The sequence below is a fragment of the Phacochoerus africanus genome, chromosome 3 (genome assembly GCF_016906955.1).
Source record: "Phacochoerus africanus isolate WHEZ1 chromosome 3, ROS_Pafr_v1, whole genome shotgun sequence".
Lineage (NCBI taxonomy): Eukaryota > Metazoa > Chordata > Mammalia > Artiodactyla > Suidae > Phacochoerus > Phacochoerus africanus.
In genome coordinates, this window is record NC_062546.1 from 22931774 (window position 1) to 23051849 (window position 120076).

At 40.3% G+C, this 120076-nt stretch overlaps 1 protein-coding gene and 1 pseudogene across 6 annotated transcripts; both read left to right on the plus strand.

Moving 5' to 3' along the window:
* The first annotated feature begins 16558 nt into the window (after nucleotides 1-16558).
* RBL1 (RB transcriptional corepressor like 1) lies at nucleotides 16559-93462 on the plus strand. Of its 6 annotated transcripts, none has more exons than XM_047771134.1 (22): nucleotides 16564-16951; nucleotides 20784-20917; nucleotides 35733-35933; nucleotides 36646-36710; nucleotides 36812-36940; nucleotides 37051-37211; nucleotides 39719-39768; nucleotides 40571-40757; nucleotides 41843-42009; nucleotides 47482-47594; nucleotides 47782-47885; nucleotides 56280-56417; nucleotides 57663-57842; nucleotides 60378-60510; nucleotides 69052-69318; nucleotides 70425-70636; nucleotides 76826-77002; nucleotides 78719-78790; nucleotides 80683-80773; nucleotides 87341-87489; nucleotides 88935-89099; nucleotides 91129-93461. In XM_047771134.1, the coding sequence occupies exons 1-22, from the start codon at nucleotides 16595-16597 to the stop codon at nucleotides 91297-91299; spliced, it is 3423 nt and encodes a 1140-aa protein (XP_047627090.1). In that variant the 5' UTR covers nucleotides 16564-16594; the 3' UTR covers nucleotides 91300-93461. The 6 variants fall into 6 exon arrangements, with proteins under 6 accessions (XP_047627094.1, XP_047627090.1, XP_047627092.1 ...); XM_047771136.1 differs by having other exon boundaries at nucleotides 16565-16951; nucleotides 40571-40718; XM_047771135.1 differs by having other exon boundaries at nucleotides 16567-16951; nucleotides 57678-57842; nucleotides 91129-93460.
* Nucleotides 93463-98706: 5244 nt separating this feature from the next.
* Nucleotides 98707-101079, plus strand: LOC125122611 (glucosamine-6-phosphate isomerase 1-like; annotated as a pseudogene).
* Nucleotides 101080-120076: the final 18997 nt, after the last annotated feature.

The following is a 120076-nucleotide window of genomic DNA, read 5'->3' on the forward strand; positions in this document are numbered from 1 at the left end:
GGAAAGAAGGGGAGACAACCAGAAATCTCCTACACTTGTTCATGGGATGTGAAATGGTGCCACTTTGGGAAACGTTCTGTTAATTTCCTATGAAACTAAACATACAAGATTGCCCAGAATTTGACATACTGTTTCCCCAGCCAGGAGCCTGTACGGCCTCCCACATTGCCTTTCTGACTTTCCCTTCAGGAGCCCTTTAGGGTCATCTGACTACTTTCTTTTATGCACAGATTGGCATTACCAGAGTAGGGAGGGAAATGTTGGAAGAGTCTTTAAGCCCCTCCATTTTTGCAGTGATTCTGTTGCAGAGAGTTGGACGACCACACTGAAGTAAAAAACACTGACTCTCGCACACAGAGACACCTAGATAGATTCCAGAAATAAGAGGATGGATTCAAAGCATGAGCACCTCTCAGTCTTCCACCTCTAATGCTCCTCCACGATCTTTATATACCTCTCAGGCCCTACTGTTGGGTCACTGGTAGAAGAGAGGTTATTACCTGTCATCTTTCTCTAAGAAGAGAGAGATGTCCTCTAAGGAGGCTCAAAGCTTTATTTCAAGGCTTGACATTAGCCACAATTTGAGGACCATAGACTAGATTGAATAAATACGCCATTGAGTGTCTTCTGTGAGCCTGGCCTTGTGCTAGGCCCTAGGAGAGCCATAGAAGAAAAGCCAGACATAATCCCTGCCTTCAGAGGGAATAGATGGACATACACATTGAGAACTGACAGTAGCATGTGTAAGACTGAGGCAACCGCTCTAAAGACATTTTTTTTTTTTGTCTTTTTGCCATTTCTTGGGCCGCTCCCGCGGCACATGGAGGTTCCCAGGCTAGGGGTCAAATCGGAGCTGTAGCCGCCGGCCTACACCACAGGCGCAGCAACGCAAGATCCTTAACCCACTGAGCAAGGCCAGGGATCGAACCCACAACCTCATCGTTCCTAGTCGGATTCGTTAACCACTGAGCTACGATGGGAACTTGTAATTTACTTATTTTAAATTACCTTTTTAAAAATAGGTAATACGGGGAGTTCCAATCATGGCTCAGTGGTTAGCAAACCCAGTGAGTATCCATGAGGACACGGGTTTGATCCCTGGCCTTGCTCAGTGGGTTAAAGCATCTGGTGTTACTGTGAGCTGTGGTGTAGTTTGCAGATGCAGCTCAGATCCCGAGTTGCTGTGGCTGTGGTGTAGGCTGGCAGTTGCAGCTCTGATTCAACCCCTAGCCTGGGAACCTCCATATGCTACAGATGTGGCCCTAAAAAGACTAAAGACGAAAAAAAAAAAAGGGTAATACATGATACAGAATGATTTATTTCATTATTAAGTTTACCTATTAGTGAACATTTTAGCAATTTTCAAACTTTTATGGTATTATAGCAAACATAAATATGCATGCATAAATTTTGTTATACGTACCCAATTATTTTCTTAGGATAAAGTCCATTGAAAGGGAATTTCTGGGCCAAAGGATGGGCTTATTTAAACTTTTGATAAGTTTTCCAGATGGCCCTCTAGAACACTGCCTTTCTGCTGTCATATATGAGCATGTCAGTCTACCCACACCCTCATATGCTGAGCTTTGTTGTCTAGCCAACAGATAAAAAAGGAACATGTTGGGAGTTCCCATCGTGGCGCAGTGGTTAACGAATCCGACTAGGAACCATGAGGTTGCGGGTTCTGTCCCTGCCCTTGCTCAGTGGGTTAAGGATCCGGTGTTGCCGTGAGCTGTGGTGTAGGTTGCAGTCACGGCTCGGATCCTGCGTTGCTGTGGCTCTGGCATAGGCCGGTGGCTACAGCTCCGATTCAACCCCTAGCCTGGGAACCTCCATATGCTGCGGGAGCGGCCCAAAGAAATAGCAAAAAGACAAAAAAAAAAAAAAAGAACATGTTTTAATTATAATTTCATCACCGGTGAGATTGAACATTTGTATATGTTTTGTAATTGGTCATTTATATTTCTTCTTTTGTGATTTCTCAGTTCATTTCCTATACACCAGTGCTTCTCAACTTTAACATACGCACAGACCACAGCCATCTGAGGATCTAATTGAAATGCAGATTCTGATGCAAAAGGTCTGGGGTGGGGCTTTTTTTTTTTTTTTTTTTTTTCCCAGCCATTCCCAAGGCATGTGGAAGTTCCTGGGCCAGGGATCAAACCCACGCCACAGCAGCAACCCCAGCTATTGCAGTGACAATGCCAGTTCCTTAACCCACTGTGCCGCAAAAGAACTCCACAGTTCTCCATTTCTCACCAGCTCCCAGGTGATACTGGTGCAGCTGGTATGTGGCCCACACCTTGAGTAGCAAGGCTTTTCATGGAAGTTCCCGGCCTAGGGGTCAAATTGGAACTGCAGCTGCAGGCCTACACCACAGCCACAGCCACACCCAGATCTGAGCCACATCTGTGACCACTTGCAGCAGTGCCGGATTCTTAACGCACTGAGCAAGGCCAGGGATCGAACCCGCAACCTCATGGTTCCTAGTCGGATTCGTTAATCACTGCACCATGACGGGAACTCCCATCAGTAGAAATTTCTTAGTGTTGCTGTGGCACATAGATTTCTTTTAGAGGAGGTACTATGATGCAGAATATTAAAAAAAAAAAAAAACAAAAAAAAACCACCTTAGAGGCAGAAGAACTGAGTTCCAATTTTCATTCATTTAAGTAGCTACATACCCTGGGCAAATCTTTCTGTTATTCTGTGCCTCAGTGCCTCGGTTTCCTTTTCAGGCTAGGTGTTCTCCAAAGACCCTTCCAGTTCTAAGACTCTCTGATATTATATGCAGTTCAATAAGTAGTTTTTAAAAGCAGTGGGGTATATTTTATCTGGTATAAATTCTATCTAAATAAAGCTTTTTTTAAACAAAGCAGTGAATATCAGTTTAGCATCCTTTAGCATTTGTTTTTTTGTTGTTTTGGGTTTTTTTTTTTTTTTTGCCTTTTCTAGGACCGCTCCCGAGGCATATGGAGGTTCCCAGGCTAGGGGTCGAATCGGAGCTGTAGCCACCGGCCTACGCCAGAGCCACAGCAATTTGAGATCCAAGCTGCGTCTGCGACCTACACCACAGCTCATGGCAACCCCCAATCCTTGACCCACTGAGCAAGGCCAGGGATCGAACCCGCAATCTCATGGTTCCTAGTCGGATTCGTTAACCACTGCGCCACGACGGGAACTCCTTTAGTGAGATTTCTTTATGCTAAGAATTTGTGTGAAGGGCCTTTCAAATTATTTGAGCATTAAGAGTCTTTGGAGAAATCTAGAAAGAAGAGAATTACAATCTAGCAGCTATCAATGTTTGGCCCTCGTCAGTTGAGAGCAGGGCCATTTTATGCTCATAAATTGGAGAGATGGGGATTTCCCATCGTGGTGCAGTGGAAACAAATCCAACTAGGAACCATGAGGTTGCAGGTTCGATCCCTGGCCTCACTCAGTGGGTTAAGGATCCAGCGTTGCCGTGAGCTGTGGTTAGGTTGCAGACGCAGCTTGGATCTGGAGTTGCTGTGGCTGTGGTATAGATTGGTGGCTACAGCTCCGATTTGACCCCTGGCCTGGGAACCTCCATATGCCACAGATGTAGCCCTACAAAGAGAAAAAGACAAAAAAAAATTGGAGAGACTGATTCTATTCATTTGTACTGTTGTTTGTTTTGTTTTTGTTTTATCTATTTAGGGTCGCGCCTGTGGCATATGGAAGATCCCAGGCCAGGGGTCGGATTGGAGCTGTAGCTCCGGCCTCTGTCACAGCCACAGCAACACCAGGTCTGAGCGGCATCTGCAACCTCTGCAGCTCATGGCAACCCCGGATCCTTAACCCACTGAGTGAGGCCAGGGATCGAACCCAAAATCCTCATGGATACTAGTCAGGTTCATCACAGCTGAGTCATGATGGGAACTCCCACACTTACACTGTTTTTGTTTGAAGCTTTGCCATACAGGCTACAAAGACTCTCCTCCTCAGAACATTGTGCTGGCAGGAATTCAACAACATGGGAAAGAATAAAGGATGGGCCCTTCTAGAAGGAAAAGATTGCCATCTCCAAGGAGTAACCCTCCTTGCCAAGTAAGGCTGCCTTGCCCTGCATGCTTGCTCCAAATCGGCATTGTTTCTGTTTTTGGTTTTTGGTTTTTTTTTTTTTTTTTGTCTTTTTAGGGCCACAGTTGTGGCATATGGAAGTTCCCAGGCTAGGGGTTGAATCAGAGCTATAGCTGCCGGCCTACACCACAGCCACAGCAACACTGGATCCGAGCTGCATCTTCGACCTACAGCACAGCTCATGGCAACACTGGATCCTTAACCCACTGAGCAAGGCCCACAATGGGAACTCCAAAATGACCAATGCTTAATGAGTACTTACATGAACCAGACTCTAGGTACATCATAGGGTTAATTCTTTTAATCCTAATAACCTCCTTGCATTATTATCTCCATTTTACAGGTGGGGAAGCTGAGGGATAAAATATGAAGGTGACTTGCCCAAGGTCACACAGCTAATAAATTCAAGTAGTCTGGCTCCAAATCCCACATCCTTGGCTGGTCTATTCTGCTCCTCTCCAACCTGCTTTCTCTCTGGTGTGGATAAAGATTTCCTCTACAGTGAATCTCAGTTGCTGAATTCATGCCCCAAACTCATGTAATTGAACAAATGTTATGTTACTGAGTTTTAGATTATAAATACAAAGTTTGAATACTTCTGACCTAAAAGTGCTCCTCATTTTAGATTTTTTTTTTTTTTTTGGTCTTTTTAGGGCCACACCCGCTGCATATGGAGGTTCCCAGGCTAGGGGTTGAATTGGATTGAGTAAAATCTTACCCCAAACCACTTCAGACTGCTTCCCCAGCTACTTGTGGGTTGAAAAGATTGGGTCACAGTACTACACATACCAGGTAAGGGTGCATCTCCGTTTCAACACCCAAGTCTTTCAACACCCAAACCAAAGCTACTAAATACTCCTGAATTTAAGTTCTGATTGTGTATTAGTTGACCTTAGGATGGCAAGAAGACCATGACACTAAAAAAGGAAAAGAACTTGGAGTTCCTATCATGGTGCAGTGGTTAACCAATCTGACTAGGAACCATGAGGTTGTGGGTTCGATCCCTGGCCTTGCTCAGTGGATTAAGGATCTGGCATTGCCATGAGCTATGGTGTGGGTCGCAGACGCTTGGATCCAGTGTTCCTGTGGCTCTGGCGTAGGCCGATGGCTACAGCTCTGATTAGACCCCTAGCCTGGGAACCTCCATGTGCCGAGGGAGCGGCTCAAGAAAAAAAAAAGGCAAGAAAACCAAAAAAAAAAAGGAAAAGAACTCATAGGCAGTTCAAATGCTGTCACCTTAAAACTAAAGAAGTTGACTCATCCAAAAGTACCTCAAACCTTTCTCCTGGAATAGCCTTGATGATTTCTAAAGAGTTTTTGTGTTGTATGATTGCTCAGATCATCATTTCAGTTCAAGACCCCTTAGAATTATAGTCTGGCCAACTAATCCACCTGCATTTTAGTAGTTTTATATGAAGAAAATATGTTTAAGCAAAACATATTTCCACAACTTTCTTTGTGGTAACCTGTTTTAGAGCTTAAAATAGGCTTGTCAGGTTGTTTTGTTGTTTTTAAGATTCCTAAGCCAAAAGTCCTTTGCAAAACCATTTCCATCAATTGCATTATTAAAATAATTAATATTGAAATTATTATTAAAATAGTTGGAAAATTTTCAAGTTGTAAAATAATTTTCTAATTCAGACCTTCAAGTTTTACTGTTTAACAATTAATGAAATTGCTACAGCATTCTGGTTGCTGAATAAACCTTTTAAGATGTTTAAAGTATTAATATCATATCATTACTCAGGCCTCATCACTGCCAAAGTGAAATAAAATCATGAAATAGAGACAAGTTAAGTGATCTTGTCGTAAAACAAAATCAGTAAATGACTTGAATCTAAAAATAACCTGAAGATACTCATATCTGCATCTGATTCTCTATATGAAAGCCCTGACCTCCACAAACTTTTTAAAAATCAGGATATTAAGTCAGCTAGGGTTGTTTGAAATTAAAATACAGTATTTAAAAAGAGAAAAATGAGTTCCCATTGTGGCTCAGTGGTAACAAACCTATGAGGACTCGGGTTCCATCCCTAGCCCGGCTCTGTGGGTTAAGGATCCAGTGTTGCTGTGAGCTGCAGTATAGGTTGCAGACTCAGCTCAGATCTGGCATCACTGTGGCTGTGGCATAGGTCAGCAGCTGAAGCTCTGATTTTGACCTCCAGCTTGGGGCCCTCCATATACTGTGGGTATGGCCCTAACTAAATTTTTAAAAAAAGAGAGAAAAAGATCAGAAAACTTTTTTGACTTATTACAGATTAATTACAGTGGTAATGCTAAATATGTTCAAAATGCAAAATTACAAAATATTTTCAGCTATCCACTTCACCTCCCTAAAGTCATCCAGTGTTACCAGCTTCTTCTATCTCCTTCAGGACATAATTATGCATTTATTAACCAATATGTATATTCTCTTCCCCACTTATTATTATTATTTTTTTTGTCTTTGTCTTTTCTAGGGCCGAACATGCAGCATATGGAGGTTCCCAGGCTAGGGGTCCATTCGGAGCTGTAGCTGCCGGCCTACGCCAGAGCCACAGCAACTCGGGATCTGAGCCACATCTGCGACCTACACCACAGCTCACGGCAACGCCGGATCCTTAACCCACTGAGCAAGGCCAGGGATCAAACCCGAAACCTCATGGTTCCTAATCAGATTCACTAACCACTGAGCCACGATGGGAACTCCCTCTTCCCCACTTTTTTCACAAATTATAATATCCTATACATGCTGTTCTTCACCTTGCACTTTTTCTCCTTAATATCTGAATTTTTTCCGTATTAGTCCAAAGTGAGTTTTCTCATTTTTTACTCCTGCCCAGTATTGTATTAATTATATGTTAGTGGACATTTAGGTATCTTCCAGTCTTTGGCACAAACAATACCTAGTAACTATGGCCCTGTGCATTTCATACATGGCCAAATGTGTCGTTAGGATAAAATCATAAAAGTGGAATTACTAAGTTAAGGATGTGTCGTTTGTGATTCCAAATTAAAATATTTCCAAATGTCTTCCACAGAGGTAGTTACCATTACAGCCCATCGATGTAAGAAGTTCCCATCGTGGATCAGCAGTTAATGAACACAACTAGGATCCATGAGGACACAGTTTCGATCCCAGCTCAGTGGGTGAAGGATCCAGAGTTGCTGTGAACTGTGGTGTAGGTCGCAGATGTGGTTCCGATCCCTCATTGCTGAGTATGTGTCGTAGGCTGGCAGTTTCAGCTCTGATTTGACCCCTAAGCCTGGGAACCTCCATATATTGTGGATGCAGCCCTAAAAAGACACCCCCCCAAAAAAAAGACTGTGCTTTTCTCTTCACAGCCTTCCCAGCACAGTGTGATAGTCATTCAGTCTACAAATATGTGTAGAACTCTTGCTATATGACAGGCACTATTCTAGGTAATTAGGAAACATCAAGGAATAAAACAACCCCTGCCCTGGTGGGGTTTATAGTCTAGCAGCAGGAGAGAAATAATATGTTATATGTTTATAATGTGATATAAGAACTTATAAATAAACATAAAATAATACAGTATATTGGAAGCTGGAATATGCTCTGGAAAATAGAATTTGTAGGATCAGGAGAGTGGTGGTTGTGGGGAGGCAGGGATGGAATTTTGGGTTTTTTGGCTGCATCTGTGCCATATGTAAATTCCTTGGCCAAGGATCAAAAGTGCACCCCAGCAATGACCCAAGCCACTGCAGTGGAGTACCCGTCATGGCGCAGCAGAAACAAGTCCAACTAGGAACCATGAGGTTGCAGGTTTGATCTCTGGCCTTGCTCAGTGGGTTAAGGATCTGGTGTTGCTGTGAGCTGTGGTGTAGGTCACAGACTTGGCTGGGATCCTGCCTTATTGTTGCAGTGGCGTAGGCTGGCGGCTACAGCTCCAATTTGACCCCTAGCCTGGGAACCTCCATGTGCCATGGGTGTGGCCCTAAAAAGTTAAAAAAAAAAAAAAGCCACTGCAGTGACAGCACCAGATCTTTAACCTGCTGCACTGCAGTGGAACTCCCTGGAATTTTAAATAGGATAGGTAATAGTAGGCTTCATTGAGAAGGTAATATTTGAGCAAAGACTTGAAGTGAGGGAGTTAGCTACACAGGTCTAGGGAACATTCTGGCCAGAGGAAATAGCCATTTCAAAAGTCTTAAGGCACTAGCATTGCCAAGGGTAGTCAAGGAACCACAAGAAGGCCGCTGTGACTAGGGAGGAGAGAAAGGAGAGCATAGCAAATGAAAGCAGAGGAAAACAAAGTTATACAAGGCTCCAGATCCAGCTCCTTAGTGACTTGTAGGTCATAACAAAGATCTGGGCTTAATTATGAAAGAAGTGGGGAGTCACTGAAGCATTTTCAAACTTTTGGATTTTTGCCAATTGAATAGGTTAACAAAAAGCTTTTCGGTGGTTTGAGTTTGCATTTCTCTTCTTATTAGAAAAGTTGAGAAGTTCCCATTGTGGTGCAGCAGAAACAATCCAACTAGGAACCATGAGGTTGTGGGTTTGATCCCTGGCCTTGCTCAGTGGGTTAAGGATCCGGTGTTGCCATGAGCTGCGGTGTAGGTCGAAGACCGGTTCGGATCTGGGGTTGCTGTGGCTGTGGTGTAGGCCAGCAGCTGTAGCTCCAATAAGACCCCTAGCCTGGGAATCTCCATATGCCATGGGTGTGGCCCTAAACAAACAAAAGACCAAAAAAAAAAAAAGTTGAGCATCTTTTTCTGTCTAAATGCCATCTATTTTTCCTTTTCCTAGATAGTATTCAAATCTTTTCTCCATTTTGAGAAGACTTGGTAGTTTTTTTCCATGTTGATTCATAGGAGCTTTTTATAGTGAGGAAATAAGACTTTGGTCTATTATTGTAATTACAAATTCAATTAATACCTGAAATGGTCTAACCACCTGGGTTTTGTTTCATCTGTTGCATTTTAAATTTTAAAATCTTGGCAATGACATTGCAATTGTATATGGAAATTAATCCATGATTCTCCACCCCATGTCTTATTTTTTCAAAAATCAAATACACAGAGAAAAATGCTTTCTGAAATGACAAAATGCTTAGAAGTTCCTAGATGCAGTTTTTAATTAACTGAGCTTATCAAGAAAAATATGTAGTGGAAAAAAAAAAGGACCTTGAATAGCATACACGTGTGATGGTCTATTCTCTATTTTATAGCATACATTTTATTGTTAGTTTTTGGCATAAGTACACAGTTTAAAAGATACAAAAAGATACACATTGAAAATAAGTTTAATCTTATCTCACCACTATTGAATTCCTCTTTCTTTAGGCAACCTTTGTTCCTACTTTCTCATGTATCTTTTCGATTTTTTTTTTTTGGCATTTCTTGGGCTGCTCTCGCAGCATATGGAGGTTCCCAGGCCAGGGGTCAAATCGGAGCTGTAGCCGCTGGCCTACGCCAGAGCCACAGCAACGAGGGATCTGAGCTACGTCTGCAACCTGCACCACGGCTCACGGTAACCCGGATCCTTAACCCACTGAGCAAGGGCAGGGACCGAACCCGCAACCTCATGGTTCCCAGTCGGATTCACTAACCACTGAGCCACGATGGGAACTCCCTCTTTTTGATATTTTATACATAGGCATGTGTATATGTAATCATCAGTCTTTGCTCTAAGTGAACCCATTCCTAATCACATTTATTCAATTTACATCCCTGTATTTAAGAATCAGTTACATTGATTGTAATGACATATGTCAAGATGTGGAAATAAAGTAGATTAGAATTGATTGTAGAGCAGCCAACTGTTTCTGGTGCAGTAGGAGAAATAGAGAAAATGGTAAGCTACAATTTTATTTTTTTTTCTTTTTATGGCCACACTTGCAGCATATGGAGATTGCCAGGCTAGGGGTCCAGTCAGAGCTACAGTTTCTGGCCTGTGCCACAGCCACAGCAACACAAGATTCAAACCTCATCTGCGACCTACACCACAGCTCACACCAATGCCGGATCCTTAACCTACTGAGGAGGCCAGGGATCATACCCACAACCTCATGGTTCCTAGTCGGATTCATTTTTCTGCTGCACCACGACAGGGACTCCATACAATTGTTTTCTGTATAGAACTTCCATGTAATTTTTTTTTTACCTTACATTAATTGTGTAATTTAGATATTTTTGTTTGTTTGTTTGTTTTTTGTCTTTTTGCTATCTCTTTGGGCCGCTCCCGAGGCATATGGAGGTTCCCAGGCTAGGGGTCGAATCGGAGCTGTAGCCCCCAGCCTACACCAGAGCCACAGCAACACAGGATCCGAACCGCATCTGCAACCTACACCTCGTTAACCCACTGAGCAAGGGCAGGGACTGAACCCACAACCTCATGGTTCCTAGTCAGATTCGTTAACCACTGCACCATGACGGGAACTCCTAGATATTATTGTTATCACCATTTCTTGGATGAGGAAACAGGCTCAAAGAGGTTCAATAACTTGCCAGAGAGCACCAAATCAGTAGGTAGCCATGCTAGGACTTGGACTCAAGTCTCTTTGGTTCCAATCCTCTGTACTTTCTCCAGTAGCTCCACAGATAATAGCCGGAGCTCTTTCAAAGAAGAAAAGGAAAGTATAGATTTCTCCAAATTGAATAAGGAAAATCAAATGAGGAAAAGGCCAACAGGGATAATCTCATCAAGACTGCTTGCTGTTGCAATCCTTGGATGTTACATACATCCCTCTCCTATAGTTTGACTTTTCCACCAAGGCCTTCTGCTTAAAAGGCTATTACCTGGGATGGGCTTTAGCTAATGTTCAGTTTTCCAGCTTCTCTGAGAATACAGGGGAGTAAGATTAACCTAAGTATGTATAGGTTCAGGAAACAAAAGTGATCCCAAATTTTGGTTCTAGGCAGAATAAAGTTTGTGTCAAGACCGTCTCTTAGAGGAAAACTTAAAAGAAAATGCTATTCTGAGATATCTTATGACTAAATTGGGTGCCCTGGACAAAAATATTTGGTAAAGGCCTTAGAATGAATATTTTAAAGTTAAATTGGGCTTTTCAGTTTCTAATTTCCTTATCTAAAGTCTAAAAGAGGTAGACAAATCATTGTCCTTGTGAGTAGGGCTGGCACTGCTTTCTCTGGAGGGACCCAGCTTAAGGATCACCGCTTTAGTGTTGCCTTTGAGATACAAGAACAGTAAGAATGATGAGCTCAGGTCTTGCCCCTCCCCCACAACTATTAACTGCTTTTTTTTGACAGTTAGAAGGTTAGGTAGTGAGTAGTTTTTCCCAGGAGGGGCATGTGCAGACTAAGCACTCACTTAAGGCAGAGCAAAGCTGGGGGACAAAAAAAAATCATCTTTTTTGGGGGGGGGAGAATTTCAAAATGAAATAAGCCACCTTGGAAAAAATAATCAGAATATTGTACTTTCTTACACTTATTTCGTGGTTTGGAATTGTTTATATTTTGAATTACATTTGGGAGCGTGTAATTATAGTCTTTTTAGTCTTGGAGCCTCTAAAGGTTTCCATCAGCCTCTGGAAACATGATCTGCGGAAATTTGAAATATTAAACCGCAACTGGGAGGCTAATCATAGAAGCACAATGAGATCAAAGTAGAAACAATCTTCAAGATGTACCTGGATCAGAAATGAAGGGTGGAGTTAATCTATCTCATCACCCATCGTTCAATTTCTATTCAGAAAAACTCAGCTGACTGTTAACATGGCAAGCCGCTGGATAATAATGAAAAATAAAACCCAACACATACCCTGAGAAAAAGTGGAGAGAGTGTATTGACAAAAGGAAAAAAAAAAAAAAAAGCATGCAGGTGAGGCTGGATCTAACAGATGTGTCCTCAATGCTTAACTGTCTAAATTTGATTCAACTGGTAATGCTGAAGCCCTTAAGAGTCTTGAGATAGAGAAGTGATACAGATGCTGCTTGAGAAGGACTAGACTAGGAAATACAAGATGGATTGGAAGAGAAAATACAAAAATGTTAAAAGACAACAGAAATCTGGTAAAAGAGGAATCCACAAGAGGACGGCACCAGCCAGTGTGTGTTGATGAGTGTGGCAGTACTGTTTATTGAAAACCAATGACATGGTTTAGTTATGGTCAAAAAGAGAGGGAAAAAAACAAAAACGGAAGAGCACTACTTTAATCTGCTTTATTTCCTAAGGGAAAGTAGGGAACTTGAGTATTTTCCTTTTATCTTGGCTTCATTTCCAAGGCCTGTACTTCCTAATAATTCAATTCAGGACAGTCTGAGAATGATAACGTGGCCAAAGGAGAAGTCATAGAAGTGTGTGATTAATTCATCTTACAGATAAGATGAATCAAAAGATGAAAATGGAAGGCTTTACGTAGACAGGATATATGACTTACTGAAAATCCAAAGTTAGAGTCCTGGTTCATTCTTGAAGAGAAAAAACAAACAAACAAAAAATCTACATTTCTCAATTTTTGTTTGTTTGGTGGATGATTTTGAGAAGTGTTTCTTCTGCTCTTGGATCATTTTCAAGCCAGCAATGCCCCCTCAAGTCTGGATTATCCAAAAGTCACAGCAGAGGAAGAATCAGTATCTTGCACATAGCAGGCATTCAGTAAACATCTGTGGAATGAAGAAGTGAAGGATTTTCAAGACTTACTAGGCATAGAGCAGGAAAAGAATCAGGAGAATCAAATCCAGTTGCAAAGAAGAAATGGGCTACCCAAGTACATATATCTGCAATGCACTAAAAGCCAAACCACTTACTAAAGAGGTGGAAAATGGGGCAATCCGCAGTGAGTGTCTGGTTGTGTTTTGCTTATAATTCCTGAGAGCTGTTTCCTTTTATCTTGGTTTCTTTTCAAGGGCAGAATGACCCTCTGCAGTTCAGATCTAGATAAAGAGATTGATTTGTTATGGCAAAGACAAAAACTTGAGGGTTCTCAGCTCTTGCAATCTTGGCCAGGACCAACTAGAATGCCAGGATCTCATGGGGAGGACTGACTTCTACTCCATTTTTCCCCCAAAGTGACCAACAATGATGTGTGCTTTTTGACAGAGCCAGTGATCTAAATAGTTGTTCCAAATCTTTACTACCCTCAACTCCCTAGTGCATGTGGCTCTATTTTCCACTCACCAGACTGTCTAGCAGTTCTGCTTAATCTACATGTAAGGTGACAATCTTCCAGACAAGAGGAGGACCAGGCTCTGGATTCCTGGCTTGGCCACCTTTTCCAGGATCTGGCTATATCGATTACCTTCTTTTATCTTTCCAGTCTCTGCCTGCTGCCTGTTCCTGATTTTTCACATACCTGCATTTCCCAGTTCTGGAAAATGCCTTTCCATTTGGCTCTCCTCCACCAAATTACTTAAGAGAAGTTTTTACTTCCTGCTTCAACTTTCTGACCTTCCTCTCATTAGTGCTTCAACCGCAGGAATCTGGCTTCCACTCCTACAGTGCTAAAGACAACTCCTTCTGGCAAAGGTCACTAAAACCCTCAAAGGTCATATGAAAGATAATATGTGAGGTCTTCTTTGAATTCCTCATCCTATTTGAATTCTCTGCAGTGTTGGACTCTCTGGAGTTCTTCTTTTCTGGCCTCTGAAATATTGCTCCTTCTTTTTATACCTCTCTGGACAGTTTTGTTTTTCACTCACTCCTAAAATTCTGCCCATCCCTGAAATGTTGGTGTCCCAAGGGGTTCTACCCTTGAGTCTCTTCTCATGTCAACACATTCCCTGAGTGATATGAACCTGCTCCCTTAGCTCAGGTACTGCCTGAAAATTCCAACATCTTTATGTCCAAGCTGTCCCCACTCTGGAGCTCACTCCTAAATACTCACAGGTTAATTAGAAAACAAATGAGAGGACCTTCATCCATCTCACTTCCACGAATCCTGACATGTCTTTCCTGACAGGAAAGGAAGTTAGGAGGAGGGATGAAAAGCCCTGTCGCAGACCTCTCGGCCCTGGAGACAAACCTCCCCTAAACTGCCTGCGACAAATCCTCTGTGTAAAAACTCAAAGGAGGTGAGTCTACACACACACTATGTGCCAACATCCCTTTCGGAAAATAAGATAGTCCTGAGGTCAGCTTCAGCGCTAGCTTCTAGAAGAAAGCAGAAGTGGCAGTACCACAGGGGTGGTTCCATTTGAGTTTTTGGGGGGAATTTGAGTTTTTACTCATGTGAGACCCACCTTGCCACTGGTTCCCAAGTTCTACCCCCTCTATGTGTAGGGAATGTAGAAGACTGGGAAATTCCCAGGAGAGTGGGACTCTCTTCCAGGACCCAAGAGCCACCTCTTAAACTTCCTTCAAGCATTTCATACACACAACTCCAGGACTGGTCTCATCCCTCTGCTCGTATGCCCATTCTAGTTGACAGTATCATACTTCAACCTCTGGGCCCAGGTGGAAACCTATGTTATTAGAGATTTCTCCTCTTCAGCAGTGGTCTCTTCAGTTCTAGGACAAAGTCATATCTGTCCAGGCTGGCTCCTTTCTACACTAGCCCGGCTCCCATCCCCAGATCTCTAGTCTCTACCCCATCCAATGCACGTGTGACAATGCAGCCCGAGGAACCTGTCCAAAACACATACTGATCATTCACCTCCATTCATTAACCCCCACTGATTATGTCCAGGCTCATGCGGTCCTAGGCAACCTATCTTGAACTGTCTTCCATTTTCATCTCTGGTGACTCCTTCCCTCATCTAAGCAACAATGGGCTCTTTGTAATTTTTCAGACACACCATGCTAAGTACTGAGCGCCAACTACAGGAGTCAGTCACTAATCTAAACTCTGAAATACAGTGAACATGAAAGTGATGCCGGAAAGATGTTACCAGAATCCTGGTTCTTTTTCACGCAGTTGAAGAATGAACTCGGGAACACACAGGCAGCAAGCAAGCAGTTTTTATTACAGGAAAGCAAATAGCTCCCAGGCTGCTGGGAGGGGGCAGAAGAGCCACCCACTCTGTATTGTCCTATAAGGGTTTTTATCCCTTAAAGATGGTGTGTGTGTGTGGGGGGGGTAACCAACATGCAGTCCAGAAAGATGTGGTTTTCTCCCATTGGCCTTGCCAAGTTTCCTATATCAGTCCTTGTCCAATAGGAGTTTTAGGGGTGGAACTATCCCATATGTTTTATGATTTCTTTGTCCTCTTTCCTTAGACTAAGTTACCATTCCTCTCATTCCTTTTCTATCAGTTGAGGAGTGGGTTAGAGATTAAGGTTCCTGTGGGGAGAGGCACATTTCCTATAGTAAACAAGGCCTGTGGGGAATTACTCTCTGGAGCCCTTAAACCACAAATGTTAATCAACAGCCATATCAAAGAATGCATCAAAGCCCATGCTCCTACACTGACTACATGAGTTAGTACTCTGCCTCAAAAGGAAGGCCCTACTCTCATGAAACTCACATTTTAGTAGGAAGAACCAGGGAATAAAGATAATTTCAGATAATGATAAGGTGCTATGAAGACAAATATGGTGGAGGAAAAGATGAGAGTCAGCTATTTGAAATAAAGTGCTCAGGGATGCCCTGACAGGGTGCCTTTTAGTTGAACTTGAATGAGGACGAGGCAGACAAGAAAAGACCTGGCATAGAGGGGCTGTTTGACCACCATGTGAGAAAGTCTTTGCGGAAAGAACTAATTTGGCAGTTTGGCATTTCCAAGGTTCCAAAACAAAGCAGTGAGGCTGGATCTTATTATATTTATCTGGAGAAGGGGACGCTCCTCTAGATGAGGTGGGGCCAGATCACATAGGGCCTTACTGGCTATGGAAAGAATTTTGGCCATTATTTTAAGGGCAAAGGGAATTTACTGAAGGATCTTAAATGATTGACTATGCTCTTATTTACCTTTTTAAAAGATCACTCTGGCTCTTCATGGGGAAGGGGTTTTGCTGGAGCAGAAGGGTCGGCTTTAAGACCAGTTCCATGCCTTCAGGTTTATGTTCTGGTCACTCCTAAGTCTGGAAGGACGATTTTTACTAGGTTCCAGGGACCCAGCTCCCAGGGAGCAGGGAGCTGAGAAAGTGCCCCCTTACTGCAGCTCTTTTAGCCCAGGTCAAGCCTCATTTGGAGTTCAAGAAGCGATGGATAGGGGTCCCCTAATACCCCTACCTCACCAACCCTTCAGTCGCTCAAAAAACCATCCACTAGGTGCTAAAGACACTGAGGAGGGTCCGACAGGCCTTTCCTAGCCCTCTCTGTCGACGGACATTTTTCGATTTCCTCCAACTCCTAACTCAAGGGACAACTCTGGATTAGACTGTGTTTGGCGCCCCGCGGCAGTAACAAACCCAGGCCCACGGGTTGGTGGGGCAGAGGAGACCTCTCTAAAATTAACAAGGCCACCCCGCAACAGGGAGCCCAATCCCGCCGCCCGCTCCAAGGCAGGATATGGACTACGACTCCCAGCAGACTCTGCGCGCGGACTGCCGATCCCTCCGCACCCAATTTGTCCCGCCGGCTATGTCTACCGCTAACTGCCAAGGGCCAAGTCCAGGTTTTTAGACTCTGAAGTCCTTCTTCTTAGCATGTTTCTGGAAGGGGCAGCGTGGAGCCCTGGAGGAAAGACGGACTTTTTTTCAGGGGAAACGCGGATGCAGACAATCAAAAAGACGTGGTGCTACAACCCGCGATTTTCGCGCGCTTTGGCGCGGGAGGTTGTGGGTAGCGCGCCCAGGAGGGAGAAAGGAGCCGGGGCTGTGACCACGCCGCCCGCCGGGCCTGAGGGGATGGACGAGGAAGATCCCCGCGCCGAGGGGGCGGCGGTAGTCGCCGCGGCCGGAGAAGCACTGCAGGCCCTGTGCCAGGAGCTGAACCTGGACGAGGGGAGCGCGGCCGAAGCCCTGGACGACTTCACCGCCATCCGGGGCACCTACAGTCTAGAGGTGAGCGGCGGCAGGTGAGGCGGACGACCGAGCTCGCCAGGCCCCACCCCTGCTCCGCCCCACCCCACCCAGTAGGGCGGTGGGAGTTTCCCCACCGGGAAGGGTCTCTGCCCATCCCGGCGCCGTGGAGTGCGAGACTGGAAGGGCGGGTGTAGATCAATCTCGCCACTTATTTTGAGGCGGGAAATCGAAGTCCGGAAAAGGAGCAGCTGCTTCAGGGTCACGCCACTCAGGGGCTCCCTAGACCCCAGACCTGCGCCGCAAACTCATGGGACTGCTCTTAAGTTTGTTTAAAAAGAAAAAAAATGCTGTAATGGTGAAAGATTAAACGAATTGTGTGCTGAGATGCCACTGCTCAGCGCTTTGTCATTTTACTTAGTTCTCGCCACAACCCTTTGAACATGTTCCGTGATCCCCATTATACAGCTGAGGAAGCTGAGCCCTCAAGTGGTTAAGCTACTTACCCAGGGTCACACGGGTAGTGGTGCCTCAAGGTGTTGGTTGCTCGCCTTGCAGTACACTATGCAGCAGTTTGATCACATTATTATCGAGTGTGCACACAGTGCTTATCTCTCCGCCCCAGGTTCCTCCTCTCAGATGGGGATAATTAGATTATCCCAATGCGAAGTACAGTGTCTGTCTCTGAACAAAATAAATGTAGGCTATTATTCGAATTTTCCCCCAATCACTCTTGCATTTAGTTCTCAAGAGAGCTCTGTGAACATGGCAGGGCAATGAGTTTTAAACCTGCTTTTCAGGTAATAACATCAAGGCCCAGAGGACTGTCTTACCCAGAATCATTCTCACTAATTATGATAGGCACCCAGTCGAGTGGTAAGCCTACATAGAGATAGAATTGTGATGGAACGTATTCACAATTACTCCAGAGGCCTTATGATCAAACGTTTCCTTGATTCGGGAGGGCTGGACTCACACAGAGTGCCATACTGACTCATTGCCCAGGGCAGTAATTAATTGCTGGGTTCAAAGGCATAGAGTTGGAAATTTGGAGTTAAGCATATGTGTGTCTATATATAAAGGAGAAGAAGAGAGACTCTTGTATGTCTCCAGGATAGGACTGGATAGATTGGATAAAGGACAGTGATCTGCATCTCTGGGTGGCACGACTGGAATAAGAAAATACGGGAGATTGGCCTCTTGATTGAAAACAAACTTTTTACAAATCTGAGAAAGTCATTTTTTTTCCCCCACCATCCTATCTTTACTCCACTGATTTCCCCCAGCCCTGAATGGATTGTCAGCAACTGGAAAACTCCTAATTGTACCTCAAAATTCCATCCGAGTGTACCTACTTCCTTGCCCTCAGAATGAGTTCTCATACCCCTGAGAAAGCTATTTCTGACATCTCAAGTCCTCATTTGGTCTCTCATGGAATAAGCATTACCGAATGCAGTCTCAGCAATGATCAAGGCATTAAACTAGGCACCTCTTTCAGATTCTTGAATATGCCAAGCTTGTTCCTACTTGTGTTCTTCCTCCATGCTGTTCCCTCTGCCTAGAAACTTTTCCCTCACTCCCCACTCCAGGGAAAATTGAAGAGCTAACTCTCAGGCAGAGTTGATCAGGGTATCTTAAATGTTTGACTTAGAAAGCACAGATGTGTAAATTAAGATTTTTGTATTTATTCTGTCTAGTTTTTTATTTTCTTTTTTGTTTTGTTTTTGGTGTGGAAGGCGTTTTCATGTATCTCTTGCTTCCTTGGAACCTCTCTCTCCCCGGCCCCTATCCCCTCTAGTCTACCTGACATGCTCCTGCTTATATTTTCCCCCTACCCACCCCACTTCCTTAGTACATTTTGGTGGTTTACCACCACTCACCACTTGTCTCTTGCTGTGAACCTTTCCCTGACCCCCAGTCAAAACCAGTTACTCACTACACTGTATTCTGCCGTAATATTTTGTCTTCAATTCTAATAACGCATCTTACCAGTTGCAGATAATAGTATCTGTTCCTCTTGACCTGGAGTTCCATGACATCAGAAACCATCCTTGTATTTTTAAGGCTTTGCATCGAGGAACTAGATTAAATACCATAGGTGCTTTTTTTTTTTGGTAAAAAAAATCAAAGGAGTAATTTTGGTTCTTAAATTTTTAGTGTTTCCATCTAATAGACTATATCCTAAAGCTCTGTAGTATTTGGATGTTGTACCCAAAAAATTAGTTAATTAAGCCTTCTAAAAATCAAGCTTACCTGCCTCACTTAATGCCTTGATCAAACGGACTTTTCACTATTTCAGGGTGGGAACACTGGGTCTTAGTGGCTACCCATGTTTTTTTTTTTTAGGGCTGCACCCGCAGCATAAGGAGGTTCCCAGGCTAGGGGTCTAATTGGAGCTGTAGCCGCCAGCCTATGCCAGAGCTCCAGCAACACGGGATCCAAGCCTCGTCTGCAACCTACACCACAGCTCACGGCAACACCGGATCCTTAACCCACTGAGCAAGGCCAGGGATCAAACCCGCAACCTCGTGGTTCTTAGTCGGATTCGTTAACCACTGAGCCACGATGGGGACTCCAGGAAATCTTTTTAGTAGTCAACCACTGAGCCACGATGGGAACTCCAGGAAATCTTTTTAGTAGTCATTTTATTCTTATAGCGTCTGGTCTCTCTCTTTTTTTTTGGCCGTAGCATGTAGCAGCTCGATGTGGGATCTTAGTTCCCAGACCAGGAATTGAACCTGGGCCACAGCAGTGAAAGCAATAACCACCAGGGAACTCCCTAGAGTCTGATCTTAAAGAATCTGCATAACAGTATTATGTTGTGCTGTGAGATTTATGTCTAGTTCTTAATCCTTATTTCATGTAAAGCTTAACAATGAGGTCATAAAGTAAGTCTAGCTTGGATATCTCAACTCTAAAGCAGAGAATTAGGAGTTTTCTTGTGACCAGTGAATTGAGGATCCAGTGTTGTCACTGCAGCAGGCTTGGGTTGTTGCTGTGGCATGGTTCACTCCCTGGCCTAGGAATTTCCACATGCCTCGGGCACAACCAAAAAATAAATAAATAAAAATAAAGCAGAGAATTAGATGTTAAATTCCCAAATGTCATCTTTTTTTTATAACATTGTAAATTGAAATATCTGCTAAGATAGCCATACTATTTCTTTTCTTTCTTTTTTTTGTCTTTTTAGGGCTGCACCCACAGCATATGGAAGTTCCCAGGCTAGGGATCGAATCGGAGCTGCAGCCACGGGCCTACACCACAGCCACAGCAGCACCCCATCCAAGCTGAATCTTGGAACTACATCACAGCTTGCAGCAAAGCCAGATTCTTAACTCACTGAGTGAGGCCATGGATCTAACCCACATCCTCATGGATACTAGTTGGGTTTGTTTCCCCTGAGCCACATGTTCTTTTATGTGTATTTAATTTCTTTATGTGTAATTCCCTTACGAACTTTCTGCTCTTTCCTTTTTCTGCCAAACTGATTAAAAAATAAATGTAAAACTAAAATGGTAGAAAGGAACTTCAGCATCATCAAGGCCATGACTGGTGTTATAAAATCGAGAAAGCTAATGCTGAGAGATTTTAAGAGAACTCTTTCAATAATGTCAGATTTGGGATATAGGTGAGAGATCTTTCTTTCGATTAGTAATGAGTTTAGTGTGTTATGTAGAACATAGTGTAAGGAGTTTTATACCCATTACTGCAGTTAACTAAACATTTTGATCTTGGGCGAATATCTTCAGTTCTCTGGCCTGTTAATACAGGATGAAAATTAGACCAAATAATTCTAAAATCTCTTTTGGTTCTAGAAGTCAGGCATTTTAACATAATAATATATGCATTTTACTGTTTGTCTTTTGCCTGTCAGGGAGAAGTTATACACTGGTTGGCATGTTCATTATATGTTGCATGCCGCAAAAGCATTATTCCCACGGTTGGAAAGGGTATCATGGAAGGAAATTGTGTTTCACTTACCAGAATACTACGTTCAGCTAAATTAAGGTAAAGCACTTTGACTTTTTAAATACTGCTTTATAAGTCCTAGATTTAATTTCTCTTTATTTTAAATCATTTAACTTCATTCCATTCTAAGCTTACCATATGGATATCTTTTCCCAGTTCTCATATTCTTCCTCGGCCTTTCTTCCTCATCCTCAAATTTATTTATTTATTTTGCTTTTTAGGGCCGGACCCGTGGCTAATGAAGGTTCCCAGGCTAGGGGTCAAATTGGAGCTACAGATGTCAGCCTATGCCACAGGAGGATTCGTTTCTGCTGCACCACAATGAAAACTCCTCTTCCTCAAATTCTAACTTCAGAGACCTCTCTTCTAAATCTTTTTTGGAGTTCCCGTCGTGGCTCAGTGGTTAACGAATCCGACTAGGAACCCTGAGGTTGTGGGTTCGATCCCTGGCCTTGCTCAGTGGGTTAAGGATCTGGTGTTGCTGTGAGCTGTGGTGTAGGTCGCAGACGCAGCTTGGATCTGGCATTTCTGTGGCTGGGTGTAGGCCAGCAGCTACAGCTCCAATTAGACCCCTAGCCTGTGAACCTCCATATGCCTCAGGAATGGCCCCAGAAAAGACAAAAAAAATATTTTTTATCTGTAATTCTTTCATTAATACTTTAAATTTGAGAATAATTTAAGCTTCCAGAAAAGTTGCAAAAATAAAACTACAAAGAATATCCATATATATATGCTTGACCTGGATTCACCATTTATTGACATTTTACCTTACTTGCTGTATCATTTGATCTTTTTCTCTTAAATAGTATTTTTCCTCAACTATTTCAGTTTAAGTAGTGTACTATAGCCTTTTATCCATAAATATTTCAGCGTGTGTTTCCTTAAATAACTACAGTATAGTTATCAACTTCAACAAAGTTAACATTGATGTAATAATATATAATCCAACATCTCTATTCCAGTTTTTTTAGTTGATCCAGTATCTTTTTTTTTTGCTGCATCTGCAATATATGGAAGTTTCTGGGCCAGGCATCAAATTTGAGCCACAGCAGTGACAAAGACAAATCCTTAGCTACTGGGCTACCAGGGAACTCCTCCAATAATATTCTTTTTTTTTTGTCTTTTTGCCTTTTCTAGGGCTGCTCCCTCGGCATATGGAGGTTCCCAGGCTAGAGGTCTAATCGGAGCTGTAGCCGCTGGCCTACACCACAGCCACAGCAATGTGGGATCCGAGCCACGTCTGCAACCTACACCACAGCTTACGGCAACACTGGATCTTTAACCCACTGAGCAAGGCCAGGGACCGGACCCGCAACCTCATGGTTCTTAGTCGGATTTGTTAACCACTGAGCCATGACGGGAACTCCCAGTAATATTCTTTTTCTTCCCCCTTCTTTGCTGTACCCGTGGTTTCCTGGGCCAGGAATCGAGTCCAAGCCACATCTGTGACCTGTGCCACAACTGCAGCCTGCCAGGGATCAAACTGGCAACACCACAGAGATAAACCAGATCATTAACCCACCTCTCTACAGCGAGAACTCCCAGTAACTTTTTTTTTTTCTTTTGCTTTTTAGGGCCTCACTCATGGCATACGGAAGTTCCCAGACTAGGGGTAGAATCAGAGCTGCAGCTGCCAGCCTATGCCACAACCACAGCAACTTAGGATCTGAGCTGCAGCTGCGACCTCCTTTACAGCTCACGGCAATACCAGATCCTTAAGCCACTGAGTAATACCAGGGATCAAACCCTTGTCTTCATGGATACTAGTCAGGTTTGTTTCCACTCTGACACAACGGGAGCTCCTAGTAACATTCTTTATAGGATTTTTTTTTTTTTTGCCTTTTGCCTTTTCTTGAGCCACTCCTGCGGCATATGGAGGTTCCCAAGCTATGTGTCTAATCAGAGCTGTAGCCGCCAGCCTATGCCAGAGCCACAGCAATTCGAGATCCAAGCCAAATCTGCGACCCACACCACAGGTCACGGCAACGCCAGATTCTTAACCCACTGAGCAAGGCCAGGGATTGAACTGCAACCTCATGGTTCCTAGTCGGATTCGTTAACCACTGCACCACGACGGGAACTCCAGGATTTTTTTGGATTTTTTTTTTTTTTTTTCCTTAAAAAAAAAAAAAAATCCATTCTAGTCAGGTAATGCATTCACTTACTGTGTCTCTTCAGTCTTCTTTAATGAGGAACATTTCCACAGCCTTTATCTTTTATGACCTTGATATTTTTGAGGAGTATTGTTCACAACCACCCTGCCCCCGCTTTTTAATAGATTGTTCCTTGCTTTGGATTTGTTTCATGTTTCCTTATGCTTAGATGCAAGTTTTACATTCCCAGATGGAAAACTGCATAAGTGCTTTTGTGTCCTTAGTGTTCATATCTTAGAGGTACATGATATCCTTCTACCTCTCATTGTTAATGAGATGTTCTACCTCTGATGTTAATTTTGATCATTTGCTGAAGATGTTATCCTGTTTCTCTAGTGTATGGTTAATATTTATCCCTTGCAAATAGTAAGCAATTGGTGGGTCTTAGCTATAGCTTTTACTTGCTCTAGTATTCTCATGGAACTATTTGAATACAAAACAGCAGAAATGGAGAGATCCAAATTTGGAAAGTCACTAATGTTCAGCTTCCCAGAACAATTTTGCTTTCTACAAATTGAAAAATAATTAAGTGTAAACAATTTTCCAAACTTTAGGAGTTTCTGTGGAATTCCTGCTGTGATGCAACAGGATTGCTGCAGCTATGGTGTAGGTCAAAGACGTGGCTCATATTCAGTCCCTGTCCTTGGAACTTCCATATGCTGTGGGTACAGCTGGCGGGGGGGGAGGGGGGAAGCACAATACTTTAGTCGTTCCCTTGTGGCACAGTGGATAAAAATAAGTATCTGGCATTGTCACTGTAGCAGTTCAGGTCACTGCTGTGGCATGGGTTTGATCCCTGGCCCAGGAACTTCCACATACCAAAACAAAACAAAATTTTAATAAATACACTCTTTGTCATTCATGATAAATTGAAATGAAAATATAACTAAGATGTGCGGAGTTGAGGTAATTTTTTTTTTGTCTTTATTTTGCTATTTCTTTGGGCCGCTCCCGAGGCATATGGAGGTTCCCAGGCTAGGGGTCTAATCGTAGCTGTAGCCACTGGCCTACGCCAGAGCCACAGCAATGCGGGATCCGAGCCACGTCTGCAACCTACACCACAGCTCACGGCAACACCGGATCATTAACCCACTGAGCATGGGCGGGGACCGAACCTGCAACCTCATGGTTCCTAGTCGGATTTGTTAACCACTGCGCCACGACGGGAACTCCGAGGTAATTTTTTTAATTGAGCAAAGCGTTTTTATATTGATATTCCTCATTACTGACCATATTAAATTTTTAAATCTTTGTAATTATATGTTGTTGGGAAAACTAAACAAAAAGGAAAAACTAAATTAAGAGCAATACAAGCTTATGACAAAAATTTCAAATAATGAAAGGAGTTTACTTTAAAAAAAAAAAAAAAAAAAAGGAATTCCTGTCATGGTTCAGTGGAAACGAATCCGACTAGGAACCGTGAGGTTTTGGGTTCAATCCCTGGCCTCACTCAGTGGGTTAAGGATCTGACATTGTTGTGAACTGTGGTGTAGGTCAAAGACACGGCTCAGATCTGGCGTTGCTATGGCTGCAGCTGTAGCTCCGTCTAGAAACCTCCATGGAAACCTCCATGTGCAGCAGGTGCAACCCTAAAAAAAAAAGAGTTCTTGAGGTAGATGGTGGTAATGGTTAATGCCACTGAACAGTAAACTTAAAAATGGTTTAAATGGTAATTTTTATGTTGTGTATATACTTTTACCACAATAAAAAAAGTTTTTAAAATTTTCAAATAATACCGAAGGGTTGAAAGTAGAAAGATAATCACCTCCTTTTTTCATTTCCCAAAGTTTATCACCATTAGCATTTTTTTTTTTTTTTTTTTTTTGCTGTTTAGGGCCTCACATGTGGCATATGGAAGTTGCCAGGCTAGGGGTCGAATCGGAGCTGCATCTGCTACCTACACCGAAGCTCATGGCAACATCAGATCCTTAACCCATTGAGCAGGGCTGGGATTGAACCCTTGTCCTCAAGGATACCAGTTGGGTTCGTTACCTCTGAGCCACAGTGGAAGCTCCACTGCAATGGAACTCCAGCAATTTACTGTTATGAAATTGTTAAACAGAAAAAAATCTGTTTTTCACTTTTTTGATTGTTTTTTGGTAAGCTTAAGTGATATCATACTATATGTATTTTCTGCACTTGCTTTTCTTTATATTCTGGAAATCCTTCTATATCACCATGTATAGTTATACCTCACTAATTTTTTTTAACAACTATAGGATATTAGATATAAGTAAGGATTTTTATTTAGCCAGCTCCCTTATTTGATAGGCATTTAGATTATATCCAGTCCTTGTTTGTTGATTGCAAACAAGCGAACATTATTGTAAATAAGTATTTCAGATAAATTCCTAGAAGTATAGTGACTGGTCAAAATATATGTGTTTTTTTTTGTCTTTTGTTGTTGTTATTGTTGTTGTTGTTGTTGCTATTTCTTGGGCCGCTCCTGCGGCATATGGAGGTTCCCAGGCTAGGGGTCCAATCGGAGCTGTAGCCACCAGCCTACGCCAGAGCCACAGCAACGCAGGATCCGAGCCGCGTCTGCAACCTACACCACAGCTCACGGCAATGCCGGATCGTTAACCCACTGAGCAAGGGCAGGGACCGAACCCGCAACCTCATGGTTCCTAGTCGGATTCGTTAACCACTGCGCCACGACGGGAACTCCATATATGTGTTTTTTAAATGTAGTTTGGTTAAAAAAAAATTAAGTGTCTGGTTTTTTTGTTTTTTTGGCTGTGCCTGCAGCATGAGGAAATTCCCAGGCCAGGGATCAGACTTGAGCCACAGCAGTGACCAGAGCCGTAGCAGTGACCAGAGCCGTAGCAGTGACAACGCCGGATCCCCAACTCTCTATACCACCAAGGAACCAGGTGTCAGATTCTTAATTGCTAAAAGAGCAGTTGACCAACATAAACATGTTTATTCAGGCAAATAAAAAAGAATTGTAAGCGATATTATTTACAGTGATTTATAGTAATTTGCTTCATTTTCAAAATTTTAAATATAATTTTAAGTGATTTTGTAGATCTTTATAGACGTAAGAAAATACTCATCCAAAAAATGTTAATAAATCATACTACAAAATACTATATATATATAAATTTATATATACCCATGTAAAACTAGCAGATTTTTTTTGAGTATTCACCTATATCATATACATAGGTAAATACACTATATATGCCAAACTGTATTTTTTTGTCTTTTTTTGCCTTTTCTAGGGCCACTCCCACGGCATATGGAGGTTCCCAGGCTAGGGGTCCAATCGGAGCTGTAGCTGCCGGCCTACGCCAGAGCCATAGCAACGCGGTATCTGAGCCAGGTCTGCAACCTACACCACAGCTCACGGCAACGCCGGATCCTTAACCCATTGAGCAAGGCCAGGGACCAAACCTGCAGCCTCATGGTTCCTAGTTGTATTCGTTAACCACTGAGCCACGACGGGAACTCCAAACACTGTATTATATATCTTTTTCATTTAATCCTCACCCTAATCCTATGAAATTAATCTCATTTTAAAGATGAGGAAACCGAGTCACCATGTGATTAAATTACTTCCCAGAGGTTTTCTACGAAAATAAGTGGTAGAGCCTCCCAAGTCCAGAGTTACATATGTACCTGTACACAGATTTATATTAATAAGTCTCATTTTGAACTGTATCTATATTCATCTCAGTCTACAAAAAATTTAACCTAAGCAACTTCAAACTTAAAAAGGAAGTTTCATGTAAAAATTTGTTCTGCTATTAATTGTGGTATTAAAAAGTAGTATCTATTTTGTAATTTGAATTTTAAATTCATTTTAATAAATCCCTTTGTTTTAAGTATTGAGAAGTAATTTTTGGAAATATATGTCCCATATTACCATCCCTACTTTATACTTTTTGGGGAGGGGGTATGTGCAAGTGATAAAATATACATAAACATACAATTTACCATTTTAACCAATCTTATTTGTACAATTCAGTGTCATTAAATACATTCACATTGAACAACAACCCTCACCGCCATCCATCTCCAGAACTTTTTCATCTTCCCAAATTTAAACTCCATACCAGTTAAACTTCCTTCTCCCTCTTCCTCCTAGCCCTTGGCAGCCACCATTCTCCTTTGTGTCTTATGAATTTGACTATTCCAGGTACCTCATATATGTGGAATCATGCAATATTGTCCTTTTGTGACTTTTTTTTCCCACTTAGCATAATGTCTTCAAATAATAGCTTAGCATAATGTCTTTAAGGAAGGACACAACAAGGAAATGGCTGATTCAGAAGCTCTGGCAGGAGTTCCCTCTCTGTTGCAGTGGGTTAAGAAACCAACTGCAGCAGCTTGGGTCACTTCGGAGATGCAGGTTTGATCCTCAGCCCAGTGGCCTATTTCAGTGATTTAAAGGACCTGGCGTTGCCATAAATGCGGCATAGGTTGTGGCTACAGCTCAGGTTCAGTCCCTGGCCCAGGACCTTCCATATGCCACAGATGTGGCCATTAAAAAAAAAGCTGTGGCAGACATGTTTTTCTGGATGACCTAGAACAACTTATGCCAGAAAGTAAGGAAGTGCTCAAAAAAATGTTGCGGACATGTCCAAGGCACATAGGAAGTAGTTTGAAAAGGCTCCCAGAAGTAACCATATTGGGATAATCTGAGCATCAAAATGAATGGGAACAATAATGGATTATATCTGTGAATAAAATCTATACTGATGATGAATAGGGGAGAAGGGAAGTCTCTTATGTTAGAATTTTGACTAGTAAATGTAGAAGAAATGATAGAATTGGAAAAAAGAATCACAATTTTGCAGCCTTATTACAATAATTGTTTGAGGCAAAAATCTCCAATGGATGCTAAAACTAGTGAGGAGGAGAATATTTGCATAATTACAGAGTATCTCCCTACAAGTCACTTATCAGTTACAAAGGGAGAAATAGTAACTTTAAAGTGGAAAACCTGCAGATAACACCTAAATCAAATGCAGAGTTATTATCAACAAAGGGTAAATGATTATGATCCTCAGAAGGATATGACATCACTTATGTGGTACTCTGTCAGTACATGGCCTAAATCTAATAATGGCCGAAGCATGTAGGAACATACTACAAAGTAGCTGACCTGTCCTCTTCCAAAATGTTGGTGTCACAAAAGACAGTGTAAAGAATGTTACAGCCTGAAGGAAACTAAAAGGAAAGAACGCATAAATGCAGTACATGCTACTGGGTTACATCCTTGATTGAGAAATTTGAAATTGCTGTAGAGAACATTATTGAGATAATTGGTGAATTTTAAATTTAAATATAGACTAGTAGTATTTTATCAGTATAAAATTTTCTGATTTTGATCATTGCACTTGGTCATGTAAGACCTCTTAGAAAATAGAAACTCTAAATAAATAGTTTCTATTTATGAAAGTAGAAAAGTATTCATGAGTAAAGGGATGTGATATCTACACCTTACTCTTAAATGGTTCAGAATAAAATTACGTGTATATTGTAGTTCACCAGAGAAACAAAACCGATAGAATGTATGGAGAGTCCAAAATCGGGTAGGCCAGTGGACAGGCAACCCAGAAAAGAGTTGCAATTTGAATGCGAATGCAGTCAGTCTGCTGGCAGAATTCCTTTTTACTTGGGAGGAGGTCAGTCTCTTCTGTTAAAACCTTCAACTGATTAGATGAGGCCCACCTGCATTATGGAGAATAATCTTAGAATCCACCAATCCAATTGTTAATTTCATCCCCCCAAATACCTTAACAGAAACATTGGAATAATGTTTGACTAAATATCTGGGCACTCGTGCACAACTCCTTAAGCTATACCTAATCCCCAAATAAAAGCAATAAAGAGATTATACATTAGCCTAACATGAGATAAGTATCCTATGTAGACCAAAAATGTGCTATCCCTTTTTTCAAAAGAAGATTCAGAGTGATGAGTGATTCAGGGTGATGTTTACTCTCTTGATATCCTATAACTTAAATGCTGAGAAGTAAAGTTAACAGTACCTAAGTTCTGGGATGTAAAGTCAGTATGTACACATTATGTTATATAACAAGAGGATAACTAAAGAATACGAAGATATGGAGTTCCTATTGTGGCACAGCAGAAATGAATCTGACTAGTAACCATGAGGTTGTGGGTTCAATCCCTGGCCTTGCTCAGTGGGCTAAGAATCCAGTGTTGCTGTGAGCTGTGTTGTAAGTTGCAGATGCCGCTCAGATCCCACGTTGCTGTAGCCTGGCAACCTCCATATGCTGTGGGTGTGACCCTAAAAAGACAAAAAAAAAAAAAGAAAAATACAGAGACATTTAATACATACAAACATGTTTGTAACAAAATAAGGAAGAAATAGTCATGACTATAATCATTTTGGAGCTAGTCACATGGTTGTGGTTGGTATTAACCTTTTCCCAGGAGTTCCCGTCATGGTGCAGTGGAAACGAATCTGACTAGGAACCATGAGGTTGCGGGTTTGATCTCTGGCCTTGCTCAGTGGGTTAAGGATGCCATGAGCTGTAGTGTAGGTCGCAGACGTGGCTCAGATCTGGCGTTGCTGTGGCTCTGGCATAGGCCGGCAGCAACAGCTCCAATTAGACCCCTAGCCTGGGAACCTTCCCATATGCCTTGGGTGCAGCTCTAAAAAGACAAAAAACAAAAACAAAAACAACCTCCCACTGACTAGTCTTTGTTTCTCTTGCCCTCTCAGGAAGCATCTCAGCTGGTCATGGTTCTTTACTTGGTGTGGTGACCCAAGCCTTCATTCCTGAAGAGTCTGGGCCAGAGTCTTGCCTGGATTAGGTTATTGTAGTTTCCATTGACTTTAGTCATAGGGCATGGTAATACAAGAGATCATCCCTTAAGGGATTTCTTTTTTAAAAGAATTGTTTTTAATACAGTTGATTTACAATGTTCTATCAATTTCTGTTGTACAAGGGTTTCTGTAACCTATTCTTTATATCCATTATGGCGGAGTAGTTCAATTTCTCCTTAGTAGTCAGATCAGTGACTCTAGCCAGCACAGTAACTCGCTTCTTTACCTATTGCTTTAGAGGCACAAGGATCCCAAAGTGGTTGGATAGCAGTCTTCCATTTCAGCGAATTACTGTTGTGTCTCTTGGTGAAAGCGTTTCTCCCTTTGGAACTAAGACCTCTAGGCTAACAGAGCATAATGTCACAGGGATAGGAAGCAAAAATTTTGCTAGTGGGTCGCTAGGGGTAATAGTGAGTGGTGAAACTCTCATTTCCACCTCTTGATTCCTGGACCTGAGAATCCTGTCTATGGGAGAAGAAGTACCACAATGATGGCTGATTCAGAGCACATACAGCCTCCTAAAGAACTTTTGCTGGTAGCAGATGGGGCACTCGGCACTGACTCTAGCCAGATTGGCTTTGGCGCAGATTGGCAGTGGAAGTCCAAGTCCATACATGACTCATCTAAGAAATGTTGATCTCATTCAAAAAATCTTCACAGAAATATCCAGAATGTTTGACCAGCTTACTGGCCACTGTGGCCCAGTCAAGTTGACACATAAAATTAACCATCACATATGTGGCTATATATACAGATGATGATTTGACTTAAGGTTTTTGACTTGACGAGGTTATGATACCATCTCATGATGCCAGGCAGCAGCAGTGGGCCACAGCTCCCAGTCAGCCGTGCAATCACAAGGGTAAACAAGCAATAGGCCTACAACCATTCTGTCCCCATACAACCTTTCTGTTTTTCACTTTCAGTACAGTATTAGTTAAACTACATAAGATAGTCAACTCTTTATTATAAAATACTCTTTGTGTTAGATGATTTTACCCAACTGTAGGCTAATGTAAGTGTTCTGAGCACTTTTAAGGTAGCCTAGGCTAAGCTATGATAATTGATAGGTTAGGTATGTTAAATGCATTTTTGGCTTATAATATATTCAACTTAACAATGGGTTTATTGGGATGTAACCCCATTGTAAATCAAGGAAGATCTGTATATACATATATACACAGAGGGGGAGAGAGAGACAGATGACAAAACAGATACACAAAATGGTAATAATTGGTGTATATTGGCGAATAAAGGAGTTCCTGTATACTGTTCTTGAAACTTTTCTGTAAGTTTGATGTTATTTCAAAATAAAAAGTTTAAGTGATAAAAGAGATTGGTTAAATAAATTTATGGCACATCCATACAGTGGAATAAACTATAGCTCTTAAAATTATGGAAGGAGTTTTATATGCACTGATATAAAAAGATTTCCAGGAGTTCCCGTTGTGGCGCAGTGGTTAACAAATCCGACTAGGAACCATGAGGTTGCGGGTTCGATCCCTGGCCTTGCTCAGTGGGTTAACGATCCGGCATTGCTGTGAGCTGTGGTATAGGTCGCAGACGCGGCTCGGATCCTGCGTTGCTGTGGCTCTGGCGAGGGCCAGTGGCTACAGCTCCGATTCGACCCCTAGCCTGGGAACCTCCATATACCGCGGGAGCAGCCCAAGAAATGGCAAAAAGACCAATAAATAAATAAATAAAAAGATTTCCAAGTTACAGGAGAAAAGCAAAGTGCAGAATATCCTGGGTAGTATGGTATCATTTGAGTGAAAAAAACATTTAATTAAGTGTATGTTTATAAATGCCTTTAAAAGCTGTGCAAGGATAAACTAATAGCGTAATTTTTTTTTTGTCTTTTTTTTTTTTTGCTATTTCTTGGGCCGCTCCCGCGGCATATGGAGGTTCCCAGGCTAGGGGTCTAATCGGAGCTGTGGCCGCCAGCCTACACCAGAGCCACAGCAACGCGGGATCCGAGCCGCGTCTGCGACCTATACCACAGCTCATGGCAACGCCGGATCGTTAACCCACTGAGCGAGGGCAGGGACTGAACCCGCAACCTCATGGTTCCTAGTCGGATTCGTTAACCACTGCGCCACGACGGGAACTCCTAATAACAGTGTAATTAATCACTAAGGCAGAATTGATTGTTTTAGTAGGGGAAAACTAGAAGGGAGATGATGGGCAGGGAGAGACTTTTCATCATGTATCCTTTAGTATCTTTTAAATTTTGCTATTGTGCATATTACCTATTAAAAAAAGAAAACTGAAAAGGAAAATACAGAGTATCATGATATTCACCTTTGTATACATACTTTCGCCTATATCTTTGACCCTCTCAGAATCTTATGAAAAGCAATATATGGAAAGAATTTGAGCATTTTTAAGGCTTTATACTCATGTTGTCAAATTGTCTTTAGAGAGGTAAATATATTAATGCTTTTTTTGTGTGTGTTTTCATCTTTTCTAGGGCCACACCTGGAGCATATGGAGGTTCCCAGGCTAGGGGTCCAATCAGAGCTGCAGTCGCCAGCCTACGCCACAGCCACAGCAACACAGGATCCGAGCTGCGTCTGTGACCCACACCACAGCCCATGGCAACTCCAGATCCTCACCCCACCGAGAAAGGCCAGGGATCAAACCCACAAGCTCATCTTTCCCAGTCGGATTCGCCAACCACTGCACCAGGACGGGAACTCCATATGTTAACATTTTTAGCATACTTCACTGTATCCTTTTGTGAATAATATTTTGTTTTTTTAATAAGCCTTATTAAGATGTAAGTCAAATATCCATTTAAAGTGTACAGTTCAACAGTTTTTAATATATTCACATATTAACTATAATTTTAGAACATTTTCATCACCCCAGGAGGAAACCTCTTACTCATTAGCATTCATTCCTGATACCCTCCTGCCCAAATCCCCATCTTCTTGCAACCACTAATCAATCTACTTTCTGTCACAATTAATTTGCCTATTCTGGACATTTCATATAAATGGAATCATACTGTATATGATATTTCTTTGTGACTGGCTTCTTTCACTTAGAGTGTTTTTAAGGTTTATCCATGTTGTAGCTTGTATCAGCACTTCATCCATTGCATGGACATACCACATTTTGTTTAGATATTTTTTGGTTGATGGACATTTTTGTTTCTACCTGTTATGCTGCTACTAGGAACATTTTTGTACAGTTTTTTTGTGAGGACATATATTTTCATTTCTTTTATATATGCGTAAGTGGAATTATTGTATCATATGATAACCCTGTGTTTAAAGTTTTGAGGCACTGTCAGACCATTTTCCAAAGTGACTACACCGGTCTTTATTTTTTTTAATTTTTTTGTCTTTTTAGGGTCTTATCCACAGCACATGGAGGTTCCCAGGCTAGGGGTCACATCAGAGCTGTAGCTGCTGGCCTACACCACAGCCACAGAAATTAGGCAAATCTGCCTAGTATCCATGAAGACATAGGTTCGATCCCTGGCTTCACTCAGTGGGTTAAGGATCTGGCATTGCTGTGAACTGTGGTATAGGTTGCAGATGCCGCTCTGATCTTGTGTGGCTGTGGCTGTGGCATAGGCCAGCAGCTACAGCTCTAATTGGACCCCTAGCCCAGGAACCTCCATGTGCCATGCACGCAGCCCTAAAAAGACAAAAAAATAAAAAAGAGAGAGAGAAAAACTAGGCTTAGAAAATGGCCAGGAACAAAAGGATACTGGCTACACAACTGAAAAGCATCTCACAGAATCCGTCTAACAAGTACGCAGCTTGCACAGCCAGTAATGCTATCCCTAGACATTGGCAGTGTTTTTGTCCCCAGGAGCTGAATATTGCTATTGATCTGTGATAATAACTTACCACTTCTTCATATCTGTACCACCAGCTCAAAACTAAAAAACCAAGCAGATATATCTGATTAAAGACCTCAGGTTTTATGCTTTCACCCTAACTTCTAGTAATGCCGATTTGTCTAGGAGAAGGCAAGACTCAAAAATGGGGAATTTCTCAGACAATGGGAAGGATTTCACATGCCGATAATCTCTGACCTCCAAAACATTTCTCTGTAAGAGACTATAATTTGTCATCCAAAAAGTAATCAGTAATCTGGCCTTTGGGTTTTTTGGCTTTTTTTTTTTTTTTTTTTTTTTTGCTGCTATTTATAAGAATCTTTTAAAGACACTTTCAGGGAGTTCCCTAGAGTCCTAACAGATTAAGGATCCAGTGTTATCCTGCTGTGGCTCAGATCACTCTTGTGTTAATGGGCTCAATCCCTGGCCCAGGAACTTCCACATGCTGCAGGTGTGACCAAAAAAAAGATTCTCAGATTTCAGTCAGCATGTCTGGAGTTTGAACACCTATGGACAACTAGCTAATATCTTCCACCATGTAAATAAAATTAAGTATCATTCTGTATATAGTGGTAAATAAATACTTAAATGAGCTTTTTTTTTTTTTTTGGTCTTTTTAGGGCCACACACGTGGCATATGGAGGTTCCTGGGCTAGGAGTCGAATTGGAGCTGTAGCTCCTAGCCTACACCACAGCCACAGCAACACCAAATCTGAGCTGCATCTGTGACCTACATCACAGCTCAGGGCAATGCCAGATCCTTAACCCACTGAGCGAGGCCAGGGATTGAACCTGCAACCTCATAGTTCCTAGTCAGATTCGTTGCCAGGGATTGAACCTGCAACCTCATAGTTCCTAGTCAGATTCGTTTCCGCTGAGCCACGATGGGAACTCCTTAAATGAGCTTTAATACTACAGATTTTCAGTCTAAGACCATACTAACATGAGGACATAAAAAATTGCATCCATAATTGAATTAAGCTAGAAGGGTTGAGCCATAATCCATTAGGTGATTTTCTGGGTATATACTACCTTTTTAGTTTATATTAAGTGGTGGAACCACACGTTGGAACACAAACACTTGAATTTTATTCCCACTCTGTAACTGTCCGGTGCTTTGTGATTAACTTCCAGAATCTGATATTGGGAGATTCTATCTTTTGTCAAAATAGTTTTGTGAACTTATCAGTCTGTTGAGTAACATTTACTCTGTAGTTTATCTGCAGAGTATTGTCTGGGTGCTGCAGGGAATAGAAGAAGTAGGTAGGTATTCCCGTATAGTAGAATGTATTTTATGTATTGACCCCTAATTCAAAATCTACATTCTCATAGTGGTTCTGGGAACTAAAGTAATTTCATAGCACTTGGAGTGAGGGGTTTTTTATTTGTTCTTTTGTTTCTTTTTATTTTTTTTGTCATTTTGCTGTTTCTTTGGGCTGCTCCCGTGGCATATGGAGGTTCCCAGGCTAGGGGTCGAATCGGAGCTGTAGCCGCCAGCCTACACCAGAGCCACAGCAACGCGGGATCCGAGCCGAGACTGCAGCCTACACCACAGCTCATGGCAACGCCGGATCGTTAACCCGCTGAGCAAGGGCAGGGACCGAACCCGCAACCTCATGGTTCCTAGTCGGATTCGTTAACCACTGCGCCACGACGGGAACTCCCTGTTTCTTTTTAAAAAAAATAAATTCTGGCTTTTTTTTCTTTTTATGGCTGCACCTATGGCATAAGGAAGTCTGCAACTAGGGGTCGAATCAGAGCTCCAGCTGCTGGCCTGTGCCACAGTCGTGGCAATGCTGGATCCAAGCTACGTCTGTGACGAACGCCACAGCTTGCCGCAGTGCCAGATCTTTAACCCACTGAATGAGGTCTGTGATCAAACCCACATCCTCACGCACACTCTGTTGGGTTCTTAACTTTCTGAGCCACAATAGGAGCCCCAATTTGGCATTTTAATAAATATTCTTAGGCATAAATAGAGTGTTTCCTTTTCCTTCCATTATATGGACTCATTTTAAAGTTGCTTTTTTTCTGTTCGTTTAGTTTAATACAGTTTTTTAGTAAAATGAAGAAATGGATGGACATGTCGAACCTGCCACAAGAATTTCGTGAACGTATAGAAAGGCTAGAAAGAAATTTTGAGGTGTCCACTGTAATTTTCAAGAAATTTGAACCAATTTTTTTAGATATATTTCAAAGTCCATATGAAGAGCCACCAAAGTTACCACGAAGCAGGAAGCAGAGGTGAGACCCTTAATTCTTATATAATTGACATAGAAATTATGATACAAGCTTAAGATAATTTCCATTTGATTTTTTAATTAAAGTATGGTTGATTTACCATGTGCCAATTTCTGCTGTACATCAAAGTTACTCAGTTATACATATATATACATTCTTTTTAATATTATTTTCCATCATGCTCTATCCCAGGAGATTGGATATAATTCCCTATGCTATACCATAGGACCTTGTTATCTATCCACTCTGAATATAATAGTTTGTCTACTAACCCCCCATCCCTATCCATCCCTCTCCCCGCCGCCCCATGTGACAAACAACAAGTCTGTTTTCTATGTCTGTGAGCCTGTTTCTGTTTTGTAGGTAGATTCATTTGTGTCACATTTAGATTCCACATATAAGTGATATCATATGGTATTTGTTTCTTTCTGACTTACTTCACTTTGTATAATAATCTCTAGTTGCATCCATGTTGCTGTTAATGGTGTTATTTTATTCTTTTTTATGGCTGAGTAGTAAGAGAAATTTGCGTTTTTAAAAGTCTACTTTTTAACTTCATTTAATAACCCATAATTGTCTGGCCTTTGTGAACGGGAGTTTATAGGTAATTTGACTTTACTATTTGTTGTATTTGCTGTTTCAATTTAAGGGACATGTGTGGAATGATATTTAGTAAGTTAGTCAAATAAAAGTACATTTTCCTCCTTTTTTTTAGGAGGATTCCTTGCAGTGTTAAGGAGCTTTTTAATTTCTGTTGGACACTCTTTGTTTATACTAAGGGTAAGGTTACACTTTTAATTGTTCTATATTTCTAATGTGGGAACTTGGTGCTATTTGACATGAAAGGTTTCTGGGTTTTATGTCTCTTTTTTCATATAAAGGTAATTTTCGTATGATTGGAGATGATTTAGTAAACTCTTATCATTTACTTCTGTGCTGCTTGGATCTGATTTTTGCCAATGCTATTATATGCCCAAATAGACGAGACTTGCTGAATCCATCATTTAAAGGTAAGATCTTACTTATTTTTGAAAACTGATTATCAATTTTTAGAAAAAGAGTTTTAAAAGTTGACCGTATTCTTTTTCCCTCCATTGCTCTTTATACCCCGTCATACTAGGTTTACCATCTGATTTCCATACTGCTGACTTTAGGGCTCCTGAGGAGCCTCCCTGCATCATTGCAGTACTGTGTGAACTGCATGACGGACTTCTAGTAGAAGCCAAAGGAATAAAGGAGCACTATTTTAAGCCATATATTTCAAAACTCTTTGACAGGAAGGTACTGTACTTACAATTAAATGACTCAGATATTAGGGGGTTAGCAGCAGCCTCAAAGGGGAAACAATACTTTAAGCAACTTCTTAACAGTATAGGACTCAGGGTCAAGAGTCCCAGATTTCAGTCTCTGCTGTGAGGCAGAATTGTCCTATGATTTTCTGTGATGTGTGAATCTGAACTTTTGAAGAATATGACCAGTCATATGTACTGTCAAGTAAATGGACTGTCGGTGGCAACTGTAGGAAGTTCTGGTAAAGAATTATGAAGAACAAAACATCAGAGTAAACCTATAAAGAATTTTGAAAAGCAGATCAGAGTAGGCTAGTTTAGTGCCACAATTTAAATAATTGCTGACTGTTGACTAAAAGGGTGATATATAATAACTGTAGCTTTATTCCATATGAGTAGAGCAAAATCTCTTACAGTTTTATAGCCACTTGTGGGATACTGGCATGCATTCTGGATTTTTTTTTTTTTTTTTTGGCCACACCCACAGCTTCTGGAAGTTCCTGACCAGGGATCAAATCCAAGCCACAGCTGCAACAACACCAGATCCTTAAACCCACTGCACTGGGCTGGGGATTGAACCCATGCTGCCTGAGGGACAGTGTCAGGTCCTTAACCCACTGTACTACACTGGAAACTCATGGATTTTTTTTTCTCATTAACGTACCTTGCTCTTGACATATTTATTAATTGGCTTTTGCCTTTGGGTCTTAATTTTTTATTTCCCCAGTGTTGAGTCATTTAATCCAACTAGGCCTTGAGGCGTTTTTTTTTTACTAAAAAAGAGAAATTTGGATTAGGTCATCACTGTGGTTCCCCTTTTTACAAATACTGTTAGGAGATATTTTTCTAAACATAAAGTCTTCCCTAACTGGGTTCTTCTCTTATACTTTTTTATTTAGTCTTTCAACAGATATTAATTTGTGCATGTGTGTGTGTGTGTATGTATTTAAAGTGGCTCTTTGTCTGTAAAACTTTAATCTTTAGCAAAGTAAACTTTTTTTTTTTTTTAACAAAGTAAACTTTTAAAGGAATTCAAGGATTATGTCTGCTATACTCTGTAAAAGTATTGCACTAGTGGCCCCTGGGTATGATGAGCATACATCTTGGTTTGTCTGGAATATCTGGGTTCTGGCTGTTGTCTTGGCATAAGTATTATCATAGAGTCTTCTTTCACTCCAAAAATATCCTGATTTGGACAGTGTCCTCCTGCCCAGGGGCCACAGGTATTTTGTTTGGTCTGTTTAGAGTGTTTTAAATTTTTATTTAATTTTTATTTTGTTCAATTTTAAACATACATATAAAGACTTTTTATATGAAAATTTTTAAAAAATCAAAAGCTATGTCAGTACTGGGTTGGAATTTCTACATGAATTTTTACATAGGTAACTGTTGTCAGACTAAATGATGGCCACCTCTTTTAGGATGCCCTCTTAGTTTATGTATGTTGAACCCTGATCCCTGAAAGCATTTGAGTTTACAACCTCTGATGTATAGTAATCTAAATGTGGATACACAGAAAATATTAATAACAGGGTAGTTTTTTCCTCTCTTACCAGTAATACTAACTTTAAACTGTTTGAAGTTTTTGCTTGCCTGATGTATATGTATATATATTAATGTAATGATTTTTTTTTTCTGTTATAGCTGGTTTACAGTGTTCTGTCAATTTTCTACTATACAGCATGGTGACCCAGTCACACATAACATGTATAGATTCTTTTTTCTCACATTATTATGCGCCATCATAAGTGACTAGATATAGTTCCCAGTGCTACACAGCTGGATCTCATTGTTGCCTGACATATATAATTATTCACTAAATGTTAGTTTCATTCTCCATAGACCAGTGTTTAGACGGCTTTCGGAATTCCCTTTGTGGCTCAGTGGTTATCGAATCTGACTAGGAACCATGAAGTTGCGGGTTCGATCCCTGGCCTTGCTCAGTGGGTTAAGGATCCGGTATTGCCATGAGCTGTGATGTAGGTCACAGACACGGCTCGGATCCTGCATTGCTGTGGCTGTGGCGTAGGCCGGCGGCTACAGCTCCGATTAGACCCCTAGCCTGGGAACCTCCATATGCCTCGGGAGCAGCCCAAGAAAATGGCAAAAAGACAAAAAAAATAAAATAAATAAAATTAGATGGCTTTTATTAGAATCACTTTGGGGAATTTGTTAAACAATACTGCCTTAGTTCAGGACTAGAGGTCTGTCAGCCTGCATTTTTAACAAGTTCCCCTACATGATTGTTAGGTCACTAAAATTTGGAAGCCACTGCTATAGACTAACTTCAAAAGTATTTTCAAAAATTGACTTTAAATATTCTTTAATATTTTATTCACATACTAAATGAGATATACTAGTCTGAAATATTTAGTAATTCTGTTTTTGTGTGGGTGTTACTTATAACAACAATGTGAAAATTTAGATAAATGTCATGTTTTTGTGTGTATGTTAATATGCTTACTTATACGATGTCATAAAATGACATTTTCTTCTCAGATTTTAAAGGGAGAATGCCTCCTGGACCTTTCCAGTTTTACTGATAATAGGTAAGTATCCAGCACTAATTATATCTAGCATAACATAAGCTGTCAATGATTTGTTGTAGTTTGTTAAGTGAAATGTTATATCAAGGTAAATCCTCCAAATTCAAGTTTCTTCTGCATTGGTGGCATTGAATGGGTGTAATCACTAAAGCTCAGTGTCTTTAAGTACCTTTAAGAAACCAGTGGCTCTTGGAGTTCCTGTCGTGGCACAGTGGTTAACGAATCCAACTAGGAACCATGAGGTTGCGGGTTCGATCCCTGGCCTTGCTCAGTGGGTTAAGGGTCCAGCGTTGCTGTGGCTGTGGCTTAGGCCGGCAGCTACAGCTCTGAATAGACCTCTAGCCTGGGAACCTCCATATGCCGTGGGAGCAGTCCTAGAAAAGGCAAAAAAAAAAAAAAGAAACCAGTGGCTCTTAACTCATAAACAGACCAGATGGCTTCTGTATTTAAGTTTACATTCTTTCATTAATCAAATGTTGGCAAACTCAGAATGTGTTTATATTCCAAAGCAACACACAGTTGTTTCCTCGATGATCAGATATTTACTGGGTTCAACTAGTTTTCATATTGAGTATATATTCTCTTTTTACTCACCTTTCAAAGTTATTTATTGCTATATATGTGAATGCAAAGAATGTCCATGACCAGATAAGAACCTCTGATATTGTTAAATGGGCAGAGTTGATTGAAACTAGAAAGTCATGAGCTTTTCCAGGCTGTAGACTCCAAATCTATCATCAAGTCAAGATAAAGCCATTGTGTAACTTAGTTTTATTCTAGCAGCTTAAAATAATTCTCTTTTCAGCAAAGCAGTGAACAAGGAGTATGAAGAATATGTCTTAACTGTTGGTGATTTTGATGAGAGGATCTTTTTGGGAGCAGATGCAGAAGAGGAAATTGGAACTCCTCGAAAGTTCACTGGTGATGCCCCACTAGGGAAACTGACAGCACAGGTTAATGTGGAATGTAACCTTCAACAACACTTTGAAAAAGTAATATAACCTAGCCTGGCCTCAGTCTTGAGTGATCTTTTTCTTTCTGTATATGATTCTACTAACAGCAGAAGCATCTTTCAAACTAAATCTTGAGTTTTTTCCTACTAATTCATATTTCCCATGAAAGCTTTATAAGGTAATTTCAAAACTATGGCATTTCATGGCTTCACCTCATTTCTTGCTATATTTCATATTTGGATATTTTCCCAGAATGCCTGTATCTTTGACATGAAAAGAGATTTATGTTTTCTTACAATTCTTTCTTTTCATCACTTTAGCCACGAACATCTTTTTTCTTCTTTCTTCTTCTTCTCTTTTTAGGGCAGCGTCTGCAGCATATGGAAGTTTCCAGGTTTCAGGTCGAATTGGAGCTTCAGCTGCTATGCTATACCACAGCCACACCAATGTGGGACCTGAGCCAAGTCTGTGACCTATGCCGCGGTACGTGGCAATACTGGATCCTTAACCCACTGAGCGAGGCCAGGGATTGAACCTGTGTCCTCTTGGATACTAGTCAGGTTCACTACCACTGAGCTACAGCGGGAACTCCCCACTGTTCTCTTGCTTTAAAATTTAGTTTACTTCCTACCCATGACAAACTGTGCTCTTCCTAAACTTTCAGTCATATAATTCTGGATTTGATTCATAATAGCCAAGGCTTATTTCTGTTTTTATGTGTGAGGTAAGTTGGAGGATGAAGTCTAATGGAAAATTCACTGGTCTAGAAGATAAAAACCTAAATTTTAGTCCCAGCTCTGATACTACGTCTGTTACTTAAACAAGTTTTTTGAATGTTTCTGTGCCAGTTTCCTTATGTGCAAAATGAAAATGTGTATGTTATATTTCAAATGAATGTTATAAAAATAAAATGAGATTATAGATAGAAAGCACTTTGAAAAAGTGTTACTCAGATGTAAGGATGTTATTAGCATAATATTGCTCCAGATTTGGTTGGTAACCAGAAGAGGAGGAAAAAGTAACTTACTAAATGTGAGTAGAAAAGATGATATGTGTTCTGAATTAAACACATATTGAGGAAGAAGGTAACTTTTTAAATCTCACATGTTTTTCTTTTCTGACAGAAAACATCATTTGCACCTTCTACCCCACTGACAGGACGGCGATATTTAAGAGAAAAAGAAGCAGTCATTACTCCTGTTGCTTCAGCCACCCAAAGTGTGAGCCGGTTACAGAGTATTGTGGCTGGACTGAAAAATGCACCAAGTGAACAACTTATAAATATTTTTGAGTAAGTACAATACTATTATTATTATTTTTTATTTTTTGTCTTTTTGCCATTTCTAGGGCCGCTCCTACGGCATATGGAGGTTCCCAGGCTAGGGGTGGAATCAGAGTTGTAGCCGCCGGCCTATCCAGAGCCACAGCAACGCAGGATCCGAGCCGTGTCTGCAGCCTACACCATAGCTCATGGCAATGCCGGATCCTTAACCCACTGAGCAAGGCCAGGGATGGAACCTGCAACCTCATGGTTCCTAGTTGGATTCGTTAACCACTGAGCCACGATAGGAACGTCACTATTATTTTTCTAAACGTCTCTTTTCAATTAGATTCTGTATTCCATTCTCTTTTTAGTATTTCAGAATTCTGGAAATAGTGGACATACATCTGGCAAGTTTTATTGTACCATTTCAGTCACAAAGTATGTTGACCTAGGAATTCCCTTTGTGGCGCAATGGAAACAAATCTGTCTAGTATCCATGAGGATGTGGGTACAATCCCTGGCCTCGCTCAGTGGGTTAAGGGATCCAGCATTGCCATGAAGTGTGGTGTACATGGCAGATGCCACTTGGATCCCTCATTGTTGTGGCTGTGGTGTAGGCCAGCAGCTACAGCTTAGATTTGACCCTTAGCCTGGGAACTTCCATATGCCGTGGGTACAGCCCTCAAAAGTAAAAAAAAACAAAAAAAAAAAACAAAAACAAAGTATATTGAACTGAAATCAGCAGTACCTCTTAAAAATTAGACATAAATTATATTTTGTATTATTATAGACTTTCAAGTTTAAATCCTTCTTAAAGGATATTTAGGTCTGACATTCCGTCCTGGTAACCCCCTTAAATTATGTATTACTGTTTTTTTCTTTTTACATTGACGTTAAATGGATTCAATCTAAATGTCTAGCAAATGGGAGACTGGTTACATATTGATGATATAGCCATAAAATGAAATTTTATGGAGTTGTTTAAAAAAAAGAAGCATATTTCCTAGTAAAGATGATAAAATGAGGCCAGATCAGAGAACCTTCTTTCCTAATACCTGATGAAATAAGAAATTAGTAGACATCAGTAAACTATTTTATCAGCAGCAACCAAATGAGGAGAGGGATATGATTTTATGCTATAATTTTCCCAAGTGGTAGTTAAGAAATGGATGATTCTGGTATGTCCCTCCACAAGAGGTATTATTGGGGAAGAAGGTTATATTGCTGTGACCTTGCGAATGCTCATTAATATCCCAGGTGTAGAGAGAAACAAATGGAGTGAGTAGGCAGATGGATAAAAAGCTGTAAACCTCCCAAATTGAAAGTTCCTGTGTACCACCAAGCAGATAACAGCAGAAATAGGGAAAAATTCCGAAGACCTGCCATTTTCCAAAGTTGCTAGCTGATTTGGGGAAAGGTCCTCATAGAATTAGAAGATATCCCTGACATAGGTATAATGAACCCTGGAATGGGGACATTTAACTAAATCTCAGAAGAGAAAGCAGAGTCCTGGTGTTCCTGCAGAAGCTGAACACAGCACAATCTGAGCTCTCCCCCTGGTCCCCAAACCTCAATCTGCAGAAAAGTGTACAGAACAATCCCCAACCTCAATCATAGCTCAAAGATAAATAGATTGCAGATAAAGTAGAAGACTCATGAAGATCTGCCCTTGTAGCATTTGAGTAAATAGATCTGGACTAAACTACCCATTCAGCATGAACAAGTTAAAAAAGAAATGGCGAAGCAACTATGCAAACATTTTATAGAACAAGAAAAGGTAGGAAAGAAGAAAACATAGACTGCAAAAGACAAAGACCTTAGAAACAAATAAGTGGAAAACATGCCATTCTTATGGATTAGAAGATTTAATATTGTTTGTCCATATTACCTAGAGCAATCTACACATTCAATACAATCCCTATCAAAATCCCAAAGGCATTTTTTTACAAATAGAAAAAAAAATCTAAAATTCATATGGAATGTCAAAGGACCTTTTTTTTTTTTGGCTGTGTGCCTGTAGCATATGGAAATTTCCAGGCCAGGATCAAACCCACACCACAGCAGTGACCCAAGCCACGGCAGTGACAGTGCCAGATCCTCAACCCGTTGTGCCACAAGAGACCTCCTCAAAGGACTTTTAATAGACAAAATAATCTTGAGAAAGAAGTACAAAGCTTGAGGCCGCACATTTCTGGTTTCAAAACACCATACAAAGCTACAGTAATCAAAACCGTATAGTAGTGGCACAAATAGACATGTACACCAATGTAATAGAGTAGAGAATCCCCACATAAACCTTCATGTATATGATCAAATGATCTTTAACAAGGGTGCCAAGACTACATCGGGAAAACTGGATATCCGCATACTTAAGAATGAAAATGGACTCTTATACCATATAAAAAAGTTAACTCATAATGGATCAAAGTACTAAACATGAGATCTTAAACTATTAAACTAGAAGAAAACATAGGGGGAAAGGCTTTATGACATTGAAATGACAGTGATTTCTTGGATATGACATCAAAAGTATTGGTAACAAAAGCAAAAATAGACAAATGGGACTCTATCATACTTAAATACCTCTGAACAGCTAGAGAAATAATCAATAGGATGAAAAAGCCACCTGTTGGAATAGGAGAAAATAATTGCAAACCATGTATCAAAGAAGGAGTTAATAGCCAGAGTATATTAAAAACTCCTACAATATGTATATTAAAGTCACCTGATTTTTAAAAAAGGCAAAACACTTGAAGAGACATTTCTCCAAAGAAGACACACAAATGGCCAACAAGCATATGAAAAAATTTTCAACATCACTAATCATCAGGTAAATGCAAATTAAAATCATGGCGGAATATCTCCTCATACTCATTAGAAAAAACCCAGAAAATAACAAGTGTTGGTGAGTATGTGGAGAGCTGATTTGGAAAACAGTATAGAGATTTCTCAAATAATTAAAAATAGAATTTTTATGACCTCGCGATCCTGCTTCTGGGCATATATCCCAAAGAGTTGAAAACAGGATTTCAAAGAGATATTCAAACTCCCAAGTTCTTTGTAGCTTTACTCATAAGAGCCAAGATGTAAAAACAAACTAAATGTCCATTGATGAATGAATGAAGAAAGAAAGTGTAGTATGTACAACAAAATAGTACTCAGCCTTAAAAAGAAGGAAATCCTGTCATAGTGCAACATAGACGAACCTTGACAGCATAGTGCTAAGTAAAATAAACCAATCACAAAAAATATTGCATGATTCTTCTTGTATGAGATATTTAAAGTAGTAAGACTGATAGAAACAGAAAGTAGTGTGGTAGTTGCCAGAGTCAGGGGAGGGGGAAACAAGTATAGAGTTTTGTTTATACAAGATGAAAAGTTCTGGAGTTCCCGTCGTGGCGCAGTGGTGAACGAATCTGACTAGGGACCATGAGGTTGCGGGTTCGGTCCCTGGCCTTGCTCAGTGGGTTAAGGATCCGGCGTTGCCGTGAGCTGTGGTGTAGGTTGCAGATGCGGGTCGGATCCCGTGGTTGCTGTGGCTCTGGCATAGGCCGGTGGCTACAGCTCCGATTCAACCCCTAGCCTGGGAACCTCCATATGCCGCGGGAGCAGCCCTAGAAAAGGCAAAAAGACAAAAAAAAAAGATGAAAAGTTCTAGAGGTGTACAGTAATTACAATGTTGTGCACATAGCTCACAATGATATACACTTAAAAATTTTTAACCACATAATAAAAAAGACAACCTAGTTGAACAAAAATATAACTCAAGAGGCACAGCTTTACATCAGAGGAATTTGATAAGAAAATGAAGTGTTCTGGAGTTCCCGTCGTGGCGCGGTGGTTAACGAATCCGACTAGGAACCGTGAGGTTGCGGGTTCGGTCCCTGCCCTTGCTCAGTGGGTTAACGATCCGGCGTTGCCGTGAGCTGTGGTGTAGGTTGCAGACGCGGCTCGGATCCCGCGTTGCTGTGGCTGTGGTGTAGGCCGGTGGCTACAGCTCCGATTCAACCCCTAGCCTGGGAAACTCCATATGCCGCGGGAGCAGCCCAAGAAATAGCAACAATAACAACAACAAAAGACAAAAGAAAAAAAAAAGAAAGAAAATGAAGTGTTTTGTCATGTATGCTACCTACCTTTCTGCATGTGATGCTGGTCTTTTGAGCATGGGATTGGGAATCCTGAACCCTACACTAGTTGTTTGGCTTTGGACAAGTCATATCCTTTCTCATAGTCTTGGATTGTTTGTCATTTCTGAATTAAGACCTGTATTCTGTGTTTGAATAACAGAAAACTAACAAGAGTTAATATAAAAGTAACAAGGTTAATTACTTCTTACCAAATATCCTCCTTTTTAGTTTTCTGTTTTTTTAAATTTGTTATTCTTTTGGCTTTGGTAACAGCTACATACAGTTGCACAATATATACATAAACACTGCCATATCATTGTTCTATTTTTCTTAAAAAAGGCTTATTGAAATATAATTTATATACGTCATCCTTTTTACTGTACAGTCGTATCACATTTGACAAATGCATACAGATGTATAACCATTACCACCATGATCAAGACATAGTATAGTCCCCCCAAATTTATGCCCCTTTGTTGTCAGTTCCTACACCATCCCCAGCCTTTGGAAACCACTGGTATGTTTTCTGACCTTATAGTTTTGCCTTTCCTAGAATTTCATACAAATAGAAGCATGATTTAGAGGACATTAACTCCCCTAATGTGAAATTCCAAAACAATATGCAAAATGATTTTATTTAAAGGATATAGGCTGGTTTGAAATATGCTATGTTTATATATCTAGGTTTACAACTGAGCATATGGACTTTGGTAATTAAAGACTAAGCTTAATTCTTTTTTTTTTGTCTTTTTTTTTGTTGTTGTTGTAGTTGTTGTTGTTGTTGCTGTTGCTATTTCTTGGGCCGCTCCCGCTGCATATGGAGGTTCCCAGGCTAGGGGTCTAATCGGAGCTGTAGACGCCGGCCTACGCCAGAGCCACAGCAACGCGGGATCCGAGCCGCGTCTGCAACCTACACCACAGCTCAAGGCAACGCCGGATCCTTAACCCACTGAGCAAGGGCAGGGACCGAACCTGCAACCTCATGGTTCCTAGTCAGATTCGTTAACCACTGCGCCACGACGGGATCTCCTAAGCTTAATTCTTGAAAGAAGAAATGTTGGTAATCTTGGGAGTTCCCACTGTGGCTCAGCAGAAACAAACTCAGCAAGTATCTATGAGGATGCAGGTTCAATCTCTGGCTCTGCTCAGTGGGTTAAGACTGGCTTTGCCACGAGCTGTGGTGTAGGTTGAAGATGTGGCTTGACTCTGGCGTTGCTGTGGCTGTGGTGTAGGCTGGCAGCCGTAGCTCCGATTCAACCCCTAACCTGAAAACTTCCATGTGCCACACCTGCAACCCTTAAAAAAACGAAAAAGAAATGTTGGTAGTCTCAATTTTTTTTCCTGGTAATTAGGTTCCTTTTGTATTTTATAGGTCGTGTATGCGTAATCCTATGGAAAACATTATGAAAATAGTGAAAGGAATAGGAGAGGCTTTCTGCCAACACTATACTCAATCAACAGATGAACAGCCAGGATCTCACATAGGTAAGTAGACAAAACTGAAGTTGATACATCATTGAAAGTAGATAAATTGTACCCCCAAAAATAGAAATTCAAGTTTTTTCCCTCCCTCCTATTTTAAATACATCAGATTTAAGTTTATATAGGTTTTGTTTTTTAGTTAATAGCTGCATTTCATTAGCACATGTTTTCCCTTTATTTCCCCCCATAGACTTTGCTGTAAACAGACTAAAGCTTGCAGAAATTTTGTATTATAAAATATTAGAGACCATAATGGTTCAAGAAACACGAAGACTTCATGGAATGGATATGTCAGTAAGTAAATTAACTCTCCCAGCCACTGGCAAGGTCCACAGATCCTAAGCCTGGAAGCAGTATATTGAGAGTCTCTGCAGTTCATTGTGGGGGTCAGCAGTTAATGCCAAACTTAGCCAAGATGACATGTTTACTTGTCTTTGGCACATCTAGTGCTAGCTGCCTCTAGGCAAAAGTGTGAAATACATGAAATTTGTCTTTGGTACACCATCATTATCCTTTACGTTTGGGCCCTTTTTTTTGTCCTTTATCCCTTTCTAGCTAATAATGAAATCACCCAACTGTTAAGCCAGCTGATAATTAAGATATGTGGGCATACCTCTCAGGGATTTTTATGTAATAATTTGTTGGCAGTTTTTTTCTTTAATTACTTCATTTTGGGGTGTTTGATCAACTCTGATCACTCTGTACCTAAAGGAATTTTTTTAAAAAAGTCAAACTTATCATATGATCTCTGTTTCCTCCTCCTTATCTCCCATCTTACTTTTGGAGCCTTCTTCTTCTTTTTTTTTTTTTTTTTTGTCTTTTTGCTGTTTCTTGGGCCGCTCCCGCGGCATATGGAGGTTCTCAGGCTAGGGGTCAAATCAGAGCTGTAGCCTCCAGCCTATGCCAGAGCCACAGCAACGCGGGATTCGGGCCACGTCTGCAACCTACACCACAGCTCACGGCAACACCAGATCGTTAACCCACTGAGCAAGGGCAGGGACCGAACCCGCAACCTCATGGTCCCTAGTCACATTCGTTCACCACTGCGCCACGACGGGAACTCCATGGAGCCTTCTGACATTCAGTTCCAGTAGGGACAGATTGATGTTTGGGGCTGCTGCACAACTGTTGCAATAAAATTTGTCTTTGCACCTTGGCAATTTGCTTCTATGTTGGTTCCTCATTTTTCCTGGATTCTGTGTCTTTCTTTTCTGTGATTTATTGATGTTTGATAGATCATATGCTCCCATAACTTCCTGAGAAAGAAGTACATTTTCAACTTTTTATTTTGAAATAATTGCAGATTCACAGAAAGTTGCAAAGGTAGTACAGAGGAATCCCAAGTATCCAGTTGCCCCAGTGGTAACATTTTACATAGTATAATAGCAAAACCAGGAAATGGACATTGGAACAAAGCATGTATCTCCCTCTTTACCATTGTATCAGGTGTAGATTAGGTAACTACCACAAAATCAAGGTAGAGAACTGTTCGTTACCACAAAGATCTCCTTCATGCTACCCCTTCTTAAATGACAGTCACTCTCTTTAGCCACTAATTTGTTTTCCATATCTGTAGGGTTTTTTTTTTTATTATTATTATTATTTTTTTTTTTTTGGTCTTTTTGCCATTTCTTGGGCCGCTCCCACAGCATATGGAGGTTCCCAGGCTAGGGGTCGAATCGGAGCTGTAGCTGCCAGCCTACGCCAGAGCCACAGCAATGCGGGATCCGAGCCGAGTCTGCAACCTACACCACAGCTCACGGCAATGCCGGATCCTTAACCCACTGAGCAAGGGCAGGGATCGAACCCGCAACCTCATGGTTCTTAGTCGGATTCGTTAACCACTGTGCCACGACGAGAACTCCCCATATCTGTAGTGTTATAATACACTTTTTATGAGTTCATTTCTTTTACATTTGTTGAGATTTATTCTATGACTCAGGATATCGGTTATCTTCGTAAATATTCCAGGCACTTGAAAAGAATGTATATTCTCCTGTTGTTTGGGTGGAGTGTTCTTATAAATATCAATTCTGTCCTGTTGGCTAATGATGGTGTTGAGTTCTATGTCCTTGCTAATTTTTGGTCTAGTTCTATCAGTTGTTAAGAAGAGAGAAGGGTATTGAAGTCTCCAAATAAAATTGTGGATTTATCTATTTCTCCTTTCAGTTCTATCATATCTTTTTAATTTATCTATTTTGAAGCTCTGTTGTTTGATGCATAGGCATTGAGATTACTGTCCCCTTGGTGAATTAATCATTTTATCATGACAGAATGTCCCTCTTTGAATCTGGTTATTGTCTTTGTTCTGAAGTCATCTGGCTGATGTTTACATATTAGTCACTCCTACTTTCTTTTGAGTAATGCTTATATGATACAGGCATACCTGGTTTTATTGTTCTTGACTTTATTTCACTATGCAGATGACAAATTTTTTATAAGTTAAAGGTTTGTGGCAACCTTGCATCAAACAAAGCTACTGGTGCCATTTTTTAATAGCATTATCTCACTTTATTTCTCTGTGTCATGTTTTGCTAATTCTTGCAATATCATAAACTTTTTTTTCTTCTTTATTTGCCTTTTTAGGGCCACACCCACAGCATATGAAAGTTCCGAGGCTAGGAATTTATTGCAAAAAGATTACAACTCACTGGGAGTTCCCGTCGTGGCGCAGTGGTTAACGAATCCGACTAGGAACCATGAGGTTGCGGGTTCGATCCCTGCCCTTGCTCAGTGGGTTAAGGATCCGGTGTTGCTGTGAGCTGTGGTGTAGGTTGCAGACGCGGCTCGGATCCCACGTTGCTATGGCTCTGGCGTAGGCTGGCAGCTACAGCTCCGATTCGACCCCTAGCCTGGGAACCTCCATATGCCGCGGGAGCGGCCCAAGAAACAGCAGAAAGACAAAAAAAAAAAAAAAGACTACAACTCACTGAAGCCTCATATGATGTTTAACATTTTTTAGTGATAAAGTGGTTTTTTTTATTTTTTTGACTGTACTTGTGGCACATGGAAGTTCTGGGGCCAGAGACTGAATCTGAGCTACTGCTACAAACTGCACCACAGCTGTGGCAATGCCACATCTTTAACCCACTGTGCTGGGCCAGGGATCAAACCTACACCTCCACTGTAACCCAAACCACTGAAGTGGGGTTCTTAACCCATTGTGCCACAGTGGGTACTCCTAAAGTTTTTTGTTTTTTGCCTTTTAGGGCCATGCCCACGGCATATGGAGGTTCCCAGGCTAAGGACTGAATCAGAGCTACAGCTGCCAGCCTACGCCACAGCCACAGCAACGCCAGATCCAAGCCTTGTCTGTGACCTACACCATAGCTCACGGCAAAGCCAGATCCTTAACCCACTGAGTGAGGCCGGGGATCAAACCTGCAACCTCATGGTTCCTAGGCAGATTCATTTCTGCTGCACCACAATGAGAACCCGCTAAAGTATTTTTAAATTAAGGTATTTTTTTAGACGTAATGCTGTTGCACACTAATAGACTACAGTATAGTGTAAACGTAACTGTTTTTATTCCTTTTTTTTTTTCATTTTCGACCGCCCTCTCAGTCTATGGAAGTTCCTAGGTCAGGGATCAAATCCCAGCCACAGCTGTGACCTCTGCCACAGCTGTAGCAACACCAGATCCTTAACCTGCTGTTCTGGGCCAGGAGTTGAACTGGCACCTCTGCAGAGCTAAGCCAGTCATTAACCCACTGCACCACAGTTAGGAACTCCAAAATAACATTTATATGCATTGAGAAGCCCCCCCAAATTGGTGTGACTCACTTCATTGTGGTATTTGCTTTATTGCCATATTCACTTTATTGCAGTGGTCTGGAACCAAACACACAGTATCTTCAAGGTGTGCTTGTATATCTTTTTCCTTCTTTTTTTTTTTTTTTGCCTGCGCCTGTGGCTTATAGAAGTTCCCTGGGCCAGGGACCAAACCCATGCCACAGCAGTGACAACACCTGATCCTTATCCTGCTAGGCCACCAGGGAACTCCTCTTTTTTTATTGTTTTACTTTCATTCTACCTGTATCATTACCTTCAACGTAAGTTTCCTTTTTTTTTGTCTTTTTTTTTTAGGGCTGCACCCGTGGCGTATGGAGGTTCCTAGGCTAGGGGTCAAATTGGAACTATAGCTGCCGGCCTGTGCCACAGCCACAGCAATGTGGGATCCGAGCCATGTCTGCTACCTACACCACAGCTTGTGGCAATGCCAGATCCTGAGCGACCAGGGAGCTAATCTGCATCCTCATGGATGCTAGTCAGATTCGTTTCCACTGAGTGACTACTTGAACTCCTAAAGTAAGTCTCTTATAGGCAGTATATAGTTGAATAGTTTTTTAGGGTTTTTTTGGTAGGGCTGCACCATACGGTGCTGTAGCCTGGCCTCTTCTCAGGCTCGTAGAACAGGTGCTTCCAAAAGAAGACACACCAAGAATTTTGTTTGTTTTCATTTTTTAGGACCACACCCATGGCATATGGGAGTTCCCAGGCTAGGGGTCAGATTAGACCTACAGTTGCCAGCCTGCACCACAGCCACAGCAACGCAAAATATGAGCCATGTCTGTGACTTACACCACAGCTCATGGCGATGCCAGATCCTTAACCTACTAAGTGAGGCCAGGGATGGAATCTGCATCCTTATGGATACTAGTTAGATTTGTTACCGCAGCACCACGACAGGAACTCCATTTTTTTTTTTAATCTACTATGTCAGACTTTCCTTTTATTTATTTTTCTATTTATTTTTACTTTTTAGGGCCAAACCTTCAGCATATGGAGGTTCCCAGACTACAAGTCGAATCAGAGCTGCAGCTGCCAGCCTATGTCACAGCCACAGCAACATCAGATCCGAGCTGTTGTCTGCAACCTATAGCACACCTCATGGCAATGCCAGATCCTTAACCCACTGAGTGAGGCCAGGGATTGAACCCACAACCTCCTCGTTCCTAGTCGGATTCGTTTCCACTGTGCCATGAGGGAACTCCCAGACTTTTCCTTTTAATAGGTGAAATTAGATGGCTTACATTTAGTTATTGGTATGTTAGGGCATAAGTGTGACATTTTTGCATTTGTTTTCTGGTTTTTGTCTTTTGTTTTTCTGTTTTCATTTTCCTACTTTCCTGTGGGTTACTTTGAACATTTTTAGACTATATATCTTTGTATAAATTTCTTCTTGGCTATGTCTGTGTCATATATGCAAGTTCCCAGGCCAGGAATTTTTCCTGGGCCAGGGATCAAACCTGTGCCACTGCAGCAACCCAAGCTGCTGCAGTGACAATGCCTGATCCTCATCCTGCTGTGCCACAAGGGAACTCCTATATAAATTTTTTTGTTTTTTTGTTTTTAGTCTTTTTTTAAATAAAAGTATAGTTGATTTACAGTGTTGTACCAATTAGATTTTTTTTTTAGTGGTTACTCTATACATATAAGACTTTATAATCCACTGGTGTAGACATTTTATAAGTGCAAGTAAAGTGTTGAAAGCTTACCTTTTTTTTTTTTTGTCTTTTTTGCTATTTCTTTGGGCCACTTCCGCAGCATATGGAGGTACCCAGGCTAGGGGTTGAATCGGAGCTGTAGCCACCAGCCTACGCCAGAGCCACAGCAACGCGGGATCCGAGCCGCGTCTGCAACCTACATATGGCAACACTGGATCGTTAACCCACTGAGCAAGGGCAGGGACCAAACCCACAACCTCATGGTTCCTAGTTGGATTCGTTAACCACTGCGCCACAACGGGAACTCCGAAAGCTTACCTTCTTTTAAGTCTCTTTTTACAAATATTACATATCTTATTTTAGACTCACACTTGGCTAATAATTGTCTGGGTATAAAATTCTAGATTGACAATCATTTTCTTTTGTGATTTTGCAGGCTTTGCTCCATTATCTTCTAGGTTTCAGTATTGCTAATTAGAAGCCCAGTGGCATTCTAATTCTTAGTATTGGTATGTGATCTGTTTTTACTTTCTGGGATCTTAGTGTCTTCCTTTTATCACTAATGTTCTGAAATTTATAATAAAGTGCCTTAATTGTGGATCTTTTCATTCATGTGTTGGGCATTCATACAGAATTGCTCTTTTAGTCCAGAAATATGTCCTGTAGTTCTTGGTCTTTTTCTTTCTTTCTCTTTCTTTCTTCCTTTCTTCCTTCCTTCCTTCCTTCCTTCTTCCCTTCCTTCCTTCCTTCCTTCTTTCTTTCTTTCTTTCCTTCTTTCCTTCTTTCTTTCTTTCTTGTCTTTTTAGGGCTTCACTCATGGCATATGAAGGTTCCCAGACTAGGGGTCGAATTGGAGCTGTAGCTGCCAGCCTGCTCCATAGCCACAGCAACGCCAGATCCAGGCCACATCTGTGACCCACACCACAGCTCAGGGCAATGCCAGATCCTTAACCCACTGAGAGAGGCCAGGGATCGAACCTGCGTCCTCATGGATACTACTCAGACTCATTTCCACAGAGCCATGACAGGAACTCCTATTGAATTACTTCTTAGATAATGTATTGCCCACTGATTTGTTTTTTTCTGGAGCTTATTATTTAGATAAAGGATCTTCTGGATTACCCTCTTATTTTCCATTTCTTTGTCTTTTGTTCTACTTCTAAGGATATTTACTCAACTTTTCATTAACCAGTTCTAAAGAACTTTTTATTTTATTTTTATTTATTTATTTATTTATTTTTGTCTTTTTGCCATTTCTTGGGCTGCTCCCGCGGTATATGGAGGTTCCCAGGCTAGGGGTCGAATCGGAGCTGTAGCCACCGGCCTACGCCAGAGCCAGAGCAACGCAGGATCCGAGCCGTGTCTGCAACCTACACCACAGCTCACGGCAATGCCAGATCGTTAACCCATCGAGCAAGGCCAGGGATCAAACCCGAAACCTCATGGTTCCTAGTTGGATTTGTTAACCACTGTGCCACGACGGGAACTCCCAAGAACTTTTTATTTTAGCTATATTTTCCTTTCTAAGATCTCTTTCTTATTCTTTGATGTCAACTTAGATTTCTTTGAGGTTTTCTTCTGTTGCCTGTGTTTGCCTCTGAATTTCTATTCCATTTGTTTTGATCTTTTTGTTTTCTACTTGGAGTCTTTCCTCAAATGTTGAATTACACATTTATCTTTTAATTGGAGACTTTTTTCAAATGTCTGCCTTTTGAATGAGGTGCTAAAAATGAGACATTAATTAACTCTTATGTTGACAAAACAGCTTTGTTCAAAGAGTGGCAGTACAAGTCCAGTAGCCTCAAGGTGATCATGTAGTATAGACACACTGGACTTTTGGTGTCTTTAAGGCTTGTCTGGAATATTTCAGTTTCTCTAGAGAAGTACCCACTAATCTCTTGCCTGGCTGTTGGTGAGCAGAACAAGGAAGGGAAACTTGACCTCACAATTCAGTTGGCGGATTTTCACCAAAAACCACAGTCTCTTCTATACCTAGTGTTCTCAGGCTCTGATACTAGTTCAGTTTCTATAGAGAATAATTCTCCAGATCCTTGTTTGGGATAGATTAGAGCCTTATCATCTGACTTGTTAGAGTGGATTCTAGGTGGGGACCAGAGAAGTTCTAAGTATTATAAACCTTTAAATAATCCGTCCATGTCAGCCCCTGCTTAACTTTTGCTTTCCATTCTGCCTGTGCTGTATTTTCCATTCTGCCTGTTGCTGTATTTTTCCAGATTGCATGGAACAAATTCTATTAAGTGTCTCTCTTTAGGCCCTTACATTTGACCATCCTACTTTTTGCTGAGTAATTTGTCATCTTTTCATCCACTTTCAGTTTCATATACAGTTTGTAATTACAAATAACTCCTTGTTTTATCCAAGCTATTTTCTGTTTCTTCTTGTTGATTTGAAATGGTATTTGAGAGGTTGGCAACAAACACAATTTATAAAACTGAAAACTTGTGTTAAATGTTAAACTCACTGATGAAACAGGACTTTATCTTATTAGTAATATATTTCTTTCTCTGAACTCCTAAAAAGTCTTAGCTGTGATATAGTAATACCTTTGATTTTAGTGTTTTGATTAATAAATTTTGCCCTCATGTTGGCAAAATAATTGACATAAAACTCATTTAAATAAAGGACCCAATTCTTATGCTTTTCTCTTGATGGGAATATTAATTATTTTATGTTTGCTCCAGTTTCAAAATAGGTTGTTGTCTATGCCTCATCTAAATTTAAGATCTATCACTGAGCAATATTATATCTTATAAGAAAATTCTTTACCAGTTTAAGAACTCAGATTTTTATCTCTGATAATCTATTATATTTTATAGTTATATAAGTTATAATGGAGTTTCCATTGTGGTGCAGCAGAAACGAATCTGACTAGGAACCATGAGGTTGCGGGTTTGATCCCTGGCTTCGCTCAGTGGGTTAAGGATCCAGCTTTGCTGGGAGCTGTGGTGTAGGTCACAGATGCGGCTCGGATCTGGCATTGCTGTGGCTCTGGTGTAGGCCAGCAGCTACAGCTCTGATTAGACCCCTAGCCTGGGAACCTCCATCTGCCTCAGGTGTGGCCCTAAAAGGATAAAAGACAAAAACAAAAAACAAAAAAAAACCCTTATAATGTTTAACTTATATAAGTTATATTATCTTGTTTCTGTAGTCCTCTTTCTATAATGATAGAGGCTAAAATTGCTGAGAAATTTATTAAACTGTGGCCTTTCTCTTCCCCAAGGTTCTTTTAGAGCAGGATATATTTCATCATTCCTTGATGGCCTGTTGTTTGGAAATTGTGCTCTTTGCCTATAGCTCACCTCGTACTTTTCCCTGGATTATTGAAGTTCTTAATCTGCAACCGTTTTATTTTTATAAGGTGAGATGAGAGCAGAGTTCTATTATGATGTGCCTGACATAAACATCCTGTTTATCTTAGAGCTGTAGAAGTGAACTGTAGTGATGTCTGGAGAATATTTCGAGAAGTATTCTGAAAATATATTCCTTTTGAGGTGGGATCAAGGACAAAAGATATAAGCAGAGAGGGCATCAGTAAATTAAGCCAATCTCACAGCTTGAGTTTTTCCATCACTGACTTGCACATTTGTCCAGACACTAAATAGTTAACTTTTAGTTTTCCATTTGATGGATGTAAATCATAATCTTGAAGAACAAAAAAGCTCTTTCTCCCAGGAGAACGAAAAGGCCTGGGAGTTCCCTTGTGGCACAGTGGGTTAAGGATCCCACATTGTCACTGCCATGGCTCTGCTTGCTGTGGCATGGGTTTGATCTCTGGCCAGGAACTTTTTGCATGCCATGGGCAAATGTTTTTCTGCTGGAACATTTTTCTTATAAACACAGAGGTTATATCTCTAATAATATTTAATGTTACCTAAGATCTGATTTTTTTTTTTTTTTTTTGCTTTTTAGGGCTGCACATGTGGCATATGGAGGTTCCCAAGCTAGGGGTCAAATCAGAACTATAGCTGTTGGCCACAGCCAGAGCCACAGAAATGCCAGATCTGAGCCGCATCTGCGACCTACACCACAGCTCATGGCAACGCCGGATCCTTAACCCACTGAGCAAGGCCAGGAATCATACCCACAACCTCATTGTTCCTAGTCGAATTTGTTTCTGCTATGCCACGACAGGAACTCCCTAAGGTCTGAATTTAAAACTGATGCTATTATTACATTTTTGGCATGATTTAGTTAATATTTTGTCATCTATGTTACTTTCAAACTATTAATTTTAGAAAAGTTAGTTGATGAGTTGAATTTTTATACCTGAATATGCCTAAAGTTGGAATAATAGTCTGAGAATGGGCAGTGAATTCAAAATTGCACTGGATTGGGAACCTGACTTCTACCACTGTTGGGATATCAACCAGTTTCACCTATCATTGCCTCAGTTTCCCATGTATAAATAAAACATGAAAACCAGAAATGTATATGAAAGTTTTTAAAGACCTCAAAAACTTCTTTATAAGTTAAAATATATTAATAAATCTTAGAGTTATGGTTCTAAGATATTCTTGGTTCTGTGTTATCTATAAGACTAGAGCTAGCCATACCTGCAAGCCTCGTCTAGAACTGACTGCTTGAGACCACATTACTTTCTCAGTTTTCTCTTCTCCAGGTTATTGAGGTGGTTATCCGCTCAGAGGAAGGGCTATCCAGGGACATGGTGAAACACCTAAACAGCATCGAAGAACAGATTTTGGAGAGTTTAGCATGGAGTCATGATTCTACGCTGTGGGAGGCTCTCCAGGCTTCTGCAAACAAAGTTCCTACCTGTGAAGAAGTGAGTTAGGGCAAGGCTAATAATCCTATCATTTTATAAAATAATAGCTCTATTGAGACATAGTTCCCACACCATGCCGTTGACTCATAAGTAAACAATTCAGTAGTCTTTAGTATATTTGTAGATATGTGCAGTCATCACTACTGCCAGTTTTGGAACATACCTAAATTTCTTGAGGGAACAAGAAATGTTTGCTTCCCTACTCTCTCTTATCCTCTTCCTAGCCCTAAGCAACTGGTAATCTACTTTCCTTCTCTATTTATTTTCATGTTCTGGACATTTCATGTAAATGGAATCATATATGCAGTCCTTTCTTAATGGATTATTTTATTAGAATAATATTTTCAGGGTTTGTCCAAATTGTATGTATTAGCACTTCATTTCTTCTTACCGGCTTAGTAATATTCCATTGCACGCATATACTACTTAGTTTATTCATTTATCAGTGGATGAACTTGGGTGGTTTTCACCTTTTGACTGTTAAGAACAATGCTGTGATGAACATTCATGAGTAAGTTTTTGTGTGGACATATGTTTTCATTTTTCTTGAGTATGTGGCTAACAGTGGAATTGCTGGGTCATATAGTAACTCTCTTTATGCTTTGGGGGAACTGTCAAACTTTTCCAAAGTGGCTGCACCATTTAACATTCCTATCATTAGTGTATAAAGATTTTAGTTTCTCCACACCAACTCCACACCAATATATAAAGAACTCCACTCCAGGAGTTCTTTACATATTTTAGATACACTCCCTTATCCAATATATGATTGGTAAAACTTTTCTCCCTTTCTGTGGGTTGTTTTTTTACTTTCCTGAAAAGCAGAAATTTTTAATTTTAATGTTAGCCAGTTTATGTATTTTTTTTCTTTTGCTTCTTATGTTTTTGGTATCGGAGCTAAGAAAGCATTAATCCCATCATTAAAAATTTTTCAAATTTCTATATAAAAAATTAAACAATTTTCATTCGTAGTATTTAGAATAAAGAGGCCAAAAGTTTCTGCCTAATACACATAAATTGCACATTTGGAGTTCCCATTGTGGCTCAGCAGTAGTGAAATCTGACTAGTATCCATGAGGATGTGGATTCAGTCTCTGGCTCCTGTCAGTGGGCTAAGGATCTGAATTGCCATGAGCTGTGGTGTAGGTCACAGACTCAGCTCAGATCCTACGTTGCTGTGGCTCTGTGGCATAGGCCAGCAGCCACAGATCTGATTTGAGCCCTAGCATGGGAACTTTCGTATGCCACAGATGTGGCCCTAAAAATTAAAAAAAATCATGTTTAAGTTTAGTATCATGTAGGAATTGTTTTTTTCCCCCTCCACTTCTTTGTTTTTGTTTTGTTTTGTTTTTGTCTTTTTTCATCTCTTTAGGGCTGCACCCATAGCATATGGAAGTCCCCAGGCTAGTGGTCCAATCAGAGCTGTAGCTGCTAGCCTATGCCAGAGCCACAGCAAAGCAGGATTTGAGCCGCATCTGTGAGCTACTCTACAGCTCATGGCTATGCCAGATCCTTAATTCACTGAGAAAGGCCAGGGATCAAACCTACATCCTCATGGAGCCACAGCAGGAACTCCTCCCTCCGCTTCGTTGGTATTTTTTTTTAACTTCTGTCTATATATCCTTTGTTTTTCCTCTGACTCCTTATTACTTCATTAATCTTGATTTTTCACTAATCTCAAACTACTAGAAGAATTTCTTAAGACTAGGAAGAACTGAAAAGATCTTTTCTTTTTTTTCTACATGCCTGGCATGTGAAAGTTCCTGGGCCAGGAATTGCCATATCCTTAACCTGCTGAGGCACCAGGGAACTCCAAGAAGATGATTTGGGTTTTGGGGGGTTTTTTTTGGTTTCTTGGGTTTTTGTTTTTGTTTTTTGTTTTTTTTTGCTGCAACCACGGCATGTGAAAACTTCCTGGGCTAGAGACTGAAGTTGTGCCACAGTTGTGGCCCATGCCACAGCTGCAGCGACGCCAGATCCTTAACCTGCTGTGCCATGTGGGAACTTCCAAGAAGATAATTTTTTGAAATCTCTCTTCCATGCTTCTTTGGTCTTTTGATGTAGACAGTGATTAATTGGGCACTAATTAGTATTCATCAATATAGCCATTATAAATCTATTTGGAAAGTGAAGAAAGCTATGAAATTGAAGGAAAAGGATTTGGGTAGAAGCCTTTCCTCTAATACTTAGCAGTAGTGTGTCCTTGGGCAGATTTCACATTTTGTGCCTCAATTTTCTCATCCCTAAGTGAAGAAGAATAGTCCCTGGCTTATAGATTTACTTCTAGTGGCCAGTACACTTAACTAGATATAAAGTTAAGTGAGATGAACTCTTTACATACCTTTAACAACATTAACTATTGAGCACTTAATGTGAGTTTTTATATTTTGTAAAGAAGAAAGGGGGTGTAAATAGTAAAAAAGAAGAAAGGGATATAAATAGTAAAAAAGTTAAGACTTTTTTCTCATTTTTTCTGTTATGTTTTGATCAGTGGGTTTTACTGTATGTAAAGCAAAGCATTTTTGTTTTCTGCAGGTTATATTCCCAAATAATTTTGAAACAGGAAATGGGGGAAATGTACAAGGACATCTTCCCATGATACCAATGTCTCCTCTCATGCATCCACGAGTCAAAGAAGTTCGGACTGACAGTGGGAGTCTTCGAAAGGGTACGTTCAGCCTTGGTAAAACAATGAAAAAATAACAAAGGTCCTTTTTTTTTTTTTTCCGGAGAAAATTTCAAGTCTTGCCTAATGTATTATTAAGAAGTCTAATTTCTTAAAATCAGTATTTAAAAGAGGATTAGTGTTTATGCCAGCAACCCTGTATGATTCATTGTATAATAAGATTTTCACTCTGATTTGGAATATAATCTATTTTTTTTAATTGCAACATCAGTTATTTTAGAAATGGTATTTTGGCCTATTCATAAATACATACAACTTTTCCTCAATACTAGTGGAAAACTATTGAAGCTAAATACCTACTTTTTCTTTTCTTTTCTTTTTTTAATTAGTGAATTTTATTACATTTATAGGTGTACAACAATCATCACAACCAAATTTTAAGGCATTTCCATCCCAAACCCTCAGTGCATCCCCCCCACCCCACAACCTGTCTAATTTGGAAACCATAGGTTTTTCAAAGTCTGTGAGTCAGTATCTGTTCTGCAAAGAAGTTCATTGTGTCCTTTTTTTAGATTCCACATGTAAGTGATAGCATTTGATGTTGGTGTCTGATTGACTGACTTCACTTAGCCTGATGATTTCTAGGTCCATCCATGTTGCTACAAATGCTGTTGTTTCTTTCCTTTTAATGGTTGAGTAGTATTCCATTGTGTATATGTACCACATCTTCTGGATCCACTCCTCTGTCGATGGACATTTAGGGTTCCATGTCTTGCCTATTGCAAATAGTGCTGCAATGAACATCGGAGTACATGTGTCTTTTTGAGTCATAGTTTTCTTTGGATAGATGCCCAGGAGTGGGATTGCTGGATCAAATGGTAGTTCTATTTTTAGTTTTCTGAGGAATCTTGTACTATTTTCCACAGTGGTTGCACCAATTTACATTTCCACTGACAGTGTAATAGGGTTCCTTTTTCTCCACATCCTCTAGCACTTATTGTTTGTAGAATTTTTTCTTTTCTTTTTTTTGTTTTTTTTTTTTTTGTCTTTTCAGGGCTGCACCCATGGCATATGGAGGTTCCTAGGCTAGGGGTCTAATTGGAGCTGTAGCTGCCAGCCTACACAAGAGCCACAGCAACACCATATCTGAGCTTCATCTGTGACCCACACCACAGCTCATGGCAATGCTGGATCCTTAACCCACTGAGCAAGGCCAGCGATCGAACCTGAAACCTCATGGTTCCTAGTCGAATTCGTTAACCAGTGAGCCACGATGAGAACTCCCATGTTTGTAGACTTTTTGATGATGGCCATTCTGGCTGGTGTAAGGTGGTACCTCATAGTGGGTTTTTTTTTTTTTTCCTCCCTCATGTAATAATTTATTTCAACATTAAAAGCATTACAGATGTGATCAAAATTATGTCATAAATTCAAAGACATACATACAACATATAAAGTATAATGCAACAGCATTATAAATTGAACTATCTAAACCTGCACAATTATAAAAGATAAATGTCAATTATTTAATAAAATTTTGATCGGCTTATTAGAATATTGATGGACTTAGGGGATGACTTGTATGGATCATGTTACTAGTAAACTTGTCCATGATAGCTTCTTTAGTTTATTATATAAATTTCAGCTGTAGAGCATTATAACTCAACATCTGTACACACTACCGAGTGCTCCCCACAGAAAGTCTAGTTACCATCCATCACCATACAGTTGACCCCCTTCACCCAATTCACCCACCTCCAACCCCTTCCCCCCTGGCAATCACTATTCTGTTCTCTGCATCTATGAGTTTGTTTTGTTTTATTTCTTCATTGCTTTGCTGAGTCCGCTTTTTTGGTTTTGAGGTTTTTTTCTTTTCTTTTCTTTCTTTTTTTTTTTTTGCTTTTTTTAGGGCCACATGCGTGACATATGGACGTTCCCAGGCTAGGGGTTGAATTGGAGCTGTGGTCACTGGCCCACACCACAGCCACAGCAATGCAAGATCCATGCCTCATCTGTGACCTACACCACTGCTCACAGCAACACCGGATCCTTAACCCACTGAGCAAGGCCAGGGATCAAACACAAAACTTCATGGTTCCTAGTCGGATTCGTTAACTAGTGAGCCACGACGGGAACTCCCATGTTTGTAGACTTTTTTGATGATGGCCATTATGGCTGGTGTAAGGCGTACCTCATAGTGGTTTTGATTTGCATTTCTCTAATAATGAGTGATGTTGAACATCTTTTCTTGTGTTTTTTGGCCATCTGTATGTCTTCTTTGGCCATCTGTATGTCTGTTTAGATCTTCTGCCCATTTTTTGATGGGATTGTTCGTTTTTTTGGTATTGAGCTGTAGGGGGTGTTTATAAATTTTGGAGATTAATCCCTTGTCAGTCAATTCATTTGCAAAGATTTTCTCCCATTCTATGGGTTGTCTTTTTGTTTTGTTTAGGGTTTCCTTTGCTCAGAAGAAACAAGTTTAATTAAGTCCCATTTATTTATTTTTGTTTTTATTGTCATTACTCCAAGAGGTGGATCTGAGAAGATGTTGCTGTCATTTATGTCGGAGAGTACTCGGCCTGTGTTTTCCTCTAAGAGTTTTATAGTATATGGTCTTATATCTGGGTCTTTGATCCATTCTGAGTTTTTTTGTGTGTGTTGTTAGGAAGTGATCTAATTTCATTCTCTTCCATGTGGCTGTCCAGTTTTCCCAGCACCACTCATTGAAAGGGCTGTCTTTTCTCCATTGTATATTCTTGGCTCCTCTGTCATAGATTAGTTGGCTGTAGGTGTGTGTGTTTAATTCTGGGCTTTCTATCCTGTTCCACTGATCTACATTTCTGTCTTTGTGCCAGAACTGTATGGTTTTGATGACTGTTGCTTTGTGTATAGTCTGAAGTGCGGGAGCCTGATTCCTCTAGCTCCATTTTTCTTTTTCAGGATGTCTTTGGCTATTCTGGGTCTTTTGTGCTTCCAAACAAACTTTAAAATATTTTGTTCGAGTTCTGTGAAAAATGTTCTTGGTAATTTGATAGGGATTGCATTGAATGTGTAGCTTGCCTTGGGTAGTATAGTCATGTTGATAATATTGATGCTTCCAATCCAAGAGCATGGTATTTCTTTCCATCTGTTTGTGTCATCTTTGATTTCTTTCATCAGCATCTTATAGTTTTCAGAGTACAGGTCTTTTGTCTCTTTAGGGAGGTTTATTCCTAGGTATTTTATTCTTTTGGATGTGATGGTAAACAAGATTGCTTCCCTAATTTCTCTTTCTGGTTTTTCATTGTTAGTATATAGAAATGCTGTCAATTTCTGTGTGTAAATTTTCTAAATACCTACTTTTTCAAATGTGACAAAAGTTATATATTCTTTCTCTGTCTAGGTCTCCAAAGAGAAATAAATGTTGAAAGTGGAATGGAGAACTCTTTGGGATACTTAAGTTCATCTAATAAATTGCTTATCTATACTCCCTCAAAATAGTTCATTTGAGCCTTACTAATAGGAAGATTTTAGTGCATTCTTTTTTTCTCTTGTGAGGTAGCAAACTGATGTGTGCATCTCCTGGGTTACAGAGCTCTTGAATTTTTTCATTTACATTCTTCTGACGGCAGAACATCCCTGAATGAACCTCAACTGAACAACTCTTCAGGTTACATAGTAATGTTGCTCTAGACCCATTTTTGACCTATAATGGTATTTAATTTTTTGTTTTGTTTTGTTTTTGCTTTTTAGGGCCATTCCTGTAGCATATGTAAGTTCCCAGGCTAGGGGTCAAATCAAAGCTGCAGCTGCTGGCCTATGCCACAGCCACAGCAACACTAGATCCGAGCAATGTCTTCGATGTACACCACAGCTCTCAGCAATGCCAGACCTTAACCCACTGAGGGGAGCGAGGGATTGAACCCACATCCTCATGGATACTAGTCGGGTTCGTTTTCACTGAGCTGCAATGGGAACTCCTTGCCTCTAATGTTTATGTGTCTTGCTTTATATATGGTACAAGGCCATAAAAATATGCAAGCTGTGCATGTAAAACAGTCTTCATTGAGCATTGCTAATAATTAGGATTGTTTTATGATCTTTAAAAATCTCATTGGAGTTTCCTTTGTAGCTCAGCAGAAATGAATCTGACTTGTGTCCCTGAGGATTCAGGTTCAATCCCTGGTCTCACTCAGTGGGTTAAGGATCCAGGGTTGCCATGAGCTATGGTGTAGGTTGCAGACGTGGTCCGGATCTGGCGTTGCTGTGGCTGTAGTATAGGCTAGTAGCTATATAGCTCCATTTTGACCCCTAGCCTGGGACCATATGCCATGGGTGCAGCCCTAAAAAAAAAAACTTATCAAAATTAAAAGCTCTTACTGTCAGTTGTTACCATTTAAAGAAGTAAAAACATAGTGAAAATATTTACTTAGTACACTGAAATTTAAAATATTGGAAACATTGAGAATATTGGAAACAAGGTTTGTTTTTTGGTTTTTTTTTTAAACTTACATAAAAACTAGTTTAAATGGTGCTTGCCACCTTCATATAACTTATGATACTGAGTGAGCTTCTTTCCTGTGCCCTGGTGAACTGTCATGTTCCTTTCTAATTTTGAATCAGCTTTCGACATTTTATCCTTTCTGCTTTCGGTGTTGTGAAATATCTCAGAGTTCCTTTAATGTGAAGTTTTTTGCCATTGTAACTTCTACTGGACACTTTCATCTTTTTCTTCTTAAAAACTTCTCACATTTATTTCAGTAAATTTCATTTTCATGCAATTCTTCTGGCTGCATATCTGATCTCTTGAACAGCAACAGTGTCAATTTTCCTAGGGCAGCTGTTTCTTCTATAACTTCAACAGTTTTAATTTCATTTTCAGCATTATCACTTTTCATTTATTTGTTGAAATGAAAAAAATTTTTTTTCTTTTTTTACAATTTCTGCTTTCATTTGTCTGTTTTTGTAAAATGTTATGCTGGTGTATCACTGGGAAACAAGGAGGCAACATAACTATATGCTTTGCTGCCTGCATGAATTGAACAAGTGTGCTGTATCCAGTCACAATGAGACTTTGCAAGAAGTGACATGATTGGTCACCAATCAGGATATACATCTAGTCTATACATAATGATTTGTGGAAAAATTTTGTAGTTTATGCATTTACTCACAGTCAGTATACAATGGCAAGTAAAATTTGAAATTTTGTTTTTGTTTTTAGGGCAGCTCCAGAGGTATGTGGAGGTTCCCAGGATAGGAGTTGAATTGGAGCTGGAGTTGCTGGCCTATACCACAGCCACAGCAATGCCAGATCTAAGCTGTGTCTCAACCTATACCACAGCTCAAGGCAATGCCAGATCCTTAACCCACTGAGTGAGGCCAGGGATTGAACCTGTGTCCTTGTGGATGCTAGTCAGAGAAATTTGAAATTTGAACTGTTTTGTTAAGGCTGTTGTTAATTTAACTGAGCTGTAGTAACTGAAACTCATGCATACTGTTAACTATACAAAGCATGAACTCTGTGTATCTATAATTTTTATGTATGTGTGTGTGTATATGTGTTTTTGCAGCCTAGCTAGAGAACTCAGAACTGAGATTGTGAGTAATGGACACTAAAATGTGATTCTTTCCAGATGGTGGGATTTTGTGTTACCTTCTTTGTAATGGTTTTTGGGTATTTAAATTTTTTCAGTGAGCTTTTTAAAATTAGATGTAATTCACATACCATGAAATCACCCTTTTAAAGTACACAATTCAGTGGGTTTTAATATATTCACAATACTGTATAACTATCACCATTATCTAATTCTAGGACATTTTATCACCCCCAAAAGAAATCTTGTATCAAATGATAATCACTCTCTATTTCCCCCTCTCTCAAGACCCTAGACAAAGCCTGATATCTTCTTTGTCTCTATGGATTTGTCTGTTCTGGATATTTCATATAAATGAAATTATATAACGTGATCTTTATGATTGGCTTCTTTTATGTTTTCAAGGTACATCTATATTGTGACATGTATCAGCATTCATTACTCTTTATGGCTGAATAATATTTCATTGTGTGGATGTATAACATGTTGTTTGTTCATTCATTAGTCGATGGGCATTATTTCCAAATGTTGGCTTTTATGAATAATGCTGCTATGAACATTCAAGTGATATACTATTTTTTGCAATTAGATGAAAAAGTTATTTTCTTATAGGGTTCAGGCAAGACAATTAAATAATGAAAAACCCTCAGAAAACAATAATATTATTGAGCCTTGACTCTGGGGAGGAAAAGATAATGTACTAATTTATATGTTTCTTAAGTTTTTTTGAGTAGCTACTGTAGCTTTTCCAGTATTGTACTAGGCAAAAAAAAAAAAAAAATTACAAGGGGTTTTCAGCTGACTTCATGGCTATAACATGAGTTTTCCTTTGAAATGTCAGCTCTGAACAGTCCTAGTTGGTTTGAAGGGCTGCATTGATTTAAGAAAATCAATATCTAAGAAGATATAAGGCAGCTAGGTCGACTTCTGTTAAGGGGTAATGGGAACTACAATAGAACTTTCTACTTGTTTACTAAGACTGGAAGTCAGAGCTGCTTTTATAACCCCCAGAATTATGGAGAGATTTTAATTAAACCATGACTATTTCCCCACTTAGTAATACAGAGAGCTGTTAAATTATTGTCAGAAATAATTTTTAAAACTTTTAAACATGTTTTAAAAACATATGACATAACTAATTAGTGAGTATGAAAATAATTAGTGATGGAGTTCCCATCGTGGCTCAGTGGTTAACGAATCCAGCTAGGAACCATGAGGTTGCTGGTTCCATCCCTGGCCTTGCTCAGTGGGTTAATTAAGGATCTGGAGTTGCTGTGAGCTGTGGTGTAGGTTGCAGATGTGGCTCAGATCCTGCGTTGCTGTGGCTCTGGCGTAGGCTGGTGGCTACAGCTCCGATTGGACCCCTAGCCTGGGAACCTCCAAATGCCATAGGAGTGGCCCTAGAAAAGGCAAAAAGACGAAAAGAAAATAAAATACAAATGAATAAAAATAATTAGTGTGGTAATTTTACTTTTACTTTTTTTTTTTTTTAAATTTTGGGTCATTTTTTACGGCCACACTCGTGGCATATGGAAATTCCCAGGCCAGGGGTAGAATAGAGCTGTAGCTGCTTGCCTACACCACAGCCACAGCAATGTGGGATCTGAGCCGCATCTTTGAGTCACAATGCAAGATCTTTAACCCACTGATCAAGGCCAGGGATCAAACCTGCTTGCTCATAGATTCTAGTCAGGTTCATTACCCTCTAAGCCACAGCAGGAACTTCTATGAAGTGCTTTTTTTTTTTTTTTTTGGTCTTTTTAGGGCCGCACCCAGGACATATGGAGGTTCCCAGGCTAGGTGTCTAATCAGAGCTACAGCTGCCAGCCTATGCCAGAGCCACAGCAACACCAGATCCGAGCCGTGTCTGCAACCTACACCACAGCTCACGGCAATGCCGGATCCTTAACCCACTGATCGAGGCCAGGGATTGAACCCACAACCTCATGGTTTCTAGTCAGATTCGTTAACCACTGCGCCACGACGGGAACTCCTCCATGAAGTGCTCTACTTTAAAAACATACCACATACCTATAAAGAAACAGTGGGTTGAGGGAAGTGGGGGATGATTGTGGGAAAAGACGTAGAATGGCAGGGGCTAGGAGAACCCTTGGCACCTAGTGGAGAGGGAAAGGAGAGCAGCTCCTACAGCTAGCACCAAAATGGAGGCATAAACCGTATCTTACCGTTTTTTGATCAGCACACTGATCACTAATGCCTCAGATTAAGGCAAGTTAACCCGAATCATAACCCTTTAACTCCTCTCCATCTTCCATTGCACTTAAAAAACATTACTTTGCATCTGCTGAGTCAGAAATCTGTAGCTACTGCCATAAACTGTTTGAAATGTGGGAAAGTGGGAGGAGGCAAAACTGTGAACCAAATAACTCATTTTTCCTTCTTATCAGGTGTTATTTTATAGATATGATAGACAGATGCTAATTGGACTGCTTTTAAAATTTAGCAGTCAACACATTCTACCTCTCAGCTTCTACTTTACCCTTAATATTTTGCTTCTTTAATATAGGGAGAGGTTTGGAGTTCCCGTTGTGGTGCAGTGGTTAATGAATCCGACTAGGAACCATGAGGTTGTGGGTTCGATCTTGGCCTTGCTCAGTGCGTTAAGGATCCGGCATTGCCGTGAGCTGTGGTGTAGGTTGCAGACACGGCTCGGATCCCTTGTTGCTGTGGCTCTGGCGTAGGCCGGCAGCTGTAGCTCTCACTCGACCCCTAGCCTGGGAACCTCCATGTGCCACGGGAGCGGCCCTAGAAAAGGCAAAAAGACTATATATATATATATATATATATAGGTTTAAGAAATCAGGAAGATGAGCTCTCCTAGTTTTACTGTGATTTATTTCATTCTCTCTCCCACTAGACTAGATATTCCATGAGGACAGAGGCCTTGTTATTAGCTTAGTAACTCAGTATCTATTTGTTGAATGAATGAGTAAACCTGATTTATTCTTTTAGAATACATGTCAAACTATTATAAATTTCTTTTTTTTAGATATGCAACCATTGTCTCCAATTTCTGTCCATGAACGCTACAGTTCTCCTACCGCTGGGAGTGCGAAAAGAAGACTTTTTGAGGAAGACCCCCCAAAGGAGATGCTTATGGACAGGATCATAACAGAAGGAACAAAACTGAAAATTGCCCCTTCTTCAAGTATTACTGCTGAAAATATATCAATTTCACCTGGGCAAAGTCTTTTAACAATGGCCACAGCCATTGTAACAGGGACAACGGGACATAAAGTTACAATCCCATTGCATGGTAACGTTTTGATGTATTTATTTTATATTTTTTTCTGAGTTGGATAAAATTTTAAGAAGCGTCTTACTCGATTGGATCACATTGTCTTTTTATCCCAGTATTTTTTCTTGAGCCTGTACCTTTTTTTAAAAAAGAATAGTTTTAGTTTCAGGGAAAAACTGAACCTTCTTTGCTGTCAACATTCTGCACCAGAGTAACACATGTTGCAGTTGATGAACCTACATTGACACATCATTATCATCCCAAGTTCATAGTTTACATTAGGGTTCACTCTCGGTGTTCTACATTCCATGAATTTTGATAAATGTGTAATGACACATCTGGTATAATACTGTTATACACAATAGTTTCCCTGCCCTAAAGATCCTCTGTACTCCACCCTTTTGTTTTGTTTTGAACCTGTACTAGAGGCATTTCTTGTCTTATTGAGCTTTCCTTTATTGTGCTTTACTGCTCCCCCCCCCTTTTTTTAATCAAATTTACAAACTGAAGGTTTGCAGCAACCCTGTGTTGTCAGATTAGCAACAAAATATTTTTAATCGAGGTGTGTACATTGTTTTTGAGACATAATGCTATTGCATACTTAATAGACTATAGTATAAATATAATTTTTATATGCACTTGAAAACCAAAAAAATTCATATGACTCACCTTATTATGATACTCACATTATTGTGGGGTCTGGAACCAGACTCACCTTATCTCTGAGGTATGCCTACACTGTTTTTTGAATTTCCATATTTTATAAATTTACTGTCCTCTTTGTTAGGACTTGTTTCCTTATCTGAGTTTTACAAATGAGTGCATTGAGCAAAAATTGTTTACTGATTAAAACCATCTCCTTTAGAGCTCCAAACAAAACAATATTATTGTTTCATAGCAGAAATATAAAATAAGAATATCATAACCTAGAATTACTTTTTTGTGGCTTTCTTCTTCTAACATATTCCTGTGGATAGGAAGAAAGGAAGCAGGGACAGAAAGAAAGGAAGGAAAAAGAGGGAGAAGGGGGAGGGAGGGAGAGAGGAAGGAAGGGAGAATTGACAACTTTTCTAGAACACATGCACTTAGTTTCTAAAACTAAAAACTCTTGCTTGTACATTCAGGTATTGCAAATGATGCTGGAGAGATCACACTGATACCAATTTCCGTGAATACAACTCAGGAGTCCAAAGTCGAGAGTCCTATATCACTTACAGCTCAGTCATTAATTGGTGCTTCTCCAAAACAGACCCATTTGACTAAAGCACAAGAGGTACATCCGATTGGAATAAGCAAACCAAAGAGAACTGGGTCCTTAGCGCTGTTTTATAGAAAGGTATGTGTTTTTTAGCTTCTAAAAAGATCTCATTTAATAAGTGCAAGAAAGATTGAGTAACGGAGGGTGGTTTTGGCCTTTTTGTGTGTGTGGTAAAGTACACATAATAAAATGTATTACATTAACCATTTAATATGTGTCATTAGTACATTCATATTGTTGGGCAGCTTTCACCACCATCCATAGCCAGAACTTTTTCATCTTCTTAACCTGAAACTCTGCACCATTAAACAATAACTCTTCATTTCTTCCCTTCACCCCCAGTAGCTATCATTGTACTTTCTGTCTCTATGAATTTGGCTACTCTTGGTGCCACATATAAATGGAATCATAAAATATTTGTCCTTTTATGACAGGCTTATTTCTCTTAAGCATATGTCTTCAAGATTCATCTATGCTGTAGTGTGTGTCTGAATTTCCTTCTTTTAAGGTTGAATAATGTTTCATTATATGTATATAATGTGTTTTGTTTATCCATTCATCTGTAGATTGACATTTGGGCTGTTTCTACCTTTTGGTTGTTGTGATTGCATGATGTTACTATGAACATTGGTGTACGGATATCTATTCAAGTCTCTGTTTGAATTCTTCTGTGTACATACAGAAATGGAATACTAATTCTTTTTTTTTTTTTTTTTTGTCTTTTGTCTTTGTAGGCCTGCACACACAGAATATGGAGGTTCCCAGGCTAGGGGTCCAATTGGAGCTATAGCTGCCAGCTTACACCCCAGCCACAGCAACGCCAGATCCGAGCCTCGTCTTCAACTCTTGGCACCACCAGATCCCTAACCCACTGAGTGAGGCCAGGGACCGAACCCGCAACCTCATGGTTACTAGTCGGGTTCTTTAACCACTGAGCCATGACAGGAACTCCATGGAACAGTAATTTTAAATTTAAGTTTTAAGAAACTACTGTACCATTTGCTGCACCATTTATATTCTTGCCAGCAATGTCCAAGGGTTGTAAGTTCCTTGCATACTTGGCAACACTTTTTGTTTGTTTTTTGATAATAATCATCCTAATGAGTGTTAAGTGGTATATCTCACTATATTTTTGATTTGCGTTTCCTGATGATTAGTGATGTTGAACATCTTTTCATGTGCTTATTGGCCATCTGTATATCTCCCCCAGAGAAATGTCAAGTCCTTAGCCTGTTTTTTGAGTTTTTCATTGTTGAGTTATAGTCCTTTATATGTTCTGGATATTCATCTCTTATCAGATATATGATTTGCAAGTATTTTCTCCCATTCCTTGGTTTTCCTTTTTACCATGTTGTACATAGCATCCTTTGATGTGCAGAAATTTTTAATTTTGAAGTTTAATTTATCTGTTTCATTTTGTTGTCTTATTCTTTTAGCATCATGTCCAAGAAATCATTGCACATTCCAGTGTCATGAAGCTTTTCTCCTCTGTTTCTTGTAGGATTTTTTAGTTTTAGCAATCTACATTTAGGACTTTAATCCATTTTGAGTTAATTTTTATATATGGTATAATGTAAGGACCCAATTTTGTCCTTTTACATGTGGATATCCAGTTTTCTCAACACCACTTTGTTGACAAGACTGCCTTTCCTCCTTGAATTGTCTTGGCACCCTTGACAAAAGTCATTCATCACCATATATGGGAAGGTTTATTTCTAGGCTCTCTATTCTATTCATTGGTTTCTTCATGCCAGTACTGTACAGTTTTGATTACTGTGACTTTATAGTAAGTTTTGAAATCAGAAAATGTGAGGCCTCCAATTTTGTTCTTTTTCAAGATTGTTTTGGCGATTCAGAGTCCCTTGACATTCCATAGGAGTTTTAGGATGGATTTTTTTTTTTCTATTTCTGCATAAAAAAATCATTGGGATTTTGATAGGAAATATATCGAATCTATAACTGCTCTGAATAGTGTTGATATGTTAACAATATTAAGTCTTTCAGTCTAAAATGTGGACTGTCTTTCCATTTATTTGTGTTTTCTTTCATTTCTTTCAGCGTTTCAGTTTTCAGTGTACAAATTTTTGCCTTCTTAGTTAAATTTATTCCCAAGTATTTTATTTTTCATGATATTGTCAATGGAGTCATTTTCTTAATTTCATTTTTGGATTGTCTATTGTTCTTGTTTGTTTCATTTTGTTTTATGGCTGAACCCATGGCATATGAAAGTTTTCAGGCTAGAGACTGAGTCTAAGCCACAGCTATGATCTATGCCACAGCTGTGGCAATACCAGATCCTTTAACCCACTCTGTTGGGCTGGGGATTAAACCTGAGCTTCTGGAGTAATCCGAGCTGCTGTAGTCAGATTCAGTTCCTGCACTACAGCAGGAACACCTAGATTATCCATTGTTAATGGTATAGGAATAAAAGCAATTTTGTGTGTTGATTTTATATCCCACAACTTTGCTTGATTCATTTGGTATTTCTGCCATTTTTTATGGACTCCAGGGTTTTTTGGTTTTCCACACAGAGATAATTTTACTACTTTTCTAATGTGAATGCCTTTTATTTCTTTTTCTTGCCTAATTGCTCTGGCTAGAACTTCCAGTAGTATGTTGAATAGCAATGCTAAAATTGAGCTTGCTTGTCTTACTCCTGATTTAAGAGGAAAAGCTTAAATTGTTTCACATTGAGTATGATGTTAGCTATGGATTTTTCACATATGATATTTATTATGTTGAACTAGTTTCTATTCCTGGTTTGTTTTTATAATAAAAGGATATTGAACTTTGTCAAATGCTTTTTTTTTTTCTGCATCAGTTCTGAGATGACTGTATTTTTTTCTTTATTCTGTTAATTTAGTTACACTGGTTGATTTTCATATGTTAAACTATCCTTTCATTCCAGGAATAAATCTTACTTGGTCATGATGTATGATCTTTTTAACGTATACTGTTATACTCGGTTGCTAGGTTTTTTTAATATTTTGTGGAGGAATATCATATCAATATTCATAAGAGATATTGGTCTGTAGTTATAGTGTCTTTATCTAGCTTTGGTATCAGGTAGTGTACCTTTAGCCTTTTTAAAAAAACATGTTTGACCTCTTCTTAAAAGAACATTATGATCTTGATGAGCTGTGTTTGGACTCAGACTCATAGGGCTTGATTCCATGTCCTGATATAACTTATGTTTCCTGCCAGCTTGTTTCACATAACTTCAAGTAAGCAGTTAGCCATCTGCTGGAATTTACAGGAACTCCCTTGTGTTATATTGCTTTGGATTGGAGTTTTTGTGGGACTGGTACATCTTAGACCTTATAGACAAGTTTAAATTACTGAAGATTCATTAAGATTGGTGGGGATACTGTGGGGCATCTACATAATTTTTATCATAAATCCAGTATCTTACTTTTTAAGATTTGACCAGTTCTCATGATAATCCCTAAATTATTTTAGGTTTTTGTTTTTGTTTTGTTTTGTTTTGTTTTTTGCTTTTTGGGGGTTTTTTTGGCTGTGCCTATGGCATGCAGAAATTCGCAGACCATGGATCAAACCCAAGCCACAGCAGTGATAATGCCAAATCCTTAACTGTTAGGCTACCAGGGAGCTACTAGATTATTTTAGTATTAATGCAACAATCTAAAAGGAATGATTTCAACTTATCCTCCTTATCTTTTACAAGTACTATAAACTTTCTGATAAGACAAGTGTTATTCAGATATTTGTAACCAAACATGATACTTCTCTAAAATAAATCCAGAATTGGAAGACACTTCTCCAGTCTATCCCATGACTAGTGGCTATCTAACCTATACTTGAAAATTGTAAATGAAAAAGGAGGTATTTTTTTTTTCTAGTATTGTGATTAAGGTTTAAGATTTAAAATTTTAAAGAAATTTTGTTTTTGTTTTTTTTTCAAATTATCTCGATGCGAATTTAAGTTTATTTCCGCTAGTCTTTCTTATAATAATTCTTGAGACACTTACTCTTTTTTCTCCCTCCCACTGCCTTCTCTACTATGTCCCACCATTCCCATTCTTGCCCACCTTTTATGCCTAAGGCCTGTTTCAAAAACAGAGTCCCAAAGGTGGTATTTTCCCCACTCATTCCTTATTTTTAATTTTCAAAATGACAAATTGCTGCCTTTGGTAATGAATCTAAGACTGACAAAAATAAGGCATTTATGAATTTTTAAATTCTGAATTTTAAATTTCAGAATCTAGCTTGTCCTTTACCTTCCATTTAATTATAGCCTACTTGATATAGATTAAAAGCTAGAAAAATTTTATCCTAAAAGGGAATTTAAATGTCCATATATATAATGAATTCAAAATAACCATTTCTTAAGTAAATTGCAGCTGTTATCCATGCTGAACTCAGTGTGATGCTGGTGTCCAATGCCTGAATAGAATTTACTGTGATTTTGCTAGAATCAGAAGTCTTCCAGAATATGTCTCTTTAAGGCCTTAACTTTGGATTACTTTATAAGATACTTAACAAATATTACTCAATTACATATTACTTTTAATCTTTCTAGTTAGGACTCACTGAATCTGTTATCTTCTCCTGTCATGAATATAAAGTTCCGGCATGTTTCCTATTTCCCTTACTCCAAGGGTTCCTGTTTATCTCTTAGCCAACTAGACCAGAAACAAAGGGATGGGATGAAGAAAGTGAGTTTGTTATAAAATGAATCACTGGCAGCTTTAGAGTCAACCCTTATCTCTCTATCAGATTAGTGTATTGGATAGCTAAAATTCTTTTTTTTTTTTTTTTTGTCTTTTGTTGTTGTTGTTGCTATTTCTTGGGCCGCTCCCGCGGCATATGGAGGTTCCCAGGCTAGGGGTCGAATCGGAGCTGTAGCCACCGGCCTACGCCAGAGCCACAGCAACTCGGGATCCGAGCCGCGTCTGCAACCTACACCACAGCTCACGGCAACAACGCGCCGGATCGTTAACCCACTGAACAAGGGCAGGGACCGAACCCGCAACCTCATGGTTCCTAGTCGGATTCGTTAACAACTGCGCCACGATGGGAACGCCCTAAGATTCATTTTTAAGCTTTAATTTGTGAAATTTTTTTCCCTGTCAAAAGATATGTGGCTGTGAAGAATGCCTTACTCTTTTTCATTTTTTTTGCCCTGACCATTTAGATTTGAAGACTTAGTTCAAATAGTATAGTCTGGTTTAGAAATACCACAGTAGCGTTACCAGTTCTTGAAATAATGACGCATAATGCTTTTTGGATGATCAGAAATCATTTTAGAATCTTTCAGGACCTTTATTTGCATTAACATCAGTTCATATAAAAACTCTATATAAAAGGTTCAAGGCATTGAACTGAATTTACTTTAACATACTTAAAAACAATAACTTGACAAAGACAAATACTATATGATCTCTTTTATATGTAGAATCTAAAAAACAAAAACAAGTTCATAGATACAAAGAACAGGATATTGGTTGCCAGGGGCGGGGAGTGGGCAGAATAGGTGAAAAACAAGTAAATCATTGGGTATAATGTATAGCATGATGACTATAGTTAGTAATACTATATTGTGTATTTGGAAGTTCTAAAAGAGTAGATCTGAGAGTTCTCAAGAAAAAAATTTTTGCAACTGTGTGTGATGATGGACTTACTGTGATCTTTTCACAGCGTATATAAATGTTAAGTCAGATTGTACATGAGAAACTAATATAATGTTGTATATCAGTCATACCTCAATAAATAGCAACAGCAACAAAACCTGGCTTCTCATTTACTTACCATTCCTCTTGTGTGCTCATAAAAACAATGTAGAATATAGGGGACATTTTTAAAATGGTTTTGTTTGCTGATTCATTTTTGGAGCCATTTTAGTGCATTATGTGACATCTTAGGCTTTCTAGCTATTTTACCTAAACCAAAAAGAGAGACTTCTGAGCATTTGAAAAATTGTGTATTCATAATGGTAATGATGCCAGTAAATCCTGCATTTTAATTTTAGTGTTCTCACTTCACATACTTGATAGCATATAATAGCACATAACACCTTTTCCAAAAAAATGTTTAAGGTAGTTTTCCAAAGAGAATTTTGTTTTAATTTATAGTCTTCTGCCATAGCAGTGAACTAACACTATAAAACAGATTTTTTTTAATATAATTTAATGCATCACTAGCCTTAGGTTTATTAATCTTGGCCCGAAAGCCCATGTTCACAGTAAGACATAAATTCGAGAAGTTATTTGTGGTTTTTTTGCGTCAATGTGCTATCTTCCATCTTAGGTCTATCATTTGGCAAGTGTACGCTTACGTGATTTATGTTTAAAACTGGATGTTTCAAATGAGTTACGAAGAAAGATATGGACATGTTTTGAATTCACTTTAGTTCACTGCCCTGATCTGATGAAAGACAGACATTTGGATCAGCTCCTCCTTTGTGCCTTTTACATCATGGCAAAGGTAATGCATAAGTTGAGGGAAGCTATCTGCTCAAGTTGCCTATATTTGAAGCATGAAGTGAAAATCTGTTGCATTTAGTCATTAGATCAGCTAAAGTGCTATAAGCCAACAGTGCCTACCATTGTTAATTATGTGGTAAATTCTAGCTCTGTAGCTATTCTCTAGACTCCATTTAGTTTTTGTTTGTTTGGGTTTTTTTTTTTTCTTCCCGGTTAGTGTTTTAATAATCGGCTTTCTCACTGCATAAGAATTCATTGGTTGTAAAGAAGTTGGAAATGGTCTTAGAAACCATTTGTAGGAGTTCCCGGTGTGGTGCAGCAGAAACAAATCTGACTAGTATCCATGAGGATGCTGGTCCCATCATTGGATTGGGGATCCGGCATTGCCATGAGCTGTGGTGTAGGTCGCAGGTGTGGTTCAGATCCCATGTTGCTGTGGCTGTGGCGTAGGCCAGCAGCTGTAGCTCCAATTCAGCTCCTGGCCTGGGAACCTCCATATGCCGCAGGTGCGGCCCTAAAAAGAAAAAAAAAGAAACCATTTGTGGTAAAGTGGTTCTCCACGCTATTCAAGGAGGATCATTTCCACCCCTACCCCTCTGACACCTCTAATCTTGTTACTTTAAAATGATCGTTATGTTTTCAATGAGTAACAGACCCAGATCTGAAAGCAGCTGGCCAAAGTTACTCAGTGACGGCCGGTGATCTGATTCATTAGCTGATATAAAATAGCTTCTTTACTATATTGCTTTCCAGTGATTTATTTCACCTCCTCAGAAAAGCCATTTTACTTTCTAGTTGCTACATGTTTTAAGGCATAAAATAGCATGTCTTACTTGTTTTTTAAATTCTAATATATCTGAAACAATTATCTGTAACTTTGGTCTTCACCATTTTCGCCAACTAGCAGTCCTAGGAGATGTACATGTTAAGATTGAATCTTTAAGATTGTTGAGGTAGAGGGCATGTTTTCAGACTCCTTTGTTACTCCCCTCTCACATAGCCTCTTTAAAATCTCTATTAATAAATGTTATTAACTAGTCATTTGTGTTTTCTTGAAAACTGCCATAGATCTGGCTTTACCTTTTCTATGGAGAGCATCATTGTGAAGAATAGTTTTAGTGCTAATGGACAGTGAAGCAAAAGAAAAGTAATTTAAGTGAATTTTATGATAATAAATAGACTAGAAGAGATTCCTTTATGGATCGCTAATTTATTTTCTTTCTTTTACAACCACTGTGACTTTTCTAAGCATTAAAACCCTACAGTCTGTCCTGAACTGTTAAAAGACTAATCTTATAATAAGTGCTCAATTTTATTGTGAATCATCACAAGACATTTTCTATCCTTCAGTATGTGGTTAATTTACTTTTAAGTAAGTACTTAAAAACTAATAAAACTGGAGGCTGCAGAGGATTCAGCAGATCTGAATTTTTTTATACATATTTTCTTATAAAGAAATGTCTTTTCAGTAGAGTTATACCATGGCAATCTGAGTGCTTATGATTAATGAAACATTAGCTGAGTCCCCACAGGCCACAAAGCCTAAACTTTTAAGGTAGTAAAAGTCATAAATGGTAGTGGTTTTTAGTTATGGAGTGGCCTGGGGTTAATAGCTTTCTGCAAGACTGCTCTCAGTGCCAACGTGTAATTGAAGTTTTTGTTCAAAGCCATTTTTCTTTTAAAAGCAATTGATGAATGCAGTTTTTATTTTCCTTAGGTAACAAAAGAAGAAAGAACTTTTCAAGAAATAATGAAAAGCTATAGGAATCAGCCCCAAGCTAATAGTCATGTGAGTTACATTATTTTTTCTCCTGTCCAAAAATAGATTTGTACTATTTCTCTGCTGACAAGTAATATAAAAGGTAAACTTCTTTTATAGTTTAACTCTAGATTTTTTGGTTTAATGGACATCATTAAACTCAAGACAGTTTCATTAAAAAAGTTTCAGTAGAACCCAGAAATCTTTCTATTTTTGACTCATCCATATATATGCATATACTTTTCACACATTCTCTTATTTTGCTTTGTAGGGCCACATGTGCGGCATATGGAAGTTCCCAAGCTCGAGGTCAAATTGGAGCTGCAACTGCCAGCTACACCACAGCCACAGCAATGCAAGATCTGAGCCATGTCTACCACCTACACCACAACTCACGCAACACTGGATCCTAAACCCACTGAGTGAGTCCAGGGATCGAACCTGCAACCTCATGGTTCCTAGTTGGATTCGTTTCCGCTACACCAAGATGGGAACTCCCTCACACATTCTTATTTCATTTGTTGAGGGGGGGATTTTTTAACAATTAAATTCATTTTTTGAGTTTTCATTTCAAAATCTAATGAAAAATATTTATAATAATAACATTCTTTGGTGATCCCATAGTGACTCAGCAGTAACCCCTAGCCTGGGAATTTCCCTATGCCATGGGTGTGGCTCTAAAAAGACAAAAATAATAGTAATAATAATATTCTTCAATTGTATGAGACTTGATTCTCTGATGATGTTTAAATCCAGTGCAATTTGAGTATTAATTAAGTCTCACTTCTTTTTCCATCTGCCAAGAATCTTAATGTTTCATCTTTGAATAGATGTCAGACATTTTTGATATAATACCCATGATGAGATTTCTGTATAAACTTTCAGTTGTGGAAATATAAAATGTTAGCACAGTGGCCTGGCACATAGTAAGCATTTTGTAACTGTTAGCGCTATATTACTGTGGTTATTATAGCTAAAGAATACAGAATTAGGTTACCTTAAGGATTAGGCCATTCATGAGCCTGATTGCTCTGTTCTAAAGGGGCCCCTTTGGCCCCACTGATCTGCCATCTTAGGAAGCGAAGAAAAGTGTTGGCTCAGATATCCCTGGCCCCAGTACTGGTAGTCATACTCCCTTCTAAGAGAGCCCCACAGATAGTTTCACCTCTTTACTTAAGCCCCAAATGCAAATACACTGACAGCAATATAGAGGTCTTACAAGAGCCAAGTGTAGGCATTTGTCATATCCTATGATAAGCTAAAAGAGGCCTTGTTTCTGGGCCTCTTCAGAAAAACCCCTTAGGACCAGAGCTTACAGAGGTTCAGAGTATCCCTTAAGATGATTAAGGTGAAGTTAGTGTGGGTCAAAAATGGACCAAGCAAGCCCCAGCCTCCTAAATATTCTCTCAATACTGATATCCATAGGATGAGTAGAAATGGATCATGCCTTTCAGCTATTTTGGAGGTTAAAAACAGTTTAGGAGCAGGGAGGGGAACAAATTTTCATGTGGCCACCTGAAAGGAGTTAGGCATGGGATGGGAGCGGGAAAACAAGCCCTAATTGAGATCAAGTGATTCTCATGTTAGGAATTAAAAGAAAGAAAGTACAGGCTCAAATCTTTTTGAGTTGCTTTTATTTGGTAAAACCTGTTCATTAGTGTCTAGTTACTACTTACTTAATTCTTCTATTCTGTAACCTCCTACAGTGGCATATTTCAGCTAGTGAGCTCTGCTTCACTGTCCCCTCTTCTCAGACGTTTGCCTTAATCTACCCTTACAAGACTACTGACGTCTTTCCCTTGATTATCATCCATACAAATACTTTTTAAGTGTCTTGATATCTTGCTCCTCTTATTTGGGTTTTGCTTAACCTGTGCCTCTTTGTGACTTAGCAGTCCTTTCCCCCCCATTCTGACCTATAGGTCTATAGAAGTGTACTACTGAAAAGTATTCCAAGAGAAGCTATGGCATACAGTAAAAACCTGAATGGTGATTTTGAAATGACAGATTGTGGTAAGTTGCCCAATTTAACATTCCCTATGTAGTATACTTTTGATTACATTGTGCATAATACAGTGGATGTCATGGAGTTAATTATAATGGATAATGCATATGTGTTTTGGGAAGAAACAAATGAGTTTGAAATAAGTATGGGTCAGGTGCCTCCCACCAAAGAGGATGTGTATTGAAACCCTTCATTTGCCACCTGTTAGTTGTGTTTTAGAAATTTCCTAGTGTTCATATACACATTAATGAAACACATAAAAGACAAGTGTCACACATAAAATTCAAAAATCAGTCTAATGACAGGGAAAGTAAGATAGGTGTCAGTGATTTGCCTGGGAAGACAGTTAAGGAAATATCTCATTCATTAATAAGAGTGTAGGTATTCTGTCACCAGTAGCAAGGTCAACACCTTGTTGGTACCATCATGCTAAGATAAGACTTCAGGCACTAGTAATTTTTTTTAAAGAAAGGAGAATCAGAAGAAAAGATGAGTTCCCGTCGTGGTGCAGTGGAAACGAATCCAACTAGAAACCATGAGGTTGCGGGTTTGATCCCTGGCCTCGCTCAGTGGGGTAAGGATCTGGTGTTGCGATGAGCTGTGGCGTAGGTCACAGACATGGTTCAGGTCTGACGTTGCTGTGGCTGTGGTGTAGCCCGGCAGCTGTAGCTCCAACTGGAACCCTAGCCTGGGAACCTCCATATGCTGCAGTTGGATCCCTATAAAGCAAAAAAAAAAAAAAAACCAAAAAGCCATTGTTAAGCTCCTATGCAGTACAGAGCAGAAAGAGTATCCAGTGATACTAGATAATAATGATAATAGACTCTCGGAAATTCTGGCACCAAAAAAAAGGACAAAGTTGCAAAAGAGGATACTGTCTGGCAAGTCTTTGTTTCAATAAGACGTGTTCCATTTCCTGGAGCTATGGCTAGATGCTATGAACCAGACTTGACACACCAAAGAACACTACTTTCAGACTTCTTGTGTGGCTCACAAAGAACACCACCTTCAGAGAATAGTTCTGGTTCTATAAACAAATTCATAGTTAGGAGTAAGATAATTACTTTTTTAGAAAGCACACACAGTTTATGCATCCTGTGCAGTTCCAAGTCTCAGGTGCCTGACCAACCACCACCTCACATAAAGGGTTCACTTGAGGTAGATGCCAGGATTCCAGAGCAGGATTCTGTTCTCTTTAAAGCCAGGATCAGGCAAACAACATGCATCAGGGTCCAGGCCTGGGCATCATTCATAGTAGTAAAGCCACACAGACCTCACTGGATCTCTCATCCCTTTCATGCTGTTGTGGATAGTGTCTCAAATATGTTAACCAATCTGCTTATTTTAAATACTTGTAATTTCCCAGTTTTTAGCATTAGGCATACTTAATAAATGGTCATTATTTTCATCAATGAAAACTCATTTCTGACATTGAGCATGTTAGCAAAGCCTTGGTCATTGATGGAGACATACCTCAAGAAACCCTGGTTTAGCCACCTGGGGAATGGGTTCCTGATTAAAACACCAACTGGACATTCATGGACCACATACGCTATCATATTAGTCGAGCACCCCAGACTGGCATTCTTCATTAGAACACTTGAGAGACCCAGATTATAGCTTAATCTAAGTAATACAAACATATCACTCAGGTATATGATAGTAAATTGAAAACTTTACATTACTTCCTCAGAGGCTTTTTTTAAGAGTTAAAAAGAATGTGTGTGTGTCGTGTTTGTGTCTGAGTGTCTCGGGGTTTTTTTTGTTTTTTTTTTTTTGTCTTTTTGTCTTTTTGCCTTTTCTAGGGCCACTCCTGAGGCATATGGAGGTTCCCAGGCTAGGGGTCTAATCAGAGCTGTAGCCGCCAGCCTGTGCCACAGCCACAGCAACGCAAGATCCGAGCCACATCTGCAACCTACACCACAGCTCATGGCAACACCGGATCCTTAACCCACTGAGCAAGGGCAGGGACTGAACCCGCAACCTCATGGTTCTTAGTCGGATTCATTAACCATGAACGGGAACTCATGTGTGTCTAGTATTTAATATAAGGCCTGCTCATATTAAGTCCTCAGTAAGTAGTAGTTATTACTTATTATTTTGTTTATAAGTAATTAAAATTTTTTTTTCTTTTTTGTCTACATGTGGGCATATGGAGCTCCCAGGCCAGGGATCAGATCCCAGCCACAGTTGTAACCTACACCACAGTTTCAGCAATGCCAGATCCTTAACCCACTGTGCCAGGCTGGGAAATCAAACCTGCATCCCAGCACTTCAGAGACACTGCAGATCCTATTACACAATGGAAAATCCTATAAGCAATATAAAATTATTATAATGGAGTTCTCATTGTGGCTCAGCAGAAATCAGTATGACTATTATCCATGAGGACAAAGGCTCAGTCTCTGGTCTTGCTCAGTGGGTTAAGGATCCAGCATTGCCATGATCTGTGGTATAGGTCGAAGACATGGCTCAGATCCAGCATTGCTGTGGCTGTGATTTAGGCCTCGGCTGCAGCTCCAATTCAACCCCTAGCCTGGGAACTTCCATATGCCATGGGTGCGGCCCTTAAAAGACAATAAATAAATAAATAAATAACAATAAAATTATTATATTTTATTAAATGTCTGTCTCTCTTTTTTTTTGGCCCAGCATGTGGAGATTCCTAGGCCAGTGATCATCAAAACAGCAACCCACGTTGCTGCAATGACAACACCAGATCCTTAACCCACTGCACAACAAGGGATGTTTTTCTTCCTTAAGCTAATTTGTCTAAGGCCATGTTCTTTCCATAAAATCTTTTAAATTTTGCAAACTACATCACACACACAAAAGCAGTTAAAGCAAATCCTTTCAAGGGACAAAAATTTTGTTTTCATATGAGATGTATAAAATTCTTAACTGGAAATTGATACTTAAATGACTTTATTCATATTAAGACTATTTTATAGGAGTTCCCACTGGGGTGCAACAGGATCAGTGGCATCTTGGGAGTGTTGGGATGCAGGATCTCCAGCCTGGCCCAGTGGGTTAAGGATCCGGCATTGCCATAGCTGCAGCTTAGATCACAACTGCGGCTCAGGTCTGATCTCTGGCCTGGAAACTCTATATGCCACGGGGCATCCAAAAAACAAAACAAAAAAAAACTGTTTTACAGTCACCAGATAGATAACCATGCTGTGGGTGGAACACATTTTATTTTTAGATTATTTGTTTAAACAAGATTTACTTGGTTTTATTTTAGATTATAGTGATGCCTTTTAGAGCTCATGAGAAACTGCTAAAATATCAATGAAATAGTCTAAAACCACTATAGTTTTAAATTGTTCTATGGTCAGTGGCTTTTGTATAACTGGAGCTAAGTAGCACTGCTCTCTCGATAAGAAAGCCAGACAAATATTTACTGCACATTGTTATTGTGAGGAGCAAAAAGAATGAGGAAGGATGCGATAGGAGAAATAGAGAATAAATACCAAATGCCTACTCCAGGCAAGTGCTGCTTTACTGGTTGAGCTTGTCATATCTCAGCCTGACCTTTGGATTTATAAATCAGTTCTTTCTTACTTTCATCTTAAAATAATTTTGCTTCTTCACTGTCTTCATTTTAAGTGCTAATAATCATGATGTATACCTCTTCTCAGTCTGAAAACTAATGACAGTATGTGCAAAGAAACCAGCATCAGTTAGTCAGTGGATTGGCTGGAGGTGGTTGTTGGGGGTTTTATCAATATTCGCATCCCAAACAGTTTGAGTGTGCCCAATCCAAAACCAGTTCCTCTGAGAAATGAATATCTACTATTTTCTTAACATCTCTTCCCTTGGATGCAATTATATTGTCTTGGGATATCAAATGAATCATGTGTTATGGTTGCAGTTGGCCACCTGCAGCCTTGGGATAATTTGACTTCTCCCTTCCCACTTTCACTTTAGATTCTTGGAAAATTCCTGGAGCCAAAGATCCAGGCTAGAAATTTCAACACATCTCTCCGAAGCTCTGTGGATAATAGCTCCTTTTTTTCTAAGGGCTAGTCTCATTCACTGGTATTTTATTTAAAACCACATTTTAATTGCTTGACAGTGTTATATGATAATCCAAAAAAGACATTCTTCTTATTTGTGGGAACAGTAGGGAAAATTATGAAACCATAATAGTTACAATATATATCAAACTATACCTTGTGCCTCAAATTATATTAGGCTGCAGTCCCTCCTACCCTCTGAGGGGAAACAGTTAACAAAACCAGGCAGGGAGATCTCATTCTCTTTCTCAGTCTTTTTTTTTTTTTGTCTTTTTGTTGTTGTTGTTGTTGCTATTTCTTGGGCCGCTCCCGCGGCATATGGAGGTTCCCAGGCTAGGGGTCCAATCGGAGCTGTAGCCACCGGCCTACACCAGAGCCACAGCAACGCGGGATCCGAGCCGCGTCTGCAACCTACACCACAGCTCACGGCAACGCCGGATCGTTAACCCACTGAGCAAGGGCAGGGACCGAACCCGCAACCTCATGGTTCCTAGTCGGATTCGTTAACCACTGCGCCACGATGGGAACTCCATCTCTTTCTCAGTCTTTAGTAAGTTCCATCTCCTGATATATATGTGATCAGATAGTCACCGGGCTTACGGAGTCTTTAATTTCCGAGTGCTAAAACCCTTAAAGAGGAGTGCCCATCGTGGCTCAGCAGTAATGAACCCAACTAGTATCCATGAGGACTCAGATTCAATCCCTGGTCTCATTCAGTGGGTTAAGGATCTGGTGGTGCATGAGCTGTGGTGTAGGTCGAAGTCATGGTTCAGATCCTGTGTTGCTGTGGCTGTGGTATAGGCTGGCAGCTGCAGTTCCAGTCAACCCCTAGCCTGGAACTTCTATATGCTCTGGGCGTCGCCCTAAAAAGACATTCATTCATTCATACATACATACATACATAAAGTCCTTAAAGAGATAGAAAGTTAGAAATTTTTTTCCTCCTTAAGGATAACTAATGTCTTTTTTTTTTTTCTGTTTTGAAATGAAAAAATGCATAGCTAAATAAAATAATGTTTAGTTAGAATCCAAGGTCCTAGAGAGTTTTAAATATTTGTTTTCAAATTAAGTATAGCTGCTTGTATAACTCTTAACAACTGGAATTGGAATTACAGAAACATGAAGAATATAATATCTGTCTCCAGAAATTTCTAATCAAAGGAGGATATTAAACAATTTTACATGTAACAAGAATAACCTACAATAGCCGTTACTAAGCCAGCATTTGCTGCTGGGGGATGATGTCCCCCAGGATAGTAGTAAGTGTTATGGGGAGGAGGAACTATACATAGAAAACTTCAGAGGTATGGAATTAAAGTGAACAGGGGTTTTTCCTAACTGCAGGACTTTTCAGAGCATTTAATATACTGACACATATTCTGAATTTCTAAGAGAATATAATTTACAGCATTTCCTCAACTTATTTGATCATGTAGCCTTTTTTTTTTTCCTCTATTAAGATCCTGCAAAAATAGGAAGTGTAAAAAGGACATCCAAATTGAGACTGAGATCCTTATGGAGATTCTCTGTGGCTGCTTGGCCCTTAGACCATGTTTAAGTTTTCTCGTTTCCCTAAGGTGGAAGCATGCTCTACTCATATTCTCAACGTTTGCAGGCCTCTGTATGAGAACTTTTTCTCACATGCTGTGTTCTTTTTAATTGTCAGTAGTTTTCTTAACTCCTGTTTGTAGATGATTCATTATGTACAAGTAGATGTTTTGTAGTACTCTTACCCAAGAATGAGTAGAATCTACCTGGTGTTACAAGTTACCCTAGAGTTATACCAGTAAATAGGAAAGCACCTTGTGGCAAGCTTTCTTTTTACAACCAAGGATGCCAACTATAGACAACACTGAAGTTTTGTTGTGCATAGGAAAATAAGGCTCTCTGAACACATGTTTCTTGCCATGTATTTGCAGAAAAATAAACACAAGCAGTTTACTCGCTTCTTCCTTAATCTGTGAGGATACACTTTACCTTTTAGAGTCTTTTTCACCTTTCTGAAAGGACCAAGATGAATATCTGCAGGCCCTTTTATTATCCCCTTTTATTATCTGAAGCTCAGGGTTTGCCACTGCTATCCATACTCTGAGATTCAGCTGAACTCCAACCCAGGGCTGGCACCCCTCTTAGGGCCGCCAATGACAATGAGTTCAATGGTATGGTCGTGAAAAAAATGCTTGCGGAAGTGGTATCCAGAGGATAGAGTATCAGCCTAAGTTTTCATGTTTGCGTTTCTCAAAATTCCAATTGAATTTATCCATAATGTAGATTTCTGGACTTTTGTTTTTTTTGGATGCACCTAAGGCATGTGGAAGTTCCTGGGCCAGGACTTGAACCCGCACCACAGTTGTGGCCTGCATCTCACCTGAAGCAATGCCAGATCCGTAACCCACTGTGCCACAAAATAACGTCCTCTGAACCTTTTCTAAAAATATTAATTTTCTTAGATAAAGATTTGAGTTTATTTGATTTTTTCCTCTTACATTGTAGAGATAATCCACTAATCATCCACTAATAAAGTACACCTATCACAACACTAAATTCTTTTAACAGACTTGGAAGATGCTACAAAAACACCTGACTGTTCCAGTGGGCCAGTGAAAGAGGAAAGAGGTGATCTTATCAAATTTTACAATACAATATATGTAGGAAGAGTGAAGTCATTTGCATTGAAATACGACTTGTCAAATCATGACCATGTGGTATGTTTTATATTTTATTAATATTATTTTTAATTTTTTAATTAAAATGTAGTTGATTTACAATGTTGTGTCAGTTTCTGCTATACAGCAAAGTGACCCAGTCATACATGTATATACATTCTTTTTCTCATATTATCTTCCAGCATGTTCTATCACAAGTCCCTTTCATTATTATTATTTTTTTAATTTTTCTTTTTGGCCACACCTGTGGCATGTGGCAGTTCCTAGGCCAGGGATCTAACCTGAGCCACCAGGGAACCTCCTCTTTGCCTCTCTTATTTCTGTGCTTCTAATTTGGTTGTGGATATATGTATGTGGAGATAAATTGTTATTGCAACTGTTAGGACACAGCTTGGGTTATTCTTTGCCCCACTTTGTGAGCATGGACACAAGGTTTCTATGCTCTTGTCTTACTGCTTCCGGTGTCTTGCCCAGAATCCTCCAGGATTTCCTGAAAGATCCAGGAAAGTGAAATCTAGTTATCTGTCAGTAATTGTTGAAAAACAAGGGTTGGAATTCCCATCGTGGCACAGCAGAAGTGAATCCGATTAAGAACCATGAGGTTGCGTGTTCGATCCCTGGCCTCGCTCAGTGGATTAAGGATCCGGCTTTGCCGGGAGCTGTGGGGTAGGTCACAGACGTGGCTCGGATCTGGCTTTGCTGTGGCTCTGGTGTAGGCCAGCAGCAACAGCTCCGATTAGACCCCTAGCCTGGGAACCTCCATATGCTGCAGATGTGGCCCTAAAAGGACAAAAGATCAAAAAAAAAAAAAAAGGAAAGAAAGAACAAGTTAATGAACTATTTCTTTGTGTTATTTTTCAGCCATAGATAAGCTCTTACAGTATATTTGACTCCTAACTAGGAGATACCAGTAAGAGTAAAAATATGATTTTAAAAAAAAAGTTCCATGTTAATTTTTCTCTCTTGCTGAGACGAGGTGGGAGGAGGACAGAAAAAAAAAAAAAGATGGGATTCAGAAAAAGGAAAGAAAAATGTTTATCTTTTAAAAAGTTTACTTGAGTTCCCGTCGTGGCTCAGTGGTTAACGAATCCAACTAGGAACCATGAGGTTGCGGGTTCGATCCCTGACCTTGCTCAGTGGGTTAAGGATTCAGCGTTACCATGAGCTGCGGTGTAGGTCGCAGACGTGGCTCGGATTCTGTGTGGCTGTGGCTGTGGCTGCAGCTCCAATTCGACCCCTAGCCTATGAACCTCCATATGCCGCGGGATCAGTCCCAGAAAAGGCAAAAAGACAAAAAAAAAAAAAAGTTTACCTGAAAGTTTGCATGTGGCACAGCAGGTTTAGGATCCAACATTGCAGCAGCTGTGGTTCAGTTTGCAGCTGTGGTGCAGGTTAGATCCCTGGCCTGGGAACTTCTTCCTTTGCAGATGCAGCCAAAAAAAAAACAAACAATAAAAAAAATTTTTTCTTTTGTGTTATTTCAGATGGAAGCCCCACCACTGTCTCCTTTTCCACATATTAAGCAACAGCCGGGCTCCCCACGCCGCATTTCCCAGCAGCACTCCATTTATGTTTCCCCACACAAGAATGGGTCCGGCCCTACCCCAAGGAGTGCTCTGCTCTATAAGTTCAATGGCAGCCCTTCTAAGGTAAGGTGCAGAAACTTTACTCCAAAACAACTGCATACATGTGTTAAAAATTCAGTTTCGCTCTGGTGCAATGGAATGGGCAGCATTTTGGAAGTGCTGGTACACAGGATTGATCCACAGCCCAGCACAGTGTTGCCACAGCTTTGACTTAGGTTGCAGTTGTGGCTGGGATCTGACCCCGGCCTCGGAACTCCCTATGCCACAGGCTGGCCAAAAAAGGAAAAAAAAATTGGGTTTCAGACTTCCAATTAGTATAGTAATCTTTAATCTTACCCCCCCTTTTTTTGGCAAAGTAACTGTTAATAAATATAAGCCATTACTATAATAACAAGTTTCCTGTGATGAAGAGTAGTGTGTTCAGGAGTTCCTGTTATCGTGGCTCAGTGGAAACGAATCTGACTAGTATCCATGACGACACAGGTTCATTCCCTGGGCTCGCTCAGAGGTTAAGGATCTGGCATTGCCGTGAGCTGTGGTGTAGGTCGCAGATGTGGCTCAGATTTGGCATTGCTGTGGCTGTCGAGTAGGCCAGCAGCTATAGCTCTTATTCAGCCCCTAGCCTAGGATCCTGTGTATGCCGCAGGTGTGGCCCTAAAAAGATTAAAAAAAAAAAAAAAAAAAAGAGTACTGTATTCAGTTGAGATAGTTAATCATTACAGTTGACATGGTATCAGGGGAGTTCACCGAAAGAGCCCAGTGTGTCCCTGCTCAGGCACAGTCTTGAGAAGGACCAGTAAGGCAACACCTGCAAGAGGTCAGACCTGGGGAACACTGAGTGTAAAGAAAGGCTTTGAAAGTGAAGTTCATTTGGTGGATGGCAACCAGAATAGTGAAAAGTCTGAAAATCGAGGCCTTCTCTTACACACAGACAGCTCTGTGGTTATCTCCATCTTTATTCCTATACAGTGATGAAAATGTGATAGGGACATGATTGTTGTTTTCATGTATTTCAAGGGCTATTAAGAAAATACATTCAGTATGTCTCCAGAAGCCAGAATCACTACCAATTGGAAGAAATTGTAGTGACAGATTGTAATTCAGTCCAAATACATGGCAGCTCCTTAACTCATTAGTTTTCACAAACATCTACTGAGTTCCTACTATACTTAGCAAACAAAGTTGACCGAGATATAATGCCTCACAGACTTGCATTTCCTCTTCAGAGAGGTTGATTTCCTATAAAGATGTCTAGAAGAAATTCATGCATAAAATCAGAAATGGGACCAAGTGACTTCTAAGGCGGTGATCTCAAAATCATAGGTCAGAATCACTTGGGGAGCTTGCCCATAGATTTTTATTGAGTCATAAACCTCAGGCAGACAGTTGTGGTACACAACTTTCAGCTACCACTTCTCTAAGGCTGATTTATATACCAGCAACATTAGCCTCACCTGGGAAATGCAGGATTTCAGGCCTCACTCCAGTCCTATTGAATTTGAATCTGCATATTCACAAGATTCCCAAATGATTAGTAAGCACATGAAAGAGGTGGGTTTTTTTCTGGTTTGGTTTGGTTTTTGGTTTGTTTGTTTGTTTTGGCCACATCCATGGCATGTAGACATTCCCAAGCCAAGGATCAAACCCGTGCTACAGTAGCGACCCAAGCAACTACTTTGATTACACTGGATCTTTAGCCTGCTGCACCACAAGGGAACTCTATAAGCACATTTAAGTTTGAAAAGCATTGCTTCAGTGGGAGGATCAAACTTTAGGGAACATCAGAATCACTTGGAGGGCTTGGTAAAATGTAGATTGCTGGGTCCTACCCCAGAATGTCTGATTCAGTAGGTATAGGGTGAAGCATGAGAATTTACATTCTTAATAAGTTTCTAAATGCTTCTGCTGCTTCTGGTCTGATATCCACATTTTGATAACTACTGCTATAAGGTAAATCTAATTTTTAAAATCACCTCTATCCCAGTGTTTAACTTTGTATAGAGGATAGAAGGCAGGAAAAAACAGCTCAGTTCTTTGCTGCTGCTGCTTCTTTTTCCCTTTTTACTCACACATGTCCTGTATTTTTGCACAGAGTTTGAAAGATATCAACAACATGATAAGGCAAGGTGAGCAGAGAACCAAGAAGCGAGCAATAGCCATCGATGGTGATGCAGAATCACCTGCCAAACGCATCTGTCAAGAAAATGATGATGTTTTACTTAAAAGACTACAGGATGTTGTCAGTGAAAGAGCAAATCATTAGAATTTTTTCCATTTCTATGATAAAAGCACTTTCAAGTTGTTTTGCGGAAAGCTGGGGGTCTGTCTTTCAAAATGTTCAGTCAGCCCTGTAGGAAGTAAATATCACTGAGTTACAAGAAAAATTACACCAAAATTAAGCAGTTTTTAAAAATTTATCCAAAATATAGTTGACAGAGATGTATACTGAGTTGAATTATAAAGGAATTTTTAAGTGCCTTTTAAACGTATTAATAGTTGTAGAATTTTTAAAATATTTGTTCCTTGGGTTTTTCAGACGAAGTAAGGAGAAACCCCATAATTTTGTTAGCTCACTTTTTGAAATAATTCAAATGTCTTCTCCTTCTAGACTTTGTAATATGAAAGTGAATCATCTGTTTTTGCTTTAAGTGTGCTTTGAGATGGTTGTATTCCTATCTAGTTTAATGTTGAGCACAGGAGGTACCAGCCTGTCTCTGACCCAGGGCGGTAACTCCACATCCAGGTACCACTACCCTTCTGGGCTGTCCAGATCCTTTTCATGCCCTTTCTTTCCTTGAGCAGAAGCAGATTCAAACCTGAACCAATGCACTATCCCTGCTACTTCTTACTTTCCAACCCTAAACCCTCTTAGCCTGGTGTCACAACCTAATAAAGGAGGTACTTGCTCCTTTTTACTTTTTATTTTTTGGGCGTGCCAAGGCATGCAGAAGTTCCCAGGCCAGGAATTGAACCCATGCCACAACAGCAGCTGGAGCCACAGCAGTGACAATGCAGGATCCTTAACCTGCAGAGTCACCAGGAAACTCCTCTTGCTTCTTTTTAATACTATCATTTTGTTTTCCAAACCATTAACTTAATTATACTTGATTATTTTATGTCATAGAATTCTCAAAATAGGAAGCTGCTTCTCAGGCCAGTAGAGTAAAATACAGAAAAAAGTTGTTAGAATTTAAATTTCCTACCATGATAATATGTGAAATATTATTTTTGAGGTCATTGTAGATTGGTCATTCTCAATGTCTAATCGATTCCCTAAGAATAGTTGAAATCTTTTTTAATTAATTACTATCACCTCATGCCTTATCATTCTGCTATACATCAGAAAACAGCTGTTTATTACTCCTCCCCCCTTGGTTCTCAGTATCACTCATGCCTTGTGAGTTTCCCACTAGGGTTTGATCACTGGAGCCCCTTAAGGATGTTTTCCAGAGCTAGGGGTGCAGCTTTCCAAAGAATCAGCTGTTCAGTGTTCACTTTTTCTAGTGTGTTTCCATATTCTGGAAGGACATGGATAAGCCATTCTTAATTAATTTTGAGGAAATGTTATCAGATTTATGTTTTTTAAGCTGCAAACCTTATTTTTTAAAATGTGAAATATTTAACTTAACCTTTGTCCAACCTGGGCTAATTTGAATTTGCTTAAGATTTGACTATGAATTAGTAATTACGATTGTCAGGAATTTTATTTTTAAATTTTAAGAAGAAAAGTGACTTTGGTCAAATTTTACGTTTCTGAAAATTATATCCGAATTTTTTTGTGTAGTATCTACACATGTTATAAGACAAATAACATCAAATCTGTCTTGAATCCTTGTATATATTTTTGTGTAGCTGTAACTATTGTGCCATTTTAATCGTCATTATTAATGTGCAAAATGTAAATGAGCATTTGTACATTGTCTCTATAAGAAACTCTGGACAAGTTTTTATCAGTTTTCAAGACTGGATATCAATGTACATAAAATGGTTAATAAAATATTAGAGTTTTGAAATTATTGAAAAAACTATACTTGTACTCTTTTCTGTGTGACTAGAATATATATCTCTTTTATCCACTTTATATCTTTCACATATTTTACTGTAACTTAAAAGTTAATGTTCTTAGTACTTTCCAGGAACTTGGAAGAGAGTAGAGTGAGTAACTGCTTGATGAGTGCAGGGGATTTTTAGAGGTGATGAAAATAATTTTGAAATTTGATATAGCTGGTGATTGCATAACATCGTGAATTTATTAAATGACACTGAATGGTACTCTTTAAAATGGTTAATTTTGTGTTAGGTGAATTTCACCTCAGTTGAGAAAAATGCCTTAGATACATATAAAAGATACGTTTCAAGGCCTTAGAATGGACCAAATATAATACTGAATTAAGGAAAAGTCTTCTCTCTTAGGAGTGCTTTCAGATGTATTTCTCTATTTGAGACTCACAGCTTAAAAATTTCCTAATTAAGATTTTTGTGTGGTTAGATTATGTTAAATCATATTAAAAAAAAAAAAGGTAATATTTCTGCTTGTTTTTATTTTGTTCCTCTACAGTCCTTTTACTAAGTCAGGAAACAGTATTGGCTGTTTACTGTATTCCTGGCCCTTTGCTAGATGCTAGGGATGTAAACTGAACCAGGCATTGTTCCTGTCCTCAAGATACAATATCAATATTACATTGTATCTTGATGGGATACAAGCCCATCAGTATAATGGGATAAATGTAGTAATACAACTCTATACAAAGAGGGGTGGCGTTCATGATTCACTCTGCCCTGATGAGTGTGTCAGGGAAATCTAAAATCACTCTAAACTGGGGGCTAAGTGGTAATTTAATCCTTAGGGGAGTAACTGTTTGCCGAGCCAGCAGAAGTATTCAAACAGAGAACACAACCAGTAGAAAGGCTTAGAGGCATGAAAGTACTCTTTAGGAATTGCAGATAGTTTAGTGAAGCTGGAGTTTAGGTTTAGGAATTGCAGATAGTTTTTTTGGGTTTTTTTGTTTTGTTTTGGGGTTTCTTTTTTTAATCACGGCATATTGAGGTTCCCAGCTAGGGGTCGAATCTGAGCTGTACTGCCGGCCTACACCATAGCCACAGCAACACAGAATCTGAGCTGGGTCTGTGACCTACACCACAGCTCACAGCAACACCAGATCCTTAATCCACTGAGCAAGGCCAGGGATCAAACCTGCGTCCTCATGGATGCTAGTCAGATTCGTTTCCACTGAGCCACAACAGGAACCCCCAGGAATTGCAGATAGTTTAGTGAGGCTGGGGTATAGTGTACATACGCAGAGGTGTTAGTATCAAGCAGGGCTAGAAAGTTGGGCTTTAAGCCAAGTTAAGGCTTGGTCATTTCCAATGGTTTCAACATTGGCTTCAGCTGGGGAGTTTTGAAAATCACATCAGTGAATGGGTTTCTGCCCCAGAGATTTCTGATTTAATTGGTTTGGGGAACAACCTAGCATTAGGATTTTTATTTATTTTTTGTCTTTTTGCTATTTCTTTGGGCCGCTCCTGTGGCATATGGAGGTTCCCAGGCTAGGGGTCTAATCGGAGCTGTAGCCACCAGCCTACGCCAGAGCCACGTCTGCAACCTATACCACAGCTCACGGCAGCGCTGGATCGTTAACCCACTGAGCAAGGGCAGGGACCGAACCCGCAACCTCATGGTTCCTAGTCGGATTCGTTAACCACTGCGCCACGACGGGAACTCCAGCATTAGGATTTTTAAAGACTCCCTAGGTGAATACCTAAGGTTGAGAACTACTGCTATAGGCCATAGGGAGCCACTAAAGAGGTTTTAATTAAGTGGTTAATGATAAAATCTGATGTTTATTCAGCAATTCCCTAACTTGCCCAAAGATAAGAATTACCTGAGACACACAATAACAATACAGATTCCTAGGCTCAACATAAATAAAATGAAATCTCCAGGGAAAGAACTTAAGAATTTTGTTAACCTCTGTTCCAAATGATATTTACCCTTCAAACAAGTTAGAAACTTTCTGACAGTGCTTCTCAAAGTTTAAGAGCATAGGAATCACCCAGGATTGTGAATCTTCTTAAAAATGGAGAGTCTGAGGTTGGGCCTGAGATTTTTGCTTTTCTTTTCTTTTTTTTTTTTAATGTGGCTTTTATTTATTTTTTATTTATTTATTTTTTTTGTCGTTCTTGTTGTTGCTATTTCTTGGGCCGCTCCCGCGGCATATGGAGGTTCCCTGGCTAGGGGTCGAATCGGAGCTGTAGCCACCAGCCTACGCCAGAGCCACAGCAACGCGGGATCCTAGCCACATCTGCAACCACAGCTCATGGCAATGCCGGATCGTTAACCCACTGAGCAAGGGCAGGGATCGAACCTGCAACCTCATGGTTCCTAGTCAGATTCGTTAACCACTGCGCCACGACGGGAACTCCGATGACCAGAGACATTCTTGTGTTTTTGGTTGTCACAACTGGGTATGGGGGAGCGGGTGCTGCTTGTATCTAGTGGGTAGAAGCCATAGAGGCTGCTGAACATCCTGCAATGTACAGAACAACCTTCTATAACAAGGAATTACCCAGCCCAAGATGCCAGTAATGCCAATCCCCAAACTAAGTAAACACCTGGCCAAGAAGAGCCACACACCTTAATATACTGGTAATGGGGATAGAGAAGGAGCCGCCGAGGGTCACCTCACTCAGCAGGTGTGGGGTTCCAGTCAGGGATGGCTTCATAACAAAGATGACTTTCCAGAAGGGATTAATGGTAATAGATTCTAGGTAGGATAACTAAAACAAAAAACTAAATGGTTTTTTGGCATCAGTGACAATCCTTAATATGTTAAGAAACTATTCCTGGATCCTGTGTGTAGGCACATTTCCCAGTGGTGAGAATCACCTTGGAGGGCTTATTAGCTATGCAGATTTAATACTGTAGTACACGAACAGATTTGTTAAGCATCCCAGGCTATTCTTATCTAGGAAGTTCTAAAAGTACCTGTCAGAGTCCAACAGAAGAGTATAATGGCCAAGAGTATAAAGATCTAGGTTCATACATTCACCCTGGCTGACACTGTCTCACCAAACCAAGTTGGACTTAACAACTTTCCTTCAGTCAGGCCATCATCACTTCAGAAATAATTGATTAATTATGGAAAATAATATACATTGTAGAAAAATTAGAATATATATAACCAAAAGATAAAAACTGTATTCCCACCAACTGGAGAACTTTTTCAAATTAAAAAAATTTTTTTATTATAGTTATTTTCCACATAAAGGAAATTGTGTAAGTCTCAAGTTTTATACTATGATAAATTTTTACCAGCTTTATTGAGGTATAATTTACATAGAATAAAAATTTAAGTGTATAGTTTGATGAATTTTAGTAATTGTATATAATTGTATAACTACCACCACATACCTCATTTTACTGTGCTCTGCTTTATTGTGCTTCATAGATATTGTGGGTTTTTTTACAAATTGAAAGCTTGTGACAAGCTTGAGTCAAGCAAGCCTATCTGTGCCATTTTTCCAACAGTATTTGCTCACTTCATGCCTCTGTGTTAAAATTTAATTTTTCAATGTTGCAAACTTTTTTATTATGATGTTTATGGTGATCCGTGGTCTTTGATGTTACAGTTGTAATTGTTTTGGGGCACCATGAAGTACACGCATGTAAGACAGTGAACGTAATTGTTAAAGATTGTGTTTTTTCTCACTGCTCCACTGACCTGCACATTCCCCAGTCTCTCCCTCTCCTCAGGCCTCCCTATTCCCTGAGGTACAATGTTGAAATTAGGCCAATGAATATAAGGCTACAGTAGACTCCAAGTGTTTAAGTGGAAGGAAAAGTCAATTGATGTGGTAAGTTTGATTGTTTTCTTTAAGAAATTGCCACAGCCTCCTCACCCTTCAGCAACCGCCACCCTGATCAGTCAGCAACCATCAATATCGAGATAAGACCCTCCACCAGCAAAAAGATTATAACTTGCTGAAGGCTCAGATGATGGCTAACATTTTTTGGTAACAAAGCATTTTTTAATTAAGGTATGTACATTGTTGTTTTAAATATAATGCTATTGCACACTTAATAGACTAGCATATAGTGTAAACATAAATTTCATATGCACTGGGAAGCCAAAAAAATTCATGTGACTTACTTTTGCAATATTTGCTTTATTACAGTGATCTAAAACTGAACCTGCACTGTCTCTGAGGTATGCCTGTATAGAACATTTCCATCCCTTTAAAGTTTTTTTTTTTTCTCTAATATTCTCTGCCCTCCCTGCCACATACCCAGGCAACTGTTGGTCTGCTTTTTGTCACCATAGTTTTTCCTTTTCTTGAATTTCATATAATTCTGTGTATGCACAGTATGTAATCTTTTGTATTTGAGTTCTGTCCCTTAGTATAATGTTTCTGAAATTCATTCATGTTGTATGTATAAATATTTCTTTTTATCGCTGAGCAGTTTTCCATACTTTGGTTATACTACAGTTTGTTTTATCTAATCACTAGTCGATGGGCATTCATGTTGTTTCCATTTCGAAGCCCTATTAATGATGAACATGTGCATACAAGTCTTTGAACATATTTCTATTTCTCTTTTATTCCCACATTAGTTGGATTGCTGGGCCAAATGGTAAGTACAAGTTTAATTTCATAAGATATTGCCATGTCTCAGAGTTCCCGTTGTGGCTTAGTGGAAATGACTCTGACTAGTACCCATGAGGATACAGTTTCGATCCCAGGCCTTGCTCAGTGGGTTAAGGATCCACTGTTGCCATGAGCTGTGGTGTATGTCAAAGATGTGGCTTGCACCTGGCATTGCTGTGGCTCTGGCATAGGCCAGCAGCTACAGCTCCCATTCAGCCCCTGGCCTGGGAACCTCCATGTGCCATGGGTGTGGCACTAAAAAGACAAAAAAAAAAAAAAAGATATTGCCATGTCTTAAAGTGGACCATTTTACCTTCCCACCAGCAGTGTGTAAGAGTTCCATTTACTTCACATTGCAGCCACCTTTTTTAAAATTTTTTTATTTTTTGGTCTTTTTGCTTTTTCACTTTTTTTTTAAATTGAACTATAGTTAACTTACAATATTGTGTGTTTCGGGTATACAGCAAAGTTATTTGGTCGTGTGTGTGTGTGTGTGTGTGTATTGTTTTTCAGATTCTTTTCCATTATGGGTTATTATAAGATGTTGTATATAGTTACCTGTGCTATACAGTGAATCCTTATTGTTTATTGTATATATAGTGATATGTATCTGTTAATCCCACACTCCTAATTTATCCCTCATCCCCCTTTCCCCTTTGGTAACCATAAATGTTTTCTGTCTGTGAGTCTGTTTCATTTTGTAAATAAGTTCATTTGTATCAAATTTTCAGATTCCACATATAAGTGACACCATATAATATTTGTCTTCCTAACTTCACTTAGTATGATAATCTCTGGGTCCATCCATGTGCTGCAAATGGCAATATTTTATTATTTTTTGTGCCTGAGTAATATTCCATTGTATACCACACTTTAGCTATTCATCTCTTGATAGACACTTAGGTTGCTTTCATGTCTTGACTATTTTAAGTAGCGCTGCCATGAACATTGAGGTGTTTGTATTTTATCAAATTAGAATTTTTATGTTTTCCAGATATATATGTCCACGAATGGGATTGATGGATCAGATGGTAACTCAATTTTTAGTTTTTTAGAACAACTTACATACTGTTTTCCATAGTGGCTACACTGCAGCCACCTGTTGATGTGAGTGATCCTGGATTTTTTTTTAATGTGTATATTATGTATTTTAAAAGTAAAAATGGATCATATATATTACTTAATATAGCAGAGTCTTCTTTGAAATGTCTAAATTTTATCTCACTGACAATTTTAATGCTTGTGTTCCAATGAATTATTTATGTTGTCATTAAACAAAGATTAATGTAGTCACTGAAGCCAACACAGGAGGTGCCCAAGACAAGATGAAGCTCATTATCCTGGACCACTGTTCCCAGCCCAGTGATTGAGTGGCCAAATACATCAGGAACCACATCACCCAGTTTAGCTCAGGGCCAGACAAGTTCTTCACCCTGGGGTTCCCCTCTGGGAGCACCTCACTTGGATGCTACAGGAAGTCACTTGGGTACTCTTAAGTACCTGTCCTTCATATATGTAAAGACTTTCAATATGGATGAGTATGTTGGCCTTCCTCAAGAGCTGCCACTCCTTCATGTGGAACACTTCTTCAAGCACACTGACACCCACCCAGAAAACACTCACATTCTGGGTGGGAACGCAGCTGACCTGCAGGCTGAGTGTGACGCCCTTGAGGGAAAACCAAGGCTGCGGGTAGGACTGAGCTGTTTGTGGAGGCATTAGCCCTGATGGGTCCATTGTTTTCAAGAGCTGACCTACAGTCCATTGTCCAGGACCTATGTGAAGATGCTGGCTGTGGACATTGTCCTGGCCACAACGCTAGGTTCTTCAGTGGAGATCTTGCCTAGGTGCCCAACATGGCCCTGATGGTGGGCATGGATGCCAGAGAGGATCCTCATCACAGGTGCTCTGTTCAAGGCTATTAAGGAGGGAATGAACATTGGTGGACCATGTCTGCCTTCCAGCAGCATCCCCACAAGGTGTTTGTGTGCAACAAGGACGCCACCCTGGAGATGAAAATAAAGACCATCAGGTATTTCAGAGGTTTCATCCTGGTCCATAACAGGTTGGTGGGCGGTTGTATAGTATCAAAGAGAAAGAAATGGAGGAAAGCCAGTCTTCTAAGAAACCATACAGTGATCAGCCTGTGCTAATCCTAGTGTCAAATATTTCATTGAGAAAGGTGGGTCTTTCTGAAAATTGTCTTTAGAAGGATGGAATTATATATATATATTTTTTAACTTTTCTTTGGCCATGCCTGCAGCATGAGGAAGTTCCCAGGCCAGGGATCAAATGCACACCACAGCAGAGACTTGAGCCACTGCAATGACACCACCAGATACTTAACCTGTTGAGCCACACAGGAGCTCCATATTAGTTCTTTGTTGTGCCTCTAACTCTGTCCACATGTACAATGCAATCCCATCAGGAATTTCTATCAATATGTGCACTGGTTCTCAACTAAGAGGGAGTTAGGGGCTTAGGTATATTGAACAAAACCTCTTTGGAGAGTCTTGAGAGCCCCTGTTGAGCAGGCCTGCCCTTTATTTGAGAATCACTGTTCCAGATTAAGGAACAAACTCAATGTCTAAAATCAGTATAAGGGAGCAGTGCCACTGTCAGAAACAAGTGCCATGGGAAGAAAACTGCGCCTTCCTTTTTTTTCCTAGTTGTTTTTTCCTGCTCTCTCAGTTGGCCTTTCTGTGAACTCAGAGAACTCCTTAGGGGAGGATTTGGGTGGGTGGGGTTAAAGAGAGAGATTTATTGAGAAACTCAGGTCCTCAAGGGGCCCAGCCATGTCAAACTCCCATCCTGCAGGGACCCTCCAGCACCAAGAAGAAGACGGAAACCCTTTCCCCAGGAGAGCCCTGTGTTTTGCTCCAAAGTCTCACTGTGACATCTCTCTTATACGTTCTTACTCATAAATAGGAGATTCACGAGGGCAACAGACACTGCCAAGATTCAATGTTGTGGTCAGCCAACATGATGGGGCCAGGGCAAGCAGCTCAATTGGAAGTTTAGAGACAACACTAAAGTGACATGTTTCCTGAGTTGAATGCCAAGAAATATACCAAGTGCTTCTAAAGTGGCCTGATATCTTTTGCCCCTTTATTCTTCACACCTTGTTCCCAAGATGAACCTTGCTCTACCTTCCTTTTACTCTTATGTCTTAATGGTTTGAATGCTGCCTCCTCCTTCCCCTATTTTTGTGCCTGTTTGAACCTGCTGCTGCTTCTATTTCTGGGAACAATATTTCAGAGCCTAGCACAGGCCATTCTTTAACCATCGTGTTTGGTACCAACATTTCCTCTTTGGCTTTTTGTACATGGTTGTGTGCTGTCATTCTGTTTTAAGCTAATGGATCAGTGAACTTGTTTACAATCTGATTTTTTTTTTATTAAATCTGGTATTTTCAAGAAAAAAATACAGGAAAGATTAAAAGGGCTTTGGATTTTTTTTCTGAGTTTGTTTCAGATATTTGCATTTGGAATAAAAATTCTGTTTAGTGGTTCTAATGTTTGCACAGTTAAGAATCAGGCATTATTCAATCTATAACATTATGATGCAGTGTTAAAATACTAACCAGATATTCATTACACGATGGAGTACCACACAGGCCCCCTTGCTTCATTCAGGGCTGTGCTCAAGTGTCAGGTCACAGCACTTCCCAGCCTTTCCTGTACTCTTAGCATGTCTTATTTTTCTTCCCAGAATTTATAACCTACTCATGTATTATCTAAATCCACCACTAGTATTAAGCTTCATGTAAGTGAGCTTTTTTTTTTTTTTTTTTTGCTATAGTTTTTCCAGAGTGTAGAATGATGCATTGAGAAAAGTATGGGCTTGATGTTTGTTGAATTAGTGAGTCAAGGAAAGAGGCTTAGGGACGCTTTTTATAATATCTCACATGGTATTAAGCATTTTCTTTGTGCCAGACTCAATTCTTATAAAACCCTATAACAATGCTGTTTTATGAAGGAGGGAATTAAAAGCTCAGATATTTTAAGTAACCTGCCCAAGGTTACAAGATTCAAACCCAAGTACTTTGGTTCTATAGCCCAATTTTTTTTTGATTCAACGAAGTTGAGGGTTTTTTGGTGTGGCTATATATATATACTTATAATGTTAAGTTTTATGTTATATAATATGTATAACTATATATATAGTTATATATATGAGATAAAACTTACCATTCAGTCATTTTTAAGTGACCAATCTCCAGAACTTTTTCATCTTGCAAAACTGAAACTCTGTACCCATTAAACAACTCCCTTTCCCCCCTCCCTCCCTGCCCCGGCAACCACCATTCTACTTTCTGTTTCTATTATTTTAACTACTTTAGATACCTCATCTAAATGGAATCATACAGTATTTTTTCTTTTGTGACTGGCTTATTTCACTTAGCATAATATCCTCAAGGTTTGTGCATGTTGCAGCACATGTCAGAATTTCCTTCTTTTTAAGGATGAATAATATTCCATTGTATGTTTAGGCCACATTTTGTTTATCGTCACCCTTGGCTGAACTGCAGCCCAATTTTAGTCTATAAACTATACTGTGTCTTTTGATATTAATCTTGAGGTGACAGATTTATATCCTCCATATTCTGGAAAGTCCCAGGTTATCTTCCTTAAGCCTCTCTCTTCCTTTGCCTCGGGAAACATTCTCACGGCTTGTTTCTATTTTGGAGCAGAACTTCTCATCCCCACCACTCACAGAGGAAACTCAGCTTGTTAAAAGATTTCCATCGAAAAAGTTGATGACAAGTATTTGAGAGAGTGGTTGTTAATGTGGTTCAATAAAAATCTTCTCCCTTCACTCAATCCTTCTCTTCCAGATCCTCACGCCCGGTTGCCTCCTGGGAGTCCTAGATTCCTTCTCTTTATTACATCTTCTCTAACCTGCCCACCTTGGAAGCCTTAGCACCAGCTTCCACCAACATCCTGAAGATACAGTGTCACCTTGAATTGAGGGTGTTTTTTCCAAGGAACACTGCTCTCCTCCTCAGAATCTAGTGCCAGCTTATTCCCGGATACTCAGAGCACACTCGATAGGGGGACGTTCCCTTCCTGGCAGCCACCTCACATGTAGTATAGTATGCTTCTCCTTAGTAGGGATAACTGAGGTTTTCTCAGTCTTGTAAAAAAGGTGAATAAGGGCATCTTATACGCTACTATGTGTATTGGTGTACTTTCGCTCACAGTATTGGGAAATACATTTATTATGCAAATGCAATTCCAAATCCAGTCCTACTGGGTTAGTGGCTTTAAACCCCACCTTTCTAGAAAGATGTTAATCACAATGATTAATTGATTTTCCTTGTTAATCACAGTGAGTAACAATCCCAAACACTGGAATGCCTTCATATCCTTTCCTTGAGATAAATTTTTAGGTAAGAAGGATTATTATGTAACAAGATATTTAACTTTGAGGAAATAATTTTTTTTTTTGCCTTTTTGCTTTTTTTCCTTTTCTAGGGCCACTTCCTGCGGCATATGGAGGTTCCCAGGCTAGGGGTCTAATCAAAGCTATAGCCGCCGGCCTACACCACAGCCACAGCAATGCGGGATCCGAGCTGCATCTGTGACCCACACCACAGCTCACAGCAATGCCGGATCCTTAACCCACTGAGCAAGGCCAGGGATCGAACCTGCAGCCCCATGGTTCCTAGTCGGATTTGTTAACCACTGCACCACGACGGGAACTCCAAGGAAAGAATTTTTTTTTTTTGTCTTTTGTTGTTGTTGTTGCTGTTGTTGCTATTTCTTGGGCCGCTCCCGCGGCATATGGAGGTTCCCAGGCTAGGGGTCGAATCGGAGCTGTAGCCACCGGCCTACGCCAGAGCCACAGCAACGCGGGATCCGAGCCGCGTCTGCAAACTACACCACAGTTCACGGCAACGCCGGATCGTTAACCCACTGAGCAAGGGCAGGGACCGAACCCGCAACCTCATGGTTCCTAGTCAGATTCGTTAACCACTGCGCCACGACGGGAACTCCTTTCTTTTTTTTTTTTTTTTTTTTTAGGAAAGAATATTTTTAAAAAGATCAGGAGCTCCCATGGTGGCTCAGTGGTAACAAACCCGACTAGTATCCCTGAGGATGCCTATTAGATCCCTGGCTTCACTCCGTGGGTTAAGGATCCAGTGTTTCCATGAGCTGTGGTGTGGATTGCAGATGAGGCTGGGATCTGGTGTGGCTGTGGCGTAGGCTGGCAACTGCAGCTCCTATTCCACCCCTAGCCTGGGAACTTTCATATGCCGCAGGTATGGCCCTAAAAAGCAAAAAAAAAAAGATCAAATGCTTTCTTAACACTTGAATTAATATCTGTTTTGGTAATGATAACACACTTAGAGTGGAGAAATGGGCAAGTATGTATGAGAATTTATTTTGCATGATATCCAATAGAACAGGAGTTCTTGGTTGTAACTACCTCCATAGTTGTCAGAAGCCTGGGGCCCAAAGATTGGGAACCACTAAATCAAAATGTCCAACCTGAGAACCTGAACTCAGGAGCAGATAGCACATAGTACAAACATGTTTGCCATTTATATTAGTCTGCTAGGCTGCCTTAACATTATACCATGGCCTGGATGGCTTAAACAGCAGAAATTTATTTTCTCACAGTTCTTGAGGCTGAAAGTCCAAGATCAAGGTGACAGCACAGTTAGTATTACTGAACCAGGCCCATTTGCCCCACATGCAGCAAGTCAGACACAGAGACACCAAGGTTTATAGTCAAGAAAGTTTATGGAGTTCCCGTCATGGCTCAGCGGTTAACAAACCAGACTAGTATCCGTGAGGACGCAGGTTCGATCCCTGGCCTTGCTAAGTGGGTTATGGATCCAGTGTTGCCATAAGCTGTGGTGTATGTTGCAGACACAGCTCGGATTGCTCATAGCTGTGGCTGTGGTGTAGGCTGACGGCTATAGCTCCAATTTGACCCCTAGCCTGGGAACCTCCATATGCTGGTGGTTCAGCTCTAAAAAGACCGAAAAAAACGGAAGAAAGAAAATGAGAGAGAGAGAAAGGCAGGAAGGCAGGCAGGCAGGAAGGAAGTTTATTCCCAAGGCAGACAAGTGAGGAGATGGAAGAATAAGTCTTGGGTCCACCTTCCCAAAGGCAAAAGAATTGGGGTATTTATGAGATAAGCAGAGTGCTCTTAAAACAAAGCAAGGTACTTCAGGACCCTCTTGCATACAAAAATCCTTTCATGTCCCCCATTTCTCTCTTGTAGGAAAAAGCCGTCAGCTTCCTAGACTTTCCCTAAGTTCCAAAGGGCAGATTCAAGCACTTTCTAATAAGAGAAATGAAGGAATGCAGAAACAAAGGAAAAGCAGTTAAGAAAAGTAATGACAACATTGTAGCAATAAAGCAGAATCCTACCTAGTTCCTCTTTAAGGTGTGTGTGTGTGTGTGTGTGTGTGTGTATAAAACAATCTGATATATACCTTGAGTTGTTCTGCTAGAACTAAGGCCCCCCTGCCACCCAAGTATAGGATGGTGACAATGCAGAGCATAAGATTCCTGGAGCACCACTTACACCTCACCACCGACCAAACAGAAGGAAGTTGTGCATCCTTCAGCCTTCACCCCAAAAATTGTCTTTAAAAACTCTTCCCTGAAGTTTCTGTGTGGCTCAGCAGGTTAAGGATCAGACATCGGCACTGCAGGGGCTTGGATCGCTGCTGTGGCGTAGGTTCAGTCCCTGGCCCAGGAATTTCTGCATGCCACAGATGCAGCCAAAAATAAATAAATAAGAATAAAAACTCTTCCCTGAAAACTATGCAAGAGTTTCAGTCTTCTGAGCATGAGCTCCCCATACTCCCTGTTTTGCACCTGCAGTGAAATCTGTACACTTCTTCACCTGGCAACCAGATGTCAGTAAATTGGTCTGGTTGTGCAGCAGGTGAGTGGACCCAAGTTCAGGTAGCTAACAGTCTTAGGTGTGGGGAAATATGATTGGAGGAGGGGAAAAAGAGAGAGTGTTCTGCGCTGGTGCTTCTTGGTTATATGCTTCTGCATATTCAAAATAGAGGTGCTTGGCATGATCTGAAGGTGGAGTTTTCTAGCCCTCTGACATTGTAAAGCCATTCACTTGACAGCTGTGCAAGCCCAGTTTTAGGGTTGGTTATCCCAACCAACCCCCAGCTGTCTTATACTGGTCAGGAGCTGACTCCAAATTCCTGTAAAACAAGTGAGTTTCATGAAACTGGGAAGAGAGAAAAAGAAAGAAAACTAAAGCGTACTTGAGACAGTTTTAGCAAGCTGTTCCCCTATTTTTTGTTCTATAAACGTTGAGTCATTTCTGTTAGTCATCAGCTTCTGTCAACTTAATGGGGCAATTATTTCATTAGTTTGTAGTAAGACTTCTCTTCCTGGCTTCCAGACAGCTTCCTTCGTGCTATTTCCTCACCATGGGCTTTCCTCTGTGTGCACAGAGAAGAGAGATCTCTGGTATCTCCTTTCTTATAAAGACACCAAGTCTTATCTTTTGGATTAGGGCCCCACCCATGTGACCTCCCTTAATCTTAGTTTCCTCCTTAAAGACCCATCTCCAAATACAGTCATGGGGGGCCTAGGACTTCAACTTACGATTTTGAGGAGATACAGTTCAATCCATAACACCATGTGTCCACTCAGTGAGTGGCAGAGACTTTCTCAGACAAAATGTTCTTTGTGAACTTGGTCAACAGGCAGTGGTATTCACTAGGGACTATAGGGCATGAGTGTTGAGGACTCGGCAGACTAGAATAGTTAAAAGCATCACTACAAGGAAAAAAATCAGCCATATAACACTGAATATCTGAAACAGTCCTGTTGGATACTGAAAATGTGTATCAGGGATGTTTTCGGCTATAAATGAGAGGAAAAAATGCAAAAATTCAAAACACAAAAGAAAATTCAATTGAAATTGGCTTCAGAACTAAGGAAGTTTATTGGCTCATGTAGTCGGAAGTTGCCAACAATCAGTATCATGGCTGCAAAGAACTAAGACCTTTAATTTGGGGTATTAAGAAACGCAATTCAAGAAGACACAGTTTAGGGAAAGACCAGGCGTGCTCTAGGAAAGAAAATAAGTCAGAGGCTTATAAAGACAAAAGCCACAAGGCTGTCAAAGTTGTTTGGCAAGAATTGTGATTGAGGGGTTCCTGTTGTGGCTCAGTGGTAACAGAGCCGATTAGTTTCCATGAGGGTGGGTGTTCAATCCCTGGCCTCGTTCAGTGGGTTAAGGATCTGGCTTTGCCATGAGCTGTGGTGTAGGTCACAGACACAGCTTGGATCCCATGTTGCTGTGGCTCTGGTGTAGGCCAGCAGCTGCAGCTCTGATTCAACCTCTAGCCTGGGAATTTATATGTGCTGCAGATGTGGCCCTAGAAAAAAGAATTGTCATTGATTCTGATGAAAGTAAGGAAACATTTGTACTTAAGGAATAGGCTGTTGCTGGTTTTTTTGTTTTTCTGGCCACATCTATATCACATGGAAATGCTTGGGCCAGTAATTGAACCCACAGTGTAGCTGTAGCCGGTGCCACAGCTGTGGCAATGATGGATCCTTAACCTGCTCTGCCACAAAGGGACTTCCTGTCACTGGTTATTTTAAGGTAAGGTCCATAAGCATCTTGACTTTGTGGCAAATGTTCTAGATGCCTGTATTAAGAATATAAGTGGTCAAAAGTTCAGACTCCATCTGGGCCAAGACATGCATAAGTTCTCTTTCCTCAGTGGCCTCCCATCTCCATTTTAGAGATCTCTCTAAGTAAGACCTACTCCATTTTTATTTTTCTTTCCCATTTCCCTGTTTTGCTCAAACTCATTCTTTGGGAGGCATCAGTGATCAACCATTTGGTTATTTGGCATCAACACTGACTTCCTCTGTGCTGGAAAGAGTCATCCCAGAGTCATGTCTCACAGAGGAGGGAAGGAGATGGTAGTGTGAAAGTTACGTATGCTTTTAGAGAGTTTATGGCCGCCTTTGAGCAACAAGGAACCACCTAGGATGTGAGTCTTTAGCAGCATTCAAAATAAGAGAAGTTCATGGATCTTCATTAGAGGGAGTCTTATAAGAGTGGTCAGCCATCTCCAGATGTTTAGCTATTATTTTTCTTTTTAGTCTTCTCCAAGACTGGATGTGAGGTCATTCATAGCAGTTGTTTACTTTTTCATACGATTTATTAAATGAATAACATAGGTAATTCATCTGATCCTAAGTCTTGGTTTTGGATTTTTATTGTTGTTGTTGTTAGGGCTGCACCTGTGGCATGTGGATGTTCCCAGGCTAGGGGTTGAATCAGGGATGCAGCCGCTGGCTTACACCACAGCCACAGCAACACCGGATCCTTAACCCACTGAGTGAGACCAGGGGTGGAACCCACATCCTCATGGATACTTGTCAGGTTCGTTGCTGCTGAGCCACAAAGGGAACTCTTGGTCCTAAATCTTGGGAAGGCTGTCCACAGCAAATGGCATCTGCTTCATTATCCTGGCCTTTGTCTGGTTAACTTTAGTTTTCTAGACTATTTTGACATCCAGGCAGGAGGTGGTGCCTTTTTAAATGAGAGACATGAATCCATGAGACAATGCCCTTAAGTTTAGCAGCACAAGGGTTAGTTAATAATACCTGGTAAGGTCTCCAACAGAGTTGTAGGGTATCTTTCTGAAGGTGTCATTTCCAATAGATATAGTTGCTAGTCTTATTTTTTCCTGAGGGAGTAAATGCTTTAGGCCACAGCAGCTTAAATAATTAGTCAACTTAGGCGTTCCCGTCGTGGCGCAGTGGTTAACGAATCCAGCTAGGAACCACGCGGTTGTGGGTTCAATCCCTGGCCTTGCTTAGTGGATTAAGGATCCGGCATTGCCATGAGCTGTGGTATAGGTCCCAGATGTGGCTCGGATCCCATGTTGCTGGGGCTGTGGCGTAGGCTGGCAGCTACAGCTCTGATTAGACCCCTAGCCTGGGAACCTCCATATGCCGCAAGAGTGGCCCAAGAAACGGCAAAAAGACAAAAATAATAATAATAATAATTAGTCAACTTAAATGTGCTATGGGGGTGAAGGGATGCAACAAAAAAAAAGAGTTTGCCAGGGAGCCAGAAGAACCAAGCAGCTATCTTGGGTTTCCTTAGCGCTGCACCCCCCCCCCCCCCGCCATTAATTTACTTTATATCCATTGTTTACCCATCTTAATTTCTCTGACTCAGGAACAGACTGTTGCCATGTTACAGGATATCAAGATGGCGAAAGTATGGCAATGGGTTTGATTCTTCTGTAGAAACAGAATGGACTTCATCCACATATGCCACAATATTTTCAGATTCCACTACTGCCTCCTTTGCTTGAAAAGTCAGGTAAGGCATTTCTTTTATACACAGTCCTTTTAGTGTAAGCCTCAGTTTGATGACAGATAGCATTTTATGCCAGAACCTAGCAGACTTCCAGGAATTTCACACAACTCCAGGAACACTTAAAACACATACCTATATAGATACAACATAAAGAAAGCGTAACATTACTTCTTATTTGACAATATTTCCCATGTAATTAAACATATGAAACACACCTATGTTTAATGTCTCTTCCTTTACAAGGAACGAGAACAAACCTTAAATATTTCAGAGGCATTCTGAACTATCTCATATCTCGAAGTTCAAGTCAAAAAGAATTCATTTAGAATTTCATTTTGAATGGCCAGCAGGCACATGAAAAAATGTTCAACATCACTAATTACTAAAGCAATGCAAATCAAAACTACAATGAGGTACCACCTCACACCAGTTAGAGTAGCCATCATTAACAAGTCAACAAACAACAAATGATCTGTCTACAAAGCAGAATTAGATCATGGAGGTTGCAGGTTCAATCCCTGGCCTTGCTCAGTGGATTAAGGATCTGGCGTTGTCGTGAGCTGTGGTGTAGGTTGCACACGCGGTTCGGATCCTGCGTTGCTGTGGCTCTGGCATAGGCCGGTGGCTACAGCTCCTATTCGACCCCTAGCCTGGGAACCTCCATATGCCGTGGGAGCGGCCCAAGAAATGGCATAACGACAAAAAAAATAAATAAATAAAAATAAATAAAAACTTCATTAGGAGTTCCCATTGTGGCACAGTGTAAACGAATCCAACTAGTATCCATGAGGGTGTGGGTTGGATCCCTGGCCTCGCTCAGTGGGTTGGTGATCCATTGTTGCTGTGAGCTGTGGTGCAGGTTGCAGACACGACTCGGATCTGGCATTGCTGTGGCTGTGATGTAGGCCAGCAGCTGCAGCTCTAATTAGACCTAGTCTAGGAACATACATGTGCTGCACATGTGGCCCTAAAAAGCAAAAAATTAAATTAAATTAAAATTAAATAAATAAATAAAAATTTCATTAGACATTAGACAACGTAAGTCATCATCCTAAGTTATTTTTCTAGCTGGCAAATTTTGTAACAGAAATAACATGAGCTGACTTGACTTTTAGTAAACCGAAGGTAGAATAAAAATATTGTACCTAATATTGATAATTCTAAGGATATGTCTGTATTAATTAAACCAATACACTTAAACTAGCTTTTATTTACTAAAGATTTAATCCTAGATCATGTGAACTTAAAAAACATTTGGGTTGGTTTCTATTATATTTTCGAAAGTATAAGTAATTTATATAGTGCTTGCTTTTTTAAGCCAATTACAAAGACTCTTTTACAAATTAATTTTAGCAATACCATCCAAAGGTAGAAAAAATATGACATATCTATAGCATATCTACATATAGACACACATGAATATAGAGACAGATGCAAACAGTGGCTTGATAGTTTTGTTTTAAATTTTTCTTTGAACTAGATCTTTGGGCAAAGGTGCTTCTATAGCAGTTTGTATTTTTAAAAGTCTTCTCTCTCTCCTCCTTTCTTCCTTCCTCTCTTTTTTTCCAGTTTTAGGAATTGGAGATGGTCAAGATACAAGCTCCTAGACAGGTTACAAGCCTTTTAAGATAAATAAGGGAGGTTTGGGGAATGATCAAAAGGAATGGGTGAAATATGAACTGCCTCTATAACTGCATTTCCAGTTTTGCAAAGACTCATAAGGTGTAATTTAAATGACATCATAGGCTGATCCACCTATCCAACTACTTTATTCTCAATTTGCTTCTTTATATTAGGGAGATTTCTAACTGAGATATAAATCATAAGGCTTTAATGTTTTGCCAAGGCAATGTTGTTGGTTCCCTTTAGCATGTCCAATTAATATTGCTCGAAGGGTGCATTTACATGCCTTAGTCCAAAGGTTACAGGTGGTGCCATCCTCATTGGGCCTGGTTTTATTTATTTTTTATTTTTTTGTCTTTTTGCTATTTCTTTGAGCCACTCCCGTGGCATATGGAGGTTCCCAGGCTAGGGGTCAAATCAGAGCTGTAGCCACTGGCCTACGCCAGAGCCACAGCAACGCGGGATCTGAGCCACGTCTGCGACCCATACCACAGCTCACGGCAACGCCGGATCGTTAACCCACTGAGCAAGGGCAGGGATCGAACCCGCAACCTCATGGTTCCTAGTCGGATTCGTTAACCACTGCGCCACGATGGAAACTCCAAGGCAGCTTCTTTTAAAACCAGGTCCAGGAGTTCCCGTCGTGGCGCAGTGGTTAACAAATCCGACTAGGAACCATGAGGTTGCAGGTTCGATCCCTGCCCTTGCTCAGTGGGTTAACGATATGGGTCACAGACGCGGCTCGGATCCCGCATTGCTGTGGCTCTGGCTTAGGCCAGAGGCTACAGCTCCACTTGGACCCCTAGCCTGGGAACCTCCATATGCCGCGGGAGCGGCCCAAGAAATGGCAGAAAGACAAAAAAAAGAAAAAGAAAAAAGAAGCTGCCCTTGCAGGAGGGGAGGATGGATAGTGTTCTGCCAGGAATCAGCCTCAGTGTTATAAAAAAGGAAGTTCGGAGTTCCCATTGTGGCTCAATGGTAATGAACCCAACTAGTATCCATGAGGATGCCAGCTTGCCTTGCTCAGTGGGTTAAGGATCCGGCATTGCTGTGGCTGTGGTGTATTCCAGCAGCTGCAGCTCCAGTTCGACTCCTAGGCTGGGAGCTTCCATATGCCACACATGTGGCCCTAAAAAGCAAATAAATAAATAAATAAATTTAAAAGGAAAGTTCAGAGAGAGATAGATAGGAAGGAGAGCCTTGTGGCTGAAATTCAGAGAGACGGGAAAAAGCAGAACTGGAGAGAGAGAGTTCTTGGAAGCCTCAGAGGGTTTTTCTAGTTTGGAAATCTCTCTGAACTGAACTGAAAGTTCAGAGAGAGATAGATAGGAAGGAGAGCCTTGTGGCTGAAATTCAGAGAGACGGGAAAAAGCAGAACTGGAGAGAGAGAGTTCTTGGAAGCCTCAGAGGGTTTTTCTAGTTTGGAAATCTTTTGAGATAATTTTGAGTCAGTTTCTCAGGGGGAAGAAATAGTGGATTCATTATTACAACTGGACGCCTCAGAATACCAATTGAAATATGCTTCCCATTCTCTCTGTGCTATAGCTTTTCTCCAGTAGAGCACACAAATAAATTAATTCAGAAATTTCAAACAAGCCACAAGTGGACCAACAGAGTTGGTCGTGGCATGTGATTTTAGTCCAATGCAAAAGAAATTTACAAGAAGACCTATAAGTTTTAAATGTAAATTGATCTGGAGTTCCAGGTGGCAGCTGCTCATTGGCAGCACCTTCAGTAACTGAGTACTCACCAAGATGAAGCATTCCCTTCCCACTTAACGGCAGCAGCGGAGGACACCCAAATAAAGGCTCAGAACCTGGAGGTTCTGAACCAAGAGGATTTACACATGAGACTCAGGGCCGTTGAGGAGACATGAAGTACAATAGACTCCTATAGGCACCTGACTCGTGTCCATGAGCAGCAAGAGGGTTAGAAGTGGGTCACTTTGACTCCCACTTCTAACAAAATATAATGTCCAATCAGTCTTGAGGCTGCAAAGTACAAAGCTGAATTTGGGGTCTTAGGCATTGCATTTGGGAGACATAGATTCAGGTAAAACTGAAAGAGTATTCCAAGAAAGAGAAAGAATCAGGGCAAAAGTTAAAAGGTTTTTAAAGTTGTCTTGTAAGAACTATAGTTGGTTCTCCAGCAAAAAGGAAATATTTGTCCTTAAGGGATAATATTCATGAATTACTTAGGGCAATGGTCTGGTAAGTATCATAGACTGTCACAAGTTATTTAGGGTGAGGTCTGATAAGTATCTTGAGTTTCTAGAACATCATGCATATGTTCTGGATTTCTATGTTTAGACAACAAGCAGGAGCTCCCCTTGTGGTGTAACGGTATCAGCACCATCTTGGGAGCACTGGGACGCCCTGCACAGTGGGTTAGAGACCTGGGTTGCAGCAGGTGCAGGGTGGCAGCGGCAGCTGGGATCTGATCCTTGGTCCAGGAATTCTATATGCCTTAGGGCAGCCAAAAAAAGAAAAAAAAGTAAGGGGCCGAAGTTAAGATTTCATCTGGGTTGTGACATGCAAAAATCCCACTTCTGTGGCCGAAGTTAAGATTTCATCTGGGTTGTGACATGCAAAAATCCCACTTCTGTGGCCTCTGGGTTCCATTTTAGAGAGATCTCTTAGCAATACTGACTCCATTTTTATTTTCTTTTCACAAAGTGCAAAGATAGGATAAATTTTAGGGTTGGCTGATCAAATGGCTAAATAGTCTTATCAAAACTCAAAGTCTGTTCCACAGTATTGGCTTCTGCCAAAAGCTCTCCTCCTAATGATTTGAAGAGAGCATAACCATAGGCAACGACAAATCCACTTTTTGTCATATCTTAGGGGCTCCCAAGCAAATCTATATTGAATGAAGGCCAGTTGATAACTACCTTTTGAATTTAGGAGCCAATTCTATTGTATGAAATGTGAGTTGAGGACTTTGCGTCGTGGCGCAGTGGTTAACAAATCCGACTAGGAACCATGAGGTTGTGGGTTCGGTCCCTGGCCTTGCTCAGTGGGTTAACAATCCAGCGTTGCTGTGAGCTGTGGTGTAGGTTGCAGACGCGGCTCAGATCCCGCGTTGCTGTGGCTCTGGCTTAGGCCAGAGGCTACAGCTCCAATTGGACCCCTAGCCTGGGAACCTCCATATGCCGCGGGAGCGGCCCAAGAAATAGCAAAAAGACAAAAAAAAAAGAAAGAAAAAAGAAATATGAGTTGAAATTGGCTTTTAATAATGAATTTAAAAGGGTCCATGGGCTGTTTTTACTCAGGAGCACCCAGATTTCAGGGGTGCAGCAGCTTTAAGCAGAATCTTAGTTCCCTGTCCAGGAATCAAACTCAGGTTGCCGTGGTGAAAGCATTGAATCCTAGCCACCAGACCACAGGGACCAACAGACTTGATGTAGGTCTCTGGTCTTTGTCTTCTTTGGGAAGGAATTCAGCAAAGAGACTGAGAGTGGTGAAACAGGTCAAGCGTTTATTTATTTATTTAGTTAGTTAGTTAGTTAGTTAGTTAGTTTTTTAGGGCCACACTCACAGCACATGGAGGTTCCCAGGCTAGGTGTCAAATCAGAGGTATAGCCACCGGCCTATGCCACAGCCACAGCAACATCAGATCTGAGCCGCATCTTCGACCTACACCACAGCTCACGGCAACGCCAGATCCTTAACCCATGGAGCGAGGCCAGGGATCAAACCTGCAACCTCATGGTTCCTAATTAGATTCGTTTCCGCTGCGCCAGGATGGCAACTCCTAAAATGGTTATTAAGAGAGAGAAAATATGTAGGCAGACACGGATGGACTCAGAGAGGATCATGCACTTTTGGGGTTGTCTGAATCATTTATAAGGGGGGTAGTTTTCTGGGTCTTTGGCCAATCACCTTATCTGTTGCCCACATCTGATAGGACTCAAGGCCCTCCCTGATATGCACGTGCATCTTTTAACCAAGATATATTCCAGCACAAGGGTCCCTGGGAAGTTGGCAGTACATATTATGGGCTGGTGCTCCCTCCCTTTTTTACTCCCAAGGCACCTTTCTGCACATGTGTATTTGAGGAGGTCTCCTTGACCTCAGGAATAAGAGAATTAGGATGCCTTTTATCTTTTACTCAAGCAGAGTATATCTCCTCTTTGCTTCTGCCTTTATCTTTACCTTGAAATGTCAGTAGGAGACAAGCTCCAGTTGGTCAGCCTGACAAGTTCTAGCTGTTCAGCCTGCTCCTATCACCTTTCTTTATATATTTTTCAATTATATTAAATTAAATTTTATTTTTTTAGGGCCACACCCGCAGCAAATGGAGGTTCCCAGGCTAGGGGTCTAATTGGAGCTGTGGCTGTCAGCCTACACCACAGCCACAGCAACATGGGATCCAAGCCACATCTGCGACCTACACCGCAGCTCATGGCAATGCTGGATCCTTAACCCATTGAGCAAGGCCAGGGATTGAAACTGCAACCTCATGGTTCCTAGTCGGATTCGTTTCCGCTGTGCCACCACAGGAACTCCTCTTTGTCTTGAAATATAAACAGGAAATTGGTTCTAAATGCTTAGCTTGGAGCACATCTACCTCCTGCCTCAACCCCAGTCCCTGAAGTCTAGCCACTTCCTTATGTGTTTGAGCATCTCAACCCCTGAATACATGATCACCCCATCCCAAACACTGAGGCACTCTCAGGTAGTCACCACAAGTTAAACCCTATAGGATGGGATGGCATCCCCTATGACTGCCTAAGAACAAGAGAACTTGTACCCAGCTCAAGTTGCAGATAAGAAGAGTGGTTTTCAAGGCTGACCTAGGTTCAGATCCCAAAGCACTTGACACACGTGTATGACCCTTGACACATCTCACCTCTCTGGGCTTCATTTCCACATCTGTTAAATAAAACCTGGGGTCTTTGTCCAAAACCAATCCTTTTCTTCCTGATGCTAGACTTTGCCCTCTCACCCAAGGGGCAACATATGATCTGACTGGGTCAGTCATTTTATAAAACACCAATTGGTCCAGGAATGAATGCAATCCAGCCCTGTTCAAGTCATTCCTGTATGCCTTGGGGGTGAAAAAGGGAGGGAGCACCAGCCCATAATATGTACTGCTAAATTCCCAGTACAGAGATGAAAGAGGCTTTCTTTCCTCTCTAGATATGAAGCTGTAAAGACAGCCTCAAAGCTACTTGCAGCTGATAGCCCTCATGTTCCCACATGGTTTGTACCCTCCTTGACTTCATCTCTTAGCACTTCCCTTTATTCATTTTACCCATCTACTCCAGCCTCTTTGCTATTTCTCAAATTTCAGGGATGCTGCTCTTTCAAAGCCTTTACACTTGTTCTCTTTGTCTGGAATGCTTTTCTGTTAGACACCTGCATGGCTGACTCCTTCATCTCCTTCAAGTCTGTTTAAATGTCACTTTCTCAAAAGGCCAATTATGAACACCTTACTCAAAATTATGACTCTATCCCCCTCACTCCTCTTAAAACATTTTTTTCCAAAGGACTAACTTCTAAGTTTATTGTTGTTTCTTTTTATTATTCACTGCCAGTCTCCTCCAACCAGCATATAAATTTCACAAGGGCAGGGGTTTTTGTTTCTTTTGTTCATTGATCTGTCTCAGGTACCAGGCAAATTAGTAAGTTCACAGTAAATATTAATATTTGTTGAATGAATGACTAAATGTACTTATAACCAAAAAATCCAATCTAGCATATTACCTATCCAATGAGGTTGTTATGAGGATTTGAAATTATGGGTATAAAGTAAAGCACAAATAGAATGTCTGACTTATAGTAGGTACTCAAATAAGGTAGCTATTATTATTTTGCAAGGTCTCTTTTTTTTTTTTTTTCAAAGAATTCCCCAACAGACCTGGAGATAAGTTGCTACACATACAAATAGAAAAAGACTTATGGGAGCTCCCTGGTGGCACAGTGGGTTAAGGATCCAGCATTGTCACTGATGTGGCACAGGTTCCATCCCTGGCCATGGGCGTGGCCAAAACAAAGACAAAAGACTTATGGAGCACACACCAGGAGGTGATCTTTGGAATGGTATGTGTATATATACACATTTTGTTTTTCAAGTTTTCTTTCTTTTTTTATTATTATTATTTATTTATTTATTTTTATTTTTTGGCCATACCCCTGGCATATGGAAGTTCCTGGGCCAGGGATCAAATCTAAACTATAGCTGCAACCCAAGCCACAGCTGCAGCAACACTGGATCCTTAACCTACTGCACCACAGCAGGAACTCCTCCAAGTTTTCTATCTTGAGCATTATTTATTTATTTTTTTTTCCAGACCAAGAAAGCCAATACTTAAAAAAAAATTTGGTTTTTTTGGCCTGCTTTAGGACTTGGGCAGATGGGAAGAAAAAAAAAGAATGTCTTGAAGTTAGGTTCAAAGAAGGAACAAGGAACTGGTGGTAGGTGGGGCTGAGAACTAGCAGCACAGGTTGAAGAGGAAGCTGTGGAAAGATGTAAAACCACAAGATTAATACTGCAAGAAATAAAGTTGCGCAAATCAGCTCTATGGGTGGAAGGTAGCTCAGAAGGTCAAGGAATAGTTGCTGGAGGTACTCAAAGTCATTAAGCAATGTGCCTTAAACTACTTGAACTTAGAGTTTTTTCCAGTCCTAACTTTAGTGAGATTGACGTCTGGAGGAAAGCTTGAACAGTGATTTCTCTCAATATGACCAGAGCAGAGGGCCTGTGTCTACTAGGCATTTGTTCCCAAGCTGTGGAATGACTGGATGGAATAGTCTCAGCAGGACCGAGTGCAAGTGAAGTGGCAAACTAAAAAGGACCCAAGTTTTAGTCACGATTTAGTCATGATTTAGTCACAATTCTGTCACTTACCAGCCATGTGACCTTGAGCAAGAAACTAACCACCTCATGCAAAATGTAGGGCCTCTACAAAGTGGGGGATTAGGGGAAACATAATAAATATGGCATTCAATTATACTCTTGAACAAGCAAAAACAAATAGAAAATTAAATTCTCAAAAGCAACTGCTTTGAACAAACCCAAGTGATTAAACTTAAAACCCTGCTTATATCACCTTCTATTGCCCAAGAAACCTTGTGGTAGGGGCAGATTTTCCCACAAGTTTTATAAACACAAGTTTTCAAACCAGCCATTGCCACACTGAAATATGTCTTTCACATTTATACTATTTATTGTCTCTTTGCCATCCCCACACTTGTTTTGGTTTCACAAGTCTTGACAACTGCCATCTTTTCTCAGATTATTCTGTGGTTTAAAGTTATGTTTTTCCGGTCCTGGCCCTTCTATACAGCTGAAGGTCAAGGTGACTTCTCTGTACTTCCCCTCACAGGTCTAGGGGACAAGTAAGCAATTGAAAATTTTGGGTTAACTAACATAAAATAGTTTTAAATCAAAACTCCCATTACTAGAGTTCCCTTGTGTCACAGTGGGTTAAGGATCCAGCATTGTCACTGCCTCGGCTCAAGTAGCTGCTGTGACAATGAATCAGTCCTTGACCTGGGAACTTCTGCACACCCCTGGCATGGCCAAAGAGGAAAAAAAAGGATGGAGTTCCCACTGGCTCAGCATTAATGAACCTCACTAGTATCCATGAGGATGTGGGTTGGAATCCTGGCCTTGCTCAGTGGGTTAAGGATCTGGTGTTGCTGTGAGCTGTGGTGTAGGTCACAGATGAGGCTCAGATCCTTAATTGCTGTGGCTCCGATTTGACCCCTAGCCTGAAAATTTCCGTATGCTGTGGGCGTGGCCCTAAAAAGAAAAGAAAAAAGGAAAACAAAACCCTCCATTACCAAGCAATTGTTGGCAAGCAATTAGGAGCATGGGCCTTAGAGCCAGGCTAGATTGCCTAGGTTTGAATCCAGGCTTGAATCCTAGCTGTGTGACCACTTATTTATTTCCTTGTACTTCGGTTCCTTACATCTTAAGGTTATTGAGATACTTTTTTTTTTTTCTTCTTTTTAGGGCCGCACCTGGAGCATATATGTAAGTTCCCAGATGAGGGGTTGAACCAGAGCTGCAGCTGCCGGCTTAGGCCACAGCAGTGCAAGATCTGAGCAGCATCTGCAACCTCCACCGCAGCTTGAGGCAACACCAGATCCTTAACCCTCTGAGCAAGGCCAGGGATCAAATCCGCATCCTCACAGATACTAGTCCTGTTCTTAACCTGCTGAGCCATGATGGGAACTCCAGGGTTATTGTGATACTTAAATGAATTAATATTTGTAAAGCCCTTAGAACAGTGTCTGGCACACAGTAAAACACTAAGAGTTTGCTCAAAATATTTTGCTCAATGCTAGACCACTAATTAGTTTACGCTGCTTACTGATAATCTATCTCATTCACCCTGTATCTCCTAGATGGGTCTATGGCTGGGTTGACAGGAAGTTGTATTGGTAGTAGTAGTTCTTTTACCAGTTAATTGCACAAACCAGGATTTATATAGAAGTTTTGGTCCTGCCTCAGAGTGGCAAAAATGAGAGGAAGATCCCTGCCATTTCCACAAGCTGTTACCAGCAGGTAGTAAAAGTCCTTGAAAATAAATTGGCCACTTCCTTTCCTCTGAGCAGGGAGTTGGAATGGAGAGAAGGATTGAGAATTCTTTTAGAAGTCTGAAGTCTGCTCATGTGTGGAAACCTGAAGATAGGCTAAAACTTCACAGACAGGCATCCCCAGGATCCTCTAACTGCCCAGCATATATATATATATATATTTTTTTTTTTTGGTCTTTTTGTCTTTTTGCCTTTTCTAGGGCTGCTCCCACAGCATATGGAGGTTCCCAGGCTAGGGGTCCAATCAGAGCTGTAGCCGCCGGCCTGTGCCACAGCCACAGCAACACAGGATTCGAGCAGAGTCTGCGACCCACACCACAGCTCACGGCAACGTCGGATCCTCAACCCACTGAGCAAGGCCAGGGACCGAACCTGCAACCTCATGGTCCCCAGTCAGATTGGTTAACCACTGAGCCATGACGGGAATTCCGCCCAGCATATCTTAAAAACTGGTAATGTAGGAGTGTGGAAAAAAGAGAATAGGGAGCTTGACAAGAGCAGAGCCATCTTGCCACCATCGTCCATCTTGGTTAACTTAAGCTGACCCATACGAGGGCTCTGAGAAAAACAAAGTCGCTAGGACTTGAGAAACTCCAGGCCCCAATTGTTCTAAGGATATTTGAAAATAGCTGGATTGTACTTGAGGTTAATCATCAGAGTAACAATGTAAGACATTTTGCACAGCTATACATCTTTCTCTATCCTGCACATAATTAAAAGTTAATGTAGCATGTAAAACATGTCAGCAAGCGCTATATCTCTCCCTTTCTCTTTGGGGTCCATGATTGGGAAGCAATTCCCCTGTGGACCCACAAGTGTTAATAAAGCTGTTCTCCATCTTCCTGGGGTGTCCTCTGACGTGATTTCTGGGAATTCTAC

Excerpts from the sequence above, each read along its gene's own strand:
- RBL1 (XM_047771134.1), top strand. The coding sequence starts at position 16,595 with ATGTTTCTGGAAGGGGCAGCGTGGAGCCCTGGAGGAAAGACGGACTTT. Across the intron at positions 40,758-41,842 it reads TTCAACAACACTTTGAAAAA|AAAACATCATTTGCACCTTC; the intron begins GTAATATAACCT and ends CTTTTCTGACAG. Across the intron at positions 89,100-91,128 it reads TCAATGGCAGCCCTTCTAAG|AGTTTGAAAGATATCAACAA; the intron begins GTAAGGTGCAGA and ends ATTTTTGCACAG.